Raw genomic sequence first — 117,728 nt, forward strand, 5'->3', positions numbered from 1 at the left:
TGTGTAACTGTAGACCGGTCAGAGTGCCCATGCTGACCCCTGACCACTACTGAAAGCACCTACAGTGGGCTCGTGAGCATCAGAATTGGACCATGGAGCAGTGGAAGAAGGTGGTCTGGTCTGATGAATCACGTTTTCTTGTATTTCATGTGGACAGCCGGGTGTGTGTCCCTTACCTGTGGAAGAGATGGCACCAGGATGCACTATGGGAAGCTGGTGGAGGCAGTGTGATGCTCTGGGCAATGTTCTGCCGGGAAACCTTGAGTCCTGGTGTTCATGTATATGTTACTTTGACACGTCCAACCTAACTAAACGTGTTGCAGACCAACTCCACCCCTTCATGGTAATGGTATTCCATAATGGCAGTTGCCTGTTTCAGCAGGATAATGCGACCTGACATTGCAAAAATTGTTCAGGAATGGTCTGAGGAACATGACGAAGCGTTCAAGGTGTTGACTTGGACTCCAAATTTCCCAGATATCAATCCGATCGAGAGTCTGTGGGATGTGCTGCACAAACATGGAGGCCCCACCTCGCAACTTACAGAACTTAAAGGATCAAGGTTGTGGTGCCACATACCACAGCACACCTTCAGAGGTTCTATAGAGTCTGTGCCTCAACGGATCAGAGCTGGTTTGGTGGCACAAGGGAGACACAATATTAGGCAGGTGGGTTTAATGTTATGGCTGATATACATACTGTATAATTATATTAACCGACGATCATCAGTCAGAAGAGTCCATGTTGCTAGTCAGATAATAGGTGTGTGTGTAAGCAGTGTGTTTACAGCAGCCAGGGTTCTTCCACCATCACTGCTGCTAACCGCATAAAAGCCAGAGCAAATATTCATTTATTCATTAAACAAGTAGAGCAGGAAGATGTGTTGTGACAGTCCTAGTTAATGTGTGGAATTAATTCGTCTCATTAACATGCCAGTGAGGATGTACGCATGTGAAAGAAACAGTCGGTGTGTTGAGAGAGAGATCACGCCAAATATATTTGCGCTTCTTTACAACTGAGCCACTTTCGTTCAATGATGGGATTAAAGTAGGTAGATTTATTAAAACCGCACAGCCTGCGGCAAAGGAAAACAGACACGCAGCTTCCTGCAGATAGAGAGACAGACAGACAGACAGAGGGATGGAGAATGGAGGGAGAGCTGTGCGTATTGATTGGCGGATCAGCTGACAGGTGATGTGCAATGAAATTATTATTATTATTATTATTATTATTATTATTATCGTCTTTGAGCTTCTTTCTCCCTTTCAGATAACTAAAACTGCTGTTTTGATTTACTTTTTCACTCTGAAGTTTTTACATAGGAGTATTTTTTTTTAAATACATATTATACAAAGAAGCAGATTTGAAGTTAAATGAGATGCTCCGAATTGCTTTCAGTGTATTTGTTTTCTTGTGTGTAATATGTTACTGGTATAGGAGAAGGTGCAACAAGTTGACATTTATCAAATTGTCCCTACTGCTCCCCCCTCCTTCATTCTTGTTAGTTTGACCTTTCCTCTGCCCTCATGTCTTTCTTTCTGTTTTTTCCTGCTTTGCAGAGGAGGTCTCTCTTGCCGAGCAGGTGAGGAGGATAAAGGAGATCGAGGCCATCGAGAGCGACTCTTTTGTTCCTCAGGCTTTCAAATCATCCCGGGACGCCACCAAGGTGCGCTCTTCTCTCCGTTCTTCTCCCACTGTCTTTCCCCTCCCTCTCGCTTTTCGTTTGCCTCACATCTCCTTCCTCATCGGCATGATTAGATTTGCCGCTCGCTGGCCCATATTTCGTCTGCGGACAAACGGAATCATTCCCATTCAGTGCCGTTTGAGCTCCGCTTTGCACACAATAGCCGGGTTCTGAAAAGCGTCTCCCCAAAGTGTCCGAGCCGTTCCCACGCAAATCTGTGCTGAAGTCACTCGCAACCAAAGCCTCACGTTCACATTCCCAATTAGATTAGAGCCCAGCGTTCGCTGATGCCCACCGTCCAAGACAAAAAAAAGTGGACAGGTGGAGTGGACTGGAGTGATAGATTACAGCAGGGTCGAGAGCTGATCTGGATATTTCTCCAAAAGGATTTGTGGAAAGACTTGCATCAGGCAAATACACACGAATTCAATAGTAGTAGTTCAGCGTACCAAACCTTTCTCCCTTAGCAACCGGATATTAATCTTTGCAGTACCTGAGCTGATGTTAAAGCGATTGTAGTATGGATTAGTGATCATGTGCCTCGCGTACACAAGGTACGTGAATGTGAACAGGTGTGAATGCACTTTCCTCCAGTCGAGTCCTCACTGTGCAGACGGTGCCATCATGTGGCCAAACATCAAAACCTACTATAGTTTAGTATTCTCCTGGGTTATTATAGATCATGAAAAAAAAAATTGTAAACTAGGAAAAACGCCACATTTAAATGAAAAATGTAAAACAGATTACAGATCTGTTTACTGTTTACAGATTACAAAAAAATTCAGGAAAATAAAATCAAACATGAGTCGACATGAATACACTTTTTTTTTTTTCTTAAACTTGTCTCCAGTTCATCCAGTTAAATAGTTCTGAATTTTAACTTGTAGGCCATTGATGATGCCTAAAGAGTTTTTTTCCACGGTGTGTTAATATATTCCTCTCAAAAGATCAAACTAATTTTTATTCTGTGCCTGTAGCTAAAATCCAAAATTAAAATAACTAAAAATATGTCTGAAAAATCAAAACTGTTCACAGGTAACTGAATCTGTGGAAATCCAGGAGGCGGGGTCTGGTGTCACGCCCACTGTGAAAGAGGAAGTCATCGCTTTTCCCACTGCAATCAAGTACAGTAACAGCGACACACTCGCTCACCCCAGCGTAAGTGTATAGCCTTAGGTTCATGGTTTGCCTTTTTTCATTTTTCTCTCTGTGTGTGTCTGTCAGTGATTTTAGATCTCTCTGTGATTCTTTTAACATTGATCTTTTCGAGCAGTTTGTATTCAAAATTCACTCATTGAACTTTTTTTTTTGTATTATTATTCATGCAGTAGTCTGTCGTATTTAAGGCTCTACTTTCTGACGGGTTTTATTCTGTCTGTAATATTTGCAGACAGAATTTCCCGCGAAAGCTCTCTCCATCTCAGTGGCAGTGTCGCAAACTCGGTTATGCGTGACGGATGCAGATGAGCCTCACGCAGCCTGATCTATGCGAGCAATATGCCCGAGGCGCACGAGCCCCCCATCGCCAGTAATGATTCAATCATTTAGCCTGCCGCTGCTTTACTGTATCTACTGTAATTTCAAGTAATTTTAGCAGAGCTCAGAGGCCGTGTTGGTGTGTGTGTCCTACACGCAGATAACACACGAGGGACCACGCAACATGCATCCAGAGAGCATTAGCAGAAGCATGTGTGTGTGTGTTTGTGTGGCTCATGTGACAAAGTAGAGGCCCTACAGCAAATGCTACAGGCAAAACCTTAACTCGACATAAATGATACACTTATCTCCACTCCCAGAGCCGCCACACACTAACACTCTCTCTGTCTCTGTCTCTCACACACACGCACACACACATACACAGTGTGGGATGGAAGCGATCATTCTTTCCTATCCGCAGATTTGATTTCACGCCTTTTGTGTTGTTTGGATGAAAGTAAAGACTGATGAGCGCCGGGGAAGAGTCTCCAACTTCCAAACTTAAGGAACTCATAAGCCCAACTAATGCGGGAATCACTCAAATCCTGCTTTCACGCTGACACCCAAATCACTGTTATGCATTACGCTGTCATATGCGCTTAGGATACGATAGCATTTACTGTCGCTCTCCCTCCCCTCTTTTTAAATCAAATCAAGCCAGCGAGCGTCTTATATGAAGCAAACTCAGGCAATTAGAGACCGAGACTGGCGTGCGTAAACAATATAAAAGAGTTGTTATAATGGGTTACATAGACTTCTGATCTGTGATGTCTGCCATTAGTAGATCTTAGCCAAATACGTAAAGTGGATTAAGGCTGTAAGTAGATTACCAAGTGATGCCAGTGTTAGGGAGAGTACTTGTAGGGAATTTAAAATTACATTCCACTGCCGTACTTTGAATATGAAAAGACATCTGAACACAAGCCAAGCTCAGTGAACAGGATTAATGAACAGAGGATGCATATATATCAATTTAAACAGCAATGCTACAGATAGCAGACTACTGAAACATAATAAGCAAGCCAAGTTTATCAGTTAAATCCTGATATCTATCTTATTTGTTCTAATTCCATATTCAGTAGTCATCCGTTATGTTCTCTTTGCATTACCCGTTTCTCCTCATGCTTTCTTTTCTTTCTTCCTGCTTTTCTCCAAAGTGGCTGATAATTATAATAACGGATACAGTCTAAACAGTTGTGGGTTATGATCCCATTCGAGGGCCCAGTAGTGGCCCTCTGGCAGTTCTGAGATTCAAACGGTCAGCCTTCTGGTTTGACCACTAAGCCTTCTTCACTGGATGTGAATGTACAGGAGGTTTCCCCTTCACTGGTTTTATCTCTGTTCATCTGTAAATGTGTAATTGCAGAGGATTACGTTGTATGGAACATACTACTAATAATTCAAAAAAATTATATGAAATAACAGGATGGCACAGTGGTGTAGTGGTTAGCGCTGTCGCCTCACAGCAAGAAGGTCCTGGGTTCGAGCCCAGCGACCGATGAGGGCCTTTCTGTGCGGAGTTTGCATGTTCTCCCCGTGTCCGCGTGGGTTTCCTCCGGGTGCTCCGGTTTCCCCCACAGTCCAAAGACATGCAGGTTAGGTTAACTGGTGACTCTAAATTGACCGTAGGTGTGAATGTGAGTGTGAATGGTTGTCTGTGTCTATGTGTCAGCCCTGTGATGACCTGGCGACTTGTCCAGGGTGTACCCCGCCTTTTGCCTGTAGTCAGCTGGGAAAGGCTCCAGCTTGCCTGCGACCCTGTAGGACAGGATAAGCGGCTACAGGTAATGGATGGATATGAAATGACAATTACAATAGAGCGGTGTGGTGGCACAGCAGGAAACACTGCCGCCGTACAGCTTTGGTTTGATCCTGAGCTCAAGCTCAGGAGTTTCTGTGCATATTATTGGTATCTGCATGGGTTTCCTCTGGGTTCTCCGGTTTCTCTTCCCAAAAGCATGCAGGTAGGTGTGAATTAGTGTGTGAATGGTGCCCTCTGGTGGACTGGCATCACATCCAGGATGTACTCCCACTTCACACCCAGTGTTCCCAGGACAGGTTCCACCATGATCCTGTCTTCCCAGGATAAAGTACTTGCTGAAGATAAACGAACAGTAAAAACATCACAGTATTATCTATCTTGGATTTGACATTTTGCCATGGATCAATTTGCGATACAGTTAAATTGTGGACATAAAACTGTAAACGAATCACAAGGAGGGGTGGCACGGTGGTGTAGTGGTTAGCGCTGTCGCCTCACAGCAAGAAGGTCCGGGTTCGATCCCCGTGGCCGGCGAGGGCCTTTCTGTGTGGAGTTTGCATGTTCTCCGCGTGGGTTTCCTCCGGGTGCTCCGGTTTCCCCCACAGTCCAAAGACATGCAGGTTAGGTTAACCGGTGACTCTAAATTGACCGTAGGTGTGAATGTGAGTGTGAATGGTTGTCTGTGTCTATGTGTCAGCCCTGTGATGACCTGGCGACTTGTCCAGGGTGTACCCTGCCTTTCGCCCGTAGTCAGCTGGGATAGGCTCCAGCTTGCCTGCGACGCTGTAGAACAGGATGAAGCGGCTACAGATAATGAGATGAGATGAGAATCACAAGGATCTAGAATCAGTCCACTGGCTGAAATACACTATATTGCCAAACGTTTGTGCACACCTGTCCATCACACTTGTATGTGCTTGTTAAAAATCCCCTTCCAGATGTACTCTTATTATGTCCTCCACTCTTCTGGGAAGGATCTCCTTTAGTTTTTGGAGCATCACTGTGGGGATTAGTGAGATGATGTTGGATGAGGAGACCTGGGGTGAGTCACTGTTCCAGTTCATCCCAAACATGTTCAGTGGGGGTGGAGGTAAGGTTCTCTGAAGGCCACTCAAGTTCTTCCACACTAACCTTCACAAACCTCATGGAGCTCGCTTTGTGCACAGGAGCATTGTCATGCTGGAACAGGTTTGGCCCCTTAATTCCAGTGAAGGGAAATTTGTAACGATATTACAAATAATGGCATCCTATGCAGTCGTGTGCATCCAACTTTATGGCAACAGTTTGGCGAAGGCTCACGTATGGGTGTGAAGGTCCGATGTCTGCAAGCTTTTACCATATAGTGTACTCGCTTTCTGAAATAAATGCTCATAAGCAGGGATTCTTGGCTCTAGTACCGTGGCTTTCCAACCCCATTGCCAGGAACCTTCAGATAGTGTACATTTTATCAGGTATTTGGTGTTCTTGATGGCTTGCTTAAGTTGAGCTGGGAGAGAACATAAACAGGGACCATTTGCTAGGTGTTTTTTTTTTTTTTAAATACTGACCCAATGCCTTACACCAATGGCACTCAAGGTCCAATTATATAAAATCCCTTGCTTGAAAAGGTCCAGTAAAGCAACTCATCTCATCTCATTATCTCTAGCCGCTTTATCCTGTTCTACAGGGTCGCAGGCAAGCTGGAGCCTATCCCAGCTGACTACGGGCGAAAGGCAGGGTACACCCTGGACAAGTCGCCAGTTAACCTAACCTGCATGTCTTTGGACTGTCGGGGAAACCGGAGCACCCGAAGGAAACCCACGCGGACACGGGGAGAACATGCAAACTCCGCACAGAAAGGCCCTCGCCGGCCATGAGGCTCGAACCTGGACCTTCTTGCTGTGAGGCAACAGCGCTAACCACTACACCACCGTGCCACCAGTAAAGCAACTAATAGTTTAATTTTTTAAAGCTTAACCTTAAGTGATTATGCATATAAATAAGACATTTGAAAAGAGGCTTTGTCTTAAACGGTTATGTCATGGACACTGAACAAATAAGAGAGATCCATTTTGAATTTGACATGGGGAGAATAAACACACATGTCTGCCCAGGCATACTCAAACACTATTTGCATCGTGGACTTTGTTTTTAAAGGAACAGTCCACCGTACTTCCATAATGAAATATGCTCTTATCTGAATTGAGACGAGCTGCTCCGTACCTGTCCGAGCTTTGCGCGACCTCCCAGTCAGTCAGACGCGCTGTCACTCCTGTTAGCAATGTAGCTAGGCTCAGTATGGCCAATGGTATTTTTTGGGGCTGTAGTTAGATGCGACCAAACTCTTCCGCGTTTTTCCTGTTTACATAGGTTTATATGACCAGTGATATGAAACAAGTTCAGTTCCACAAATTGAAACGTAGCGATTTTCTATGCTATGGAAAGTCCGCACTATAATGACAGGCGTACTAACACCTTCTGCGCGCTTCGGCAGCGCATTGATATCTGAGCTCCGTATCAATGCGCTGCCGAAGCGCGCAGAAGGTGTTAGTACGCCTGTCATTATAGTGCGGACTTTCCATAGCATAGAAAATCGCTACGTTTCAATTTGTGGAACTGAACTTGTTTCATATCACTGGTCATATAAACCTATGTAAACAGGAAAAACGCGGAAGAGTTTGGTCACATCTAACTACAGCCCCAAAAAATACCATTGGCCATGCTGATCCTAGCTACATTGCTAACAGGAGTGACAGCGCGTCTGACTGACTGGGAGGTCGCGCAAAGCTCGGACAGGTACGGAGCAGCTCGTCTCAATTCAGATAAGAGCATATTTCATTATGGAAATACGGTGGACTGTTCCTTTAATAGCCATATCTTCAGTTCACTCATCAAAACAGCTAGAGTAAATAAAATGCTTAATCTATGCAAGTCAGGGAAAATGTTGCTTTGTGAGCTAATGTAGCTAATCTCTGGTCCGCTGAGATTTGGATAAGCCATACAAGAGCATCTGACGTTTAGAAGACTAGAGTCGGTGAACTACAGATGGATTTTTTTTTTATAAAGTTTATCAGCTCTGTTACAGGGCGGCACGGTGGTGTAGTGGTTAGCGCTGTCACCTCACAGCAAGAAGGTCCGGGTTCGAGCCCCGTGGCCGGCGAGGGCCTTTCTGTGTGGAGTTTGCATGTTCTCCCCGTGTCCACGTGGGTTTCCTCCAGGTGCTCTGGTTTCCCCCACAGTCCAAAGACATGCAGGTTAGGTTAACTGGTGACTCTAAATTGACCGTAGGTGTGAATGTGAGTGTGAATGGTTGTCTGTGTCTATGTGTCAGCCCTGTGATGACCTGGCGACTTGTCCAGGGTGTACCCCGCCTTTCGCCCGTAGTCAGCTGGGATAGGCTCCAGCTTGCCTGCGACCCTGTAGAACAGGATAAAGCGGCTACAGATAATGAGATGAGCTCTGTTATAATTGTATACGCTTGGATCAGTCCACTCTGTCTTTCAGTTGATGAACCCTGCCCTATAGTGTCAAGCACTCATGAAGCACTTGATGAGGAGGTGAACTCGGGACATACTGAAACTGTGCCAGGTGTGGCAGCTTCAGGCTGAAATTGATATCCCCTGTTCTAAATTAATTCATATCCAGGAACTATGAGGTACCTAGAGTTACAGTGACACCTGCTGGTGAACTTTGGAACATTGAGCATGTCAGAATTTCCCCCAAACTGTTGTTCTGATCTCTCTCTCTCTCTCTCTCTCTCTCAGTTATTCATAGACAAAGAGGAGGCGGAGAAGTTGTGGCTGAATCGACTCCTATCACTGCGCCAGGAGAGGCTCATGGGAAGTCCTGTGGCCTGAACTTGACTCTGCATAATGAAGATATGAAGATCAGCTTCTTAAATATTATTTTTTTCCCCCTTTTAATCATGGTACATTTTATTAATAGAAGCTGCTCGATTGATTTAATTCAGGAAGCTGATAAACTTGTGGGTGATTCATTAAACCGTCGGGGATTTTGTTAGATTCATATAATTGACCTGTGTTAATAGTATTAATGATTTATTATTTTTTTTTTGTGTGTGTGTGTGTGTGTGTTAAATCCTAGGAGTTCAGCTTTAGCTCCAGAGTCAGCTTGCCATTTAAGGAACACTTAAGGAATATTTGGTTTCTCTTAAGAGTCAGAAAAAAGGGAATATGGAGGAAAATCACATTATCATACTACAGAGATCAAACTTCATTTGCCTTCTTCATGTGATGCCAGAACTATGATGTATTTTCCTTTTCCCGGGAAGTTGAAATGGCTAAATGGAGTTTAGAAATATTGTTACATCAGTGACACACAATATGTTGTCGTCTCATAAACTTTCTCAACCCGCCAAAAAGGCTGATTAAATGTTAGTTTTGACAAAAATGCAAGAAAATTTATGAACCTGTCAGCATGACTTTTTTTAATTGGCGAGCACAAAGTGAGCACATCTTTCTAGTGAGTATGAGAAACTTTTTACATTTTTCAACAAAATGTCACTGCAAAGCATGATGTTCAGTGATACCGAGGATCTAAAGAAGAAAAATATACGCCCACATAGATAAGATTCTGTTTATTTTCTTCCTTTGTTAGAACTCTGGAACTGTATTATACATCATAGGATAGTTTGTCATTTTTCTTGATGTTTTCCAAAATAAAAAAGCTCTGTTTTATGGCCCAATTTTTTTTTCACTCTTCTATCATGTCGTTAATCAGTCTTTGTCTGACTGGCAATTGGAGATTGACCCAAGTAAAAATAATGTGTCTAAATTTTCCAGCATGTAAAGATTCTCTAATTGAAGCACAGGTTTGGTCCAGTGTCCAGCCTTGAAGTCCTTCTGTCTGGACAAGCTAAAATTCTTAAAGCAAAGTTTTGCTTGGGTGATGTAAACCAGGGTGTCGTCGTGGTGGTGCGGGCTGTAAGGATCGGAGGTTCAATTCTGATCTTGGGTTTCTGTCTACGTGTAGGTTCCCTCCATGTGCACATGGGTTCCTTCCACGTTTCCTCCCACCTTTCAAAAATCATGCCAGTAGATGGTTTGGCTGTGCTAAAGTTCTCCTAGGTGTGAGAATGTCCAAATGTGTGTGTGCATGGTGCCCTGCAATTTAGGGTCTGTCCCCACCTTGCACCTAGTGGTGAATTGTATACGTATAAACAGATTTTTTTTTAACTGTCGTTCTTTAATACATATAAAAGAATAATCATAATCATTGTAGAAGATTAAAGCACTTTGGAAAGTGCTGTTATATGAGAATAATCAACTTCCGGGTGGTACAGTACACCATGGAGTGTTCTATTCCAGACCAAACTGACTTCATGCACATGCCAATGCTTTAGTATTAGTACTATGTAAAGTAACATGTGAAATGTTGCATACCCTCCACAAGCTGAGTATCTATGACACTCGGAGGATGTCTTTGTAATGATGTCACGTTTTGGCAAAAATGGAAACCAAAATAGGGCAGCAGTTTAAGTATTCCAGATATAATTTAGATCCATCATGATTGAGCAGTGAGTGACAGTGGCAACAATGATTTGAGGAAGCAACCTTGAGACTCAGAAGTGAACTCATCCGCTTCTGGGCGATAGTGGAACTATAACTCATTACTGTTTACTGGTGTTTGAGAGTAAAGACAAACAGTACCGAGTGTGTTGAAAGGATTTTCAGCACCCACTAAAGCAAGGCTGGGTCTTGGACAGAAAATGTTTCTCGGAAGGGTAAATTGGCAGTGAAAATCCTTTACGGACCAATAAATATTGGTGCTTGGTTAACACAACCTTTAGAGAGTAAAAAGGCAATATGAGATATATATATATATATATACTAGTGCATTTCAAAAAATTAGAATACCATGAAAAAGTTCCTTTTTTTTCATTATTTAATTCAAAAAGGTAAACTTTCATATATTCTATATTCATTACATGTAAAGTGAAATATTTAAAGCCTTTTTTGTTTTAATTTTGATGATTATGGCTTATAGCTCATGAAAATCAGAAATCCAGGATCTCAAATTATTAGAATATTCCCTAAGATCAATCAAAAAAAGGATTTACAATACAGAAATGTCCAACTTCTGAAAAGTATATTCATTTATACACTCAATACTTGGTTGGGGCTCCTTTACCATGAATTACTGTATCAATGCGGTGTGGCATGGAGGTGATCAGTCTGTGGCACTGCTGAGGTGTTATTGAAGCCCAGGTTGCTTTGATAGTGGCCTTCAGCGTATCTGTATTTTTGGGTCGGGTGTTTCTCATCTTCCTCTTGACAATACCCCATAGATTCTCTATGGGGTTCAGGTCAGGCAAGTTGGCTGGCCAATCAAATACAGTAATATCATGGTCAGCAAACCATTTGGTAGTAGTTTTGGCACTGTGGGTAGGTGCTAAATCCTGCTGGAAAAGGAAATCAGCATCTCCAAAAATCTCGTCAGCAGATGGAAGCATGAAGTGCTCTAAAATCTCCTGGTAGATGGCTGTGTTGACTTTGGACTTGATAAAATACAGTGGACCAACACCAGCAGATGACATGGCACCCCAAATCATCACAGGCTGTGGAAACTTCACACTGGGCTTCAAACACCTTGGATTCTGTTCCTCTCCACTCTTTCTCCAGACTCTAGAACCGTGATTTCCAAATTAAATGCAAAATGTACTTTCATCTGAAAAGAGGACTTTGGACCACTGAGCAACAGTCCATTTCTTTCTCTCTTTAGCCCAGATAAGACACTTCTGACATTGTCTCTGGCTCAGGAGTAGCTTGGTATTAGAAATCTGTTCGTGATGGGTCTTGATACACTGACACCAGCCTCAGTCCACTCCTTGTGAAGCTCTCCCAAGTTCTTGAATCGACTTTTCTTGACGATCCTCTCAAGACTGCGGCCATCCCTGTTGCTTGTGCACCTTTTCCAGCCACCCTTTTCAGCAATGACCTTTTGTGGCTTACCCTCCTTGTGGAGGGCATCAGTGATCATCTTCTGGACAACAGTCAAGTCAGCAGTCTTCCCCATGATTGTGGTTGTGTGTACTGAACTAGACCGAGAGATACACTGTGTTCATACTGTTTTACTCAAACTCGAAATGAAATATTCTAATATTTTGAGATTTTTTTTGTTTTTGTACTGTATGCCATACTGATTAAAATTAAAATAGAAAAATGCTTGAAAAATTTTTAGTTTATGTGTAATGAGTCTATAACATATAACATTTTCACTTTCTTAAATAACTGATGGAAAATATTGAACTTTTTCACAATATTCTAATTTTCTTAGATGCACTAGTGTGTGCGTATATACACACTGCATCCACTTTAGGAGGAACACCTGCTCATTTATGCTGTTCTCCAATCAGTGGATCATGTGGCATTTAATTGCCAAGGCTTCTTAACTTCCTGTTAGTAGCCAGGTTTCCAAAAAAGAAGCAATAAATAAATAAAGCTGACAAAACACAATTGTGAATGGGTTTGTTTTTCCACTGAATGATATGTCATTAAAGCTGGGTTTTCACCTCTTGTAATAGTCATAGGGATCTGTGAGATGTGATCTTTGGCACAGATTTCGATTGCATCTGCCTCAGTAGCCGTGATAATGTTTAATCAAATGCATAATATTGCTTTGTCAAATCATCTGTAAAACCACCTCATGTGAGTGTATTTGTTTTTGCGATATTTGAGAGTTTTTTCGAAATCCACGTGTTTCCATTACTCCAGTTCTTTCTCTCCTTAGCCCAGGGTAAGACGCTTCTGACATTGTCTCTGGTTCAGGAGGGGCTTGATATTAGGGATGCGACAGTTGTAGCCCCTTTCCTGAAGACATCTGTGTGTGGTGGCTCTTGATTCACTGACACCAACCTCAGTCCACTCCTTGTGAAGCTCTCCCAAGTTCTTGAATTGATTTTTCTTGACAATCCTCTCAAGGCTGCGGTCATCCCTGTTGCTTGTGCACCTTTTCTAGCCAGCCTTTTCAGCAATGACCTTCTGTGACTTACCCTCCTTGTCGAGGGTGTCGATGATCATCATCTGGACAACTGTCAAGTCAGCAGTCTTCCTTATGATTGTGGTTGTGTGTACTGAACTAGACCAAGAGATACACAGTATTTATACTGTTTTACTCAAACTCTAAAAATTCAAATAATTTGAGATACTGGATTTCTGATTTTCATGAACTATAAGCCATAATCATCAAAATTTTTGAATTAAATTATGAAAAAATTAACTTTTTCATGGTATTCTAGGTGGTGTAGTGGTTAGCACTGTCGCCTCACAGCAAGAAGGTCCTGGGTTCGAGCCCAGCGGCCGATGGGGGCCTTTCTGTGTGGAGTTTGCATGCTTTCCCTGTGTCTGCGTGGGTTTCCACCGGGTGCTCCGGTTTCCCCCACAGTCCAAAGGCATGCAGGTTAGGCTAATTGGTGGCTCTAAATTGACTGTTGATGAGTGTGAATGGTTGTTTGTGTCTGTCAGTCCTGCGATGACCTGGGTGTCCAGGGTGTACCCCGCCTCTTGCCCATACTCAGCTGGGATAGGCTCCAGCTTGCCTACGACCCTGTAGAACAGGATAAGTGGCTACGGATTCTAGTATATCTTTGAGGTTATCCGTACAAGTAAAGAACTTTAACTTTGGACTATTACGCCTTTAATTTTACTAAGCATTACAGCCATGGGATCTGAGTCACTGATGTGAAGTTAATATTTTTTTAAATCACTGGTGAAGAAGGAAAGAAATTACAGTTATAAGACTAATTTAATTTACTGTTCACCTTGATAGAAAGATTTTAACACAAACCTAACCAAGTATAAATAATGAGCAATTTTACTAGGAAAAGTAAAAGTAAATATTATATAAAAGGTTGAATCTGAGGTAGAAAGTTCAGGAACAAAAAACTTAATCATGGCATTATATGAATATTTAGATTAATATGCAAATCGCTGTCTAATATGTTAATTAGGCACATATATTGGGTAATATGTTCATAAAACTGCGATAATTAGGCGCTATTTATTTTTCTTTTCTTTGTAATTAAGTTTTAAGCATTAAACATGGACTGTTCAGACTTTTCTAGAAACTTATTCAGCCCACGTTACCATGGCGCCAGAGACAACACTGACCGACGCTCAGAGCAGCAGGGGGCAGTACCCGAGAATAGCCAGCCAATCAGATGTCTGGATTGAGATCACGTGTTAGTTGACAGGACGACCTGAGCGTTTTAATAACCAGCGAGTCGCGATAATCAGCGCATTCGCGTCTGACAAGGAATCTTTACACCTTATTACAGTTTAGATAAACTTTATTCTAACCTGCGAAGATGTTCAACAGCTTCCTCAGGGACTTTGAAGATGACCCTTTCTTTTCGTAAGTTTCACATTTTCTTTGTTTATCTAGTAATTCTGGCCGAGTCCGAAATGTGTTTACATTAATTTAAAACCGTGTTTGAATATCCTGGTCAGTTGTATTAGTTCGCCCCGGACTCCGCGGTGTGGGAGTTTGGAGCTCAGCACCTGTTGTCGCAGGTTATTGAGCTAAACATGAGCAGCTTCCACTCAGGGAGGTGGTGAGTGCGCATGCGCGCGCGAGAGAGAGCAGGTGGACAGAAGGTTCGAGAAACCTCGAGCTTTAGGCTTTATAACGGACATTTAACCAGCAGAAACATTATTAATGTCTTATAACCGTCTCTTTATTTCTGTGATTCACTGCATGTACAGGGTTCTGGGATATTTTTTTTCCTTGAAAAACAGAAATAAATATTAGTCTGTATTTTTGTCTTCTTAGTTACCGACTTCACACAGGTTTATACCAACCAAACTGGCACAACTCAAATATTTGTAGCCACAGCTAGGCCTCTCCATTACAGACAACATTTAGACTCCAGTAAGAGTTGATTTTGGACCCCTTGTGCACCGAGGTCTTGAAAGTACGGTATTTCACCATACGGACCGACCTTAAACTGGTAAATAACATTTCGCCCGAAAGGGAAAACTAACCCGAGCCGCCATTTTGAATCCTCATTCACGGCTGTAATGCAAATTGCTTCCTCCTCAGTATACAAGTGCACTTCCATGGCAGGAAAACAACTACATTTTGCCGCCTATTTATACAAAATTGAGTCATTCAGGATTCAGACATGTTTTTGCTCAAGTTAGAGACGTTTTTAGCTTTCTCCTGAAATATTTAACCTTTTATTTTGTCTTCCTCAGGGTAGTAAAACTCGCTTTCGCTGTGAACACTGTCCTTATCGCTGTCCATGCTGTAAAATTAATGCTATTTTGAATCCTCATTCACGGCTGTAATGCAAATTGCGTCGTCCTCGGTATACAAGTGCACTTCCTTGGCAGGAAAACAACTACAATTTGCCGCCTATGTAGTCCCCTATTTATACAAATAAGTCATTCAGGATTCAGCCATGTTTTTGCTCAAGTTAGAGACGTTTTTAGCTTTCTCCTGAAATGTTTAACCTTTTATTTTGTCTTCCTCAGGGTAGTAAAACTCGCTTTCGCTGTGAACACTGTCATTATCGCTATCCATGTTGTGAAATTAATGCTATTCTCCTGAGAAATGCGGAAATAAACGTTGATTTTAAAAAAAAATTCTACTGTTTGTTGTTGTGAACGAACGAGCCGCCAGCCAATCAGAGCGCAGGATTTGGACCGCGGAAAAAAATAAACCTCAAACTAAAGAGGTTATTTTAGCATTGAGTTGTCTAAAAGAGGTATTGGGACTCCTTTTAGCCTTTACTTCAGCACAGCACTTGAGTTATAATTGAACAGAGTCTTGGAATCTGAATTTCCGGTCGATTTCCAAACCGAACACAGAATGACACCGAGCTTTATACGTCATCATACTTTTGTGAGCAGCTGCGACAGGCCACGCCCCCAAAACGTAGCTCCCTCCAGTCACTTACCAGCTGACAGCACTTTGGTTTGGGGGTGGGGTTTTTTCTTTTTTTTTTTCATTCATTCCTCCTCCTTTTTCTTCTTTTCACCGACCCCTGTATTACTGACACACTGTCTGGTGTGCTAGGGGCCAGTCTGGGCTCTGAACGTGCCACCTCTGTGGCTTGAGTCCCACCCAAAAACTTCCTCACTCAGAGATCATTACACCAGGCCGATTAATTCACACTGTGATTGCTCAAAAGCTTGGTGCTCATTTGGTCATTATGTGTAGTCAATTTTTATTGCTTACACTCTGGCTTCCCGCAGTCAGACTCGAGATCACGTGATCTGAAATGGGTAAACACAAATACAAAATGGCGGTTGCTAATAGCTCGGCTAGTGCAGCCAGTGGTGCATCCATCCATCCATTATCTGTAGCTGCTTATCCTGTTCTACAGGGTCGCAGGCAAGCTAGAGCCTATCCCAGCCGACTATAGGCGAGAGGCGGGGTACACCCTGGACACGTCGCCGGATTATCGCAGGGCTGACGCATAGACAAACAGCATTCACATTCACACCTACGGTCAATTTAGAGCCACCAATTAGCCTAACCTGCATGTCTTTGGACTGTAGGGGAAACCGGAGCAGCTGAAGGAAACCCACAGAGACTCGGGGAGAACGTGCAAACTCCACACAGAAAGGCCCTCGCCAGCCGCTGGGCTAGAACCCAGGACCTTCTTGCTTTTGGGCGACAGTGCTAACTGCCAGTGGTACATCTCATCTCATTATCTCTAGCCGCTTTATCCTGTTCTACAGGGTCGCAGGCAAGCTGGAGCCTATCCCAGCTGACTATGGGCGAAAGGCGGGGTACACCCTGGACAAGTCGCCAGGTCATCACAGGGCTGACACATAGACACAGACAACCATTCACACTCGCATTCACACCTACGGTCAATTTAGAGTCACCAGTTAACCTAACCTGCATGTCTTTGGACTGTGGGGGAAACCGGAGCACCCGGAGGAAACCCACGCGGACACGGGGAGAACATGCAAACTCCGCACAGAAATGCCCTCGCCGGCCACGGGGATCGAACCCGGACCTTCTTGCTGTGAGGCGACAGCGCTAACCACTACACCACCGTGCCGCCCCGCCAGTGGTACAATTTGGACAAAAAAAAAACCTCAATAAAATGACGTGTCCACAATTATTATTATTCTTCTCCAGCACTGTTGCCAGAGCGGGGTCCATATGGACCCTGTTGATCCACGTCATATTAACTGGAGTATAGTTTTACACTGGATGCCCTTCCTGCCATAACCCTCCCATTTCTGGGCTTGGGAAACAACCATTCACACCCGCATGGGCAATTTAGAGCCACCAATTAGCCTAACCTGCATGTCTTTGGACTCTGGAGGAAACCGGAGCACCCAGAGGAAACCCACACAGTCACGAAGAGAACATGCAAACTCCACACAGGAAGGCCCCGTTGGCCACTGGGCTTGAACCCAGAACCTTCTTGCTGTGAGGTGACTGTGTGAACCACTATATCACCATACCACCCTGCAAGTGTCCACGAAGTGTAGTAAACGAAGGTTTCAATGCTACAGCGCACATAACTACCAACCAATGTGAATTTGTTTGTAAATTTGATAATTTCTTACCTCCTGAAGTCTTCTATTGCTCAGAAAAGAATGAAATGATAGTAGTCTATCAACTGAATGGTTACTGCAGCCATAGGCTGTGCAGTAATGTACCATTTTGAGCTCTATCTCAGACTTTGTAGTTCACGAATACAGATAATCCATGCAAACGCATGAGGTGTGTAGGTGTTTGTTTACCCATTTCAAACCACATGACCACAGCCACACTCCAGTGGAGACAAGGAGGTCTACTGCGGGAAGTCTCTTCAGTGGGGTTGGATTTCAGCAAACAGGGATTTGTGGAGGGATTTCTAGAAAAGATTACTTATGATAAAGATGACAAATACATTCGTCACTGTGACGACTGCTAGTAATTTTCTCTTTGTCACTGATGGATTGTTAGTCAGTGACAAGCGTGACGAGTGCCAGCGGGAGCCCTGCATGTAGAGTGCAAGTATCTCAGTTTACACACACACATGACCAACAACTAAACAAATGTGCAGATCTCGATCTCTCACTCATCTAAACCTTATCACCTCCTCTGGGAGAAAATAAGTCACATTTATGCATCAGAGAGAAATTCATCACGATCTGAAACTTTAGATTTAATGATCTCTGAGCTGAATTTACCAGCAAGTAACTCTGACCAGGGCTGTGATTTTAATATTATTATAACAGTATTTTTCATTATATGAAAACATATTTTAGGAACAGGGCGGCACGGTGGTGTAGTGGTTAGCGCTGTCGCCTCACAGCAAGAAGGTCCGGGTTCGATCCCCGTGGCCGGCGAGGGCCTTTCTGTGCGGAGTTTGCATGTTCTCCCCGTGTCCGCATGGGTTTCCTCCGGGTGCTCCGGTTTCCCCCACAGTCCAAAGACATGCAGGTTAGGTTAACTGGTGACTCTAAATTGACCGTAGGTGTGAATGTGAGTGTGAATGGTTGTCTGTGTCTATGTGTCAGCCCTGTGATGACCTGGCGACTTGTCCAGGGTGTACCCCACCTTTCGCCCGTAGTCAGCTGGGATAGGCTCCAGCTTGCCTGCGACCCTGTAGAAGGATAAAGCGGCTAGAGATAATGAGATGAGATGAGATTTTAGGAACAGCTGTCCAAACCTAGACACAACAACATACCCAGTTTATCCCCTCTGAAGGTTCTAACACTATGTACTTCTCTATCCAGATCTGATATTAATAATTTTTTTAAAAAATCATATGTTTATTTGGGTGATTTTGATTTAAATCATCTTGCATGTGAGCTGAGCATTTGAGTGTTAAAGGGTACATCTTGGGTATATTTTGGAGCAAGATCAATGTAATTCTCTTATTTTTATATTAAACTTTGGTCAAATATCTGTCACATTTTGTGCAATTATTTTACCTTGCGCAATACCAGAAAAATTCAGTTGAAATCAAGCCATTTGAGGCGAATTGGTCCACCTCTGAAAAAACTTGCCATTTGGATTTCCCAGCAAACGTTGATTTTCGTGACGTCTCGTGCGGGACGCCTCCTTCTGAATCCTACGTCAGCGCTGGTTTGTTTATGAGAAAATGACCTGGTGGTTTTCTGCAAGTTTCTTTAACGTTTTCACATAATTTATTAAAATGGTTAACAGATGTATCGTAGGAGGGTGTAGCAACACCAATCTTGATGGGATTAGTACTCATCGTTTTCCAAAAAACCGGACAATGAGAGAGAAATGGGAGCGCTTCGTGCAAGGCACCCGGAAAAACTGGCAACATGCAACAGACCGCACATGGAAAGTGTGTCTATTATCGCCCATGTATCGGTACTTTCAAAGTCCGATAATTCGGAATTAAATCCACTAACTACACATTATTGGGTTAGAATTTGATAAAATACTGCTTGAACAATCTTGCCATTCATTATTCTTGGCCCTGGGTTCTCCTGTATCCATTTCTTGAGATTCTTCTTCGTCTTCCTGGCTCGGGGCTGTTTGCCGATCACACCGAGGAGGCTCAAACCGGTAGGGCCATGGCCCTTCCACCACCGTGTTATTTACATCCCCGGTGTTGTCTCCATCGTCTTCACTTCTTGAATCATCATCAAATCCAAACAGATGAAGCCCCAATTCTGACATCTCATTATATTCTTCATCCAAAGGTGAAGTAACATTGCGCTCAGGCGACAATTCCATATTTCAATGCGGAATCACGAGCTGCTAAACTTGGTCTACACAGACTGTGCACTGAAACCGTCCAAGCTCTCGCAGCCTGCTGGCGCTTCCACACGTGACGTCACAAATCTGGATCAATCTGGCTCCAGACTCCCTTGGGATTTTTCCAGACGTGTTTTGTTATTTTATTTTTTTTCTGCTGTAGACAGATGGTCTTGTGCAAAATTACCCTTCTGGATGAGTGTGTAAAGGGACATACTTTCATATAAAAAAAAACAACAACATTAAATTGGTCCAGGATATGCACTTTAATCGAGGGCCCAACATTGTCAGCTTGGCAGTTCCAGGATTTAATCTCGGTCTTCTAAGCAGTAGATCAATTATCACTTTCACTTTCTTCTTTACTGCCATATTCCATGACTAAAGAAAAGAAAGTACATTTCAGTACAGATTTACTATACAGTAATGATATATATTTAAATACAGTCATGATCTTAACAAACATAACGTAAGAATGTTAAAACCTGTAATGCGCATTTTCAGACTCTAGGCTAGAAAGTCCTTGGCAAACCTGTCAATTGCGCTAACGTAAAAATTGCCATGGAAATGTTCTAATGTGGGGCGGCACGGTGGTGTAGTGGTTAGCGCTGTCGCCTCACAGCAAGAAGGTCCTGGGTTCGAGCCCTGGGGCCGGCGAGGGCCTTTCTGTGCGGAGTTTGCATGTTCTCCCCGTGTCCGCGTGGGTTTCCTCCGGGTGCTCCGGTTTCCCCCACAGTCCAAAGACATGCAGGTTAGGTTAACTGGTGACTCTAAATTGACCGTAGGTGTGAATGTGAGTGTGAATGGTTGTCTGTGTCTATGTGTCAGCCCTGTGATGACCTGGCGACTTGTCCAGGGTGTACCCCGCCTTTCGCCCGTAGTTAGCTGGGATAGGCTCCAGCTTGCCTGCGACCCTGTAGAAGGATAAAGCGGCTAGAGATAATGAGATGAGATGAGATGTTCTAATGTTATCCAGCTCCATTATCACGCAGCGTCGAGTTTGTTTTACCTTTATGGCATTTAATTACGACAACTTGTTCATGCTGGACACAACAAATAAGTTCAATGTAATGTAACACTGGCTTTCGCATTGTAAGGAAATATTATCAGCTCATAATTTGAAATGCACGTGTTGTCATATGGCGTACTTCAGACATGACATGGCGTGACATGAAACTCCAGCACGGAGATGTCATGTAGGCTCGTGTTTTAATTGCTCGTTTTGTACATTTGTGAATACACCCAGTCAGCGCCTGCCCTCCAGTGGTAGTTCTAGGCTTTCCATAGTGACATTTAGTCCTTATTAAAGCATTTTATGCTTTTAAAATATATATATTCATGGCGATTTATTAGCCAAAATTTTAAACAAAAGGTGTCGGAGCTCAGACATCATTAGCACCTCATGTGCGTTTCACTGAGGTTTACCTTTTTAGATCCTTTTTTTGTATCCTGTGTGTGTGTGTGTGTGTGTGTGTGTTCTCAAACAAACAAATATGGATTAAAAAAAAACCAATATGTATTGTGGTGGCACGGTGGTGTAGTGGTTAGTGCTGTCGCCTCACAGCAAGAAGGTCCGGGTTCGAGCCCCAGGGCCGGCGAGGGCCTTTCTGTGTGGAGTTTGCATGTTCTCCCCGTGTCCGCGTGGGTTTCCTCCGGGTGCTCCGGTTTCCCCCACAGTCCAAAGACATGCAGGTTAGGTTAACTGGTGACTCTAAATTGACCGTAGGTGTGAATGTGAGTGTGAATGGTTGTCTGTGTCGCCCTGTGATGACCTGGCGACTTGTCCAGGGTGTACCCCGCCTTTCGCCCGTAGTCAGCTGGGATGGGCTCCAGCTTGCCTGCGACCCTGTAGAAGGATAAAGCGGCTAGAGATGATGAGATGAGATGAATATGTATTGTCATGTGTTCTCTTGGGGCGTATTCTCAACCTGTCTCCCCCCCCCTTCCTTTCTTTCTTTCCCTTGTTTTTGTTACATTTAGCTCAGCAAGGTAAGCGTTCCTCTCTTCCTGTATATCTTTTTTTATATCTGTCTCCTATTCTTAATGCCTGTATACGAGTGCCATGCATTTTGTTGTGTTCGACACTCCGATATGTTTGCTGTTTTCTACTCTGTGTGTTAGTGATCCTTTCCGTGCGCACAACGAACGCATGCACCACATGATGAGGGGTTTCTCGGATCCCTTCAACCACGGCTTCATGCCCAGTATCACAGATGGCCGGGACAGAGGACACAGGGGAGAAGGTCAGGCCCACACAAGTGTAGCCCGCCGCAACGAGCACAGAGTGAGTACTGAAAGCTAGCATGAAGCCTTGTTCATGCTTCCGCAATACAAATAGTCACAAAAATCAATCAAAATGTAGCACCCGTCCAGTTTATATCCAGAGTGCAGGTGGAGAAACTAACCCCCCACCCCGTGTCACTGTATATCATGCTATAATCATCTTTGCCACAACTAGTGGAGCAGTTGTTCAGATATAAGTATATTGAAATATTCTATTTCCTCATTTTCCCCTTTAAAATATTATCTCGTATATTTCACACTTGGAAATAGCCTTATGGCATCATCTGCATGCTCGAGCAAATGTTGACAGTATAACTATTTCAGTTTTCCTTGTCATGCTGTTATACCATCACAGCCCTAACTCAGATGTATAACGGAATGGATGTCATCTTGTTATCTGAGCCATTACACTGCGTGACATTTGGTGTGTGTATTTTTATGGATCATTTGAAAACATGTTGGACTCCATAGCATTTGTTCCCTTTGCTTGTCCGGTGAGCCATGTGCTTCACTCCAGATGTTCACAACTCCCATAGTGAAGATTCCAAATCCAGCACCGCAGTCCGGTTCGTCAGATCGTTGCTCATGCACTCCGTCCCGGCTGATGAGTGAAAGGACCCGAATATGCGTCCAGGCAGCATTGTGCCATCTGGACATAGCAGCAGTTAAAATAACAATGCCAGCGCAGGGAGTTGAACAAGGTCGTGATGGAAACCTGCCATGGTGTAACCTGAGCCTCTTTACTGGCAAAGTAGTTACGAGGGTTATTGAACACTGTGGAGAGAGGAGTGTAGCAGGGGGTCTTGGTGCAGAGCTATGTTTAGCCTTGAGGGTATTTTTAGATGGCTGGACAACATTGTTCCACAGACACACTGCTTTCCTACTCAACCGGACTAAAGACTCTCCTGGGAACTCGGCACATGAAGCTGTGGATGTGTAGGCTAGACTTTGTTTTTTTTAAAAAAAAAAAAACAGGTTGGCAGATGAAGTATTTGGTTAGTTTTATTGTTAGTCAAAGTAGACGGTCTTTCGATTTCATAAAATCCGTGAAATTTGGTTCCCTCTGAAATTTGGTCATTGTGATAGGTTTATTTTTGTAATATCTAAAAAACAGGCCATTCTGTGGCTGGGAAGTTATTTAATTTGAGGGGATTAAAGCAAATAATGTGCATGAAATCGCTCACTTTGCGCAGACAGACGAAGTCCGTGTGCGCATGCGCAGGTTTACCTTTGACCTTGCACGAACAGTTCCATCATTCTGTCGCTAAACGAACAGCTGATCACACCGATATTTTATTAATTTGGTCCTGCGTTTCCTTGCCTTCACAACATCTTTTCTTTTCGCTTTCCGTTACTGTAGTCGGTCTTTCACATTTCATTCACGCACTCGCGTCCTCCATTTTTCTCTCCTGTTTCAAATTTGTGTCCCACAATTCCTTGCGCGAATGGGGAAAGCCCACCACGTGATGCATGACGTAGTATCTTGTATTGCGTCACGGTGAAGCAGGCAAAAATAGCGGAGAATTTAGGGCCATTGTTCTTTTTTTTAAAACCCTAATAAAATTGGAAGTCTGTGATTAGAATTCAGTAGCTTTCGGTCCACTAAACAAAAATAATTGGGTGTCGGGGAAAATTATTTTTATGACCTATACTTGAAAAACCTGAAAGGCAGTCTAGCTTTAAGCGGACAGTGGTGAGGTGATTATAATTATAGAGCCCGTTAATTTTAGAAGACTTGTGCAGATATAATGCAGAGGTTTTTTTTGGTGTGTGTTTTTACATTTCCTAAAGCAAAAATGCTGCTATTCATAAGTTTCAGAATGATGGGCTCTGAAAATTACAAATGATGTTTCAAATGATCAGGGCAAATACTGTAGGCGGACACTAAAAATCGTGTTTTGGCCTCCTTTACAATACGGTAATATGATTAACTTGACTCATGTTCATCAGTGAAGAGTCTCTACTCAAGGGGCACTAATAACACAAGTGGTCTTTATTTATCTGCTTCACTGTAAAAGAAGAAACCAGTATGAAATACACTTTCTTAAATACAAAGCTTTCAGTCCACAAGTGTTCAGTTCAGTCACTATAATGTTCAAACCCAAACCTGTGTTCGTGGTGGCAGTATACAACAATGACCCTGTATATCTATTTTTCCTTGTTTATTATTTAATATCACAGCTCTGATGAATGCTTGATTCTGGTTGGTCATGAGGTGTTGATTGATTTTCTGTAACGTAGTTCCTGGCTGTAAGGTTTCTATTAATGCACTCATTCTAATGTTATTTCTATAGTAACAATTCGTAGATTGGTTTGGATCATGGACGCTTCACAAAAAATGAATTTTAAAATGTGTGTGTTTTTTATACAATGGTATTTTCTATAATGAGGTTAAGTCACATTTATGGAAGGAGCGTCTAATATCAGAGTTTGTGGGTTTTTTTTTTTTTTTTTTAATGACGGGACACAATCTGTACTTTTTGTCTTAATACTTTCAAGAGACAAAAAATGGACAGGTGAGGGAACAACGGTTTCTAGCTGCTGTAATGTAACTATGGAATGAATAAAACGTGGTGGTCTTTATTTAAAAGATTGTAATCATTGACAAATTGCTGCAGTAAAGGATGGATAAAACGTATGGCGTTATAGAAAAATAATCAGCTTAAGGGTAATTAAGGCATCACACCACCTCATCGTTATTATTTTCATATAACTGCATGTCCTATCATGTTTTATTCCTTCCTTTTTTTTTATGTTGGGAATTACCTTTAAAGGAGTGAATGGTATTACTCAAGGACCCAACATTGGCTCTCTTTACATCCTGGGACTTAAACTTACAAACTTTTGCACACAACCTTAAAAACTTGGCTATTGCTGTGAACCTTTTAGAAACATTTAGACACAAATATTTGTACTACTTACAGTAGCATTAACAGGAAACCCTTGTTTTTAAAACGGCATTGACGGTTAGTGCTTGTAGTGTGTCTGTGTAACCCTGAGGTCTCATGATGGCCAGATGGCTTGCCATAATCAGCTTCAGGGTGCTAAACATAGTGCTTCTCTAACCCCTTCACCTTCCTCCTTTTGCCTCCGTGTGGCTTACTTTGATGACATGATTTACCTTGGTTTCATTTTTTTTTCCATCACGAAAACTTGCCATGTTAACAGGGGTGTGTAGACTTTTTTTTTTTTGTACAAACATTTGTATACCTGCTCATTTATCCAATCAGCCAATCATGTGGCAGCAGCACAATGCACAAAATCATGCAGATACAGGCCAGGAGCTTCAGTTAATGTTCACTTCAAACAAAAACTGTGGCTTTAACTGTTGACTGGCTGTTGGTGCCAGATGGGTTTGTATGTGTATTTCAGAAACTGCTGATCTCCTGGGATTTTCACACACAGCAGTCTCTGGAGTTTACACGGAATGGGACAAAAAACAATTGTTTTAAAAACCTCCCGTGAGTGGAGGGTTTACAGGCCAAAGACCAGAGGAGAATGATCAGACTGGTTTGAGCTGATAGGAAGTCTATAAGTCAAATAAACTTTTTTTTTTTTTTTAATCCCCTGCTGGCCAAAAGGCCCAAGGGGGGATTAAGTCATGGCAATTTCCGTCTGTCTGTCCGTCCTGGGAAGGGCGCTCACCTTCTGAAATCAGCTCCTCTCAATTTTTTGAGGAATTTCACGAAACTTGGCAGGATTCTTTGTTATATGTCAATAATACACACATTGCAATTTCGTTCAATTCGGTCATATTTTACCAGCGTTACAGCCCTTGATTGGCGATTATAATTTGACAATTTCATGAGGTTTTTTTTTTTTCCCATTCTGAAATCAACTCCTCTCACAATTTGTAGAGGAATTTCACAAAACTTGGCAAAAGACATTCTGATATGTCGGTAGTACACGTTGTTATTTTGTTCAATTCGGTCACGTTTTACCAGCGTTACAGCCCTTGATTAACAACCTTGTACTTTCACAATTTCATGAAGGTGTGCTCGCCTTCGGACATCAACTCCTCTCAATTTTTGGACGAATTTCTCGAAGCTTGGCAAAAGGCCTGGTTAGACAGTAATACACGTTATGAATTAATTTTTGTTTGTGAAAATTTTACCAGAGTTTTGACCCTTGATTAAATAACTTTGACAATTTCATGAGGGTGTACGTTCTGAAATCAACTCCTCTCACAACTTGTGGAGGAATTTCACCAAACTTGGCAAAAGGCTTTGTTATATGACAGTTATACGCATATTGAAATTTTGTTTAATTTAGGCAAATTTTACCAGAGTTATGCCCTTGATTACCAGACGTGTACTTTGGCAATTTCATTAAGGTGTGCTTGCTTTCTAAAATCAACTTCCCTCACAATTTTTATTATCCCCTGCTGGTCGAAAGGCCCGAAGGGGGATTATGTCGTGGTGACGTCTGTCCATCCATCCTGGGAAGGGTACTCACCTTCTGAAATCAACTCCTCTCACAATTTTTGGAGGAATTTCACGAAACTTGGCAGGATTCTTTGTTACATATAGATAATATGCATATTGTAATTTCGTCCAATTCAGTCGTATTTTACCAGAGTTATGGCATAGTTGCCAGCGGGGGATATTGTGCTCTCGGAGCACTCTTGTTTAAATTGGGTGTCTAAAGCCAGATAAGAGGAATCGGGTCATGACAAAGTTTGGAAAACTTGTTTTATAGGGCCTGCTTCATAGAGCTAATAAATGTTTTTTGTGTGTGTAAGCCTCCCTGTCCTAACACGCATGCCTTGGCATCTTCCCAGGTCATCAGCTTTCATACACCGAATGCACAAATGCTCTCAAGTATCATCAGACATGCTTTGTGGGATTTTCCTGCAGCACACATGCACACACGTGTATGTGACACATTCTCTCATTCAGGCACCCAGCCTGTTCCTGAACTTAGTTCAGACAGAATTGGGAGTGTTATATTGCACTTCCCTTGGCTTTTCCCTACTGATTTCTTTACTTAACAAGCATAAAAATAGTGTCTGATCTAATATGGTACACTACATTGTGAATCACACATCATAAGGTCATATCGGAAGCTTGCTGATGTTCTAATTCTCAGAACCACTTCTTTCTTTCATTTCCTAAAATTAAAGCAGCCTTTATTTTTGGAGCTTCTGAATCACTGTCCTCTGGCCAGCAGAAAGCATCTGGGTGCGAGAAGAAACTTGATGCTGTGACATGGCATGGCAGAAACTGGCCATGAACTCAGCTCTGCAAATTGGCACATAGACACAGCTCACGAATTAGGAAAGCTTTAAAAATATACTTCTGCAAGCAGAAGATGGCAGTGCCCTTCTCTCATGGGGCATGATTAGCCCCTAGCTCTCTTTTACGTGTTGATAGTTTTACAGCCGGGTGACCTTTCCGAAGAGCTGATGCAGCGTTGCCACGACTAGTTCGAGGAAAACGGATCCTCTTTGCTGCGAAATGCCAGAATAATCCTCAATGACAGCCACCAATTTTGCAAAGACTGTGGCCCTCTGGGCACTCGGCATGCTTCTTGTACACATACAGGCACCTGTTTACACATACTGCTCTCTCTCCGCATCTATGTGCACTCTGTGTTTTTATTTCGATACTTCTCGATGGCGCTTTCAGATGTCCATATATAACTTGGTTCTTGCTTTACAGTACAAGTGACTTTTGAGTAAACTGAAAACGCAACCCGGTTTTATATTTTGTACTCGAATCACAATTCTGTAATATTTTATACCTTCATTTTGTAATTTTCTTATCACAGCTGTCATTTTACTCATGTTATGGATCGTTGCTAACAGACGATCCTTGAGGATAGAAGTGTTTGCCCAACTCTGCGTGTCTAGACAAATATTCCCAGTTGGCCAGCATCACTGTAAATAGACAGGCCAGTTGTGCTGTCTTGGATTCCCCAGACACAGATGGCTGTAGAATTTTATTTATTTTTTTAAGGCTCTGAATGCGTGCTCTGGAGATGGCATTAATTTGGCAAGATTCAGCAGTCTCCTCACACATATTTTGCTTTCTCTAGTTTAAAGGAGTTCCTGCCAGTCTTACTGTGAGTCTTGTTGCTCTAGTGGAATGTATTCGTTACAATTCATGTTTTGTAATAAGCCAGCGTCACCTTTTGTGAACTCAACCTGTGCAGTCATCTCGCCATTGCTGGAGCGGGTTTTTTTTTTTCCCCCCTTTGTGGTGGGGTGGTTTTGTTTTTGTTTCTTCTGAGCATATCATTCCCATGATTTGGCCTCTGTGTAATCCATGCACTCAGTTCTCCTGCTACTTCCAAGGTTTTCATTCACCGTTGTCTGTTCATTAAGATATAAGTATTGACACCCTTGCTTTTGTTAAGATGCGATTGGCAGCATTACTGATCAGCAACTCTGTCTATTGAGCTCATGATAATGCAGATATGGAGCATGATCTTGCCACAAGTTTGCAGTTTCACATCAGATATAAATATTTTATTGATGCATTTGTGGCTACTGCCTCAGAAGTGAAGCAAGACAGTAGCCGCGACTGTATGTCATCGTGTTGTAAGAATGAGTGTAACAATCGTGAAACTTCATAACCAATCAGCATTTATCCTGATCAAGTTCGAGTACCCGTATTACTTCTTGATAAACTTCGGAACCAATCAGAACCAGAAATGAAACAAGTGTTGCCAGGCAAAACAAACCTTGCTCGGTAGCACTTATGATGAATATGAAGGATGATATCGCGACAACAATAGGTACCCTATGGGTGCATGTGGCTACTGCTTATAAAATTGTTTTCTGATACCATGTCCATACAGCAAATATAGCGCATATCCAGTGCCTTGCAAAAGTATTCAAACCTCCCACCCTGCTTTTTACCTATTTTGTTACATTACAACCTGCAATTTACTTTTTTTTTTAAATCTGAATTTTATGTAATGGATCTGCACAAAATAGTCTAAGTTGAAGTGAAATGAGAGAAATATATATTTTTTTTTTTATATAAAAAAACTGACAATTGGCGTGTGCATATCGGTATGTGTTCACCCCCTTTGCTATGAAGCCCCTAAAAAGTTCTGGTGCAACCAATTACCTTCAGAAGTCACATAATTGGTGAAATAAAGTCCACCTGTGTGCAATCTAAGTCACATAGTCTGTGTGTGTAATGTTATATATAAATGCTGCAACACCACTAAGCAAGAGGCACTAACCAAACATCATGAAGACTAAGGAGCTCTCCAAACAAGTCGGGGACAAAGTTGTTGAAGTACAAGTCAGGGTTAGGTTATAAAAACGGATCCCCTGAAGCACCATCAAATCCATCATCATCAAATAGAAAAAACATGGTACCACAACAAACCTGCCAAGAGAGGGCCGCCCACCACAATTCACGGACCAGACAAGGAGGGCATTAATCAGAGAGGCAGCACAGAGACCAAAGGTAGCCCTGAAGGAGTTGCAGAATTCCACAGCAGAGACTGGAGTATCTGTCCATAGGACCACAATAAGCCATACACTCCACAGAGTGGGGCTTTATGGAAGAGTGGCCAGAAAAGTCATTGCTTAAGAAAACGTTTGGAGTTTGCCTAACATCATGTGGCAGACTCCCTAAATGCATGGAAGAAGATTCTGTGGTCAAATGAGACAAAAATTGAACTTTTTGGCTATCATGGGAAATGCCATGTGTGGCGCAAACCCAACACCCTGAGAACACCATCCCTACAGTGAAGCATGGTGGTGGCAGCATCATGCTGTGGGGATATGTTTCATCTGCAGGGACAGGAAAGCTGGTCAGGACTGAAGGAAAGATGGATGGCCCTAAATCCAGGGCAGTTCTGGAGGAAAACCTGTTTGAGTCGACCAAAGGTTTGAGACTGGGATGAAGGTTCACGTTCCAGCAGGACAATGACCCTAAACATACTGCTAAAGCTACACTGGAGTGGTTTAAAGGGAAACATTTAAATGTCTTGGAACGGCCTAATCAAAGCCCAGACCTCAATCCAATTGAGAATCTGTGGTCAGACTTGAAGATTGCTGTTCACCAACGCAACCCATCTAACTTGAAGGAGCTGGAGCAGTTTTGCCTTGAGGAATGTGCAAAAATCCCAGTGGCTAGATGTGGCAAGCTCATAGAGACTTATCCAAAGTGACTTGCTGCAAAAGGTGGCTCTACAAAGTACTGAAATTGGGGGGGGGTGAATAGTTATGCACGTTGACGTTTTCTGTTATCTTGTATCCAGCCATTTTCCCGTAATATCGTTTTAAAAAAAAAAAAAAAGAGAGAGTAAGAAACCCAACCAAAAACAATACCTCACCCCCTGGTGGACTCCATCCTGGGCAAAGTAATAAGAGAAACCTCGTTATAACTTCGTAGTATCGGAAGATAATCGGCATATAAAAAGATAAGCGAAATTCACCTCATGGTTCGCCAAGGCTGCTGATTCAATATCAAGTAAGTGGTGTTTATTTTAAGAAAATTTACCTTTTGATAATCAGAGCTTTTGTGTGGTCCTTCTGAAAGGTCAAATGAAAGGTTTGGTAAGGGTTTTTTTTAAGCTTCTTGGCAGATATATTGAGAGGTTGATCTCAAACTTCTGCTATTCGCTTTAATTTAAAATTTTATTTTAGTCTTTACACTACACTTGTGAAACGAAATGTGCTCATTAGTACTAAATAATGCTTCTGAGACAATTCATGAACAAGTGCTTTCTTACGATTTTGAAAATGGATCTAGTTCACAGCACTGTATTTTGAACAAAACACAGTAAACAAAATTGGTAACCAAAATACTACAAACCCTGATGCTGCTCACAGCTTGGTGATGCTTGCAAGAGATGAGGTGAAGATCACTAATTACATGTATCTATGCTATATTTACTGTATGGACACGGGATCAGGAAACTATTTTATTTAGAAGCAGTAGCCACATGTACCCATAGGGTACCAATTAATTTTTGTGTTGAGCCAACAAAAATTAATCTGTTATTTTAAGTGTAATTTTGGTTGCACAGCAGTTACTTGATTGGTCGACTCCTCATGCCCATCACTACTAACATGCGTGTTGAGTCTCTTCTTCATCTGAAGTCATCGTATGAAATTGTTTACAAAGTTCACACGTACAGATTTAATTGAAGGAAACCGGCCATGCCAGCTGTTAATCAGAAATGGCAAGCTTTAGAATGCCCTTCCTGGATCAGGAAAAAAAATGTGCACACAGGACAACTGATACACAGCTAAAACCTAGGTCACAACCGGATGCGTGGGTTTTTGGGTTTTGTTTTTATTTTTTATTTTGGCCGTGCGATTTTTGGCGTTTCCCAAATCGCTGCCTTTTTTGTTCGTGGAGAAAGACGTACGTTGGCTGTAAGTTTGTCTTGCAACCTGAAAAAAACGTAAGCACCCGTAGAGTTTGTTTGACATGACAAAGAACCTCTGCGGCCAGTCTACGGCTCGAAAATCAGCACGTCACACGCGCGCCCTCCATGCATTTCTTGCGTTTTTTGCACGTAGACCGGCCGTAGGAGCACGTACGGCCGGTTGTGACCGAGGCTTAAGATGACAGTGAACGAACTCCGATGCCAAGAACATTTCCAGCATCGTTGTAGAGCAGCTGTGTGGGTTTTTTTTTTTGGAAATGTATAGAAATGGGCGGCACGGTGGCGTAGTGGTTAGCGCTGTCGCCTCACAGCAAGAAGGTCCTGGGTTCGAGCCCCGGGGCTGGCGAGGGCCTTTCTGTGTGGAGTTTGCATGTTCTCCCCGTGTCCGCGTGGGTTTCCTCCGGGTGCTCCGGTTTCCCCCACAGTCCAAAGACATGCAGGTTAGGTTAACTGGTGACTCTAAATTGACCGTAGGTGTGAATGTGAGTGTGAATGGTTGTCTGTGTCTATGTGTCAGCCCTGTGATGACCTGGCGACTTGTCCAGGGTGTACCCCGCCTTTCGCCCGTAGTCAGCTGGGATAGGCTCCAGCTTGCCTGCGACCCTGTAGAAGGATGAAGCGGCTAGAGATAATGAGATGAGATGAGATGTATAGAAATGCTACGTCATGGTTTGGCGCTTCACCATTTAAGAGCGACGATGAGATGCATTCTCTCCTTTAAGTTACATTTGTTCTTTAAAGCACATATTAACACCACAAGGGCTCTTAGACACCGGCGTGCACACTCTGAAAGCCCCTGTGCTTTGAACTCTCCAGCAGGCTGTTGTGAGGGAATGCTTTGAAGAGCACACAGTTCAGACTAAACATGCCCTAAGGATAGACATCAGTAGTGCTTTTTATACTGTAGTGGTGATGTATCGGAGTGGGTGGGAAATTCTGCTCTTGACAAAAATCTAGGTCAAGAATTAAAAGATCAAGAATTATGCAAGTTAAAATTTGCAGCATGAGAGGGAATGGCCAAAAAAGGGAGGAAAATGGGACATTGACTTTGATGGAAGTAAGACTTTTGTGTGGTATTCTATAGTTTTTCTCCTTATGACTTTTTTTTTTTTTTTTATTGTATATAAGGCTACAGTCACATTACAGCTCACGATGCTTTGCAATCAGTTATCAATGAAAATGAAGCATTTGATGGCAATGCTTCCATGAGCTTCAAGTATTCCCAAACCCATTTGCGAATATTCACCACTTGGATTGCTGACAAACATCGCCACCAAAAGTTCAACACATGCACTGAATTTTTCACAACGTTTTTGGCCGCTCATGAGGCAGAGACACACCAAAAATAAATAAACAACTCCCAAAACTTGGCGAATGCTTGCCTTGCATTACACAGTTGGTGGTGATGCTACCAATTTTTCATCGCCAGGTATTCACAAACCCATCGCAAGCTGTAGTGTGACCTAGCGCCTTATCTAAAATTAATTTCTGCATAATGGCTGCGGTTCCAATATCTACCATGTGAGGTTGCTACAGGCGAATTGATGGACACAAGACTCAATTTGTGTGTCTCTGCAGGACATGGATTTCTTAAGGAACCCTTTTGCCATGATGGACAACATGATGCCAGGCATGAGGAACAGAAACTTTGTAAGTGCCATCACTGTGACACTCCGTCCGTCTGTCTGTCTGTCTTATGTGTTGTCATGGGCTTTTCTCTAAACCTTTTGTTCCAGGAGAACATGCCTTCAGACTCCAACACGCACGCATTCAGCTCCTCCTCAGTCATGACTTACTCTAAAGTAGGAGATGAGCCAGCCAAAGTGTTCCAGGCCTCCAGCCAGACACGCTGCGTCCCTGGAGGGGTAAGTGCTCATAAATGGAGGCCAAAAATGTTTACTTTATAGCTGTATAGAGGTAATTATATCTGCAAAGTAACTTGTACGCATGTTTTGTTTTTGTGTGTTTGTATAGATTAAGGAAACAAGACGGACTCTGAGAGACACCGAGAGTGGGGAAGAAAAGATGTCCATTGGTCACCACATTAATGACAGGGGACACGTCATTGAGAAGAAACACAACAGAAAAACAGGAGACAGAGAGTTTAACCAGGACTTTCAGAACATGGATGAGAGTAAGTGTGTCCCTGATTTGCATTAATTTACTTGTCTCTTTCGAGTAGACCCTGAAGTGAAAACGGTGAAATTTCATCTCTAGAAAATGAGCTACAATTACAAACGTTCTGCAGTGAGAGGGAGGGGGCTAAGCTGGTAACTTACTAGTGCATCTCAAAAAATTAGAATACCATGAAAAAGTTCCTTTTTTTCATAATTTAATTCAAAAAGGTAAACCTTCATATATTCTATATTCATTACATGTAAAGTGAAATATTTAAAGCCTTTTTTTGTTTTAATTTTGATGATTATAGCTCATGAAAATCAGAAATCCAGTATCTCAAATTATTAGAATATTACTTAAATCAATCAAAAAAAGGATTTATAATACAGAAATGTCCAACTTCTGAAAAGTATATTCATTTATACACTCAGTACTTGGTTGGGGCTCCTTTACCATGAATTATTGTATCAATGCGGTGTGGCATGGAGGTGATCAGTCTGTGGCACTGCTGAGGTGTTATTGAAGCCCAGGTTGCTTTGATAGTGGCCTTCAGCGTATCTGTATTTTTGGGTCGGGTGTTTCTCATCTTCCTCTTGACAATACCCCATAGATTCTCTATGGGGTTCAGGTCAGGCAAGTTGGCTGGCCAGTCAAACACAGTAATATCATGGTCAGCAAACCATTTGGTAGTAGTTTTGGCACTGTGGGTAGGTGCTAAATCCTGCTGGAAAAGGAAATCAGCATCTCCAAAAAGCTCATCAGCAGATGGAAGCATGAAGTGCTCTGAAATCTCCTGGTAGATGGTAGTGTTGACTTTGGACTTGATATAATACAGTGGACCAACACCAGCAGATGACATGGCACCCCAAATCATCACAGGCTGTGGAAACTTCACACTGGGCTTCAAACACCTTGGATTCTGTGCCTCTCCACTCTTCCTCCAGACTCTAGAACCGTGATTTCCAAATTAAATGCAAAATGTACTTTCATCTGAAAAGAGGACTTTGGACCACTGAGCAACAGTCCATTTCTTTCTCTCTTTAGCCCAGATAAGACACTTCTGACATTGTCTCTGGCTCAGGAGTAGCTTGATATTAGGAATGTGAAAGTTGTATCCCCTTTCTTGAAGATGTCTGTTCGTGATGGGTCTTGATACACTGACACCAGCCTCAGTCCACTCCTTGTGAAGCTCTCCCAAGTTCTTGAATCAACTTTTCTTGACGATTCTCTCAAGACTGCGGCCATCCCTGTTGCTTGTGCACCTTTTCCAGCCACCCTTTTCAGCAACGACCTTTTGTGGCTTACCCTCCTTGTGGAGGGCATCAGCGATCATCTGGACAACAGTCAAGTCAGCAGTCTTCCCCATGATTGTGGTTGTGTGTACTGAACTAGACCGAGACATGCACTGTGTTCATACTGTTTTACTCAAACTCGAAATGAAATATTCTAATATTTTGAGATGGGGTTTTTATGTTTTTGTACTGTATGCCATACTGATTTAAAATAGAAAAATGCTTGAAACATTTGTTTGTGTAATGAGTCTATATAACTTTCACTTTCTTAAATAACTGATGGAAAATATTGAACTTTTTTTCACAAAATTCTAATTTTTTGAGATGCACTAGTACTCAATCAGACAATTCTCCGCGATATTATCTCTACACAAAACCCAGCCAATTATATCCCAAAATCACCCCCATCTTTGACCGTCATCTTTTTGACCTTGTAGCTGAAGCCCAGGCCTTTGACGAGGAGTGGCAGCAGAAGGTGTCTGAATTTCAGCCTGCTGCGCAGCTGTCCCGTCTGGAGGCCCCAAGAGCAAGAGTGGCTCACCGAGCAGCCATCACCGGCCCTGAACACGCACACAGGTTCGTGTATGGGCTCTTAACACTTTTTTTTTTTTTTTTTTTTTTTTCACAAATTAAGTGCATGTGATCTGAGAGTAACAAGGAATAATAACTTGGGTACATGCTATCCTAGGAAAATAATCAGTGATGGGGCAGTGTGATTCCTCCCCCCCATTACCATCCTGAAGTTGATTACTTTCCTATAACAGCCCATCCTGAAGAGTTTTATTCCTCTTGTACTACAGCAACTTGTTAATGCTAAAAACATTTTATTTTATTCTATTTATTAAAGAATGGGCGGCACGGTGGTGTAGTGGTTAGCGCTGTCGCCTCACAGCAAGAAGGTCCGGGTTCGAGCCCCGTGGCCGGCGAGGGCCTTTCTGGGTGGAGTTTGCATGTTCTCCCCGTGTCCGCGTGGGTTTCCTCCGGGTGCTCCGGTTTCCCCCACAGTCCAAAGACATGCAGGTTAGGTTAACTGGTGACTCTAAATTGACCGTAGGTGTGAATGTGAGTGTGAATGGTTGTCTGTGTGTCAGCCCTGTGATGACCTGGTGACTTGTCCAGGGTGTACCCCGCCTTTCGCCCATAGTCAGCTGGGATAGGCTCCAGCTTGCCTGCGACCCTGTAGAACAGGATAAAGCGGCTAGAGATAATGAGATGAGTATTAAAGAATGACCCATCATACGTTTTACATGATTACAGTTACATTTAACATGAAACAAATTAGTTCCTGTTCTCAAAGAGTCATTTCCTCACCAGCTTCTTATTTTTGTCTCTTGAAGTTAATAAGACAAAAAAATGCAATTTGTCACGTTACCGAGTGTAGCTTTCCCTAGGTGTGGGTGGAGCACAGAGGACGGCAGGACAGAGATCAGGTTCAACAAATCGCTTTATTGCTTCCACTTTTCAGGGAACACAATCGGTTTAAACCAGACACACACACACACACACACACACACACACACATCAGATGTCTGGTTCGGGAGAGATCCCCTCTGCTCTCGCTCTCCCTCCCTAAATAGGGCGCGGTCCCTGGGAAGACACACAAACACAGGTTAATTGCTCTCAGGTGAAGTGATTCTGCCACTTACCTTCCCTGACTCCGCCCTCCTGTCACAGACCGGTGCTTGACCACGCCCCCGCTGCCACATACCCCCACCGCCCGACTCAGGCCGGGCAGCCGTCCGGCCCGCAGCCGACTCCCCCCCCCTTGACGGGAGAGGAAGTCCGCCACGACCATCTGCGCCCCCGGCCTGTGGACCACCTTGAAATTAAAGGGTTGGAGTGCCAGATACCAACGGGTGATCCGCGCGTTGGCATCTTTCATGCGGTGGAGCCATTGGAGGGGCGCGTGGTCCGAACAGAGGGTGAAAGAGCGCCCCAGCAGGTAGTACCGGAGGGCGAGGACCGCCCATTTGATCGCCAGGCACTCCTTTTCGATCGTGCTGTAGCGCCCCTCACGCACTGACAGCTTCCGGCTGATGTATAGGACCGGGCGATCCTCCCCCTCCACCTGCTGGGACAAAACGGCCCCCAGCCCTCTGTCCGACGCATCCGTCTGTAACATAAAAGGGAGAGAGAAGTCAGGGGAGTGTAAAAGTGGCCCCCCACACAGTGCAGCCTTTACCTCAGAGAAAGCCCACTGGCACTGCTCCGTCCACTGGACCGGATCTGGCGCCCCCTTTTTAGTGAGGTCAGTCAGCGGGCTGGTGACGTCCGAATAATTAGGTATAAACCTACGATAGTAGCCAGCCAGCCCCAGGAACTGTCTCACCCCCTTTTTGGTCTTGGGCCTCGGGCAGGCCGCAATCGCTGCTGTCTTATTAATTTGGGGACGCACCTGCCCGTTGCCCAAGTGGAAGCCCAGATACTGTACTTCCACCCGCCCAATCGCACACTTCTTTGGGTTGGCCGTTAGTCCCGCCCGTCTCAGCGACCTAAGGACGGCCCTCAGGTGTTGCAGGTGCCGCTGCCAGTCGTTACTATAAACGATAATGTCGTCCAGGTAGGCGGCCGCATAGGTGGCGTGGGGCCGGAGGACCCGGTCCATCAGCCGCTGAAACGTAGCGGGCGCCCCAAACAGCCCAAACGGAAGTGTGACGAACTGGTGTAAGCCGAACGGTGTGGAAAAGGCCGTTTTCTCCCGGGATAATGGAGTCAAGGGGATCTGCCAATATCCCTTCGTTAAATCCAGTGTCGAGTAAAAGCGAGCCGTGCCTAGTCGATCGAGCAGCTCATCAATACGAGGCATCGGGTACGCGTCGAATTTAGACACCGCGTTGACTTTTCTATAGTCCACACAGAACCGGACCGAGCCGTCGGCCTTGGGAACCAAGACCACCGGGCTGCTCCAGTCGCTGTGGGACTCCTCGACGATGCCCATTTCGAGCATGGCCTGAAGTTCTTCCCGAACCACCTTTTTTTTGTGTTCGGGTAGTCTATAAGGGCGGCTACGCACTACCACCCCCGGGGGTGTCTCTATGTGGTGTTCTATGAGGTTAGTGCGACCGTGCAGGGGCGAGAACACATCCGAAAACTCGGCCTGCAACTGGGCGACCTCCGTGAGTTGGGTCGGGGAGAGGTGGTCTCCACAGGGGACCGGAGAGGTACGTGAGGCCAAATCCCCTTTTTGAACCTCCGGCCCCAGCTCCGCCTTCTCCGGAACTACCGACACCAACGCCACGGGGACCTCCTCGTTCCAGAGTTTGAGCAGATTGAGGTGGTAAATCTGTAGCGCCCCACCCCTGTCTGTTCGCCTCACCTCATAGTCGACGTCCCCGACTCGCCGTGTGACCTCAAAGGGTCCTTGCCACTTGGCGATTAATTTGGAGCTCGACGTGGGCAAGAGTACGAGTACTTTATCTCCCGGTGTGAACTCTCTAAGGCGCGTACCCTTGTTGTACAGGCGGGCTTGCCGTTCCTGGGCCTGCCGCAAATTCTCCTGAGTTAGGTGGGTGAGCGTGTGGAGTTTTGCGCGCAGGTCCATAACGTACTGAATTTCATTCTTACTTTGTGAAGGTCCCTCCTCCCAATTTTCCCGCAGCACGTCCAGGATGCCGCGCGGCTTACGCCCATATAATAATTCGAACGGGGAGAACCCCGTGGAGGCTTGAGGGACCTCTCGCACTGAGAACAGCAAGGGTTCGAGCCACTTATCCCAATTACGTGCGTCCTCACTTACGAATTTCTTAATGATATTTTTGAGGGTGCGGTTGAACCGTTCTACTAAACCGTCCATTTGTGGGTGATACACACTGGTGCGGATCGGCTTAATCCCCAATAACCCATACAGTTCGTGTAGTGTTCGTGACATAAACGTAGTGCCTTGATCAGTCAGAATCTCTTTCGGGATTCCAACTCGGGAGATGACGCGGAAGAGTGCCTCTGCAATACTGCGTGCTGAGATATTGCGCAGAGGCACTGCTTCCGGGTATCGCGTTGCATAGTCCACTAGAACTAATATAAAGCGGTACCCTCGTGCTGACCGATCTAATGGCCCGACGAGATCCATCCCAATTCTTTCAAACGGGGTCTCGATTAACGGTAGAGGGCGCAATGGCGCTTTTGGAATGGCCGCTGGATTTACTAACTGGCATTCGCGGCATGCCGTACACCACCTACGGACATCGCCGCGAATCCCCGGCCAATAGAATCGGGCCATTATTCGGGCTAGTGTTTTATCCTGCCCTAAGTGTCCAGCCATGGGATTAAAGTGAGCCGCCTGGAATACCAATTCCCGGCGGCTCTTTGGAATCAAAAGCTGCGTGACTCGCTCTTTAGTTTGAGTGTCCTGCGTCACTCGGTATAACCTATCCTTCATAATCGCGAAGTAGGGGAAGGACGGGGTGGCGTTCGGCGGGAGCGTTTGACCATCGATTATTCTCACTTGGTCAAACGCATGCCGCAGAGTCTCGTCTCGTGACTGCTCCAATGGGAAATCCGCGAGGGATTCCCCAATAGAGAGAGGAGGAGCCGGTGGCTCCTCACCCTGATGCGGAGATGACGTAGACGGCTCTGCGACAGCTGCTCCCGCCAAAACGACACCGGGACCTCCCCCTGTCAACTGGCAGGACCCACTCTCTACTAGGCGCGTCATTAAACCCCGAAATCCCGGCCAATCAGTCCCCAAAATTAACGAGTGGGTAAGGCGAGGATTAACCGCCGCCTTCACTATAAATTTTTCCCCTCTGAAAATAATATGGACCGACACCAAAGGGTAGCTGTGAACATCCCCGTGCACACACAAAACCTTCACCCCTTGTGCTCCCCCCAATGCCTCGTTTTGAACCAGGCTTTGGCGAATTGAGGTCTGATTACAACCAGAATCCACCAATGCCTGATATGTAGCCCCTTGGATACTCACCGGTATGCGATACGCTCCGGCCCGATCGAGGGCGGCCTCTGGCGCGTCGGGGATCCGAACCACCGCGCCCACTTCCATTGCTGTGCACTGCTGTTGAAGGTGGCCCGGTTCCCCGCAGCGCCAGCAAACCAGCCCGGGCTTTCCCTCTGCACCGGTGATCTGGGGCTCACTCACCTGAGGTGGGGGAGAGACAGACACAGAAGGGAGAGACGGGAGGGCACCGTGGGTGCGGCGGGCCGGCAGGGGTGGTGCCGGCCCCCGCCTCCGCGGTGGGGGAATGGGGCGAGGACGGGACACAGAAGGAGGGGAGAGAGAGAGAGAAAGAGAAGAGGAGAGAAGAGATGTCGACATCTGCTGTCCTGCCGCCGAGACAGCCGCCAGATGATCCTCCGCCAGCTCGACTGCCTGATCCAGCGACGCCGGGCGGTGGCACTGGACCCACTCCGCGGCTCCTGCTGGTAAGCGGGCGATGAACTGTTCCAGTACCACCTGATCGACGATTCCCTCGGCGTCGCGATCTTCGGCCCTCAGCCACCGCCAGCAGGCGTCCCGGAGCTGCTGGCCGAACGCGAACGGGCTGCCGACTTCCTCCATCCGCAGCGCGCGGAAGCGCTGGCGCTGCTGCTCCGGCGTGCGCCCCACGCGCTGAAGGACAGCCCGGCGAAGGTCGGCGTAAGCCAGCCGGCGATCGGCGGGGAGCTGTAGTGCAGCCAGCTGCGCCTCTCCCGTCAGGAGGGGGAGGAGGCGCGCCGCTCCATCGGCCACCCCGAGGCTTCAGCGACCTGCTCGAATAACGTGAAGAAAGCCTCGGGGTCATCCTGCGGGCCCATCTTAGTTAAGGTGAGGGGAGACGGGCCCGCGGCCGGAGCGCTGGTGGGCCCCGCCGACGCGAGGAGACGCCGGAACGCCTTGCGATCTTCTTGCTGGGCCAGCACCAGGGCATCGAAGCGCCGCTCTTGTTCCTTTCGGAGTGTGACGAGCGCCTGGTGCTGGCTTTGCTGAGCCGTGGCGAGGGCGTGGACTAGGTCGGTGAACGGGGAGGATTCCATGGGGCTGCTGGGTTGGTGCTCCATTTCCCGGGTTTCGGCACCACTGTAGCTTTCCCTAGGTGTGGGTGGAGCACAGAGGACGGCAGGACAGAGATCAGGTTCAACAAATCGCTTTATTGCTTCCACTTTTCAGGGAACACAATCGGTTTAAACCAGACACACACATCAGATGTCTGGTTCGGGAGAGATCCCCTCTGCTCTCGCTCTCCCTCCCTAAATAGGGCGCGGTCCCTGGGAAGACACACAAACACAGGTTAATTGCTCTCAGGTGAAGTGATTCTGCCACTTACCTTCCCTGACTCCGCCCTCCTGTCACAGACCGGTGCTTGACCACGCCCCCGCTGCCACACCGAGAAACCACAAACTCCTTTGTCCTGGAGACTTTCCCATATCTGAGAACATAGTTATAGCTTTACATTATCAAGCACCGACACTGGAGACTCCTTTCATAAATTTATAAATAAACGTCTCCTTACAGAAAACAAGCATATCCACGATAGTTGGTTTTTGTTTTTTTATGTGAAGCATTTGTCATACATTTTGTATATTACTATAGAAACAAATATTAGGACAAGCATGTTATATAAACCATTGTAAAAGCAATTATCACCCATGAAATCAAATCGACCGATCAAAATTGAGAATTCAACAACTCTGTTGTAGAAAATTATTTAAATCCTGACCAGTCTTTTTAAAATATCAACCACTAAGATGTTGTTAAACAATTTTCCATGTACTGTAGAACATATATACAGTCACTGAGCTGTGGAGAAGATTTCGTGCCACCAGGAAATGTAGTTACTGTCCAATCATAGCACTCTAAAGCAAACAGGGTGCATGGTTGAGGAAAATGGCCATAGATATGGGATCGTGTTTACGATTACGATATGGGTTACATGTTCACAAGAAGAATCCATACAGTATGAACGCCCCACTCTTGTGGGAATTGAAAACTTTCTGAAAGCTCAGAGTTCACGAGATGTGACATTTCCACAAATGGTGGCAGCAACGGAAGTCGTCCCCCCCCACCCCCCACCCCCCCCCACCCCCCCCCCCGTGGATATGTTAATATATTGTAATTTTAGTCAGAGTTTTCTTTGTAATTTTATCATGTCTGAGGAAAATGTTGATATTCCTAACGGCCTCACTTTTCTGTGGCTACTGCCTCATGGAGGTGAAGCAAGGCAGTAGCCACTATGTTATCGTGATGTAAGAATGAGTGACAATAGAGCACTGCGCATAAGCATTACAATCACCAGAACGGCGAATCGTGATCTCGCGATACGAACCGTTGATCTCATGTTATCAAAGGTACACAAGAACGAGTGGCAAAGCCACTATGTAACTTCATAACCAATCCGCACTTATCCTGATCAAGTTCGATTACCCATTCTACTTCTTGATTAAACTTCGGAACCAATCAGAACCAGAAACGAAATAAGAGAAACCTCGTTATAACTTCGTAGTATCGGAAGATAATCGGCAGATAAAAAGATAAAGGACATTCACCTCGTGGTTCACCAAGGCTACTGATTCGATATCAAGCAAATGGTGTTTATTTTAAGAAAATTTACCTTTTGATGATCACAGATTTTGTTTGGTCCTTCTGAAAGGTCAAATGAAAGGTTTGGTTTTTTTTTAAGCTTTTTGGCAGATATTTATGCCAAGAATTCCAGCCATTCAACAAAAACTCGAGAAGGCAGCGAAGACGACATTGGAATCTCATTCTCATCTCATTATCTCTAGCCGCTTTATCCTTCTACAGGGTCGCAGGCAAGCTGGAGCCTATCCCAGCTGACTACGGGCGAAAGGCGGGGTACACCCTGGACAAGTCGCCAGGTCATCACAGGGCTGACACATAGACACAGACAACCATTCACACTCACATTCACACCTACGGTCAATTTAGAGTCACCAGTTAACCTAACCTGCATGTCTTTGGACTGTGGGGGAAACCAGAGCACCCGGAGGAAACCCACGCGGACACAGGGAGAACATGCAAACTCCGCACAGAAAGGCCCTCGCCGGCCCTGGGGCTCGAACCCAGGACCTTCTTGATGTGAGGGGACAGCGCTAACCACTACACCACCGTGCCGCCCCACATTGGAATCTTTTTTTTTTTTTTTTTTTAGCGATCCGCTCGGTTTGCAATTACAAAAGTCTCATGTGGGAATAAATCGACTCCTTCATGAAAACTAAGAGTAAAAGTAGAATTGGTCAAACTTCTGCTATTCACTTTAGAGTCTTTACACTACACTTGTGAAACAAAATGTGCTCATTACTACTAAATAATAGCCTAGTAAACTAGACCCACCTGCCTAGCGGCCAAAAATATTTTTTGCCTGCGAGTGGGTCTAGCCTCGCACCACATCAACAAAACACCCCGGGCATCAAATTGTGCCCGCCAATCACAACGCAAGGTTTTTGTTTGGATTCTTTGGGCGGGCTTTTGCAGGAGTGACGACAAGGCTGTGCGATGCTGGAGAAAGCGCAACAGGAAAGATGGCTACGGCTAGTGAACAGCGCGCGTTTGACTCCGCTTTGGAATCAGTTTTAGAAGAATTAGACTTGGAGTTTTCGTTGAAACATGAGCAGGAAGAGGCTCTCCGCTCATTCCTTTTCAAGAAGGACGTTTTCGCTGTTTTGCCGACCGGCTATGGCAAAAGTCTGATCTACCAGCTGGCTCCGCTCGTAGCCAAAAGGATGGGGCTAGTTTGTGCAGTATGAAGAATTATAAATAGCTTTGAAACATTACTTTCTGATTGGTTGTTTCTTATTTTCCCGTTATTTTAAATTTAAGGGAAATTATTTCACCAAACACCACTAAATAAAAATAAAAACTCTCAAACAGTTTAAGCAAACCCTTAAACACTTGAAAAAAAATGAGTGTATGTTAAGTATGTGGTACAGACTCCAAACTTGTGGTCATTATCTCCAAACTTCTTAATATCTAGAACCTGTTTATTAATTAATACGCATTTTGAAAAATTTATTTATTTCAAGGCCTCCCCCACTGCTTTCTGTCGCTCTGACTACGTCACAGTCACTGTTGCGCTGATTGGTCAGAGCGTTGGCCTATACGCACAGAGACAGTTTGAAAGACAGCGGTTTGTTCCACCCCCACCCTTCGGAAATGGCTACGAGCGAGGCCAGACTAAATATTCACATTTAGTCTGGCTTGCCAGGCTAACTAAATAATGCTTCTAAAACAATTCATGAACAAGTGCTTTTTTTACTGTTTTGAAAATGGATCTAGTTCACAGCGCTGTACTTTGAACAAAACCCAGTAAACAAAATTGGTAACCAAAATACTCCAAGCCCTGATGCTGCTCACAGCTTGATGATGCTTGCAAGAGATGAGGCGAAGATCACTGAAAAAAGCTTACCATTGTCAGCATGGACCAGAAAAAAAGCTTACCATTGCCCTGCAGCAGTGTTCTCATGATGACCCCACTTGAATGCCAAGCATTTTGTGTACACGACTTCCCATGTTGTTGTAATCACGAGCTCATGAGCTCCATTTGAAGGCAGTAATAGTCACTCAAGATCTAATCGATTAGCTGACAGGACCAGCTGATGTTGAGGTTTCTTTTTCTAGGCTGCTGAGTGGCTCCCTTCACAGTCCAGCTACGGTTTTATTACCTTGTGCCTCAGCCGTGTCACGTTCATCTTGGCGCATTATGACGATGCCTGTCCTGTCGGCTAATCGGTGAAATCTTGAGCAACTACAGTATCTCAGGTCGTTTTCCTCAACCATGTGCCCCGTTATCTCAAGAGCTGTAATTGGATAATGATTTTCATTTCCTGGTGGCACAATTTTCAGCATGTACCTTTTGAAAGGAAAATGAGCCAAATATTTCACTTCACCCCATTTCATTTCAGTGTGTTTATGGCACAATCTCATGATCAAATTGCATGTAATGTAATCCCTTAGCATTGCTTTTCTAGTTAGTGGTTGAACAACTGAAGCATGTTCTCCATGTCACGCAGTGGAAAAAAAGTAACTGATATGCATTGAATTTCCACATGGCACAGTTTCTGCATGCTCAACATAAAACAGTATGTCAGTGATTTGTTTTTCCCCTCATTCCAAAGTCCCGTTTGCATTTCACGGAGGACAAGAAGTCTTCTCCATACTGAACACTTTATTAGGAACACTATACGACTCCTGGGTAGGGTTTTACTTTGCTCTCTACACAGCCTCAGTGTAGAGGTCTGCGCGGGACAGAATTTTCAGTCCCGCTCCCGCCCGCGCCTGCCATATTTTGTCCTGCAAATCCCGCATGATGCAGACGTTCGCGTTATTTCTCACAAAAGTTCTTGTCATTGGCTTGGGGAATTAAACACGCTGAGCTTAGCTGAGCTCTCCACTGACCGATCCTTCACCTAGCACACGGAGCGAGGGTGCGCGTTGCCAGGCGGCATGCACAGCTGAGGCTTTACAGAGATACCCAACACACCTACCAAAATCTACAGTGGATATTAAGAATATTGTACATTGCACATAGCTTACGTCACTCCTCACATTTACATTCTAGGAAATACAAGTAGGCCTATAAGAAATTAATATAACTTAAAGACGCAGCGCGTCTGATTTCAGGACTCTTGACTTTTTAACAGTAAATGTACCTCTTTTTAAAGCAGCACTTACTTCTGAAGCACTGTGAGCTTCACTAGAGGAGCTCTGCTCTTCTGCCATGATCGGAGATCTCAAATACGGAAGAGCGGAAAGGAATCGGAAACGTACGCGAGATTAGACCACATCGGCAAATTTAGGCATCTTAAAATGTTTTTATTAATGCCAAATAAAATATCCAGCACAAATTATATATGATAGACATAAATTAATAATTTATACATTTTATTTTAAACACGTTTTTAGTTAGCGGGACTGCAGCTTATCACCTCTCCCGCATTGTGCACTCCCCCTCCCGCCCACGCCCGCAATGAGCTTTCAAAATTTGTCCCGCGCCGCACTGCTTTGCGTCTGGTCCCGCGGGACTCCCACGGGAGTGCAGGGCTCTATCTCAGTGGATTCCACAAGATGTTGGAGACATTCCTTTGAGATTCTGGTCCATGTTGACATGGTTGCATCATGCACTTTAATCCCATTCTAGCACATTTCCAATGTCTTCTGTTGGATTCCGATCCGGTAACTGTGAAGGACACTGAAGAGCACTTGCCATGTTCATGAATCCAGTTTGAGATGATTTTTGCTTTGGGTCATTGTGCAGTATCATGCTGAAAGTAGCCATTAGAAGATGGTAAATTGTAGCCATGAAGGGATGGACGTGGTCAGCAACAATACTCCAATATGCTGTAGCATTCAAGCGATGAATGAATGGTATTAATGGGTCCAAAGTGTGCCAAAAAACCCATTCCCAACACTATATACCACCTCCACGAGCCTGGACTGTTCACACAAGGCAGGTTGGGTCCAAGGATTCGTGCAGTTGATGCCAAATCCTGACCCCTATCATCTGTGTGCTTCAGCAGAAATCAAGCTTCATCGGACAAGGCTGTGTTTTTCCTCTCCAGCTGTCCAGTTTTGTTGAGCCTGCGCCCAGTGCAGCCTCAGCTTTCTGTTCTTGGCTGACAGAAGTGGAAGCTTGATATCCACTGTTTGTTTGTGTTGTGCATTCTGAGATTCTTTTCTGCTCGCCACAATCGTAGAGTGATTTATCGGAGTTACTGTAGCCTTTCTGCCTGCATGTATTTTTCTTTATTGCACCATTCTGAGTGTAAACGTGAGACTGTTGTGCAGGAAAATCACAGGAGATCAGCATTTACAGAAATGCAGTACTCAAACCAGCCTGTCTGGCATCAATAATCATGCCATGGTCAAAATCACTGAGATCACATCCCTCCTTCCTCCCATTCTGATGGTTGATGTGAACATTCCCCCCCCCGGTCTCCTCTATGGAAGTCGGTGTCAGTAACTCAACACAATAACTCTGAACAATAATTTTTAATGTCATTAAGAAGCATGACAAACCATACAGTACTACCACAGAAGAAAAACAGCAGTACAACCTGATAACCTTCTTTGTCAGAACAACCTGGGTATCAACACTACAAATGAGTCACATACAGTATGAAGAACAGTCCTGCTGAATGTCTTACTCTCTTTCACCCTGCTGTGCCTCTCCTGTCTGCTGGGAACCCATTTTCTTTATTCACATGAACAGTGTATAAAACCTAACTGCACCTACACTTGTACTGTAATTGTCTGTAGATCTTAGTGCTAATATTTACTACTTTTTTAGCACCCCAAAAAAAAAAATGCCTGATGTCTGGCCCTTTTCTTTTCCTCATGTTTGGCCTACTGTCTCTGTGAATAAACTCAAACAGGGTACTCATTTGAAACTATGAATATCTTAAAAATAATACAAAAGGAATGTAAGTAAAAACAATAGAAAACAAATTCAAATACTAGCATATGCACTAGGCTATTTTGCCTAGGCTCGCCTACTACCTGGCTCTTTTTTTTTTTTTTTATGTTGTCCCAGTCCCCAGAGGTTCTGATTTGTAATTTTACATAGGCTTAGCTAGGCCTACATCAGAACTTCTTGTGCCTAATCACACACAGGATGGGCCTATGTGCCAAATTAATTTCAGAAGGGCACAATTTCTCATCTCATTATCTCTAGCCGCTTTATCCTTCTACAGGGTCGCAGGCAAGCTGGAGCCTATCCCAGCTGACTACGGGCGAAAGGCGGGGTACACCCTGGACAAGTCATCAGGTCATCACAGGGCTGACACAAAGACACAGACAACCATTCACACTCACATTCACACCTACGGTCAATTTAGAGTCACCAGTTAACCTAACCTGCATGTCTTTGGACTGTGGGGGAAACCGGAGCACCCGGAGGAAACCCACGCGGACACGGGGAGAACATGCAAACTCCGCACAGAAAGGCCCTCGCCGGCCCCGGGGCTCGAACCCAGGACCTTCTTGCTGTGAGGCGACAGCGCTAACCACTACACCACCGAAGGGCACAATTTATTCATGATAAAATGAGAATGGAAACGTATGGAGTTCTTCTCCTTTGAAACGAGAATCGTTTCTATACCACACTGTAATAAGCTTGATTTAAATAGAGACTTGGCTTATCTTGCTAACTAACATTGGTAACTAACGTTAACGTCCGTCCACTGTAGCCTACTGGCCTCAGTGGGTAAGTAATTCAACGTATAAAGACGTGACATGAGCTGAAAGAAGAGCAAGTCACTTTAATAAATGAAAGTTGTAAAATAAAATATATTTTCAACAGGCTAAAAGTTGGTTAGCAACTAACATTACCAATGCACATCCTCTGCTGCAAACCCATGGACTGTATCTGATGAATCAACTGAATACGGTGTGGAGTAGAAGCTGGTGCTTCAAGCGCGTTCGAGCGCTGCGGTGACTAAAAATGGTACGCTCCACAATAGGGGTGTCTGTCTGAAATCGATTTACATTAAAATGTTCCTACAATAAGAACGCCGAGTGGGAGTTGGTTTGAATTATATATTCCTTTTCACAATATCAGAAAAAATATCGGACCCCCCCAAAAACTTATTTTTGTCTCTTTGGGGGGTACTGGGTCTTCATTGGGGGGTATAGTACCCCCCGTAATTCAAACTATGGCTGCCACATGATCAGCTGATTTTAGATAATTGCATGAAACGAGTGTTCCTAATAAAGTGCTCAGTGAGTGTATATTTTCAATAGTGTTAATTTGACATGGGGAACTTTTTTTGTCATTTGTGACCTTTTTTTTTTTATGATATTTTGTAGGTACTGAAGATGAATGAACGAATGCATTTTGTTTTCTTTCTCCAGAGGAAAAGAAACAAAACCAAGAGAAGGTGAGAAGAAAAAACATGTTTCTGAGCTCAGCATTCAAGGATCCAGCATGAAGAAGTAAAAACTTTTACAAACTGAAAAAACTCTGATGGACAGCATCTCCCTGACGATTTTCATGCCAGTCCTTTTGTTGTTCTGTGTTTCAGTGCATCTTTTTTTTCTGTAATGAAATCTAGACTAAAGCTATCCCTCCAGATTTGTTGGTAATTTTACCTCTTCATTCTTTGTTTTTATAGGCGTTTCAGAAAGGAAACAAAATGTTACCTGTACAGTTAAGTTGATTGCTAGTGTATCCATCATACAGCATATATGTGTAGACATTTAGTTTTCATTCTCAACACTCTCTCCCTCCATCTTTTGACAAAGATTTTACTTGTATTCTTAAGTGTCATTGTGATTTAATTAAAAAGAGCACAAAATATAAGAATGGGTTTCCCCCTAATTAGTGCACTTATGAACACGTACTTGTGTGCAATTAACTATTATGGCCATCTGTTTTGGAAAAGTATGAATTTGCTTTACAATTGCCCATTTGTAAAGAACTACAAATAAAAGCTTTTTTTTTATATATACAATTTTTTTTTTTTGTTGTCTCTTTTCAGGTTGTCCGTTTTGTGTTGAATTGTCTACTGTTTTCATTTTTCAAAAATGAAAGCCATAATAAAGACGCCATTATTTAAGTCTGAGCTGAGATTCCTTTAAAAAAAAAAGTATCAAGTAATAACACCAAAGAAGTTTAAAAAAAAAAATACAATCTGCATTCTAATAGAAAAGAGAATAAAATCTATAGGTATGTGTCTGTCATTGTGTAAGTCTATTACTTGTGACTAATGCATTTTTGGTTTTCTGTAACTGTTCTTCATGAATCCAGTTTTGTAAGTAACACTCTTGGGTAAGCGGATTAAACAGTAAGGATTTCTCTCGTCTACATGAGCTCCGTTAAAGTTTATGCTCCGTGTTCTAGCTACACAATTGAGACTCCTTATTTCTAACTCCTTCAAGTTAGATGGGTTGTGTTGGTGTACAGCAATCTTCAAGTTATGCCACAGATTCTCAACTGGATTGAGGTCGGAGCTTTGATTAGGCCATTCCAAGACATTTTAAATTTTTCCCTTTAAACCACTCCAGTGTAGCTTTAGCAGTATGTTTAGGGTCATTGTTCTGCTGGAACGTGAACCTTCGTCCCAGTCTCAAACCTCTGGCCGACTCAAACGGGTTTTCCTCCAGAATTGCCCTGTATTTAGTGCCATCCATCTTTCCTTCAGTCCTGACCAGCTTTCCTGTCCCTGCAGATGAAAAATATCCCCACGGCATGATGCTGCCACCACCATGCTTCACTGTAGGGATGGTGTTCTCAGGGTGTTGGGTTTGTGCCACACATGGAATTTCCCATGATGGCCAAAAAGTTCAATTTTTGTCTCATTTGACCAGTGAATCATCTTCCATGTGTTTGGGGAGTCTGCCACATGCTGTTAGACAAACACCAAATGTGTTTTTTCTTTAAGCAATGACTTTTTTTCTGGCCACTCTTCCATAAAGCCCCACCCTGTGGAGTGTATGGCTTAAAGTGGTCCTATGGACAGATATTCCCAACTCTGCTGTGGATCTCTGCAGCTCCTTCAGTGTTATTTGTTGCATCTCTGATTAATGCCCTCCTTGCCCAGTCTGTGAGTTTTGGTGGGCGGCCTTCTCTTGTCAGGTTTGTAGTGGTGACATATTCTTTCCATTTTGCTATAATGGATTTAATGGTGCTCACTGGGATATTCAAAGTGTGGGATATTTTTTTATAACCCAACCCTGAGCTATACTTCTCCACAACTTTGTCTCTGACCTGTTTGGAGGCTCCTTGGTTTTTATATTGCTTGCTTAGTAGTGTTGTAGAGTCAGGATCCTTCCAGAACAGGTTGATTTATACAGACATCATGTGACAGATCATGTGACACTTTGATTGCACACAGGTGGATCTTAATCAACTGTGTGACTTATGAAGTGAATTGTTTGGACCAGCACTTATGAAAGTGCTTCATATGAAAGGGGGTGAATACCAGTGGCAGCTGGTAGCCTTTCAAACAGGGGAGGCTGGTCGGTTACGATATTTCCAGATTTTAAAAGAAAAAACACATCAATTTTGCCCATACTCTTGATCTGGCTGATTGTTGGCAGGGTCACAAACCGTGAAATAACAGGTTCTTTTGGCCCATTAGCCTACTGTCCAATATACATGATGGTGGTGTTGGGGGGGGTATATATTTCAACATTTTATATTTTAAAATTGTGGCATGTTGTTTAAAAATTGATCATTATTGAAAGCAGCTCTTTGTCAGGAACCTCAGCAGTAACAGCAGAGTGTTCTGGAATAGGCACAAGCACTGACCTTGGGGAGCCAAACATAGAGCTGGGTGCCACACATTTCATTCAATGACACTTTCCCTATATTTTACTTATTTTGACTGAGAAATGTTTTGACAATTTTGATAACCCTTCACTTTTAATCCAGGTCTGTAGTGTGAAATGTTCTCGGCTGTGTTTTTGTTTAAAAATGTTTTCCAAATTGTAGCTGTGTTTAATTCATATCCAGAGAAATATATATTCCAATATAATATACTCAGCATAAACATTTTAAATAGATTCTATATTTTTGGTCCATCCATGACATATTACTAAAGTAGCCTATTTACTGTTGTTGATGTGGGTCACTTGCTGTTAGCCAATTCACTTTCTCGTACCAGGAGAGCTGAAAGGAACGAGTATTATTCCCGACCTTTTTCACCAAGTCAATTTGAGGCGTTGGTCTACCCTGCTCTTTAATTTAAATTTTTTCCTCGAAAGGAAGACTGGCAAATGGCTTCGCCAAAATTAAATCAGCAATGCTTGGCATCCGTGCGCAGCTTTCTTGCTAGCTGACTAGCCCCCTCAAGTTCAAGTTCAGTCACTCAAATAAACGACATTTCTGGAACTAAGATATGGAACTGAGATTCACCGCTGCCTGTCTATTTGAAACGAGCTGTCAATCAAAGAAAATATCCGGCTGCTTTCACCAATCACCAGTCTCCTCGCAGAAAGCTTTGCCATGTCCCTCCCACTGTGAGGCTGGGAGTCTGGTGGGCGGGCGTTTTCGCAGTATTTGTCCAATAATCGTCTTGCATTTTGATATTGAAAAGCGCATAGCTCCCAAATGCCATTGAAGTCCACTGAGGCTGGGCTGCATCGCGCTGTCACGAGGGGGAAAAACTCACGCACACATTAGGCGAACTGGGGAAAGTTATAACGGAATGATTTCGCACTGTAGTTGGGTTGAGCACATATATTTCTATGATTCTGGATCTGAAATAGCAATGTTATAAGGTCGGCTATAACATAAGCCTAGCGCAATTCATCCTACACGATGTTCGTCATTTTTAGAGGAGGCTGAGCCTCCCTTGTTGTCTTAGAGCAATCGCCCGGTGAATACCTATGCACACTCCAGATTTCTGTTTTTTCATGTTAATTATTGTTTGTGTCACAATTTAAAAAAAAAAAATTGCACCTTTAAAGTGGTAGGCATGTACTCACAAAGTCAAGGTGGCACTCGTCTTTTTGGTTCAATTAATAAACCAAACAAAATACAAAACTTTCAAAAACATTCAGCTTTGTGATTTATTTTAGACGTAGGCAGTGGGTTTGATCAGTCAAGTTATTAATAGTGCGTTGTGAGCCATTGGGGTCTCATGCACTACTGATGCGTGAGTTCAGATTGCATTTTTTTTCCACAGGAAAGGTGTGTGTAAAAAAAAAAAAATTCCATCATTATTCCATTGTCCAGTTTTCTCCCTGAACAATGACGTGACCTACTATGGCAGTTCTTTGAGAATAACTACAGAAAATCAACACACAGCCAAACAGAAAGGCAGCACAATGTCCAAGTGCTCACTTGTATTCAACTGTTTAGTTAAAGAATGTGGATATCCGGCACTCACTAAACAAACAAACTCTTTTTCTATTCAACTCAATCTCATACTGAATATTTATTTTCCCCACTGAATAAAAGGTTAGTTCAGTGAAAATGCTGACAAAATACTAATATTCAGTCATGTTTGAGTTAGAGTTACCAGACCACGTTGTGTCATTAAAGTAAATTGTCAGGTGGCTTTTTTTTGTCATAGAAGTCATAATTGATAATTTACTAGGCTACACTGCTGATTAAATAATGATATTAAATGATCATTATAATTAAATTATCATCATTATTATTAAATAATAAATGATCAAAGCACTTTGTACTTCACACTCTTACATCTCGGTTTTAAACCATGGCACACACTGTCTTTGTTAATTTACCCAGCACCAGCTGTAGATCATGTAAAAAAAGATTTTAGAGCGTGAAGTGTCATGTCATTGTTGCGAGTTGAGCCATTTTAAACTGAGATTTTAGAGCACGTAGCCACACACACTACACTCACTACACACTTTGCCACACACACTTTCTGCAGATCATGTGGAGAAAAAAGATCTTTCAGTATGAAGTCTCATGTCTGATCCAGTTTCTGTCGGTGATACTTTGCCACAGCTGAGCAAGCACACTCTGCATTTTCTCTGTGGAAATGCAGTCTAGTTCCAGCTTGTGCTTTCTTTTTAGCATGACTGTGGCATTTATATGCTACACAATGAGACATACTTATTTAAAAACTGATAAATTTGGTGGCAGCATGGAGGTGTAGTGGTTAGCACTATTGCCTCACAGCAAGAAGGTTCTTGGTTCAAGTCCAGTGGCTGACGGGGACCTTTTTGTGCGGAGTTTGCAAGCTGGAGCCTATCCCAACTGACTACGGGCAAAAGGCGGGGTACACCCTGGACAAGTCGCCAGGTCATCACAGGGCTGACACATAGACACAGACAACCATTCACACTCACATTCACACCTACGGTCAATTTAGAGTCACCAGTTAACCTAACCTGCATGTCTTTGGACTGTGGGGGAAACCGGAGCACCCGGAGGAAACCCACGCGGACACAGGGAGAACATGCAAACTCCACACAGAAAGGCCCTCGCCGGCCACGGGGCTCGAACCCGGACCTTCTTGCTGTGAGGCGACAGCGCTAACCACTACACCACCGTGCCGCCTGCGGTTATGGATAATGGATAATAATAATGGATAAATTCAGTAAAAGAAAATTACTTCTAAAACTAGCAAAACTACAATGTAAACAAAGAATATAAACAGCTCAGTTGCGCCAATCAACCACTACCTGACATTGTCGCATACCTCACCACCACAGGAAGCCCAGACAGTATTCTAAAAAAAATTTCATTTTCCTCACCAACTATTTGGTCTCCGAAAATATACAGTTAGGTCCATATATATTTGGACACTGACACAAATTTTGTTTTTTTTTACCTGTTTACTGAAACATATTCAGGTTATAGTTATTGTAACGACCCTACGTGTGGGTGGAGCACAGAGGACGGCAGGACAGAGATCAGGTTTTATCAACTGGCTTTATTGCCACACTTTTCAGTCTAGCAATACTTTTTACAGAGACACACACACAACTGGCGTCTGGTTCAGGGTTGCGCCCCTCTGCTCTCGCTCTCCCTCCTGATATAGGGCGCAGTCACTGGGAAGACACACAAACAGGTTAATTGCTCTCAGGTGACGTGATTCTGCCACTTACCTTCCCTGACTCCGCCCTCCTGTCACAGACCGGCGCTTGACCACGCCCCCGCTGCCACATACCCCCACCGCCCGACTCAGGCCGGGCGGCCGTCCGGCCTGCAGCCGACTCCCCCCCCCCCCCTTGACGGGAGAGGAAGTCCGCCACGACCATCTGCGCCCCCGGCCTGTGGACCACCTTGAAATTAAAGGGTTGGAGCGCCAGATACCAACGGGTGATCCGCGCGTTGGCATCCTTCATGCGGTGGAGCCACTGGAGGGGCGCGTGGTCCGAACAGAGGGTGAAAGGGCGCCCCAGCAGGTAGTACCGGAGGGCGAGAACCGCCCACTTGATGGCCAGACACTCTTTCTCTATGGTGCTGTAGCGCCCCTCACGCACCGACAGCTTCCTGCTGATATACAGGACAGGGCGGTCCTCCCCCTCCACCTCCTGGGACAAAACCGCCCCCAGCCCTCTGTCCGACGCATCGGTCTGCAACATAAAAGGGAGAGAAAAGTCAGGGGAGTGTAGAAGTGGCCCCCCACACAGTGCAGCCTTTACCTCTGAGAAAGCCCGCTGGCACTGCTCCGTCCACTGGACCGGATCTGGTGCCCCCTTTTTAGTGAGATCAGTCAGCGGGCTGGTGACGTCCGAATAATTAGGTATAAACCTGCGATAATAGCCAGCCAGCCCCAGGAACTGTCTCACCCCCTTTTTGGTCTTGGGCCTCGGGCAGGCCGCAATTGCTGCCGTCTTATTAATTTGGGGACGCACCTGCCCGTTGCCCAAGTGGAAGCCCAGATACCGTACTTCCACCCGCCCAATCGCACACTTCTTTGGGTTGGCTGTGAGCCCCGCTCGCCTCAGTGACCTAAGGACAGCCCTCAGATGTTCGAGGTGCCGCTGCCAGTCATTACTATAGATGATTATGTCATCTAAATATGCTGCTGCATACGTGGCGTGAGGGCGGAGGACTCTGTCCATCAGCCGCTGAAACGTCGCGGGCGCCCCAAACAGCCCAAACGGAAGGGTGACGAATTGGTGTAAACCAAACGGTGTGGAAAAGGCCGTTTTTTCTCGGGATAGTGGAGTCAAGGGGATCTGCCAATATCCCTTCGTCAAATCCAGTGTCGAATAAAAGCGAGCAGTGCCGAGTCGATCGAGCAACTCATCAATACGAGGCATTGGGTACGCGTCGAATTTAGACACCGCGTTGACTTTCCTATAGTCCACACAGAACCGGACCGACCCGTCGGCCTTGGGTACCAAGACCACCGGGCTGCTCCAGTCACTGTAGGACTCCTCGACGATGCCCATTTCGGGCATGGTCTGAAGTTCTTCCCGAACCACCTTTTTTTTGTGTTCGGGTAGCCTGTAAGGGCGGCTACGCACTACCACCCCCGGGGGCGTCTCTATGTGGTGCTCTATGAGGTTAGTGCGACCGGGCAGGGGCGAGAACACATCCGAAAACTCGGTCTGCAACTGGGCGACCTCCGTGAGTTGGGTCGGGGAGAGGTGGTCTCCACAGGGGACCGGAGAGGTACGCGATGCCAATGTCCCTTTTTGAACCTCCGGCCCCAGCTCCGCCTTCTCTGGAACTACCGACACCAACGCCACAGGGACCTCCTCGTTCCAGAGTTTAAGCAGGTTGAGGTGGTAAATCTGTAGCGCCCCACCCCTGTCCGTTCGCCTCACCTCATAGTCGACGTCCCCGACTCGCCGTGTGACCTCAAAGGGTCCTTGCCACTTGGCGATCAATTTGGAGCTCGACGTGGGCAACAGTACGAGTACCTTATCTCCCGGAGTGAACTCTCTAAGGCGCGTACCCTTGTTGTACAGGCGGGCTTGCCGTTCCTGGGCCTGCCGCAAATTCTCCTGAGTTAGGTGCGTGAGTGTGTGGAGTTTTGCGCGCAGGTCCATAACGTACTGAATTTCGTTCTTACTTTGTGAAGGTCCCTCCTCCCAATTTTCCCGCAGCACGTCCAGGATGCCGCGCGGCTTACGCCCATATAATAATTCAAACGGGGAGAACCCCGTGGAGGCTTGGGGGACCTCTCGCACTGAGAACAGCAAGGGTTCGAGCCACTTATCCCAGTTACGTCCGTCCTCACTTACGAATTTTTTAATAATATTTTTGAGGGTGCGGTTGAATCGTTCCACTAAACCGTCCGTTTGTGGGTGATACACGCTGGTGCGGATCGGCTTAATCCCCAATAACCCATACAGTTCGCGCAGTGTTCGTGACATAAACGTAGTGCCTTGATCAGTCAGAATCTCTTTCGGGATTCCAACTCGGGAGATGACGCGGAAGAGTGCCTCTGCAATACTGCGTGCTGAGATATTGCGCAGAGGCACTGCTTCCGGGTATCGCGTTGCATAGTCCACCAGAACTAATATAAAGCGGTACCCTCGTGCTGACCGATCTAATGGCCCGACGAGATCCATCCCAATTCTCTCAAACGGGGTCTCGATTAACGGTAGAGGGCGCAAAGGCGCTTTTGGAATGGCCGCTGGGTTTACTAACTGGCATTCGCGGCATGCCGTACACCACCTACGGACATCGCCGCGAATCCCCGGCCAATAGAAACGGGCCATTATTCGGGCTAGTGTTTTATCCTGCCCCAAGTGTCCGGCCATGGGATTAAAGTGAGCCGCCTGGAATACCAATTCCCGGCGGCTCTTCGGAATTAAAAGCTGCGTGACTCGCTCTTTAGTTTGAGTGTCCTGCGTCACTCGGTATAATCTATCCTTCATAATCGCGAAGTAGGGGAAGGACGGGGTGGCGTTCGGCGGGAGCGTTTGACCATCGATTACTCTCACTTGGTCAAACGCATGCCGCAGAGTCTCGTCTCGCGACTGCTCTAATGGGAAATCCGCGAGGGATTCCCCAAGAGAGAGAGGAGGAGCCGGCGGCTCCTCACTCTGACGCGGAGATGACGTAGACGGCTCTGTGACAGCTGCTCCCGCCAAAGCGACACCGGGACCTCCCCCTGTCAAATGGCAGGACCCACTCTCGACTAGGCGTGTCATTAAACCCCGAAATCCCGGCCAATCAGTCCCCAAAATTAGAGAGTGGGTAAGGCGAGGATTAACCGCCGCCTTTACTATGAATTTTTCCCCTCTGAAAATAATGTGGACCGACACCAAAGGGTAGCTGTGAACATCCCCGTGCACACATAACACCTTCACCCCTTGTGCTCCCCCCAATGCCTCGTTTTGAACCAGGCTTTGGCGAATTGAGGTCTGATTACAACCAGAATCCACCAATGCCTGATATGTAGCCCCTTGGATACTCACCGGTATGCGATACGCTCCGGCCCGATCGAGGGCGGCCTCTGGCGCGTCGGGGATCCGAACCACCGCGCCCACTTCCGTTGCCGTGCACTGCTGTTGAAGGTGGCCCGGCTCCCCGCAGCGCCAGCAAACCGGCCCGGGCTTTCCCTCTGCACCGGTGATCTGGGGCTCACTCACCTGAGGTGGGGGAGAGACAGACACAGAAGGGAGAAACGGGAGGGCACCGCGGGTGCGGCGGGCCGGCTGGGGGGGTGCCGGCCCCCGCCTCCGCGGAGGGGGAATGGGGCGAGGACAGGACACAGGAGGAGGGGGAGAGAGAGAGAGAAGAGGAGAGAAGAGAAGATGCCATCTGCTGTCCTGCCGCCGGGACAGCCGCCAGATGATCCTCCGCCAGCTCGACTGCCTGATCCAGCGACGCCGGGCGGTGGCACTGGACCCACTCCGCGGTTCCGGCTGGTAAGCGGGCGATGAACTGTTCCAGTACCACCTGGTCGACGATTCCCTCGGCGTCGCGATCGTTGGCCCTCAGCCACCGCCAGCAGGCGTCCCGGAGCTGCTGGCCGAACGCGAACGGCCGGCCGACTTCCTCCAGTCGCAGCGCGCGGAAGCGCTGGCGCTGTTGCTCCGGCGCTGTTGCTCCGGTGTGCGCCCCACGCGCTGGAGGACGGCCCGGCGAAGGTCCGCGTAGGCCAGCCGGCGGTCGGCGGGGAGCTGTAGCGCGGCCAGCTGTGCCTCTCCCGTGAGCAGGGGGAGGAGGCGCGCCGCGCGCTGCTCCATCGGCCACCCCGAGGCTTCGGCGACCTGTTCAAACAACGTGATGAAAGCCTCGGGGTCGTCCTGCGGGCCCATCTTGGTGACAATGAGGGGAGACGGGCCCGCGGCCGGAGCGCTGGTGGACCCCGCCGACGCGAGGAGATGCCGGAACGCCTCGCGATCTTCCTGCTGGGCCAGCACCAGGGCTTTGAAGCGCTGCTCCTGCTCCTTTCGGAGCGTGACGAGTGCCTGGTGCTGGCTTTGCTGAGCCGTGGCGAGGGCGTGGATCAGATCGGCGAACGGGGAGGATTCCATGGGGCTGCGGGTTTGGTGCTCCACTGTCCCGGGTTTCGGCACCACTGTAACGACCCTACGTGTGGGTGGAGCACAGAGGACGGCAGGACAGAGATCAGGTTTTATCAACTGGCTTTATTGCCACACTTTTCAGTCTAGCAATACTTTTTACAGAGACACACACACAACTGGCGTCTGGTTCAGGGTTGCGCCCCTCTGCTCTCGCTCTCCCTCCTGATATAGGGCGCAGTCACTGGGAAGACACACAAACAGGTTAATTGCTCTCAGGTGACGTGATTCTGCCACTTACCTTCCCTGACTCCGCCCTCCTGTCACAGACCGGCGCTTGACCACGCCCCCGCTGCCACAGTTATATAATGGGCATGGACATAAAGTCCAGACTTTCAGCTTTCATTTGAGGGTATCCAAATTAAAATTGGATGAAGGGTTTAGGAGTTTCAGCTCCTTAACATGTGCCACCCTGTTTTTAAAGGGACCAAAAGTAATTGGACAATTGACTCAAAGGCTATTTCATGGGCAGGTATGGGCAATTCCTTCGTTATGTCATTCTCAATTAAGCAGATAAAAGACCTGGAGTTGATTTGAGGTGTGGTGCTTGCATTTGGAAGATTTTGCTGTAAAGAAAACATGCGCTCAAAGGAGCTCTCCATGCAGGTGAAACAAGCCATCTTTAAGCTGCGAAAACAGAAAAAAAAAACATCCGAGAAATTGCTACAATATTAGGAGTGGCACAATCTACAGTTTGGTACATCCTGAGAAAGAAAGAAAGCACTGGTGAACTCATCTCATCTCATCTCATCTCATCTCATTATCTCTAGCCGCTTTATCCTTCTACAGGGTCGCAGGCAAGCTGGAGCCTATCCCAGCTGACTACGGGCGAAAGGCGGGGTACACCCTGGACAAGTCACCAGGTCATCACAGGGCTGACACATAGACACAGACAACCATTCACACTCACACCTACGGTCAATTTAGAGTCACCAGTTAACCTAACCTGCATGTCTTTGGACTGTGGGGGAAACCGGAGCACCCGGAGGAAACCCATGCGGACACGGGGAGAACATGCAAACTCCACACAGAAAGGCCCTCGCTGGCCCCGGGGCTCAAACCCAGGACCTTCTTGCTGTGAGGCGACAGCGCTAACCACTACACCACCGTGCTGCCTATCAATATCCAAATCTACCATAAAGAGAAGACTGTATGAAAGTAAATACAGAGGGTTCACTGCACGGTGCAAGCCACTCATAAGCCTCAAGAATAAAAAGGCTAGATTGGACTTTGCTAAAAAACATCTAAAAAAGCCAGCACAGTTCTGGAAGAACATTCTTTGGACAGATGAAACCAAGATCAACCTCTACCAGAATGATGGAAAGAAAAAAGTATGGCGAAGGCGTGGTACAGCTCATGATCCAAAGCATACCACATCATCTGTAAAACATGGCGGAGACAGTGTGATGGCTTGGGCATGCATGGCTGCCAGTGGCACTGGGTCACTAGTGTTTATTGATGATGTGACACAGGATAGAAGCAGCTGGATGAATTATGAGGTATTCAGAGACATACTGTGTGCTCAAATCCAGCCAAATGCAGCCAAACTGATTGGTCGGCATTTCATAATATAGGTGGACAATGACCCAAAACATAAAGCCAAAGCAACCCAGGAGTTTATTAAAGCAAAGAAGTGGAATATTCTTGAATGGCCAAGTCAGTCACCTGATCTCAACCCAATTGAGCATGCATTTCACTTGTTAAAGACTAAACTTCAGACAGAAAGGCCCACAAACAAACAGCAACTGAAAACCGCTGCAGTAAAGGCCTGGCAGAGCATTAAAAAGGAGGAAACACAGCGTCTGGTGATGTCCATGAGTTCAAGACTTCAGGCAGTCATTGCCAACAAAGGGTTTTCAACCAAGTATTAGAAATGAACATTTTATTTACAATTATTTAATTTGTCCAGTTACTTTTGAGCCCCTGAAATGAAGGGATTGTGTTTAAAAAATGCTTTAGTTCCTCACATTTTTATGCAATCATTTTGTTCAACCCACTGAATTAAAGCTGAAAGTCTGAACTTCAACTGCATCTGAATTGAAAAATGTTGTCTCTGTCCAAATATTTATGGACCTAACTGTAAGTTTGATTTTTGAAATCTATGACTAATTTTACATAAAATAAGTTTGAAAAGCAATACACTGGAGAATCCCTTTAAAGATTCCTCACACCGTGGTCACAACCTTTTCCAACTCCTCCCTTCCAGCAGGTGCTACAGAGCACTGTGATCCAGAACCACCAGACAGAAGAGCAGCTTCTTTCCCCGTGCTGCCAACGCCATAAATACAACCCTGATTCCAAAAAAGTTGGGACAAAGTACAAATTGTAAATAAAAATGGAATGCAATAATTTACAAATCTCAAAAACTGATACTGTATTCACAATAGAACATAGACAACATATCAAATGTCGAAAGTGAGACATTTTGAAATTTCATGACAGCAACACCTCTCAAAAAAGTTGGGACAGGGGCAATAAGAGGCTGGAAAAGTTAAAGGTACAAAAAAGGAACAGCTGCAGGACCAAATTGCAACTCATTAGGTCAATTGGCAATAGGTCATTAACATGACTGGGTATAAAAAGAGCATCTTGGAGTGGCAGCGGCTCTCAGAAGTAAAGATGGGAAGAGGATCACCAATCCCCCTAATTCTGCGCCAACAAATAGTGGAGCAATATCAGAAAGGAGTTCGACAGTGTAAAATTGCAAAGAGTTTGAACATATCATCATCTACAGTGCATAATATCATCAAAAGATTCAGAGAATCTGGAAGAATCTCTGTGTGTAAGGGTCAAGGCCGGAAAACCATACTGGGTACCCGTGATCTTCGGGCGCTTAGACGGCACTGCATCACATACGGGCATGCTTCTGTATTGGAAATCACAAAATGGGCTCAGGAATATTTCCAGAGAACATTATCTGTGAACACAGTTCACCGTGCCATCCACCGTTGCCAGATAAAACTCTATAGTTCAAAGAAGAAGCCGTATCTAAACATGATCCAGAAGCACAGACGTCTTCTCTGGGCCAAGGCTCATTTAAAATGGACTGTGGCAAAGTGGAAAACTGTTCTGTGGTCAGACAAATCAAAATTTGAAGTTCTTTATGGAAATCAGGGACGGCATGTCATTCAGACTAAAGAGGAGAAGGACGACCCAAGTTGTTATCAGCGCTCAGTTCAGAAGCCTGCATCTCTGATGGTATGGGGTTGCATTAGTGCGTGTGGCATGGGCAGCTTACACATCTGGAAAGACACCATCAATGCTGAAATGTATATCCAGGTTCTAGAGCAACATATGCTCCCATCCAGACGGCGTCTCTTTCAGGGAAGACCTTGCATTTTCCAACATGACAATGCCAAACCACATACTGCGTCAATTACAGCATCATGGCTGCATAGAAGAAGGGTCCGGGTACTGAACTGGCCAGCCTGCAGTCCAGATCTTTCACCCATAGAAAACATTTGGTGCATCATAAAATGAAAGATACGACAAAAAAGACCTAAGACAGTTGAGCAACTAGAATCCTACATTAGACAAGAATGGGTTAACATTCCTATCCCTAAATTTGAGCAACTTGTCTCCTCAGTCCCCAGACGTTTACAGACTGTTGTAAAGAGAAAAGGGGATGTCTCACAGTGGTAAACATGGCCTTGTCCCAACTTTTTTGAGATGTGTTGTTGTCATGAAATTTAAAATCACCTAATTTTTCTCTTTAAATGATACATTTTCTCAGTTTAAACATTTGATATGTCATCTATGTTCTATTCTGAATAAAATATGGAATTTTGAAACTTCCACATCATTGCATTCCGTTTTTATTTACAATTTGTACTTTGTCCCAACTTTTTTGGAATCGGGGTTGTAGATGCTGAAACACATGCACGGATCCAGAAAGCCTCTGTTGCCTTTGGGAAGTTAGAGAAGTGCTTATGGTCAGATAGAGGAATAACCATTAAAACCAAAGTGACAGTTTACCAAGCATGCATCTTGACTGCCTTTTTGTATTCCTCTGAAGAACTGGACAACACTCTGCCATCACTTGAAGTGGCTTGAAAGATTTCACCAGAAATGCTTGAGATGAATCTTAAACATCAAATGGCAATCAGTGATCCCAGATAATGTCGTTCTGGAAAAAGGAGGCTGTTCAAGCATTGAGGCGATTATTATCAATAATTAAATGAGGTGGGCAGGGCATGTTGTTCGTATGAAAGATGATAGAATCCCAAAGCAGCTATTTTATGGTCAACTGGAAATTGGAACGCGACCACATCACAAGCCAAAGATACGATATAAGGACTGCATCAAGAATAATCTAAGAAGCTGAAAATCGTTCAGGGTAGAGGCAGTCAGTGAAACACGACTGTGAGAGTTTTGAGCAAAACCGTATCAAGCATGCAAAAATTAAACGTGCTGTTCGTAAGGGAGAGAAGATAGATCTGCCAGCTGAGACTAAGACATAGAAATGTGAAGTTTGTGATTGCATCTTGCTATCAAAAGCTGGATATGTAAGCCATGTGAAAGTACATCAGAAGGAGCAGAAGCAATCTACTTACGTTCATCTTCTACCACCAAAGCCTCAAGAGAACACCTGTACTGTTTGCAGCAAGATGTGCAAATCGACATCTGGGCTGAAGTGGCATATGAAAATACACAAGAATGAGATTCCACAGGCAGATATAATCAATCCTGTGAAGACAACACGTTTTATCTGCCATGTATGTATGAAGCCTTGCAGGTCTGCTGCTGGACTAAATTCGCACCTGAGAGCACATGGACGGAGGCAAGAAGAAGAAATTGATGAAGAATTGAGGAGTGAGATGGCAATCATCTGACAAGATGCAGCAATCAACATGTATGTAGGTATATATGTCGGTATGTATGTGCTATTGTTTGTACTCCTGTTTTGGACAGCCAGGAGGAATGTTGTCAGGGGGCAGGACCCGTTAATTACACACACCTGGAGCAGCGTAATCGACGTCTTAATTCACCCTCTACAAACAGCCAGGTTAGTATAAAAAAGCACCACGGCTTTCAGAGGTGAGTTGATTTGCAGATGTGTACTGTGGCTGACATGACCTCTCCTTCTCTGGTTTGTGTCAGAAAACCTCACAGACAATGAGGAGGAAAATATCGAGCTCAAGCCTGTTGTGCGCTCCACCGGCGAACGCATTCCCTGTCTCTGAGGAGCCGACAACATCTAGCGTGGCCAGCGACTCCACTGTCGGGTGGTTTGGGCTGCCTGCCCCCTGCCCAGACTGCACTGTTCTCACTCTACACTCTCTGATCACTTTCCCTACACTTATTTACCATTAAAATTCACTGGGTTCTTTGTACTGAGACTTGGGTTTTGTGTCTGTGTTCTCCCCATTTTGCAGCACAAGGCTCTCTCTGTTTATATCTCTGTTCTGTCCAATTTTAGGCCTGTCTCCCATTTGCCTTTTCTTTCCAAGGTTTTAGAAAAAGTTGTTTTTATTCAATTACAGTCATTTTAGAGAGAAATTCTGTTCTTGATAAATTCCAGTCTGGTTTCAGATCCAGACATAGCACTGAGTCAGCACTGTTAAAGGTGCACAATGATATCGCTCTGTCTGTGGATGCCGGGAATCCTGCCATGCTGGTGTTGCTTGACCTTACAGCGGCCTTTGATACAGTTGACCATGTAGTCCTTGTATCTCGCCTAGAGCAGTATGTTGGCATTCGTGGCACTGCTCTCCAATGGTTTAAGTCATACTTGGCAAATAGGAGCTTCGCTGTGATGATTGGCGACCTCTGTTCTTCATATACATCCCTCTCTTGTGGGGTGCCACAGGGCTCTATTCTCGGCCCTATTCTGTTTTCTTTGTACATGTTACCTCTGGGATCAATTTTAAAAAAACACAATCTGTCTTTTCATTTTTATGCTGATGATTTGCAGATATATTTGCCCGTGGGACCCAATGAAAATATGGCGCTTACTAAGTTACTGGATTGTATTACTGATGTAAAGCAGTGGCTGGCACGGAACTTTTTGCATTTGAATGACAGCAAAACAGAATGTATTTTATTTGGCACGTCACCCACGTCAAATGTTTTTACAACAAATTTTGGTACTCTGGCCCCCTTTTTTAAACCATTTGTACAAAATCTTGGGATAATGTTTGACAGTGGGCTTAAATTTGATAAACAGATTAGTTCTGTTGTTAGAACGAGCTTTTTTCAACTTCGTCTTTTGGCCAAAGCAAAGCCGTTTCTCAGTCGGCAGGATCTCGAGAAGGCAATTCATGCATTTATCAGTTCGAGACTGGACTATTGTAATGCCCTGTATGTTGGCCTCAGCCAGTCTTCAATTTTACGTCTTCAACTTGTACAGAACGCTGCGGCCCGATTTTTAACAAGCACGTCTAGACATGAACACATTACTCCTGTGTTGTCGTCACTCCATTGGTTTCCAGTCCGTTTTAGAATTGATTTTAAACTTCTGTTGTTTGTTTTTAATGCCATCAATGGCCTGGCTCCCTCTTACCTGTCTGAGATTTTAACTATTCGTGATCATGGTAGGGCCCTGCGTTCTTCGGGTCAGTTTCTGTTAGAAGTTCCAAGGTCGAGATATAAACAGTGGGGTGATCGTTCCTTTGCTGTCGCTGCTCCCAGACTGTGGAACAATCTGCCCCCTGACATTCGCACCACCATTGATCCCGGCCTTTTTAAATCAAAGTTGAAGACCTACTTTTTTAGATTGGCATACAATCCTGACTAGGGGAGTCTTGTTTTTGAGGGGTGCTTCGTTTCGTCTGTTTTATTTCATGTACTTCTGAAAGGCTTTTGGTAATCGGTAGCACGGTGGCACCTTCCGCAGTTAAAACCTGTGTTTTTATGTATTTTGGTGTTCTGTGTTATGGCTTTGATGTAAAGTACTTTGGGTACCTTTTGGTTATTGTAAAGGGCTATATAAATAAAATTTGATTGATTGATATATATATATATATATATATATATATATATATATATATATATATATATATATATATATATATATATATATATATAGACACAAACTCCATTTCCAGAAAAGTTGGGATATTTTCCAAAATTCAAAACAGAAACCTGTGATTTGTTAATTCATGTGGCCCTTTATTTAACTAACAAAAGTACAAAGAAAAGATTTGTAATAGTTTTACAGGCCAACGTAATTGTATCTTGTAAATATAAACAGTGCTAGAATTCGATGCCTGTAACACACTCCAAAAAAGTTGAGACAGAGGCAAAACAAGACTAAAAAGTTAAAGTTTACAGCATTTTCAAGTAACACCATTTTGGAAGATTATGAAATGGACCTCATCGGCCCATTAGACCAGTCTGCACAAGGGCATCGTTTTTTGTTCATCTTAGTGGACTACACAGCACCATACCAGGAAGCTGATACAGTATTGCAGAGGCACACTTCCGTTTTATCTCCTGACTTGGGATTCTGAAATATCAGTTCCCTGAACACAAAAAAAGGTGGTTCAGGATGAACTCAGGGCTATGCTCGACATGGGGGTAACTGAGGAGTCCCACAGTGACTGGAACAGCCCGGTGGTCTTGACTGACTTTAGAAAAGTCAACGGGGTGTCTAAATTTGATACATATCCAATGCCTCACATTGATGAGCTACCTGTACTTGATTGGTTAGCATGCTTTTCTTTGAAACTGGATCTAACTGAAGAGTAGTGGCAGATTCCTTTGATAAAACAGCCTTTTTCACTCTGTTTGGGTTACAACAATTTCTCATCCCTCCATTTGGGTTGTTTGGAGCCCCAGCGATGTTTCAACATCTCATGGACACAATCCTCCACCCACGCAGTGCATATGCCCCTGCCTATTTAGATGATGTTATTATTTATCGTAATGATTGGCAGCATTTACAACATCTGAGGGCTGTCGTGAGATCCTTAAGATGGGCATGACTCACAGCAAACCCAATGATGTTTGCAATTGGGTGGGTGGAAGTACAGTGTCTGGGCTTTTACTTGAGTTATGGACAGGTGCTTCCCCAAATTGATAAAACAGCAATGATTCCAGCCTGCCCGAGACCCAAGTCCAAAAAAGGAGTTAGGCAGTTCCTAGGGCTGACTGGCTATTATAGGAGGTTTGTGTCTAATTTTTCAGACAGCACCAGCCCGCTGATTGACCTCACAAGCACCAGATCCAGTCCAGTGGAATGAACTGTGTGAATGGGCTTTTGCCCAGGTAAAAGTGATTTTGTGCAGGTGCCTGCTGTTGTGTTCACCTAACTTTGCTCTCCCTTTTGTTCTGCAGACTGATGTGACAGACTGGGGACTGTTATGTCCCAGGTTGTGGAGGTGAGTGCCCCATGTTGTACATCACCTCCAAGCTCTCTGTGTGAGAGAGTAAGTACAGCACTATCAAGAAGGAGTGTCTAGCCATCAAGTTGGCAGTCCTCCAAACCAGGTCCGATACTATCTGCTGGGGCGCCCTCCCTTTCTTTGTTTCGATCATGCCCCACTCCAGTGGCTCTGCTGCATGAAGGATGTCAATGAGCAGATCACTCATTGGTATCAGGCACTTCAGCTGTTTAAGTATATAAAAGTTTGCTAACATATGAGTGTTCAGGGGCGGCATGGTGGTGTAGTGGTTAGCGCTGTCGCCTCACAGCAAGAAGGTCCTGGGTTCGAGCCCCGTGGCCGGCGAGGGCCTTTCTGTGTGGAGTTTGCATGTTCTCCCCGTGTCCGCGTGGGTTTCCTCCGGGTGCTCCGGTTTCCCCCACAGTCCAAAGACATGCAGGTTAGGTTAACTGGTGACTCTAAATTGACCGTAGGTGTGAATGTGAGTGTGAATGGTTGTCTGTGTCTATGTGTCAGCCCTGTGATGACCTGGCGACTTGTCCAGGGTGTACCCCGCCTTTCGCCCGTAGTCAGCTGGGATAGGCTCCAGCTTGCCTGCGACCCTGTAGAAGGATAAAGCGGCTAGAGATAATGAGATGAGATGAGTGTTCAGTTATACAGTGCACCATTCGAGTTGTCACAAGCCTGCCTCCCGTGTCCTCATTTCCCCCTTGAACCCTGCAAGTGTCACATATTGTAATTCAGACCTTCTGTGGTATTCATTCATGGAAATATGAGGACAATCAAATAATTGTTTTTGGATGATCCATCCATCCATTATCTGTAGCCGCGTATCCTGTTCTACAGGGTCGCAGGCAAGCTGGAACCTATCCCAGCTGATTACGGGCAAGAGGTGGGGTACACCCTGGACAAATTGCCAGGTTATCGCAGGGCTGACACACAGACAAACAACCATTCACACCTATGGTCAATTTAGAGCCACCAATGAACCTAACCTGCATGTCTTTGGACTGTGGGGGAAACCGGAGCACCCGGAAGAAACCCACGCAGACAGGGGGAGAACATGCAAACTCCACACAGAAAGGCCCTCGCCGGCCACGGGGCTCGAACCCAGGACCTTCTTGCTGTGAGGTGACAGTGCTAACCACTACCGGTACACCACCGTGCCGCCCAGATGATACAGTGAAGTTTATTAAATTTCCAGTGACTCAAACTTGCAAAATCTACTTTTAAATTTTTATTTTACATGATATATATAATATCAACTTTTAATCATCTGAGTCCATTTTTTTTTCCAAAAATGTTTCCTCAAAGTTTGAATGCTTAACATAGCATGTGCTATCTATAATAAGTAATTAAAGGACCATTGTGCCATGTTGAAACAATGTAATCACCCTACAGGTACACGTCTTTTACAATCAAATTGATAAATGCCAGTGTTATGTTCAAGACGCAAAATCATATTGCTGCAGTTTAGAAGGAACGATATCTGCAAAAACGTGTTACACTAAAAGTGTGCAGTTTTTTATATTCCATTAATCTTTAACATTTAAAACAATTTACAAGTTTAAAATTGATTTGTGGTGAGGTAAATGACCAGATTTCACACCATTCAGGTACATGCTGATGGGTGGTGACACTTAGAATAGGGGTAAGGGGTTGCCCTTTTTTCAGGTTAGAGCAACAGTCCCTTAAATACCCCTTTCATATCAATTGTCCAACCCAGGTTATACCCATGTTGATCTGACTTGGCTTTACGACACACACACACACACACACACACACACACACACACACACACACACACAGACAGAGCGCTTTATTATGAACACTATACTAATACTGGGTAGGACCTACCTTCGCTCTCAGAACACCCTCAGTTGTTTGGGTCCTGGGCTCCACAAGATGTTGGAAATATTCCTCTGAGATGCTGCAATTCAGATCTGATGACTGGGAAGGCCACTGAAGAACATTGAACTCGTTATGTTCAGGAAACCAGTTTGAGATTGTGATTATGGTGCATTATCATACTGAGGATGCCATTTGAAGATGGATATAGAAATAGAAATGTATGTTTGCACCTTAGTGTTTATAGCCATGGCAAGTTGCCCTGAAGAAAATAACAGTAAGAAAATTCTAAAATCTTAACTTTTACTGATCCATTTAGACAAGTAAAAACAAAGCTGAAAGATGACTCACTATCAAGGTCTACCAGCTCAGCCTGGTAGGTGAGCAGACTAAGCTGGATTTTTAAACAGGGTGGCATGGTGGGGTAAGTGGTTAGCATGGTCGCCTCACAGCAAGAAGGTTCTGGGTTTGAGCCCAGCGGCTGGCGGGGGCCTTTCTGTGTGGAGTTTGCATGTTCTCCCTGTGTCTGCATGGGTTTCCTCCGGGTGCTCCAGTTTCCCAGACAGTTCAAAGAAATCCGGTTAGGTTAATATGGGACGGCCTTGGGTTGAGGTGCCCTTGAGCGAGGCACCTAACTCCCAACTACTCCCCGGGCGCCGTTAGCATGGCTGCCCACTGCTCTGGGTATGTGTGTGTGCTCATTGCTCACGTGTGTGTGCATGTGTGTGTTCACTGCTTCAGATGGGTTAAATGCAGAGAGGAATTTCACAAGTGTATGATGAATAAAGTTGTGCTTTCTTTCTTTCTTTCTTTCTTTCTTTCTTTCTTTCTCATCTCATTCTCATTATCTCTAGCCGCTTTATCCTGTTCTACAGGGTCGCAGGCAAGCTGGAGCCTATCCCAGCTGACTACGGGCGAAAGGCGGGGTACACCCTGGACAAGTCGCCAGGTCATCACAGGGCTGACACATAGACACAGACAACCATTCACACTCACATTCACACCTACGGTCAATTTAGAGTCACCAGTTAACCTAACCTGCATGTCTTTGGACTGTGGGGGAAACTGGAGCACCCGGAGGAAACCCACGCAGACACGGGGAGAACATGCAAACTCCACACAGAAAGGCCCTCGCCGACCACGGGGCTCGAACCCGGACCTTCTTGCTGTGAGGTGACAGTGCTAACCACTACACCACTGTGCTGTCTTTCTTTCTTTCTTTCTTTCTTTCTTTCTTTCTTTCTTTCTTTCTTTCTTTCTAATATTTCTAATTTTTAAACCTAGAAATAGAAACTGCCTTGCAGCTACACCAGTGCACCATGTTAACTTTTAATATGCACAATGTTTGTGTGCAACATGCACAATTTTACTTCAAAAATGTGCGTATGTATAAATATGTGTAATATTAGTTTAAGTGCAAATCACTTAATAAAGCCACATTAAGTAGTATTCAGTGCCCTCTATGTACTCCTTGAATGTAAGGTGTTATGGCGCCATCTGCTGTTCTGATGCCAGTAAAACACCTTGAGTCCTGAATATTGAGTACTGAATAATTGCTAGTTGCAGATACATAAAATATCATATAGCTGCAAACTGGTAAGTGAACACCAGTATTATTTCTAACAGTATTAACATTAGAGTAGGTTCAGAGATTGGTTCACAAATTTGGGCAGAATCAGAAATGCATTATATTTTTCAAAGAAATAAAATTGCAAGGATACTGATGAAGCTCCGCCCCCAGGATTTCAGTTCTCAACACAAACAAGTCCTCGGGACCGGAAGTTAGTTTTCCCAATGGGTTTCTCGTAATGTTTTCTTCCTCGCTTAAACCATTGTGTGTTTGTATGGGTTTTTTAAAATCATGGTCTACATGTTTTACAGGCTATAATAATAATAATAATAATAATAATAATAATAATAATAATAATAATAATAAAAAGCACCTTTAAATGAGTAAATGAGATTTTGCTGAACAATTCATCCGTACCACTGGGTGGCGCTGTGACAACTTGTTTGTAAGTCTGCAACCAATCATGTGCCTCGTTACCGGAAGTGGGCTCTTTACGGCTCAGCCGGCGTGACTTTCAGCCTGAGATCAACTTCCACAGCTCATCGGTGGGAACCGGACAGCTTTAGCCTCAAATAAAAATGCGGTTATTGAAAGCAGGCCTCGTTCTAAATCGGCTCAATCTGCAAAATCCAGCAAATGTGAAAGTGAAGCAGGTTTGTGCTGATTTATATGGATTTAAACTGAAGTACAGAGCAGTGAGTGAGTGTGACAGAGACACACACACACAGACAGAGAGAGAGAGAGAGAGAGAGACAGACAGACAGAGAGAGAGACAGACAGACAGAGAGACAGACAGACACAGAGAGGGAGGGAGAGAGAAAGAGAGAGAGAGAGAGAGACACACAGAGAGAGAGAGACAGACACAGAGAGAGAGACAGACAGAGAGAGAGAGAGAGACAGACAGAGAGAGAGACAGACAGAGAGAGAGACAGAGAGAGAGAGAGAGAGACAGACAGACAGAGAGACACAGAGAGAGAGAATCTCTCTCAGTGACTGGTTGCCTTACAAATGCAGGATTTACATTCAGTATTCAGACTGGAGTAATAGATTTTATCTGTTATTGATCAGTTCATTTCCTTTCTTTCATCTTTATCTCTATACAAGTTGCTGCTGTGTAGCTCTCATCCCTATACATGCATTTAAAGGAATATTATGGAGAAAAATAATATTCCTATAATATTCCACATACACCAGGTGTCCTTGGTCAGCAGTGACATGTTTGGCATTGAAAGTTCTTCACCTTCTTTATGAGGATACTTCAAAAAGTTCTCAGCCTCACCGGAAACAAGGGGTGTAACTCCCATTAGGGGCATAACCGTATACTATAAAGCCTTATATCACTGTCCACAAAAACTCAAATGAAAGAAGCAGTCAAATAAAAAAAGGAGAGGGACGCATCAAGCTGGCATGCTCCAGGATAATGCACTCGTCCACACAGCACAGGTGGCAGAAGCAGAAGCAGCCAAACATGGCTTTGAACTGTTGCCCCATGCACCTTACTCACCTGACCTGGCACCGTCTGACTTCTGTCTGTTTCCCAAACTGAAATCTCACTCACGTGGTCACCATTTTCAGAGTGATTATGAAGTCATCCATGCTGCTGAGGAGGATCTGGAAGCTCAAGATGTGACCACCTTCTGTGAAAGGATAGCGAAGCTTGAACATCGGTGGGCCAAGTGCATTGAAGTTAAAGGAGATTATGTTGAAAAATCATGCAAGAACAGTCTTTCTGCTGCGACGTTTTCTGGGTGAGGCCGAGAACTTTCTGAAGTACCCTCGTAATGATGTGCTAGAGCTGCTAAAGAAGTGATCAGTCTATCACAAAATCTCTAACATCCCCCTGGTGATATCTGTTTCAGACCCTATCCACTTCTTCAGTAATGTCATACAGAGGTGATAAAAATATTTCTGGCATGCTTGAAACTGGTACAGGTTTTCCTGATTGCTACTTGTTTGGGTTAGTTAAATCCTTGAGATTTATCTTCGCTCGCACATTCTGCTCTCTGCTTAATGAAGGTTATGTTGACCGTGACTGTCTTTTTCTTCTTTTCATAAGACTGTGATTCTGATGGGTGATGTAATGGTACATAATGTCTCTTTTTTTCATACAGTAGTGTAATCCAAACCTGTGATGCATAGATAACTTGGCTTCGTCAATTAAATCATCATCCAGTCACATACTGTAGCTACAACACACTCTTGAATGTGAGAAAAAATAAATATATATACAGTCAAGCCCGAAATTATTCACACTCCTGGCAAATTTTGACTTAAAGTTACTTTTATTCAACCAGCAAGTTTTTTTTTTTTGACCAGAAATGACACAGGCTTCTCCTAAAAGATAATAAGACAATGTACAAGAGGCATCATTGTGGAAAAAAATATTTCTTAGCTTTTATTTAAATTTGAACAAAAATTGGCATGTCCAAAATTATTCATACCCTTTGCAAACTGTCACAGTCTATGGGAAAATCCAAAGTTCTATACCATTCCAAATAGTCCAAGCTGTTCTAAAGCAGGGCGGCACGGTGGTGTAGTGGTTAGCGCTGTCGTCTTACAGCGAGAAGGTCCGGGTTCGAGCCCCGTGGTCCGCGAGGGCCTTTCTGTGCGGAGTTTGCATGTTCTCCCCGTGTCCGCGTGGGTTTCCTCCAGGTGCTCCGGTTTCCCCCACAGTCCAAAGACATGCAGGTTAGGTTAACTGGTGACTCTAAATTGACCGTAGGTGTGAATGGTTGTCTGTGTCAGCCCTGTGATGACCTGGCAACTTGTCCAGGGTGTACCCCGCCTTTCGCCCGTAGTCAGCTGGGATAGGCTCCAGCTTGCCTGCGACCCTGTAGAACAGGATAAAGCGGCTAGAGAAGATGAGATGAGATCTTCTAAAGCATCCTAATGACCCTGATTAATTGGGAACAGCTGTTTTAATCAATTCAACAGGTGAAAAACAGCAGCTCTCTGCAGTTAGTTTGTGGACAGTCATGGCTAAGACAAAGGAGCTCACTGAGGACCTGCGGCTGTGCATTGTGGCTGCTCAGAAGTCAGGAAAGGGCTATAAGGCCATATCTAAATGTTTTCAAGTTCCAGTGGCTACAGTGCAAAGTATTATTTAAAAAATACAAGACGTTCCACACTGTGGAAAATCTCAGAGGACGTGGTCGGAAGTCAAAAGTGACACCTGTGCTGGCCGGGAGGATAGTGAGAGAGGTGAAAAAGAATCCAAGGATCACCACCAAGGCCATCCTGGTGAATCTGGGCTCTGCTGGTGGCAAGATCTCGAGGCAGACAGTCCAACGGACACTGCACGCTGCTGGGTTCCATGGACGCAGACCAAGGAGGACGCCACTTCTCCAGATAAGGCACACAAAAGCCCGCTTGGCCTTTGCAAATGCTCATCTGGACAAAGAAGACAACTTCTGGCCTTCTGTTTTATGGTCAGATGAAACAAAAATTGAATTGTTTGGCCACAATGATGTGTCCTTCATTTGGTGTAAAAAAGCAGAAGCCTTCAACCCTAAGAACACCATCCCCACTGTCAAACATAGTGGTGGGAACCTAATGCTTTGGGGGTGTTTTTCAGCCAATGGACCAGGGAACTTAATCACAGTAAACAGCACCATGAACAAAGAGCAGTACATCAGGATTCTCAACATCATCGGGCGTTCTGCAGAGAAACTTGGCCTTGGGCACCAGTGGACATTTCAGCATGACAACGACCCAAAACGCACAGCAAAAGTGGTGAAGAAAAGGTTAGCAGACAAAAACATTAGCGTTTTGCAGTGATCCAGCCAGAGTCCTGACTTAAATCCAATTGATAATCTGTGGAGGGAGCTAAAGATCAGGGTGATGGCAAGGAGACCCTCCAACCTGAAAGAGTTGGAGCTCAAAGCTAAAGATGAATGGGCAAAAATACCAGTGGAAACATGCAAAAAGCTGGTCAGCAATTATAGGAAGTGTTTGATTGCTGTACATAATAGCCAATAAAGGCTTTTCTATTGATTATTGAAGGGTATGAATAATTTTGGACATGCCACTTTTTGTTCAAATGTAAATAAAAGCTGAGAAATATATATATTTTTCCACAATGATGCCCCTTGTACATCGTGTTACCTTTTGGGAGATGCCGGTGTCATTTCCAATCAAGAAAAAAAATTTGCTGGTTGAATAAAAGTAACTTTAAGTCAAAATTTGCCAGGGGTATGAATAATTTCGGGCTTGACTGTATATAGTCATGTTTGTCCTACAATAAACTGAGAAACATCTCTGAGCAGCTGTGTCAGTGACTGCTCCCGGATCGATCCGTGAGGCAGAATCTCGTAGGTGGCGGAGGTCTAGATTCCTAGATCATACTTTGTTAATTTCGGTACAGACGGATCAAAACCTAACAAGGTTTTGTGCAGATGTGGTTTAGGACGCAGTGTGATTTACTGTCATCTATACACACAAGCAAAACTAATATTTGTTGCTGAACGTGAAACAGAGGTGGGTGATCGCATTATATTTCTGAAGTTATTATTGTTGTTCCTATAAAAGATTGAACATCCATGACTGGTTAAGCAAAATTATAGAAGCAGACATGAGCCACCAGACATGTCTTGGTGATCAGCAATATATTTGGGCTAAAGAGGAAAACTGTATATTTATATTTTGTATTTCCTCCAAAACATTCTCCCAGATGTACAGTTAGGTCCATTTATATTTGGACACTGACACAAATTTGGTTTTTTTACCTGTTTGCTGAAACATATTCAAGTTATAGTTATATAATGGACATGGACATAAAGTCCAGACTTTCAGAGTATCCACATTAAAATTGGACGAAGGGTTTAGGAGTTTCAGCTCCTTAACATGTGCCACCCTGTTTTTAAAGGGACCAAAAGTAATTGGACAGTTGACTCAAAGGCTATTTCATGGGCAGGTGTGGGCACTTCCTTCGTTATGTCATTCTCAATTAAGCAGATAAAAGGCCTGGAGTTGATTTGAGGTGTGGTGCTTGCATTTGGAAGATTTTGCTGTGAAGAAAACATGCGCTCAAAGGAGCTCTCCATGCAGGTGAAACAAGCCATCCTTAAGCTGCGAAAACAGAAAAAACTCATCCGAGAAATTGCTACAATATTAGGAGTGGCAAAATCTACAGTTTGGTACATCCTGAGAAAGAAAGAAAGCACTGGTGAACTCATGGACGCCCACAGAAGACAACAATAGTGGATGATTGCAGAATAATTTCCATGGTGAAGAGCAACCCCTTCACAACAGCCAACCAAGTGAACAACACTCTCCAGGAGGTAGGCGTATCAATATCCAAATCTACCATAAAGAGAAGACTGCATGAAAGTAAATACAGAGGGTTCACTGCACGGTGCAAGCCACTCATAAGCCTCAAGAATAAAAAGGCTAGATTGGACTTTGCTAAAAAACATCTAAAAAAGCTAGCACAGTTCTGGAAGAACATTCTTTGGACAGATGAAACCAAGATCAACCTCTACCAGAATGATGGAAAGAAAAAAGTATGGCGAAGGTGTGGTACAGCTCATGATCCAAAGCATACCACATCATCTGTAAAACACGGCAGAGGCAGTGTGATGGCTTGGGCATGCATGGCTGCCAGTGGCACTGGGTCACTAGTGTTTATTGATGATGTGACACAGGACAGAAGCAGCCGGATGAATTCTGAGGTATTCAGAGACATACTGTGTGCTCAAATCCAGCCAAACTGATTGGTCAGCGTTTCATAATACAGATGGACAATGACCCAAAACATAAAGCCAAAGCAACCCAGGAGTTTATAAAAGCAAAGAAGTGGAATATTCTTGAATGGCCAAGTCAGTCACCTGATCTCAACCCAATTGAGCATGCATTTCACTTGTTAAAGACTAAACTTCAGACAGAAAGGCCCACAAACAAACAGCAACTGAAAACCGCTGCAGTAAAGGCCTGGCAGAGCATTAAAAAGGAGGAAACACAGCGTCTGGTGATGTCCATGAGTTCAAGACTTCAGGCAGTCATTGCCAACAAAGGGTTTTCAACCAAGTATTAGAAATGAACATTTTATTGACAATTATTTAATTTGTTCAATTACTTTTGAGCCCCTGAAATGAAGGGATTGTGTTTAAAAAATGCTTTAGTTCCTCACATTTTTATGCAATCATTTTGTTCAACCCACTGAATTAAAGCTGAAAGTCTGAATTTCAACTGCATCTGAATTGTTTTGTTCAAAATTCATTGTAGTAATGTACAGAACCAAAATTAGAAAAATGTTGCCTCTGTTCAAATATTTATGGACCTAACTGTATGTAGCTAATGGCCGTGCATAGTCATTATTATTAAAGTTCCCGAGTGGCATCTTGAATGGGATGGAGAAGGTTCATGGGTGCTGAATTTCATATTGTCATCTACCTGTTGCAAACAATGTTACTAAAAGGCCTTTTTCAAATGTTCTAGCTTCCCGTCTTTGGCATTGTGTTTTTTAGGTGCTGATGAACATTTGCCGGCCATGCTCATCTGCAATCGCCCCAAATGAAAGGATCCGCAACATCGGAATCTCTGCACACATAGACTCTGGCAAGACGACGCTAACGGAGCGTGTGCTCTACTACACTGGTAGAATATCAGAGATGCATGAAGTAAGCACTATATTTCTTGTTGCCGCTGGATGTTTATTAACAGCAAGCCCAGTTATTTTACAATTATAAAACAGACTCCTAGTATGACGTTTAAAGCGTAACACAGATTGATCATCATTTGTCATGCTTTAGGTAAAGGGCAAAGATGGAGTCGGTGCTGTCATGGACTCTATGGAGCTGGAGAGGCAGCGGGGAATCACCATCCAATCTGCAGCCACGTACACAATGTGGAATCAGTACAATATCAATATCATCGACACGCCAGGTAGAGACGGACCAGGATATGAAATGAAATGCAGTCACGGGTAGCAGAAATATAAAAATTATGGCTCCACTGCATCACATGTTTATCCTTTTCCCCCTTTTTTCTTCCTGCAGGCCATGTTGACTTCACTATCGAGGTGGAGAGGGCGCTGCGGGTTCTGGACGGGGCTGTGCTGGTCCTGTGTGCTGTCGGAGGAGTGCAGTGTCAGACCATGACCGTCAACAGGCAGATGAAGCGCTATAATGTGCCCTTCCTCACCTTCATCAACAAGCTTGACCGCATGGGAGCGAACCCTTATCGAGCACTGAAGCAACTCCGGTGAGCACCAAGTGACCTGAGCAGTTCGACAAAGATTTGTTCTTAAAGGAAATGAATCATAAAATATGAGTTGACTTGTCATTTCACACTTTGACATGTAATTCAAAGCAGCAGTAAGTTGAGGTAGTAATTCTGAAAGGATATTGATTATTTTCACATTTAAAAGTGGCTAAGTTAGGGCATTGGTGAAAATGTGTACGCCACCATAGTCATCTGCACTGCTATAAGCAGGGCTTTGAACCGGTTCAAGGAACGAAAACGAAAACCGGGAACTTTTTCTATTTCACATGGAACAGAAACGAAACCAGAAACTTTATTATTTTTTATGTTCCGGAACAGAAACGCTTATTAAAAATAATGGTAACCGGTTAATACCGGTTTTTATTTCGTTCCTCAAAGTTTCCGTAGCCTACAAATAAAAAAGTCATTCTTCTCCTGCGCAAGTTTCTATGACCCGCTGGGGTTCACTTCCTGTGTGACGTTCGCTGACTGAATGGAGAGAGCGGGAAGGTGGACTACTATCACGTCTCCATGTGATAATAAGTGAGTAAGTGCATTACTGAGTGTCTGAGCAAAGAAGAGCCTGAACGTTGCAACCTCCCTATTGGCTGTTTGTAAAAATGTATCAGTTGTTGCCCTTCCCACGGGAATCATCGCGGGCTCGAGAGACGAGACCTGACGAGTTAGTTCGTTGGTAGCAGAACAAAATGTCTGGACACAAATCGGGTTTTAAGAAAAGAAAATAAACGGAGGGTTGAAAATACAAAAAAGGAGGCAGAAAATGCAAAACGAGTTTTAAGGTAGGACAAATGGTTACTTTTTAAGGCAGCCCGCCGTGGCTGCAGGCTTTCAGTTGTCATTGAATGGTTACTTTTCTGAGGCAGCCCGCCGTGGCTGCCTGCAGGCTTATTTATTATAGCCCATTTAGTTAAAATAGTTGATATAAAATGTTATAGTTATGTGATGGTTGTCCTGATTTAGACTGTTTTTTTTGGGGGGGGGGTTGCGCGATGTTGCACCCGGGTCCAGATTAGGGCAGAACCGGCCCTGGCTACATTTCAGGTGTAGTTTGTTTTATGTATGTATGTACTTGCATAGATGTGTACTTGGTCTTCCAATATGGCACCTAACAAAATCTCGCGGCGCGGTGACGTCATGCGGTAGCCCTCTATAGGGCCTGACTAGCCTTTGGTAACACACTAAACGAATTATCTTTCATTTTTGGCACTTTTTCTGTTTGTGTAGATGGGAAGACATACTGAGAATCCAAATCGCCAACATTTGAAATAATTGTTTTGAATTATTTCTTGTCTTATTTAATGAAGGTTGTAATAGAATTAGCCTACATTTGGCTTAAGCTGGATGAGACAGAGACATAATTTTATAGCCATTTTTTAAACAGCTGACAGGGAACGTAATTAACCGTTCCGGGAACGAAATTTTTTTGTTCTAACCGGTTCGGGAACGTCTATTTAATGGTGGAACCCAAAACCGGAAACGTTAAAATTCCGTTTCTGTTCGGAACGAACCAATAGGAAAAAAATTCTGGTTCAAAGCCCTGGCTATAAGGATACCATGAAAAGTCAAAATGAGGCTACGGGATTGATGACTTCGAAGTCGCTGAAACCGGATCCAGGCGAGACGCCTTTTAAACCTGTGGCTTTGCTACTTTGAACTGGGATAATTGTTTCCTCGTCACTGCTGAGTTCCATGTTATTGAAACTGTTTTACTTTCAGCTTCTTGCATGCGGTAAAAGTTAGCGGTAGGGTGTTTTTATAGTCTATATGGATGACGGCGTATCACTTGCTCGCTTTCACGATAAACGTATACATGCGCGGTCCCACGGGAAGCAACTCTGACGTCATGATAGCTGTGCCGGTTGAACGAAAGAGTTCCTTATAAATTACACGTTTTCTCTATGTTTATTCCATATTGGACACTTAGAACATTATAGAAACACTCCTAGAATTGATATGGTGGCGAGAAATCGGTTAGTTTTCAGCGATCATTTCCTTTAAGATAGTATTAGCCTTGTAGGAATTTTACTTTTAGCTTGCAGCCTCAGACACTGTTAATTTGGATCAGGATTGTTGCCTTTGTATAAACACAGCCTTTAAAGGTAGACTGCCTTTCAGATTTTTCAAGTGTAGGTCATAAAAAGAATTTTCCCTGACACCCAGTTATTTTTGTTTAGTGGACCGAAAGCTACTGAATTCAAATCACAGACTTCTATTTATTTATTTATTTTTTTTAAAATAGAACAATTAATGAATTTAGGGCCATGTGGCCTTAAATTCTCTGCTATTTTTTCCTGCTTCACCATGACCCAATTCAAGATACTATGTCATGCATCATGTGGTGGGTTTTCCCCATTCGCACAAGGCATTGTGGGATACAAATTTGAAACAGGAGAGAAAAATGGAGGACGTGTGTGAATGAAACGTTGAAGACTGACTATAGTAACGGAAAGTGAGAACAAAAGACATTATGTTGCGAAGGAAAGGAAACGCAGGACCAAACTAATAAATATCGGCGGTCAGTGAGCACCTCGGTGTGATCAGCTGTTCGTTTATTGACAAAATAATGTAACTGTTAGTGCACGGTCAAAGGTAAACCTGCGCATGCGCACACGGACTTCCTCTGTCTGCTTGACTGCACGAAGCGAGCGATTTCATGCATGTTGTTTGCTCGGGAATCCCCTCAAATTAAATAACTTTCCAGCCACAGAATGACCTGATATTTTGTGAGATATTACAGAAATAAACATGTATCATAATGACCAAATTTCAGAGGGGACCAAATTTCACAGATTTTATGAAATCGAAAGGCCATCTAGCTTTAAAGCAAAAATTTCTTTTTAGATCAGACTTCATGATTCCCTTTCAGGACCAAACTGAATCATAACGCAGCATTTGTCAACATCCCCATCGGACTGGAGGGAGACCTGCGAGGAATCATTGACCTTATTGAGGAACGCAGCATCTACTTTGAAGGTCCTTGTGGGTAAGCGTGCTTTGAAATGATAAATGATTCGGCTCATGTTACTGACCCATGAATTGGAGCTATAAACTGAACGAGTTTGTAAATTGACTCAAGTTGCGGTGAGTTCTGTGTCATGTACGTAACAAATGCACTACCTGAATTGTACATCTGTCCTGCTCTTAGCCAGAACATTCGTTTTGATGAGATCCCAGTCGATATGCGGGCGGAGGCAGCCGAGCGCAGGGAAGAGCTGGTGGAGTGTGTAGCCAATGCCGATGAAACGCTGGGAGAGATGTTTCTGGAAGAGAGGGTTCCCACTGTTGGTGATCTTAAGGTTTGTCAGTTGCAAAGCTTGTACTGTGTAATTTGCTGCTGGTTTGTTGTCATGTCCTGCAGGGACAGTAATAAGTTTGCTGCACTGTAGTCACTTTTTTTTGTGTGTGTCCCCCCTTCCTTCAGGCGGCTGTGCGCAGAGCCACTATTCAGCGCTCCTTCTCTCCAGTGTTGGTGGGCAGTGCTTTGAAAAACAAAGGTGTTCAGCCCCTGCTGGATGCTGTGCTTGATTACCTGCCTAACCCCAGTGAAGTCAACAACTATGCCATCCTCAACGAAGAGTGAGTCTGAGCTCATTACTTCTATGTCCATCTCACCATATCTCAAAATATTCAGAACTAGTAACTACAGTGGTGCTTGAAAGTTTGTGAACCCTTTATAATTTTATATATTTCTGCATAAATATGACCTAAAACATCAGATTTTCACACAAGTCCTAAAAGTAGATAAAGAGAACCCAGTTAAACAAATGAGACAAAAATATTATACTTGGTTATTTATTTATTGAGGAAAATGATCCAATATTACATATCTGTGAGTGGCAAAAGTATGTGAACCTCTAGGATTAGCAGTTTATTTGAAGGTGAAATTAGAGTCAGGTGTTTTCAGTCAATGGTATGACAATCAGGTGTGAGCGGGCACCCTGTTTTATTTAAAGAACAGGGATCTATCAAAGTCTGATCTTCACAACACATGTTTGTAGAAGTGTATCATGGCACGAACAAAGGAGATTTCTGAGGACCTCAGAAAAAGCGTTCTTGATGCTCATCAGGCTGGAAAAGGTTACAAAACCATCTCTAAAGAGTTTGGACTCCACCAATCCACAGTCAGACAGATTGTGTACAAATGGAGGAAATTCAAGACCATTGTTACCCTCCCCAGGAGTGGCCGACCAACAAAGATCACTCCAAGAGCAAGGCGTGTAATAGTCGGCGAGGTCACAAAGGACCCCAGGGTAACTTCTAAGCAACTGAAGGCCTCTCTCACATTGGCTAATGTTCATGAGTCCACCATCAGGAGAACACTGAACAACAATGGTGTGCATGGCAGTGTTGCAAGGAGAAAGCCACTGCTCTCCAAAAAGAACATTGCTGATCGTCTGCAGTTTGCTAAAGATCACATGGACAAGCCAGAAGGCTATTGAAAAAATGTTTTGTGGACGGATGAGACCAAAATAGAACTTTTTGGTTTAAATGAGAAGCGTTATGTTTGGAGAAAGGAAAACACTGCATTCCAGCATAAGAACCTTATCCCATCTGTGAAACATGGTGGTGGTAGTATCATGGTTTGGGTCTGTTTTGCTGCATCTGGGCCAGGACGGCTTGCCATCATTGATGGAACAATGAATTCTGAATTATACCAGTGAATTCTAAAGGAAAATGTCGGGACATCTGTCCATGAACTGAATCTCAAAAGAAGGTGGGTCATGCAGCAAGACAGCGACCCTAAGCACACAAGTTGTTCTACCAAAGAATGGTTAAAGAAGAATAAAGTTAATGTTTTGGAATGGCCAAGTCAAAGTCCTGACCTTAATCCAATTGAAATGTTGTGGAAGGACCTGAAGCCAGCAGTTCATGTGAGGAAACCCACCAACATCCCAGAGTTGAAGCTGTTCTGTACGGAGGAATGGGCTAAAATTCCTCTAAGCCGGTGTGCAGGACTGATCAACAGTTACCGGAAACGTTTAGTTGCAGTTATTGCTGCACAAGGGGGTCACACCAGATACTGAAAGCAAAGGTTCACATACTTTTGCCACTCACAGATATGTAATACTGGATCATTTTCCTCAATAAATAAATGACCAAGTATTATAATTTTCTCATTTGTTTAACTGGGTTCTCTTTATCTACTTTTAGGACTTGTGTGAAAGTCTGATGTTTTACAGTAGGTCATATTTATGCAGAAATATAGAAAATTCTAAAGGGTTCACAAACTTTCAAGCACTACTGTAGCTTTTGAGGAACCTATGAGAAAAAAGTAAACAGTTAAAGTTGCTGTAAAAAGCCACATTGTAAATCCCAGTTGACTGTGATTGCTCTGTGAAGTACAATTTAAGGCAAACATAATAATTTAATTTATGTGAATACAGGGAATCGAATAATAGCAATAAGATCCTGATGGATTCAACCCGAGATGCCACGAAGCCTTTTGTAGGTTTGGCCTTCAAACTAGAGGTAAGATGCTGTGCGTATAAACCAACAGTGAACATGTGTAGTTTATGTATTAGTTTGTCGACTGTAGAACCAGAGACTACTTCAGACTTTTGCTTAATTTTAGATGATGATGATGATGATGATGATTATTATTATTATTAGAAAGTTGTAAGCAGAGTTGGAATTTCATCACAATCTAAAAGTGCTTGATACATTTTCATGTTTTAACACATTGTGTGGATAATGACCTTCTGACTGAGATTTTACACTCGTAGTTTTGTCCTCTTGTGTCCCACCTTCTGATTTCTGTCTGTCTGTCTCTCTGCGTGTCGTCATAGGCTGGACGTTTTGGACAGCTGACCTATGTGCGTGTATATCAGGGTTGTCTAAAGAAGGGCGAGTACATTTACAACACGCGCACAACCAAGAGGGTTCGTGTGCAGAGGCTGGTGCGCCTCCATGCAGACCAGATGGAGGTGAGTGTGCATCCATGCACACGTTTTTGTAATGCTTGTTTTAAAATAATATGCATTACATAAACGTGACCTTCCATAAGCACACACTGCATATTTAAAATGTACATTATTGATATCCTGCATTTAAAATGGGGGAAAAAAAAGCAAGAACTTGAATATCTGTGCAACTGATCACCTCCCACAATATTCAAATGAATGTAGAGCACAATAAAATGGGGACATGTGTGCTACAAAATTGTGTATTTTCAGACATCCTACAAAAACTCCACTTCATGGAGGTAGCACCACCACAACTGATGGCACAAAGTGATTCATTGCAGTAATATTTACATCATGTGTAATGCGCTCTCTCTCTCTGTCTCTCTCTTGCCCGCCCACTTGTGAACTCTCAGTAAAAAACAAAACCCAGCAGAATTTATGGGATATTGTATACAGGGTTTCCGCGGAGTCTTAAGTCTTAAAGTCTAAAATACGAGCATATTTTGCATTGTAGGTCTTAAATGTAATTTTGTGAAGTCTTAAATCCTTACGTCCATTTACCCCATTCGCTTTTTTTTTGTTAAATGCATTGGTGATGTTCATAATAGGGTTGGGCGGTATCCAAATTTTGATACCTTTAAACCGTCTCTGTGTTTTCCTGGGGTATACGGTATTACCGAGAAAAAAATAATATTTTGTTTCGGCCTACTGTGTAACGTGCGCCTATGCCTCAAATGTACTATTTTAAAAGCAGCATAGCGAATTGTGTGCATTGTGGTATGGATTAAGCAGCAAAGCGAATTTTGTGCATTGATGAATGGATTAAGAGATATTTCAAAGCATCACGCAACTCTTCCTTCATCTTGAAAATAGCATTCAACTGTTTACACATGTCTGCGTTGAAACGCCATTTGCAGCACTATTTCACCTGCTCCATCAAAAAAAAGTACACGATGAGCAGGATCATACCCTTTCAAGCATGGGAAATAAAAAAAAGAAAAAGAATCAACCAACACCCAAGTCCGTTTAGACTGCGCGATAAACCATATTCTTCAGCGCAAATGAGGCGAACCTAATTCAAATGCGTGATAGCTGCACAAGGCAAAATCATATGGGCCCACGTCATGCCATGGCGGGGAAATTAATAATCAAATGGCCTTACCTTGCTTAAAACGTTGTCTTGATCACATAACTCCTTACAATTATTCCACTTAAATCCATACGGTTTAAAACACCCAACAAAGATAGCAAGCGCATTGCTAATTCCCACCAGAAACCTAACAGTTTACGCTACGATGTTTTCTTCCGTTTCTTCAGTAGATGACATTTCAAACGTTTATTACCCACATCCCAAATGTCATACGTTATATTATTTTACCTTGTTGTTACTCATGTAACCTACTCAAAACACAACTCATTGGAGAGATCTCGTGGAAGTGGAGTACCCCAGGCTATGGTGTGCCTTAGGGGACATATTAGATTTTTCGTTTGGTTTGAAACCAAAATACTTCCACACTGCCGATGCTGTATTTTTTTTTTTTGCCACTAACTCGTTATCTTGACTTGCCATCTTTCAACCGCGGTCTCAGTCTCTTTTTTTTTTTTTTTTTTTTAGATAGGACAGTATAGAGAGACAGGAAATGAGCGGGGGAGAGAGAGACGGGATCGGGAAATAACCTCGGGTCGGAATCGAACCCGGGTCCCCGGATTTATGGTACGGTGCCTTAGCCATCTGAGCCATGACACCCCCGGTCTCAGGCTCTTGCGAAGCTTTCTGTCAGACTCCAAAATGTCACGCAGGGTTGCCATGGTAACGACATAAACAACCCTGCACGCGATGAGAACTTCTTTAGGAAATTGATAGAATTAGTGAAAATACGATCACACAGTTATTCGGGATGATCTTCAATTTATTATTTTATATTATGACCTCATGTACTCCATATTTATTTAGATATTATATATTTTTTTAAAATGACGGTAATGAGACCGATACCGTTGGTACTTTTGGATACCTCGGGATACCTTCTTACCGTAATACCGCCCAACCCTAGTTCATAATTAGTCATATAGGCTAGGCCTACTTAGTGTCAGTAGGCTACGCTGCAAACTACAAATGAGACACAGTGGAATCCGGCATCTAGCCCGGTTGGCATGGTGATGCACAGGGCATGGCACGCACGCATTTGGACAGTAGATCCCAAAAGAAGCAAGGGAGATTGTCACGGTTTGTAGCAAAATGGGCAAATGCAAGTTTAATGACTGCTGGCTTGAACGCAGTGACTTTGTAGACTGGTTAAAACGTGTACCAAACAATCCGTTTGAGGCGTACTGCACATTGTGCAAAAGAACACTCAAACTCAGCACCCTGGGTGTAAAGGCACTGGAATTGCACGCGAAAGCGGAGAAGCACCAGGCTGCCCATAAAAGTCTGCAACAATCGCATGCCGTTACTCAATTTTGTTCACCGTTGTCAGGTCCAAGCACATCTCGAGACGGTGTATCAGCTAACTCCGTGCAAACTGTAACGTTATAACACACAAACCGTACGGAATCGAATGCCTCATCCTCAAGTGATTTGCGGGATGTCTTTGGCTCCACTGCAACTTGCACTACGTTCACACTGCAAGGCTTAATGCTCAATTCCGATTTTTTTGTGAAATCCGATTTTTTTGTGAGGTCGTTCACATTAGCAAATATATGCGACTTGTATGTGATTCTCAGTATGAACGAAAAGCGACTTAAGTGTTCCGCATGCGCATTGTAGGATACGACGACGTCACACGCAGTGAGCATGGCCAGTGTTTACGGAAGTAACCTAAAGTTTCCTGTGTATGACAGTAGCCAGCATGGAGTACCTGGCGATGATGCAGTTGTTGTTGCGACGGAGCCAGAACATGCACAATAGCCTGATGTTAAGGAGGAGGTTGAGAAGGAAGAGGGCAAGGGTTTTGGCTCAGGCGTTCTGCGGGGTAGTGACCGCAACCTCCGTTCAAAGGAACATCAAAGTCATGTTGTTGTAACTTTTTTTGAGAGACCCGCCGCCTACTTCAGCTCAGAATAGTGAAGTTTGTGGCTTGTTGATGACGTGTAAGTCGGATGAATGCGACCTGGCGGTTCAGACTGAAGTCGCATATGAAAAGATCGGATAGGAATCGGAATTAGGACCACATATCCAAACGGCCTGGGTCGGATTTGAAAAAATCGGATCTGTCTCGTTCATATTGTCAATAAAAGATCGGATACAGGTCACATATGGGCGAAAAAATCGGATTTGAGTCACTTCAGTCTGCAGTGTGAACGTAGTGCTTGTTCCTCATTAATGCAAGAGCGCACCCTAGGGATGTAATGAGTTCATTGGTGAATGATGATAAATTTTGTTATTTTGAAAGTAATTCAGGCTCTCCCAATTTTCTTTATTTTTTTGTGCGGCATACCGTAAGTCTTAAATTTAACCTGTTATGGTCTTAAAAAGGTCTTAAAAAGTCTTAAATTGAATTTGTTCAAGCCTGCAGAAACCCTGTGTATATTATTCTGTCCACATTCACTGGATATGAGCAGTCACACGCTCTGATTGGCTACTCTACTACTAGGCTATCAGCTCATATACCATGAGTAGAGGAAAAACAAAATGGTGGAGCATGTTGCTGAACCAATTGACGAAATAAAAACTACTCGAAAACAAAACCCCAAAAAGTACAAAAAAAAAAGCGCAACAAAATATGGAATGAAAGTATTTGATGGTAAGAACATATCTTTTTTTAAATTATTATTTTTCAAGAATTTTTATAGCATTTTTCACAAATTGCTACTGTCATTTCGCCAGTTTGTTTACATTCTAAGCAGAAATTTTGTTGGACGTTTTGTATAAAGTTTTTATTTTAATGAATTTGCAAAAAATAAAAATGCTGTGTTTCTCAAAATCCAGTGACTGTGGATAGAACAACAGTTATTCCACTCAATCTTGTCGTACATGGCTTATAGCCAACTCTGCGCTACTCCCCTTGTTGGCCAACTGCTCATATACGACTAGGTTTTGTGGAATAACTGCTAATTATTTCTGGGCACCATGGAGCCATTATTGAGTGAGGTGGGATGTCTGCATTTTGGTTTTCAAAAGTGTTGGAGATAATTAGATCACTGCATTAGGGTTTTGTGACTAGTAATCCTGTGGGAAGACCTTTTATTTATTTATTTTTAAATTTAATCTGGGTTGTAATTCATCAGCTTTCAAACACACAAGAAATGTTTTTGATTTTCCTTTAAGTGTCTGAGAATCTTGTATGTGGTTTTTTTTTTTTTCTTTTCCCCCTAAGGATGTAGAGGAAGTGTATGCAGGTGACATCTGTGCCCTGTTCGGGATCGACTGTGCCAGCGGAGACACCTTTACAGCTCGCGCAAGTTCTAACCTTTCTATGGTATGTTAAATACTAAATGAAATGTATTTTTGTGCAAACGCCTTAAGATATTTTAAGATAACTGTGGTTAGATTTAAAATAAATAAGGAAAAGAATATGTTGCAGTTGTATGTTTGGCTGTGTAGCTAAAAGAAATTGCTTTTATACACAATCAAGTTTTTGTTATAGACAATATCATCAGGCTATCATTTATGTTTAATTACTTGGGGAAGACAAAATGTGAATTTGAATGATCATTAAAATACGACTCCTTGTACAGCACTGTGACATGCAATAAATACACGGGACTGTTTGAGTAGACAGTACACATAGCGACAGAAGTTATTTGGTGGTTATGTAAACCTCAGCAGAACAACTGTACAGAATCTCTCCACAAGTCATGTCACCCGTTTGATATTTTTGTAGCTGTACTTTAGTGCGTGTTGGATGTTTCCATATCCCATGTACTTGCTCAAATGCATATTGAATGCGCTTTATTTTGTGTTTGCGTGTTGAGCAGGAGTCCATTCATATCCCCGAGCCAGTCATCTCGATGGCTATAAAACCAGCCAATAAAGTAAGTGCTGCATTTAGGTATATTCCACTGACGCATACATAAAAATAAAATATGCAACACATAACTACTCCTCCATTATGTCCTCGGGTCCCTTTAGAACGACACGGATAAGTTCTCCAAAGGCATCAACCGCTTCACCAGAGAGGACCCCACTTTCAGGGTACATTTTGAAACGGAGAGCAAGGAAACCATTATCTCAGGCATGGGAGAGTTGCACCTGGAGATCTATTCCCAGGTATTGCACTACATCCACTAAATAAACCAAAGATAAAATGGACTTGAATCTTTTCATAGTGTTTTTTTGAGGTTTATAATTTCCAAGGTAATTCTGTCTGTTAATGACTTAAAACTTCTTAAGAATACTTGGTTATTAAATCAAAAGGGAAAGTCTTCCGAGTCATTTATGACTTGGTGGTGTTCAGACAGATAGCTGCAATCTGAGGGGAAAAAAACAAAAATTGAGTTTTATAATTGGATCCATGTCACATTTATTGGTGTTTTCACATTTGATTAGAATTGGATTTCCAGACACATAACGAAGTTTGATTAGTCAAATCGGATTTTGTGGTGTTTTTTTCAACATTTGATGGAAAAACAAAACATACAAAAACAGCCTGAAGGCAGACCAAGGAAGGACATAACCCAAGACATAACCGAAAGCTGATCTAACTCCTTTTTCTCTTGAACTGAATGTGTTCAGGCCTGTGCCCTAATGAGTCTGCCCTAATTTCAAACATTATTCATAACACAGAGCCAAATGTCCAAGTTAGTATGGAGAACGTCCAACCAAATATATTAGGTCTAGCTGTGCCGCACTACTTATTGTATGAACATCTGCATTGGTGGACAAATGCCACTGTGGTCATGTGAGCAAAAGCAAAAACGGTCCAAGCTAACAAATCAAATTTGATCACTTGAGGACTATTGGCTTTAAGAAATAAATAAGATTTGCCTTGCTATTGGGACAAATCAATGAATAGGTTTTGATTTGTGTTGTAGAGAATGGAAAGGGAGTATAACTGCCCATGTGTGATGGGGAAACCTAAAGTGGCCTTCAGGGAGACAGTGACCAGCTCCGTGCCGTAAGTACCACAGTGCTGATGCAACATTTAAGTAATATTGACTGGTGTTGAGTGGCATATCAGATATTCCGTTCAGCTAGCATGATATTGAATGAATCGAAGACGAGTTCAATATTATGCTAGCTGAATGGAATATATGATATACCACGAAAAAAAGCCTATTATTTATACATACACATTCCTTTTGGGTGTTCAACGCATCTTTCTCTTTCAAAATTCTCTTCAGATCTTCCATATTTAATGAAGCAAACCTGGTGGCCATGTTTGTTTACAAATTGTCACAGTCACTCGCTAGCACGGAAGTTTTACGTCTGATGTGTGACATCATGTTGCCTTGACAGCAGTGCAATATCGTAAACCATATTCAACGCTCATTCTCCATTGGGTAGAGTGACGTAATACAAGTAGGATAAGCGATATGCTAACAATATTGCATGCTGTCAAACCAAATGAATGAAACCCGCTAGAAAGGAATAGAAAACGTTTTTATTCCATCGAAAAAGTGTCCTGTATGTATTGTAATTAAATAATATTGGCTGGCTTTGAGTGGTATATCAGATATATTCCATTCAGCTAGCATGATGTTGAACGAGTTGAAGATGAGTAGCTGAATGGAATATATGATACCATGGAAAAAAAAGTCAGCCAATATTATGATTATTATACATATTCGAAGGAACGATTATAGATTTTACAAAAAGTTAACAGGGATGTAACTTAGCAATATTGAATGCTGAATCTGATCAAAGGGAATTCAGTGTTCTGCCAATCCAATGTACAAAGTCAAAATTCTAACAATAAAAATGGTACAAGTCCAAAAAGCCTGAACAACAATCCAACTTGTATACAAGCTAGATCCAGGTTGACAGTTCAAAGTTAATTTTGGTCGTAGTTAATTGTTACATTGCAGTTGTTCAAAGCAAAAGGGTGAAGTCCTGAGTGAAGTCCTCCTGTAAACGTCTCCGTCACTTTTCCTCACTTCCAAGTAGAACTTTATATTTCTGCTATTGCTCTCTCTTCCAGTTTTTCAATGTCCGTTGGTATGTTTTTCTCTTGTAGATTTGCGTGAAGAATATCCAGTGAAGTTTTTGTAGCCTTTCGGGTGTTCAGCGTGTCTTTCTCTTTAAAGCTTTGGCTTTTAATGAAGCAAACCTCGTGGCCATTTTTGTGAACAAACTGTCAGTTACTTGCTAGCACGGAAGTTTTAGATCTCTGACGTGTCTCTTTTCCAGTTTTTTGATGTCCGTTGGTACGTTTTTCTCTTGTAAATATGTGTGACGAATGTATAATGAAGCTTTTGTAGCCTTTTGGGTGTTCAGCACATCTTTTAGTTTGTTTATTTATTTAGTACTTAAACCGAGCACTGAATTAACCCCGTCTTTTCTCTCTCCCGGCTGACAACGAAATGATTGTGCGCATGCGCAAAAGAAAAGTTTTGTCATTGGATCTTTGCATGTGACGTTGCGTTGTCTTGACAACGTGCAATATTATAACAATATCGCACGCTCAATCTCCATTGGGGAGAGTGGCGTAATACATGGAGGATAAGCGATATGATAATGCTGCATGCCATCAGTAAACTCACTAGAAGGGAATAGATTACATGTTTTTATTCCATGGAAAAAGTGTCCTGTATGTATAATAATTGGCAATATTTCATGTTGCACAAACCCTTAACATGAGTAGTTAAGGTTGAAGTGAGGTTCAGGTTGTTTATGGAATGGTTACTACTATTCTTTTCCATAACAATGATTTCCATATAAGCTACTTTAATACATAGGGGTTCTTTAAACAAATGAGGGTGTTCATTTAGTGGTTGTTAACAACAGTTGTTAGTAAAGCATAAACCTATTTCAGAGTGTCAACAAAAACAGCATGGTCTCAGGTAAGCTATACATGCATCCAGAAACAAGATTATTAGCCATTAGTCCAGATGTTGTACAACACATTACAAGCCTGCTGTAAGTGACTACACACGCTTTCCAGCACCAGGCACAGCTGTCGGTCAAACACAGGCTTCCACTTACATTCATTTTGTTTCCCATGAAAACAGTTGTTTGTTTGTTTTTTTTCTTCCCAGTTTGGAAGTGAATAAAGACTTGAAAATGGCTAATGCTTTAAAGGCTATGGTTTCCATTGGTCACTACATTTCACATCATTTTGTTATAAAAGCTAGCTGCAACTTTTCAACCCATAAATGTAAAATTTGAGTGATTCGGTACCAACATTTTGTTCGTTCATTCATCCCGTTGTTTTCTCATTAAGATTTTGCAGAAAATGTATAATCTGGAATATCAAGAGCAGTAGCTGAAGTAGCCTGTTTATTTATTCAAATCAATCTCATTATTATAGCTGTCGGTCAAATATGCAACCTTTTTCAAGAAGCAGCTTTAAAGCAATCTTTGTATTGTTGCAAGTTAGAGCATAAGTGGATATTAATTCAAATTATGACTGGGGGGGAAGGTATCAGTCATAGCTTGACGGTTTTAGTTGCAGTGGCATCGTGGCAGCCGTTGACTTTCTACCACTTTTACACTCTTTTCTGGAGACCAGGTGAATAGCAGCTTCCAATGAATAATCTCCTGGGGGGGAAAAAAAAATACATGAATACAGTTAAGAACTGCTCAGCCTGTGATCAGCGTTTGAGTTTGAGTAAACTGTATATCGTGACTTTAGTGCAAGTGTAATGACAATCTTAAATTGCATCAATGAGTGAGTAAGAGCAGTTAACTCCATATTAATTATTCAGGTCCATTGGTATTTGTTGTTACCTGGGAAACCATATCATGAAGCAGAACTTCGTACTCAAAATTTAGCTGGTCATCTGTGCTCTTCTGGAATATTTAACATTTGGGGGGGGGGACAAAGGGAAAGCAAGAATGACTGACTGATGACGAACAAGAAAGCTGTTGTATTCATAACAATTTTGCTACTCAGTTGAAAGGTACCACGCAAGCCATGTGGAATACAGTGCATATAGAATTTAACATGATCATCTCACCAGCTGTTTGATCTTGGACACTTGAGCCATGCCGTACAGCGTGTTTTCATTAGACTGATTAAGCATGATAAAGCTGGCAGCCAACCTTCCCAAGTGCCAGAAAGGGACCATATCAGGATCTATGTGACCATAACTGTCTGGAGAGACAGGATGAGAAGTGTAACATGGTCATTTTTTTTTTTTTCATGGTGCCAAAGTTACCACACAGACACGCCTGGGTGAAGATAAACAGTACAGAGACAGTTGCACTGAAATAAGTAGATATTTGTAAGGCCTAGGTCACAACCGGCCGTACGTGCTCCTACGGCTGGTCTACGTGCAAAAAACGCAAGGAGGGCGCGCGTGAAATGCACGGAGGGCACGCATGTGACGTGCTGATTTTCGAGCCGTAGACTGGCCGCAGAGGTTCTTTGTCATGTCAAACAAACTCTACGGGCGCCTAAATTTTTTTCAGGTTGCAAGACAAACTTACGGCCAACATGCGTCTTTCTCCACGAACAAAAAAAACGCAGCGATTTGGGAAACGCCAAAAATCGCACGGCCAAAAAATCGTACGTCCGGTTGTGACCTAGGCTTAACACACAACCGTCATTTTGGAAAAAATAGCCTTTCCATGTACAGTATGAGTTAAAAGCAAGATTAGAATTGATGTCGCTATCCTACAACCTTCATAAAACTACCCCCAAACCTCCATAAACACCATTATCTGATAGGATAGAGGCAGTTCTGGTTTTGGATTAGTACCACTCTGGTTTGCAGAGCTGTATGAGGTTGTACCTGGTATGTTGGTTGCAGTTACAGCACTGCTATTGGCACTGTATTGCTGGTAGAAGGCCTGCTCCTTATCAGAGGTGTCAAGAAGAGGTAGCCCATCACATGAGAGCTGGACCTGAGGTGGATGCTGCGTCTCACCTCTGGGGTAGAGCACCTCTGCCGAGCACCAGGCCTGTGAATTCTGGAGTATACCATACTTCACTTAATTTAATTTACTCATGTTTGAAATTTCTAAGTATGATCGCGGCAAGGCGTGTGCTAGTAATCACTGAAAAAATATATACCACAATTTTTTTTTTTTTTCCTCAGGCACCATATCAGATATTATTTAAATATTCTCAATATAGACAAAGGTGCCTAGGTCATAGCAATGCACTCAGAACCTGTTCTGTTCAGAAGGCAGCACAATCACAGCTCTTTTCTACAGTATGTTGTTTTGGTCAAATTTTAATAATTGTGTTAACTCAAGACTTAACGGCTCATGAAAGCATGGCATAGCAAAGCTGTCACTTGTACTGAAATACTGTACATTTACAGTCATGTTTGTATAGCTGGAAAATATTTCCTCGGTTAAATCTAGCTATCTAACATAAGGCAAATCTTTATGGGTACTGTATGTAACTTGCTAGCAATGTTGGTCTAACTAAAAGCTAAACTAAAATGATTACGTGCACTGCCCTACCAAAAAAAAAAAAAAAATGTTGCGCACTCTGGTTGGACCACCTATAACTTGGATTGCAGCATGCATTCGTCGTGACATTGTTTCAGTAAACTCATGCAAGTTCACAACATTTATTTCAGTCCAGAGTTGTATTATTTTTTCACTGAGATCTTGTGTTGAAGACAGGAGAGTCAAACCACTGCATGAAATCATCTCCAGCACATCCCAAAGTTTCTCAATGGAGTTAAGGTTGGGATTCTATGGTGGCCAGTTCATCCATGAAAATGATTCCTCTTGAGCCCTGAATTGCTCTTTCACAATCTGAGCTCTAATTTTAGGTCTGTGCCATCAGGGAAGTAAAAATCCATTGATGTAATAACCTGGTCATTCAGTACCTTCAGGTTGTCGGTTAACTTCATTGTATTTCCCTATAACGTTGCTGAACCTCGGCCTGACCAACTGAAGCAGCCACAGATCATAACACACTGCCTCTAGAGGCTTGTATAGTGGACACTATGCATGATGGGTGCTTCCCTTCTTACCCTGACACGCCCGTCCCTCAGGAATAGGGTAAATCTGGACTTATCAAACCACATGACCTTTTTCCATTGTTCCAGAGTCCAGTCTTTATGCTCCCTAGCAAATTGAAGACGTTTCTCCTGATGTGTCTCAAGGTTGTTGTTTTTTTTTTATGAAGAGACAGCTGTTTAGTCCCAATCCTGTGAGTTCTTATTGCATTGTGAGTGTGGAAATGCTCTTAACGTCACTATTAAACAGCCATGATGGTTACTTTTTTTTTTTTTTTATAAAAAGATCCGATTTTGCCAAGCATTTAAGTGATCTCTGATCATGGTCAGTCAGGATCTTTTTTTTTTTCCAAACCACATTTTATCCATGAAGGTGATGGTTCATCACTATCCTTCCAGGTTTTAACAATGCGTTGGACAGTTCTTAATCTAATCTCATTAATTTCAGCAATCTCCTTAGTTGTTTTCTTTGCTTGATGCAGGCCAATAATTTGACCCTTCTGAAACACAGTAACATATCTTTTCCATGAGCACAGGATGTGTCTTCCATAGGGCTGTAACGATACACCCAACTCACGATTCGATTCGTATCGCGATTTTTGACCCACGATTCGATACGCCCACGATTTTTTTAAAATGTGTTTTTAAAGTAGTAAATTTGACTTATTAACATTTACTTACTTACATTAACTATTTAATAACAAATAATTCAGACCACTGCAGAGAATGAGTAATATGTATGCAAAAATGAACAAATGTATATCCAAAGATTGTTTTATTTCTCAAAATAATACTGTTGAGCCGGAAGCTCTGTTTTTTTCGGTTCTGAAAAAGTCATTTTTCCAAATCGTGTAAATCCGTTAAGATTTCTTTTTTTGGGGGGGGTGGCTCTCTCACTGTCTCACTCTCATAGGGCCAATGATTTTCTGTGATCGCGGAAAACAGATGGAAATTACGGAATTTTTATAGTGAAACATTGCTCGCGTGTCAAAATGTAACTGCCGCAGAAGGCTTCCACCCAAGCAGACATGCCTTCAGTGTTGCCAGATATTGCTAACGTTTTCCACCCCAAAATATGTTCAAAACCAGCCAAAAAGCACCTAAACCTGCCCAATCTGGCAACACTGCATGCCTTTCCGGTCAAGTGATTGTGATTGGCTTGTGGCACACCTAGCCAGCCAATGAGCTGCTTGTTTACAGATTCGCTCCCGGTGTCGCAACTAGAATGGCGACCGCTTAAATGAAATGAATGCTCTGCCAGTGGCGAGTGTGGACGTTGCGTGACTCGCAGAAGATTGTCGCAGGTCGGCGAAAAAACGACTTACTAATAGATATAAAAAAATAAAAGTAATTTAAGTAAGTTTAAAATGTAATTTAAATAAAAAGTAAAGTATTCATAAATTGAAGTTTGGAAGCGCCTCTGTTTTTGGGCTGAGGAGAAGTTTGAAAGGGTGTACCGCAATTCTGCCTTCTTGTATCGCGATACGGATCATGGCTCTGCGTATCGCGATTTCGATTTTGATATGCATATCGTTACAGCCCTAGTCTTCCAATATCTTCTCGTTAAAGAAATGAGAAGTTACTCACTGCATCAGTTAGGGTTAAAAGAATGTTGCCAGCTGAAACATATTAATCACTGCAGTAATTATCCAATCCAAGGTTATGTATTTTGCTTATTTAAATCCAAATGGTGATCTGTTTTTTTGGCTGGGCAGAGTATAATGACAAAATGTAGACCCACATGCAACATAATTGTGATGTGATCTAAATCAATATGCATAATATAAGTAGGTCAAAAGGCACAACGGTCCAAGAAAAAAATCATAATATTGTTCAATTGAATATCAGCACATGTCTGATCACAGAATGGCTAAGCAGGACAATGACGTTTTATCAGCAGCTTCTTGATGCTAATTTTGATGCCAAGCTTGCTTGTTTATAAATTGAGCACTAAAATGAGGGGTGGCTTTTTTCCCCCCATTCACTAGGGTGGAGCCTAGAATGATCAACTTATTTTAAAAATAAAACACTTCTACCAAATACAACAGGAATAACACATGGTTTTCCCCAAAGCGTTTTAGCGTATCGGGCCCGATACGCTTAGTCGCTTTAGTTAAAATCCGATACGCTTAGATTTATACCGATACGTTAAATTTCCTACCCACAAGTAACTAGATACATAGGAGAGCAAATAACAGATCCATTTACATACTGATTGATATTTGTGTTAAACAAGCGGTCTTTTTTTTCCAATGTTTGTGTTGATTCTGTCAAAGTAATATGTCCGCGTGGTATGATGTAAACAAACTAATCTGTTGGCTACGTCAAGATCACGTGTTCAAACCGTCCAATAAAAATATCGAAAGAAAACATCAGACATCCCGGAATTTTCCAATTCATTATAAGCGATCTCATTGGCTGCCGATGTTGTCCCCCACCAGACGGACACAGCCGACTGATTTTAATCACAAAAGTTTGACCTAGTCTATTATCATTCATGAACGTGTTTATAAGTACATAATCTTTCTGCAAACTTAAATGTATGAATTAAGTTTTCTTTTTCCTTTAAATGTTTTAATCTGAATCTAGTCCATTTAATAAAGTGCCAAAATTTAAACTTTATAATATGCCTTACTTTTCTTTTCAGTGTATCTTAGTTATACATATATATATATTATGGTAATTGCATCAGAAACATTCTAAATCATTACAGCTATAGTAATACAGCACCTTATTTTAAGGTGGCAGTTCTGAGGTTCAGATCCCTTTGTGATCAACAGGAGGTCATGATGATCGATTCTCTTCATTGGATTGCATAAGACGGAGCAAACCACTGTTCATATTTTCACGCACATTTTTGTTACAACACTACTTGATCATAGATAATTAAGGGATCTCCGTAGATTTTCAATCTATCATATACCTCAGTAATCTAGAACAAAACAGTTTAACTTGCATGTTGAACTTTAAGGTGAAATTTCAAATGTGTTTACATTAATACTATTTAGGCCAGAAATCATTGAAACACTGGTAAAATCTATCCTATAATCATGGATCTAAAACCTCTCAGAGACCCTGAAAATGCACCTGAGAGCATCTATTTAAAAAAAAAAAATTTCCGGGGGGCATGCCCCCGAACCCCCCTAGTTTAATTTCGCGCCATTGGCGCTCAATTGTCTGTGTTTATCATGCCAGAATTTAGGGCTTTAATTTTTTTCTGGGGAAAACACTGAACCATATTAGTATTGTTGGTGGTTTTTTTTCCTTTTAGGAGTAGATTGTGACTTCCTAATACAGTTTATAGAATGCTAAATAAGCAGCTGTAGCTTTTCATTACTAGTTAGCTATTAGCTTTGTAGCTTCATTACACAAGTAAAGGAGTTGCAACCTCATTGGCTGATAGGGTGCGTTTTGGGTAAGGGGAACTTTTATAGCTTCAATTTCAGTTGTTATAGGCAGCTGAAAAAGACAAGATTAGTCAAATTAATCAAATAGTTGATTTAATTAATGGGGTGAACACCGACGCAATGGAATTCTAGATAAACTAGTTAATGAAAATGATAACTAATTAATTCAATTAGTAAAATAATAAATTGTCACAATCTTACCAGATCTGTGTATCCATGTGTCCTAATAATGAACTTTTTTGTATATTTTAATTTAATGACTTGTAGTCCTGTGTTCATTCTGTATACACAGTTTCACCTTCACGTCGAGTCAGGGAGCGTAAATGGGTCCAAGGTTAATGTTATCTGACGAAACTCGGACCCCTGCAGACTCAAAGATGACACAGAACGTATAAAAGGAAACAAAACTGAACTCACCTCGACAACTATGTCCTTCACAGTGAATTCAAGGATGTACTTCATCCCCAATTCACCCATGTCCTGTCAGTGAGAGAGAAATCCACAAATTACCCAAGCGCAAAAAGTGAAGTTTTATTTTTTGACCTAATCTTGGTGGAGAAAAGTGAAAATTTATTTTTAAAGTAAATATCAGGCTGACCATTTGGTTGTGGACCTGTCTTGCCTCACCTCTGTTCTTGCCTTGTGGACTTTGGTCACCATGTACAGTCTGAACGGTGAGCCGTGGACGGTGTTGATGTAGTGTTGGATGGCCATGCTTGCCCGCGATGCTTCGTAAAATTTAGGGTTCAGTTCTCTTGAAGTCATCTTTAGCCTGTTCTGATCCACACTGTCCTGAGAAATGATAAAAACCACAAGAGAAAGGGTGTGGTTGCTAAGCTTGTGGACTTTGGCCCTGGTTTTTCAAATCATGTTGCTTTTGAGTAAAGACTAGGTAAGCAGAAGATTCCAGTGGTGTTTTGTACACACTGAGTGTCTTAAATCTGTTTAACTTGCTCAGTGTGCCGGTGTTGTTGATGATACATCCTGTGGAATACCCTTCCTACTTCCTGTCTTTGCTCACTGTCCCGCCTTCTCTTAAAGAGACAGCATGCCTAGCTTCTATGTTGATGACCATAACGCTTGCATTTTTATTTTTGAACAAATTTGTTTGATCAGATATTCACACATCATTTTTTTTTAATGATTAAGGTCTAAAATTATAAAATCATTATATCTACATGTTCATTATTTCAGCATTACATATTCCAATTAATGTTCATAGATATTGAGCATTTGAATAGCCTTAGTGGTGTTACAATGATCTCAGTTTCATATTAAATACATTTCAAACAAGCATTAAACGGAATTTGCTCAGATATCCTGTACGGCTGCATGAAATTTTATTTTTATCAGAGTGAGGGGGGAAAAATCTGTGCTGTTCTGGTTTCTAGATTTGACTTCACTCACAAGAAGCAGTCTGGGGGATCTGGGCAGTATGGTAAAGTGGTGGGAGTACTGGAACCTTTGGATGCAGAAAATTACACCAAGGTTGAATTTGAAGACCAGACCGTTGGCACCAACGTACCCAAACAGTTTGTACCTGCTGTTGAAAAGGCAAGTTTTGTCATCTGTCAATTTCACTGTAAACGGTAATCCATGATGTTTCCTAATTTGAAGAAGAAACACTTTTTTTAAAGCTTGTAGCAGTATAAAATCCCATGAAACTGAATGGGGATAAACACGAAGTCTGTCCTGTCTTTGATTTGATCCAGTTTGGCACATTGTGTGAAATATCCAGGCCTACAAATACACTATATAGTGGTGCTTGAAAGTTTACCCCTTTAGAATTTTCTATATTTCTGCATAAATATGACCTAAAACATCAGATTTTCACACAAGTCCTAAAAGTAGATAAAGAGAACCCAGTTAAACAAATGAGACAAAAATATTATACTTGGTCATTTATTTATTGAGGAAAATGATCCAATATTACATATCTGTGAGTGGCAAAAGTATGTGAACCTTTGCTTTCAATATCTGGTGTGACTCCCTTGTGCAGCAATAACTGCAACTAAACGTTTCCGGTAACTGTTGATCAGTCCTGCACACCGGCTTAGAGGAATTTTAGCCCATTCCTCCGTACAGAACAGCTTCATCTCTGGGATGTTGGTGGGTTTCCTCACATGACCTGCTCGCTTCAGGTCCTTCCACAACATTTCAATTGGATTAAGGTCAGGACTTTGACTTGGCCATTCCAAAACATTAACTTTATTCTTCTTTAACCATTCTTTGGTAGAACGACTTGTGTGCTTAGGGTCGTTGTCTTGCTGCATGACCCACCTTCTCTTGAGATTCACTTCATGGACAGATGTCCTGACATTTTCCTTTAGAATTCGCTGGTATAATTCAGAATTCATTGTTCCATCAATGATGGCAAGCTGTCCTGGCCCAGATGCAGCAAAACAGGCCCAAACCATGATACTACCACCACCATATTTCACAGATGGGATAAGGTTCTTATGCTGGAATGCAGTGTTTTTCCTTTCTCCAAACATAACGCTTCTCATTTAAACCAGAAAGTTCTATTTTGGTCTCATCCATCCACAAAACACTTTTCCAATAGCCTTCTGGCTTGTCCACGTGATCTTTAGCAAACTGCAGATGAGCAGCAATGTTCTTTTTGGAGAGCAGTGGCTTTCTCCTTGCAATCCTGCCATGCACACCATTGTTGTTCAGTGTTCTCCTAATGGTGGACTCATGAACATTAACGTTAGCCAATGTGAGAGAGGCCTTCAGTTGCTTAGAAGTTCCTCTGGGGTCCTTTGTGACCTTGCCGACTGTTACACGCCTTGCTCTTGGAGTGATCTTTGTTGGTCGACCACTCCTGAGGAGGGTAACAATGGTCTTGAATTTCCTCCATTTGTACACAATCTGTCTGATTGTGGATTGGTGGAGTCCAAACTCTTTAGAGACGGTTTTGTAACCTTTTCCAGCCTGATGAGCATCAACAACGCTTTTTCTGAGGTCCTCAGAAATCTACTTTGTTCGTGCCATGATACACTTCCACAAACATGTGTTGTGAAGATCAGACTTTGATAGATCCCTGTTCTTTAAATAAAACAGGGTGCCCACTCACACCTGATTGTCATCCCATTGATTGAAAACACCTGACTCGAATTTCACCTTCAAATTAACTACTAATCCTACATACTTTTGCCACTCACGGATATGGAATATTGGATCATTTTCTTCAATAAATGAATGACCAAGTATAATATTTTTGTCTCATTTGTTTAACTGGGTTCTCTTTATCTACTTTTAGGACTTGTGTGGAAATCTGATGATGTTTTAGGTCATATTTATGCAGAAATATAGAAAATTCTAAAGGGTTCACAAACTTTCAAGCACCACTGTATGCTTGACATTTAGAGTAGGGTAGGGAGGAGAAGTGTTGTGCAGTTAAGACAAGACTGAGTCCTATTTATGATTGGCTCTCTGGAGACGTCTTCTAGTACTGCAACTGCACTTCAGTATACTGTCCGAACTGCTAGCTGTTTGAGTGTTGCAGAGCCTCTGAATAGGATTAGGCTTTATTGATCAACTCTAATTAGATTTCCAAGCACACCTTTCTAATCCCCTTGAAGTATCTAAAGGATAGAAAAAGACCAAGAATTATGAACAAATCCTTGTCCCTAATCTTAGCTCTTTGTTCCCACAGTCTTTGTGCAGCTTTCTTTTCTCTGTCGCTTTCAGTCTTTGCCTCAAACTTTTCTTTCTGTTCCCTGTAGGGTTTCAGGGAGGCGTGTGAGAAGGGGCCTCTGACAGGACATAAGGTATCTGGTGTGCGATTTGTATTGGACGACGGAGCGCATCACATGGTGGATTCCAATGAAATCTCGTTTATCCGAGCAGGAGAGGGCGCTATGAAACAGGGTCAGCATGGAGCTCCACTCTACACCCTTTATGCCAATGAGCTTTTATAAGCAAACAACTTTGGGTTGACTTAGTGTCTGACTAATGAATGCTAAGGATTAGCATGGGCAGGCTACAGAAAAGTATCTCGCACTGGAAAAAATCATGATCTAGCTTGAGACGATCACAAGAGACAGTGGCTCACTCAGCATCCAGTGTGTGGTGGGGTTTTTTCCTCCATGTTAAGAGTACCATAACCATACAAACAGGCATTATGATAACTTGCATGAGCAAATACTTGCCCACCTTCTATATGCTGTGAACCAGATTCAAAATCATAATGTACAACAATCTGAACATATGGTTCATAGGGAATGGGAAGTGAGAGTTCTTTACTTTCTCGTTACTCAAAGACAAAGAAATTGGAAAAAAAAACAGATCAGCATGGATAAAGGTTGCATTTTGATTGAGTAAGTTACGGTCACACTACAGCTCATCATGCTTTGTGATAGGTTATTGATGAAAATGAGGTGTTTTGGCGCTGACGCGTGGTGATCTAAAGGTGAGCTAAAAGTTGTGGTCACACAGATCGTCACACCTTCACACACTCGAGTCTGGCACAGCTCGAGTGGCCGCACGTGCTCTTGGGACCCAGTCGTTATGGGAAACGCCTGATGCTGATTTGAACGCAATCAGCACACACAGATATGGACGCTGTTTTCACAGAGGTTTTGTGAAGTATTATCATCATCACTGTCATGTTTGTTTCAAGCTATGTTTATGACTCTGGTTAAATACTCTTTCTGTTTCGTTTGTGTTTTGTTACTCTGACCTTGCCTCACGTTTTATTTTTGTAAATATCATGCCTGCTAATAAACACACTTCCTGCACTTAGATCCATCTACTGCCGCATACCTGACAGAATACTTTGCAAAGTCTCTGTGAAAATAGCATCCTTATATGCGCGTGCTGATTGCGCTCAAATTGGCATCAAGTGTTTTCCCATCACGACTGGGTCCCAAGCGCGCGCACAACACGTTCTGAAGGATTCCTGAATGTAAATGCACTTTTTAAGTCTCCGTGAAGGTTAGGCTCTGCCGAGCTGCTGTGTTGAGGCTGCCGCAAGCATCAGGGACATGGATTGAGACAAATACAGTCAAGCTGGAAAGTCTGCACACCCCTTTCACCTTCTCCACGTTTTATTACATTACAGAATTATTCTACAATAGATCAAGTTCATTTTTTTTGTCACAAAATTCTACACAAAATAGCCTATAATGACAAAGTGAAAGCAAGTTTTTAGAAAATATGCAATTTTATTTTACTGACAAAAATAGGTTCTTTAGGGGTTACATATCTGCACATACCCATAGCCTAATACTTGGTTGATGTACCTTTGGCAGCAATTACAGCTTCAAGGCATCTTGGGAAAGAAGCTACGAGCTTGGCACACTTGTTTCTGGACATTTTTGCTCATTCCTTTTGGCATATCCTTGCAAGCTCCATCAGGTTGGATGGGGAGCATTGGTACACAGCCATTTTCAGCTCCTTCCACAGATGTTCAATTGGATTCAGGTCTGGGCTCTGGCTGGGCCACTGAAGGACACTCACACACTTTCTCCGAAGCCACTCCTTTGTTCTCTTGGCTGTGTGCTTTGGGTCATTGTCATGTTGTAAGGTAAACCTTCAACCCAGTCTGAGGTCCAGAGCGCTCTGGAGCAGGTTTTCTTCAAGGATCTCTGTGTACTTAGCTGCATTCATCTTTTCCTCTATCAGGACTAGTCGCCCCATTCCCACTGCTGAAAAACATCCCCACATCATGATGCTGCCACCGCCATGCTTCATTGTAGGGATGGCATTAGCCAGGTGATGAGCGGTGCCTGGTTTCCTCCAGACGTGACACTTGGTATTCGGGCCAAAAAGTTCAATTTTGGTTTCATCAAACCAGAGAATCTTGTTTCTCATGGTTTGAGAGTCCTCTAGGTACCTTTTGGCAAACTCCAAGTGGGCTGTCATGTGCCTTTTACTAAGGAGTGGCTTCCGTCTGGCCACTCTACCATAAAGGCCTGATTTTGTGGAATGACCCTCGGGTTCCTGCTCACCTCCCTGGCCAAGGCCCGTCTTCCCCGATCACTTAGTTTGGCTGGGCGGCCAGGTCTAGGAAGATTCTTGGTGGTTCCAACCTTCTTCCATTTACGAATGATGGTGGCCACTGTGCTCTTTGGGACCTGTAAAGCTGCAGCAGTTTGTGTGTACACTTCTCTAGATCTGTGCCTTGATACAATCCCGTTTCTGAGGTCTGCAAATAATTCCTTTGACCCCATGGCTTGAATTTTGCTCTGACATGCACTGTCAACTGTGGGACCTCTGCCATGCAGGTGTTGGCAATCCCCAGTCATGTCCAATCAATTGAATTTACCTCAGGTGGACTCCAATTAAGTTGTAGAAATATCTCAAGCAGTATCAGTGGAAACAAAATGCACCTCCGCTCACTTTTGGGTGTCATATCAAAGGGTGTGCACACATCATATTTTACATTTTGATTTTTAGTAAATTAGCACAAATGTCTAAAAACCTGCGTTCACTTCATTATGGGCTATTTTGTGATGACAAATGAACTGTCTATTATAGAATAAGTCTGCAACATAATAAAACATGGAGAAGGTGAAAGGGGTGTGCAGACTTTCCGGCTTGACTGTACATCAAGAGGCTCGAAGAAGGTTCCCCGAACTTCATGAAGTATCCCCACACCTATCTGCAAGTATTGACTGCTTAGTTTGCCGATGAAAACATCGCCACCAAATTTCAATGCATGCACTGAAATTTTTCGCAATATTTTTAGCCACTCACGAGGTGGAGACACGACAAAAAACAACTCTCGAAGCTCAGAGAACATTTCACTGTGCATCACACGATTGTTGGTGATGCTATCAGTTTTTCATGCCTACCAAGTATTCACAAATGCATCACGAGCTGTAGTGTGACCAGGGCCGTAGGTATAGATTGAAACCCTGAAGCATATCTGTTCTACAAGATGTCAGAGTGACAAAAAGTAAGAACACTTCAGGAAACACTTATTGTGAAAATGAGAGGGGGGAAAAAAGAATGCCCGACAGGATTTGATTCCTAAGATTGAGGATCTTTATTCTGGAAATCTTGGAGGTCTTTACTTGCTACTATTTTATTTAAGCCCAATTGTTTTTTTTTTTGTTTGTTTGTTTTAGTATTGAACCTGAAAAAACAACACTTGTAAGATTTTAATGCATTTCCTAAAGTGTCAGTTTTCTCTGAAATGCTGATCACCTCTTCTTTAAATAGCAATGGAAAATGCTAGTGTGGTGATTCTTGAGCCCATCATGTCTGTGGAGATCGTTGCACCCAACGAATTCCAGGGAACCATCATCGCCGGGGTCAACCGTCGTCACGGCGTCATCACTGGCCAAGATGGGTCTGAGGGCTACTTCACGCTGTATGCTGATGTAAGTGTATATTCAACAAATCTCTCCTCACCTCACCTCCACCCCTTTTCCACCAAATCAGTTCCAGGGCTGGTTCGGGGCCAGTGCTGGTGCTGGTTCACAACTCGTTCAACTTGCGAGCCAGCTGAGAACCAGTTTGCTTTTCCATAGCTCGCGGTGCTAAGGGGAGACACGTCAGTTATGTCGCTGTATACGTCAGTTACGTCGCTACGTTTGCATAAACCTTGGCGCGAATATCGAAGCAAAAACAACACGGAAGAAGCAGCAGCAGCAACAACAATAATAATGGATGACTTCGCGTTTGTACAGCTGCTGCTTCTCGTCACTTAAAAATGGCGATCTTTCGCGGTCTTATTGTTGTTGGTCTTAACAAACACCCCCCGCCCCGCTGACGTAAGCGGTTCTTTCCTCTGGCCCAGCAAAGAGTTGGTGCTAGCCTGGAACCGGTTTTTCTGGCCCAGAGCCAGTTCTTTGTCAGTGGAAACAGAAAACCCGGTTCCAAACTAAGCACTGGCCCCGAACCAGCCCTGGAACTGCTTTGGTGGAAAAGGGGCACTCATCCATGGGCCAGATCTCTGATGCACATTTTGTAGGATACACTTATGCCGCTTTTCCACTACCACCGCGGCTGAGTTGGGCTGAGCCGTGCCGTGCCGAGTTGGGCTGAGTCGAGCTGAGTGGGGCTGTTGGAGTTGCATTTCGACTACAACCGCGCTGAACCGTGCTGGCTGGAAGTGGGTGGACACATTGGGTGGAGTTGGCGAAAGTGGATGGACGTCACGTGATGTCGTTAGGCGGCGCAAACAGTGACATCAGTGATCTTTTAAGCGGTAGTCTCACGACCCGGAGAGTAAACAATAAACATGGAGGACATGGAGTCGTTAGTGTTGCTGGTCTTGGTGCTGTGGCTTGTTGTCACCGACAACGCCAACAGATACTGGCAAGAGCGTATAGATGAGGCGAGGCGCATAAGGCTTCAGAAATTCTCGTAATTCGTAATTATTCTTCTTCCAGGTTTACGGTGTTTACAGATCCCAGCGTGCTCGCGGGGCGTGTGTGGGGATGTGAGGACACGCCTCCTCACCAATCAGTGCACAGGGGAGTGTCTCCTCACGCCCCTAGCCCCACTCGGCTCGGTTTGGCTCGCTTCAGCCCTACTCCAAAACCGTGCGAGTTTTGGGTGCTAAGCAGGGCTGAAGCGAGCTGAGTCGTGCTGCTCTAAGGTAGTCGAAACGCGAGCCGTGTCGGGCTGAAGTGAGCTGAAAAAGGGTAGTGGAAAAGGGCCATAAGTAAGCACGTCCACACAAACACCAAAAAAACCTCAGGAGGAACTTCAAGTAAAAGCAGAAATAAAGTGCTACTTTACTTTATTATAATCTGAGAAACTTTCTGTGGAGGTTTATCGAACACAGAGAGCACTGTTTGAAGACAAATGATTGTGTTTATAATTCTGGTCTTTTTATAGACTGATTTAATCTGATGTAGGTTCTTCAGTTCTGTCACACAGGGATATACTTATCTGCTTTTAAATCTTAACCTTCCTATCAATATGTCTCTTCCAGATTCCGCTCAATGACATGTTTGGTTATTCCACTGAGCTGCGTTCTTGCACTGAGGTAATTTCAAGTTCGTTATTCCAACAGTCTGTCGTTTCGCATCAGTTTAAAACCTGTTTTTGAGCTGAATAATAAATTGCACAGAAACTGCAGAGCACAGCTTTATAAAGTTGATAGCAAGTTTAACAAATAGTCCAATATATTTTACTGATGTTTGTTTCAAACTGTGTGCAATTTCGTATAAAATATTTCACTAAAAACAGTGTCTTGCAAAAGTATTCATCCCCCTTGGTGTTTGTTGTGTTTTGTCGCATTACAAGCTGGAATTAAAATGGATTTTTTGGGGGGTTAGCACCATTTGATTTACACAACATGCCTACCACTTTAACCCTTTGGTGACTGACCCCTTGAAAATGGTTCCTCCAGGAACGATGACATTTCAGTTGTCAAGACAACGGAAAAACTAAAATACAAAAACAAAGATACGTCACAATGCTCTTGTGCACAAAACAAAATGCTCTTGTATTTGTATTTTAGTTTTTCCGTTGTCTTGACAACTGAAACGTCATGGTTCCTGGAGGAACCATTTTCAAGGGGTCAGTCACCAAAGGGTTAAAGGTACGTACTGTTTTTTATTGTGAGACAAACAATAATTAAGATGAAAAAACAGAAATCTGGAGTGTGTATAGGCCCACTTGCATTACAGCTGCAAGTCCCTTGGGGTATGTCTATTAGCTTAGCACATCTAGCCACTGGGATTTTTGCCCATTCCTCAAGGCAAAACTGCTCCAACTCCAAGTTTAGATGGGTTGTGTTGGTGTACAGCAATCTTCAAGTAATGCCTCAGATTCTCAATTGGATTGAGGTCTGGGCTTTGATTAGGCCATTCCAAAACATTTAATGTTTCCCTTTAAACCACTCCAGTGTAGCTTTAGCAGTATGTTTAGGGTCATTGTCCTGCTGGAATGTGAACCTTCGTCCCAGGCTGACTCAAACAGGTTTTCCTCCAGAATTGCCCTGTATTTAGTGCCATCCATCTTTCCTTCAGTCCTGACTAGCTTTCCTGTCCCTGCAAATGAAAAACATCCCCACAGCATGATGCTGCCACCACCATGCTTCACTGTAGGGATGGTGTTCTCAGGGTGTTGGATTTGCACCACACATGGTGTTTCCCATGATGGCCAAAAAGTTCAATTTTAGTCTCATCTGACCATAGAATCTTCTTCCATGTGTTTGGGGAGTCTGCTACATGCTGTTGAGCAAACCCCAAACATGTTTTCTCAAGCAATGACCTTTTTTCTGGCCACTCTTCCATAAAGCCTTGCCCTGTGAGAATGGGTTCCCTTTTGAGTCTGGTTCCTCTCGAGGTTTCTTCCTCATGTCGTCTGAGGGAGTTTTTCCCTTGCTACCGTTGCCACAGGCGTGCTCATTGGGGATAGATTGGCGATAAAATTAGCTCATATTTTAAGTCGTTCAAATTCTGTAAAGCTGCTTTGCGACAATGTTTATGGTTAGAAGCGCTATACAAATAAACTTGACTTGACTGTGGAGTGTATGGCTTAAAATGGTCCTATGGACAGATACTCCCATCTCCGCTGTGGCTCTTTGCAGCTTTTTCAGAGTTATCTTTGGTGTCTTTGTTGCATCTCTGATTAATGCCCTCCTTACCCGGTCTGTGAGTTTTGGTGGGCGGCCTTCTCTGGTCAGGTTTGTAGTGGTGCCATGTTCTTTCTATTTTGTTATAATGGATTTAATGGTGATCACTGGGATATTTAAAGTTCGGGATATTTTTTTATAACCCAAGTCTGACCTATACTTCTCCACACCTTTGTCTCTGACCTGTTTGGAGGCTCCTTGGTTTTCACGTTGCTTGCTCAGTAGTGTTGCAGAGTCAGGGTCCTTCCAGAACAGGTTGATTTATACAGACATCATGTGACAGATCATGTGACACTTTGATTGCACACAGGTGGATCTTAATCAACTAATTATGTGACCTTATGAAGTGAATTGGTTGGACCAACTCTTATTTAGGGGTTTCATATGAAAGGGGGTGAATACCTATGCACACTCCAGATTTGTGTTTTTTCATCTTAATTATTATTTGTGTCGCAATAAAACAACAGTTTGCACCTTTAAAGTGATCGGCATGTTGTGTTAATCAAATGGTGCTAACCCTCCAAAAATCCATTTTAATTCCAGCTTGTAATGCAACAAAACAGGACAAACACCAAGGGGGATGAATACTTTTGCAAGACACTGTACATGTGTCTGTAATAACTGCAAGCCTGTGTGTGTTATTGATTGATTCTGTTAAGACCTTTTTTAGTTATGTATAGATTTTAATAAACAAGATTGCATAGACAGCTGGACCTGCATGGACAATTTTGAAGATTTTCAGTAGTTAAAAAGTCACAAAACCTCTGTTACTCGAACTCTGGTTGTAAGGGCAGTCCAAATTTTCTGTAATTCCTGCTAGTTGTGGCAGGATGATGAAAAAATGGCATAAAAGCATGTTTTTTGGGGTTTTTTTTTTCTTCCTCTACCACTTGACCAGCCAAATAAAAAAATTTAAATAAAGGCTCGAATCGTGCAATGCCTTTGCAGTATTATGTAGAACAAAGCAACATTTTCGACTCCTCTCCCCCCTCCCTTTCCCCAGCGCTTGTTTTGTCTTGAAATATAATATCTGGGCATTAATTCAAGCATTGCTATTTCTTCCATAGGGGAAAGGAGAGTACACTATGGAGTACAGCAGATATCAGCCTTGCCTGCCTTCTGTGCAAGAGGATCTTGTTAATAAGTACCTGGAGGCAACAGGACAGTTGCCTGCAAAGAAGGGCAAATGGAAGAACTGAGCCACACACGCATACTTCATTAGATGGTCATTTAAGTAATTTGTATATATACACAATTTTAATTTGTTCACATTCCACAGAGCAATGCTTTTATGGACATGGTCTGAACTCCGAGGATGGCTTTGAGTATGTATCGTGGATCCTTTTGTACCGTGTACAATATGAGGAATATAATAATCGGGGGGAAAAACAAATCAGCTCGGTCTCTGTGTATTTTGATACAATTTACACACAAATGGATAAAGATTTTAGGGTTCTGTTTTTCCAGTTACGGAATGATAAATCACATTTGAGCATTTAACTATTTAGCCCATACACATGAAGTATCTCATGAAGCAAGCCTTACCTTAGTTATTGATTTACTGTTAAGAAACACGAACAAACAGCTGGAAGGACAGTCCACCTCAATTTGCGTTCCTGTGGCTGGAGTCCTCGTCAGCGGGCTGCTGTAAATCACTGGATCGTGCCAAACCAGTGAGGCAAGAACCAGATAAACCAAGCAGGACCAATTCATGTTGAATGTAAAAACAAAGCAAGGTTAGGGGAGCTCTGAAGGATGGCGTGTGCAACAAAAAAGGCAGAAACTCTCATGAAGAGGTGCAGTTTTTGAAGTGAAGTGGGGGAGCTGCACAAGAATGTTCCCAAAGGCAGGCAAGATTAACATCTCAAGAGTGTGCTCTCATTCCTTCACTTGGAATCTGTCCTTGTGCTAAAACAAATGGGGGATCCTCCCTTCTACAAAAAAAAAACAACAGCTGGATAGAGTTAAAAGTTGAGAGGAGGAGTAAATGTGGCAGATTGGCTGAGTGTAAATCAACTGCGTAGATCTGACCATGTAAATATTATAATGGATTGAGTATTTTATCTGAAGTCTGCGTGGTTGCTAAGTGGAAAAAAAAAAACTGCGCTTTATAGCCTGTGTATATACAAGGCACTGTATATTTCAGGCTCCTGGTTACAACCGGCCACTTCAGCTCATGAGAGGTTATAAATGTGAATTCTGAGCATTATGCACTCTGCTGACTTCATTTGCCTTACAAGATCAGTGTTATCTTATCCATGAATTTGGTGTGTGTGTGTGTGTGTGTGTGTGTGTGTGTGTGTGTGTGTGAGTGAGAGAGAAGGCAAAGGCAGCTGTCGTCATCCTGGGGTTTTGTTTACATGTTCTGTACTGGAATGTTCTGCACTGACTTCACGCAGAGAGAAATACAGTGGTTCACACAACTATAGCTGAATGTTTTCATCATCTCATCTCATCTCTAGCCGCTTTATCCTGTTCTACAGGGTCGCAGGCAAGCTGGAGCCTATCCCAGCTGACTACGGGCGAAAGGCGGGGTACACCCTGGACAAGTCGCCAGGTCATCACAAGGCTGACACAGAGAGACAGACAACCATTCATACTCTCATTCACACCTACGGTCAATTTAGTCACCAGTTAACCTAACCTGCATGTCTTTGGACTGTGGGGGAAACCGGAGCACCCGGAGGAAACCCACGCGGACACGGGGAGAACATGCAAACTCCGCACAGGCTCGAACCCGGACCTTCTTGCTGTGAGGCGACAGCACTAACCGCTACACCACCGTGCCGCCCTGTTTTCATGAATTTATGATGAACTCTCTTCTAACTCTGTGCAAGATTTTCATGCTATATCAGTATACATGTATAATCAAGTTCTAAAAAAAAAAATTTTCAAGTGAAGCACATCTCTTAAAAACATGCTGGAAGATGATAAAACAATACACTCGTGTTAAATTCTTACATGTTAATAGGTGACTTTTGGGCAATGCTTATGTGTGATTTACCATAATGTGTCAGGAAGGTTAACATGAAGTGTAATATTAACACATTATATGCTGTCCTTGGCTACACACGTTGTGTTAAAAACATGCCTAAAACCCGACACACACGAAGTGTTATTTGACACATTAGTTAATGACAATAATACCCTATTTATGACTTCAGCACATTTCTCATGAAGTGTTAACAAGATTCACAGAAAGCAAACTGCAGAATATAACAATACAAATTCATAGAATAGAATTTCAGCAAGGGCGGCACGGTGGTGTACTGGTTAGCGCTGTCACCTCACAGCAAGAAGGTCTGGGTTCGAGCCCCATGGCCGGCGAGGGCCTTTCTGTGCGGAGTTTGCATGTTCTCCCCGTGTCCGCGTGGGTTTCCTCCGGGTGCTCCGGTTTCCCCCACAGTCCAAAGACATGCAGGTTAGGTTAACTGGTGACTCTAAATTGACCGTAGGTGTGAATGAGAGTGTGAATGGTTGTCTGTGTCTATGTGTCAGCCCTGTGATGACCTGGCGACTTGTCCAGGGTGTACCCCGCCTTTCGCCCGTAGTCAGCTGGGATAGGCTCCAGCTTGCCTGCGACCCTGTAGAACAGGATAAAGCGGCTACAGATGATATGAGAATTTCAGCAGTAATAAAGGAAATGTCCAACAAAAGATAAAATGGTTCTTTTTCCAATTATTATTAGGCAACATGACACATAACCACACCTTCTACATTTCACTGATTTCAGAACTTTGGATCTTGAGTTGATGTAGATTTGAAGGACCCAGGACTCACTGGCTGAGGATCATCTTCAGATTGGTCCATTTGCTGAATAGTAACTTAATAAAATGGTAACATTTAGACAGATAATTCAGAAGCCACTTTTTTTCTTTTTGCAATATTTTTACACGAAGCATTAGCTGATATTAACAGCTCATCACCCCCCCAACATAAAACACTTAATGTTAGGTAACATGAGGCTGCAGTGACACATTCATACACCAACATTCATGATAAGAAGACAAGAAGCCATTATCTGTAGCTGTTTATCCTGTTCTATAGGGTAGCCTATCCCAGCTAACTATGGGCGAGAGGCGGGGTACACCCTGGACAAGTCGCCAGGTTATCGCAGGGCTAACACACAGAGACAAACAACTATTCACATTCACACCAACGGTCAATTTAGAGCCACCAATTAGCCTAACCTGCATGTCTTTGAACTGTGGGTGAAACCGGAGCACCCGGAGGAAACCCACGCAGACGGGGAGAACATGCAAACTCCACACAGAAAGGCTATGGCTCAAACCCAGGACCTTCTTGCTGTGAGGCGACAGTGCTAACCACTACATCACCGTGCCGCCTCAAGACAAGAAGCCATTTTATTTATCACATGTACACTCAAGCACAGACTTAAGCCCAGTGAAATGTTACCTCTGCATTTAACCCATCTGAAGCAGTGAATACACAAATGCGCGCGCGCGCGCGCACACAGAGCAGTGGGCAGCTATGCTACACTGCCCGAGGGTTAGGTGCCTTGCTTAAGGGCACTTCAGTCCATGGCTGCCCCATGTTAACTTGCAGCTAGACGGCCTTTCGATTTCATACAATCTGTGAAATTTAGTTCCCTCTGAAATGTGGTCATTGTGATGCATGTTTATTTCTGTAATATCTCACTATATATTAGGTCATTCTTTGGCTGGGAAGTTATTTAATTTGAGGGGATTCCCTAGCAAATAATGTGCATGAAATCGCGTGCTTCACACAGTCAAGCAGACAGAGGAAGTCCTTCTTCTTCTTTTGGGTTTTACGGCAGCTGGCATCCACAGGTTTACCTTGACTGTGCACTGACCGTTACATCATTCTGTCGCTAAACAGCTGATCACACCAGGGTCAGGAATGAACAGCGTCCATTCCAACTCCAACCTGAGCTAATTAAACCAGAAGAATTCCCATATATATTACCACCAGAGGATACACAGCCTATTAATGAAGACCCACCTGAAGAGGCCGAAATTGGGCAGTGTCTCAAGAGATTTAACAATGGAAAGTGCCGGGGGACAGATGGCATCTATGCGGAACAGCTAAAATATTCCCAATCTGCAACTTTCCTCGAGTACCTGGTCATCCTAATCAACATAATATGGTCGTACCTCAAGGTTCCCAGTGAATGGCTGATATCATCAATAACATGTTTACACAAAAAGGGTTCCAAGTGTCTGGCTGAAAACTATCGTGGTATTTCTATCATTGCCACAATGTCAAAGATCTTAGCAAGTATTATCGTTGAAAGGACAAGACCTGTGTACGAGACCATCCTTATGGAGACGCAATTTGGGTTTAGAAAAAATCGATCAACATGCGATGCCATATATATCACGTGGCATATACTGGAGAAAGAGAAAAATCCGTTGTTTATCTGTTTCATCGACCTCAAGGCTGCTTATGACTGGGTTCCTCGCGAAGCGCTATTTCGAGTGTTGGACATCCGTCTGCGGTGCCCTAAAGTGGTATTAATCCTGAGGACATTGTATTTTGGCACTAAAGCTTGCATCAAGGGAGCCAAGCAGTACTTTGGTACATTTGTTGGTTGCCGTCAAGGTGCCCTTGAAAGTCCACCAATATTTAACATCTACATGGACTTTGTAATGCGCTGTGCAAAGCACGAAATTCTGAAGCAAGGAGTTCTGGTGGAGTTCCACATCCCTAATGAAGTGTCACCTTGTGAATATCGAAGACGGGCACCAACATCTGGAAGGAGAAGAGTGACAGAATTACTCTATGCTGATGATGTGGCGGTCTTCACAAAAAGTACTGAGGAGTTAGACCAGGTCCTATCCATCTATGACAATACCTTCTCGAGATTTGGGTTGCAGATGTACTATACCAAAACCGAGACAATGGCATTTAATGTCGACGAAGTTGTGAAAGACAAGAAGACTCTAGTGTCTGTGAATGGGGTAAACATCAAGAATGTCCGGATTTTTCGGTACCTGGGACATGTAATCACTAATACAAACAAGTCGGCAGCTGCATTACACGCAAATATGTCTTCTGCATGTAAAAAGTGGGATGAGCTAAAGAACTGTTTAATGGACAAAGAAATCCATTTATCAACTCGCATGAAGATCCTCACTTCCTGTGTCAGGTCCCGGCTATTATATGGTATCCAGCCATCTTTTCTGTCCACTTCAGAATTACAAAAGGTCGAGAGACTATGGAATGGTTTTTTAAGGAAGATGGTATCAGGGGGCTATGCAAGGAAAAATGTCCCTCCACGTAGCAAATGGAAAAAAGGCGTCAACCCGGCTACCTTAGTTGAAGGACAGCTAGATTGGTCGTACAAAATCTCAAATGAGCGACTACGTGAAATAACTAAGTCAAGCTCTATCCAAGACTACTGTCAGGTACAACATCTTAAATATATGGCCCACGTATGTCGTATGGAAAATGACGCCCTCCAAAAACAAGTACTTTTCGACAAAAGGACCACCTCCAGGACTTGGAAACGAGTTGAGGAACTTCTCCAAGTAGATCAGATGCAGGCCCGCACGTCTATGATGGACAAAGTCAAGTTCAGTCATCTGCTCCAAGGACGCTTCCCGGAACAGATGTGGCCAAATGGGAAACGATGATGATGACGGTGCTCACTGACCGCCGATATTTATTAGTTTGGTCCTGCGTTTCCTTTCCTTCGCAACATAACGTTTTTTCTTCTTGCTTATTGTTACTGTAGTCGGTCTTTCACATTTCATTCGCACACATCCTCCATTTTTCTCTCCTGTTTCAAATTTGTATCCCACAATGCCTTGCATGAATGGGGAAAGCCCACCACATGATGCAAGATGTAGTATCTTGAATTGGATCATGGTGAAGCAGGAAAAAATAGCAGAGAATTTAGGGCCATGTGACCCGAAATTCATTAACTGTTCTGTTTTTTTTTTAAAAAAAGAATAAAATTGGAAGTCTGTGATTCGAATTTGGGAGCTTATTTTGGTCCACTAAACAAAAGTAATTGGGTGTCGGGGAAAATTCTTTTTATGACCTACACTTGAAAAATCTGAAAGGCAGTCTACCTTTAACCGCATGTCTTTGGATATTCTCACAGATCTGAACTATATTTTATTAAATGTATTTATATTAAAAGGATTAAGCTAGCCATGGTTATATGAGGTACATCTTCATCAGCTATACAGCAAAGTTGGCAAGAAGAAAAAATTCCCACATCATGATGCTGAATAATTAGTCGAACTTGTAGTTCTAGCCAGGCTCTTTAATAATCACAAGTACAAACTAAATACTAAAAAATGGCATGAAACTATATAAAACATCTCACAAGCTGAGCAACAATATTTAAAAAAATATATCCCTGCTGTTTGTGCCATTCTGGCATTAAAGTTATCAAATTTGTCTAAAGTTAATATGGAGTAAAACACACAGTCTAACAGTTCTGTTGGAAACCAAACCCAACCAGTGTTAAAATAACAGCAGCAGATGTCATTTTTGCTTATAAATATATGTTAAGAAATTATTTCATTAACACCTTGCATCAAGAATTTTGCTCTAACTAAAGCTAGAGAGGCAGCATGGTGGTGTAGTGGTTAGCACTGTTGCCTCACAGCAAGAAGGTTCTGGGTTTGAGCCCGGCGGCTGACGGTGGCCTTTCTGTGTGGAGCTTGTATGTTCTCCTTGTGTCTTGGTTTCCTCCAAAGACATGCAGGTTAGGTTAATTGGTGGCTCTAAATTGACCATGAATGTGAATTATGTCAGCCCTGTGATAATCTGGCAATTTGTCCAGGGTGTACCCCACCTCTCGCCCATAATCAGCTGGGATAGGCTCTTGCTTGCCTGCAACCCTGCACAGATTGTTTATGGATGAAGATAGAGAGCTAGTGTTAATGTAACACTACTTGAGTGACCCCATTAGTTAAAATTCCCAACTGAAACCCCTCACCAGCGTTACTATCATTCCACCGGTTTCCAGGGGTTTGTAAGCACGGTCTTCAATCTTATCCTCAAAGAGCCGGTGTATAATACTGTGAGTAGTAATTGAGTACTGACTAGCTTCTAAATGGCTGGGGGTTTTCTACATGTTCCTTCTAAGAGTGTACAAAACCAAACAAACTGCTGTATTTCTATTGGCCAAACCCCTATTTTAATACAGTATTAGCAATACAAACCAGGGAATATGCTCACTCCCACTTTCATTATGTAGGCTAGTTATAAATACATATAAAATTTGGATGCATGGCAGGCATCACGGACCCTGACAGGACCTGTGGAATTTGCCATTACTCACTTCCAAACTGATCAACCTCAGTTATTATCACTCATACTAGACTAAGTCCTTAACCTGGGGCTGTGTATGTTAGCTCAGCAGGGTTTAAGGTGAGAATACAAAAGTATTTAATCGACGTGTCATAAGAGTTGGGTAGACTGATACTTTATTCATAGTTATAGCCTGTATTTTCTCCAAGATTAGTACCTAAATCACATTAAAATGAGATACGGGGGGGGGGATGAGCCATATAAATGGGCTCTTCTGACTGACACCTCGGAGATGGGGTTTTGGAGAAGTTGCAAACCTGCAGCATCTTGAGCTTGATTTACTGCCACCTTGCTGATTAATGTAATCATGAAATATGATCTCCAGGAAAGGGCCATGCACTAGGCCGGAAATTAATGAGCTACACCCTCATTTACAATGGGTGCCTGGGCCACAGGAGGAGAAAGCCTGTTTGTTGAGTGCAGATTAAATTTTCTGACAGATTACCAGGCCTGAGTGAATTATTTTTGCGATTCTAAATGACATTTGTGGTAATTACAATGTCCTGGTGCCTGCATTTCTCCCAGACCTTTAAGTATCATTCCACTCAGGCACACTAATGTGGTTAACAATTTAACAATGAATAAGGCTAGAAGGAGCTGGAAGATTGTAGCATAACATTATACCTACCCGTTTTCATCATTTATGGGTTTTTTTTTTTTCAGGTGGCAGACATTTTGATCTAAAGTTGAGAATACATTACATGTGCAAAGCTCCAGAGCCCAACAGTAGTCCTGTAGTTAGAAAGTGATAAAGGGCCAAAAGATGACTACTACTCATTGTACATGGAAAAAAAATGAGCTATAGTCTCCAACAATACACCTACAAAGCTGACTAATAAGGTAGGTGTACGATTTAAAAGCAATACTCCCAGGAATGATCCAGTCATACCAGTGAACCACCCACTACCATGTTAGTGGTATTACTAAGAAGACTCCCCTAGCAAATAACATCTGGTCAGTGGTGGTCCTATTGTGGTTGTGAGGTAGTCAGGTCTGCATAACAACAGATGGCCAGGTTATAGTCAGTAACTGTATTATACGCTATATTGCCAAATGTTTGTGGACA

The 117,728-nt window shown here is 43.3% G+C and overlaps 4 protein-coding genes across 7 annotated transcripts in view; 3 read left to right on the forward strand and 1 right to left on the reverse strand.

The window, feature by feature from the left end:
- rsrc1 (arginine/serine-rich coiled-coil 1) overlaps positions 1-9,606 on the forward strand; it is a 258,504-nt gene extending 248,898 nt beyond the window's left edge. For all 3 annotated transcript variants that reach the window (XM_060905828.1, XM_060905829.1, XM_060905830.1), the window contains 3 exons: positions 1,560-1,666; positions 2,720-2,842; positions 8,666-9,606. In XM_060905828.1, coding sequence (XP_060761811.1) covers positions 1,560-1,666; positions 2,720-2,842; positions 8,666-8,758 — 323 coding nt within the window. In that variant the 3' untranslated portion in view covers positions 8,759-9,606. The remainder of the gene's footprint in view (positions 1-1,559; positions 1,667-2,719; positions 2,843-8,665) is intronic.
- Positions 9,607-14,105: 4,499 nt separating this feature from the next.
- mlf1 (myeloid leukemia factor 1) lies at positions 14,106-49,025 on the forward strand. 2 transcript variants are annotated; one of them, XM_060905270.1, is made up of 7 exons: positions 14,106-14,273; positions 21,726-21,888; positions 32,826-32,897; positions 32,984-33,112; positions 33,222-33,381; positions 35,095-35,233; positions 48,453-49,025. In XM_060905270.1, the coding sequence occupies exons 1-7, from the start codon at positions 14,227-14,229 to the stop codon at positions 48,535-48,537; spliced, it is 795 nt and encodes a 264-aa protein (XP_060761253.1). In that variant the 5' UTR covers positions 14,106-14,226; the 3' UTR covers positions 48,538-49,025. The 2 variants fall into 2 exon arrangements, with proteins under 2 accessions (XP_060761253.1, XP_060761255.1); XM_060905272.1 differs by having other exon boundaries at positions 48,408-48,481.
- A 21,736-nt stretch (positions 49,026-70,761) lies between these two features.
- Positions 70,762-109,745, forward strand: gfm1 (G elongation factor, mitochondrial 1). The gene is made up of 18 exons (XM_060905831.1): positions 70,762-70,912; positions 76,724-76,876; positions 77,009-77,141; positions 77,255-77,459; positions 80,347-80,463; positions 80,626-80,776; positions 80,902-81,056; positions 82,865-82,949; positions 83,267-83,404; positions 87,700-87,801; positions 88,301-88,357; positions 88,455-88,592; positions 89,357-89,439; positions 99,201-99,363; positions 101,538-101,682; positions 104,980-105,140; positions 106,703-106,756; positions 109,420-109,745. Exons 1-18 carry the CDS (start codon positions 70,838-70,840, stop codon positions 109,549-109,551), a joined length of 2,247 nt encoding a protein of 748 aa, XP_060761814.1. The 5' UTR covers positions 70,762-70,837; the 3' UTR covers positions 109,552-109,745.
- lxn (latexin) lies at positions 91,035-110,287 on the reverse strand. The gene is made up of 7 exons (XM_060905832.1): positions 109,898-110,287; positions 98,437-98,601; positions 98,227-98,289; positions 93,218-93,395; positions 92,441-92,577; positions 92,211-92,273; positions 91,035-92,021 (listed from the first exon to the last, which is right to left on the reverse strand). Exons 1-7 carry the CDS (start codon positions 110,063-110,065, stop codon positions 91,926-91,928), a joined length of 870 nt encoding a protein of 289 aa, XP_060761815.1. The 5' UTR covers positions 110,066-110,287; the 3' UTR covers positions 91,035-91,925.
- Between the last annotated feature and the right edge of the window lie 7,441 nt (positions 110,288-117,728).

This window comes from Neoarius graeffei, chromosome 23 (genome assembly GCF_027579695.1).
Source record: "Neoarius graeffei isolate fNeoGra1 chromosome 23, fNeoGra1.pri, whole genome shotgun sequence".
Lineage (NCBI taxonomy): Eukaryota > Metazoa > Chordata > Actinopteri > Siluriformes > Ariidae > Neoarius > Neoarius graeffei.

Excerpts from the sequence above, each read along its gene's own strand:
- mlf1 (XM_060905270.1), top strand. The coding sequence starts at position 14,227 with ATGTTCAACAGCTTCCTCAGGGACTTTGAAGATGACCCTTTCTTTTC. Across the intron at positions 14,274-21,725 it reads GAAGATGACCCTTTCTTTTC|TGATCCTTTCCGTGCGCACA; the intron begins GTAAGTTTCACA and ends TCTGTGTGTTAG. Across the intron at positions 32,898-32,983 it reads GCATGAGGAACAGAAACTTT|GAGAACATGCCTTCAGACTC; the intron begins GTAAGTGCCATC and ends CTTTTGTTCCAG.
- gfm1 (XM_060905831.1), top strand. The coding sequence starts at position 70,838 with ATGCGGTTATTGAAAGCAGGCCTCGTTCTAAATCGGCTCAATCTGCAA. Across the intron at positions 77,460-80,346 it reads CGAGCACTGAAGCAACTCCG|GACCAAACTGAATCATAACG; the intron begins GTGAGCACCAAG and ends ATTCCCTTTCAG. Across the intron at positions 106,757-109,419 it reads AGCTGCGTTCTTGCACTGAG|GGGAAAGGAGAGTACACTAT; the intron begins GTAATTTCAAGT and ends TTTCTTCCATAG.
- lxn (XM_060905832.1), bottom strand. The coding sequence starts at position 110,065 with ATGAATTGGTCCTGCTTGGTTTATCTGGTTCTTGCCTCACTGGTTTGG. Across the intron at positions 93,396-98,226 it reads TGAAGGACATAGTTGTCGAG|AATTCACAGGCCTGGTGCTC; the intron begins GTGAGTTCAGTT and ends GGTATACTCCAG. Across the intron at positions 92,274-92,440 it reads TGTCCAAGATCAAACAGCTG|AAGAGCACAGATGACCAGCT; the intron begins GTGAGATGATCA and ends TAAATATTCCAG.